Genomic DNA, 144,179 nt, shown 5'->3' with positions numbered 1-144,179 from the left:
AAGTGGTGGGCACTGAAAGGAGCTAAACAAGGAATGTTTGTAGAGCAGGTAGTTAAGGAAGTTGATTGGTGTCTCGAGGAGGATTCAGAATCAATGTGGAATAAGATAGCGGGTGGTGTGAGAAAAGTAGCTAAGGAGGTATTGGGTGAGTCTAAAGGCGGTGCACCACTAGGTAAGGATACATCATGGTGGAACGAGGATGTCAAATTAGCTATTAAGGTTAAAAGAGAGTGTTATAGAAATCTAAGTAAGAGTCGTGATAATGAGAATTTGGAGAAGTATATGATAGCAAAGAAGGAAGCTAAAAAAGTTGTTCGAAACGCGAGGGCTAAGGTATATAAGGAGGTTTATGACAAGTTGGATACCAAAGAAGGCGAGAAGGATATTTATAGGCTTGCAAAGATGAGAGATAGGAAATCGAAGGATTTGGGTATGGTTAGATGTATCAAAGATGAAACGCAAAGGGTTTTAGTCAAAGATGAGGAGATTAAGGAGAGATGGAAAGATTATTTTGATAAGCTATTTAATGATAGTCATGCTCAAGATCTTGGAGACTTCTCCATTCCTTTTCATGAGATAAATCGTGACTTCATGCGCAAGATTCAAAAGAAAGAAATTGCAGAGGCTTTGAAGAAAATGAAATCTAGAAGGGCAGTTGGCCCAGATGGTATACCTATCGAGGCTTGGAAATGCTTGGGAGAGAAAGGTTTAGAATGGTTGACAAATCTTTTCAACTTGATTTGGCGAACAAATAAGATGCCTAATGAGTGGAGGAAGAGTACTTTGGTGCCTTTATATAAGAATAAGGGTGATATACAAGATTGCACAAACTATCGTGGTATAAAACTCATGAGTCATACTATGAAACTTTGGGAGAGGGTGATTGAGTCTAGGTTGAGGAAGGTTGTCATGGTATCGGAGAATCAATTTGGTTTTATGCCTGGAAGATCAACTATGGAAGCTATACATCTTCTTAGACAACTTATTGAAAGATATAGAGAGAGGAACAAAGATTTGCATATGGTTTTTATTGATTTAGAGAAGGCATACGATAGAGTACCTAGGGACGTTCTCTGGTGGACAATGATGAAGAAAGGTGTTTCTCTCAAGTACATTAGTATAATTAAAGATATGTATGAAGGAGTAGTAACCAATGTCCGCACTTGTGGAGGGGTGACAACCAATTTTCCGATAACGGTTGGGTTACATCAAGGATCTGCTTTAAGCCCTTTCCTATTTGCGATAGTGATGGATGAGCTTACGAGATCAATTCAAGAAAATGTACCGTGGTGTATGTTGTTTGCTGATGATATTGTTTTGATTGATGAGTCTAGAGCTGGGGTTAATGCTAAGTTAGAATTATGGAGACAGACATTGGAAGCTAGAGGTTTTAAGTTGAGTAAGAGTAAGACTGAATATATGGAATGTCGGTTTAGTAAGCAACGAAGTAGTGATGGGAGTGTAGTGAAGCTTGGTGAGCAAGATATACCGGTGAATGATTATTTCAAATATTTGGGATCCATCATTCAAAAGTATGGAGAAATTGATGGAGATGTAAATCATAGGATAAAGGTTGGGTGGATGAAATGTAAAAGTGCTACTGGAGTGCTGTGCGATCGTAGAATGCCATTGCGGTTGAAGGGAAAGTTTTATAGGACGACTATTAGACCCGCTTTACTATATGGTACGGAATGTTGGGCTGCCAAGAGACATCATATTCAAAAAATGAGTGTAGCTGAGATGCGGATGCTTAGATGGATGTGTGGAAATACAATAAAAGATAAGATTCGGAACGAAGAGATACGTAAGAAGGTAGGTGTTGCACCCATTGAAAATAAGATGCGAGAGAATCGTTTACGGTGGTTTGGACATATTCGGTGAAGGCCTAATGATGCTCCAGTTAGAAGGTTGGAGAAATGGGAAAATATATTAGTTAAAAGAGGTCGGGGTAGGCCTAGGAAGACTTGGATGGAGATGATAGGAAAGGATATGAATGCTTTGAACCTCACCGAGGACATGGCGTTGGATAGAAATGATTGGAGGAAAAGGATTCATGTGGAAGACCCAAAATGAATTTCTTTTTTGGTTCATATCGCTGACCCCAATTGTTTTGGGATGAAGGCGTAGTTGTTGTTGTTGTTGTTGTTATGTTGACGATATTCTTCTTGCCACTAATAATTTGAGTATATTATATGAAACAAAAGATTTTTTTTCCTTTTATTTCGATATGAAGGATATGGGTGAGGCCACTTATGTCCTTTGAATCGAGATCCGTCACAACAGAACTAAGGGTGTCCTTGGCCTCTCTCAGAAATCTTATATCATTAAGGTTCTTAAAAGATATGGGATGGATAATTATTCTCCTAGTTCGGCACCTATAGTGAAAGGGGATAAATTGAGCTTAAAGGACTGTCCTCAAGATGATATAGCGAAGACTCAGATGGATGTTGTTTCATATGCTTCAACAGTTGGAAGTTTGCAGTACGTGCAGACCTGCACTCGACCTGATATAGCATTTGCTATGAGAATGCTTAGTAGATATCAGTCAAATCCAGACATTGCACACTAGAAGGCAACGAAGAAGGTCATGTGCTATTTACAAGGAACAAAAGACTATATGTTGACCTACAGGAAAGCTGACCACCTGGAGGTCGTGGGATACTTTGATGCGGACTTAGGTTGATGTATTGACAGTAGAAAATCCACTACTGGATCCATTTTCCTACTAGCGGATGGTGTTGTCTCATGGAGAAGTGAAAAGCAGTCTATCACTATTGCTCATACTATGAAGGCAGAATTTATTGCTCTATACGAGACTTCGTCACAGGCCATTTGGATAAGAAACTTCATTATAGGTTTTGGTATTGTGGATTCTATTGAGAGACCACTCAAGGTCTTTTATGATAATGAAGCAGCTGTGTCCTTTTTAAATAACAAGAGTTCAACATCGTGTCGACACATGAAGTTAAAATATTTTGTTGTTAAAGAAAGGACGGAGAATCATCTGGTATGTATTGATATAATCAGGACGAAGGAAATGACTGTGGATCCCTTTATTAAAGGGCTAGCACTGAGATTGTATTTCCAACATGTAAAGGGGATGTGTCTTTTTTATTCCTTCTGATGTATGACAATACATTAAATGATCACATTTGTGTATATGAATTTGATTCTCTATGACTTTGTATATTGTTGATTTTTTATAAAGGATCTCTTATATGGGTTAAAGAGAATAGCAGAATAACAATATTAAAGGACCAATAGAATAGGTGAGAGACCAACCTATTCATAAAGGTAATTTTCTACATGCCTAAGCACTGAAGGTGAATTGTAGTGTAGTACATGGGAATATGACATTTCATAAAGGAGTATTCATATTCATGACTCATATGATTCATCCTTGTGATAATGGGTGGCATGTGAACCCACATGAAGAATTAAATCGAGATAAAGGTATACACCTCGATTTAGTATACTTTTGGTGTCAATGGGTAAAGTGAGAGAATGTTGGACATAATGAGTCTGGGTCAAACTCACAGGGTGACCCAGTTTGACAGCCATTAGTGGGTCACATTAGTGTCCACATAATGGGGTTAGTGGGTGGGAGTTACGTGAATGTGGAGATACCACATTCACGTAACTGCCTATTTCTCCCATTATATAAGGAGGTAGGATGCTATGAAGATGATGAGAGATTCGTAGTTGTAATCCTACCCAAATCTCACATCCAGTTTACGTGGTATAGGTAACTGCTCACTGTCGACCTAAGGCCCGGGTTCATTGTGGGCGTCGACCAGTTGAGGAGAACGTTGAATTCCCTGCACGCGCTCTATAGCGAATATAGGTACGCTTTCTGTGTTTGTTTTACAGAAAACGCCAACATGCCGTGTTTATATGTCGGTGTCGTAACGATCGTTTTTTAGCGTCCCCGTTATCTTCAATCTTTTTTTAAAGATCACTTTTGTCATTTCCAAGTAACAAAAAAGGATGCCATTCACGGAGGTCCCACCCAACTCAGCGTGAATTCTATCCAGTTAGATTGTGAAACTTGTGATTTGGGAGCATAATGGCAAATATCGAGATAATTTTTAAAATATCTCAAAATTGTCGGTAGTTACCCTTTTATATGTCATGATATTTTGAAAATAACGGATATTATCTGTGTAGTAATGTTTGAGTTTTTATCACGCTATATTGACCTCTCTCTCTCTCTGAGTTGGTAGTGTAATTCATTAACAGATTTGAAACTTTGCCTATTGTTGGAAATGACTAAACTTTGTAAAATGGACCATCACAATGAGATTTCTTGCCAGTGTTTGAGGCTCCCTAATGCCACTCTCCTATGCTGGACGTTAATACTCTATGATTGGTTTTCACTTATAAATTTTGTTATATCAGAAAATGTTAAATTTATTTATTTTGCAGAGATTTTAAAGATAAAAATGTGCACAAAATTCAAAATATGAAAATCTCACGAGAAATTCAAAGCCAAGAGATTCCCATTTTAAACTTTTGTTACTATGTCTGCCAGTCTTCTTATTGGGATTTGGGTAGAGATTCAGGGACCGGCGCACCTGAATAGTCATATGAGTCTCATCTGTTCGTGTCAGTCTCCATGAGTCCGTGATGACTGTAGAATCTTAAGGCACGTTTGATTCATGGGACAAATCCCACGGGAGGAGACCACAGGAGTCTGACTCTTGTGTTCTGGACAAACTTCGCCTGGCACATCCCCTCAAAAAAGGTGGTGAACAAAACACCGAACCTCATCCCCTCAAAAAATGATCCAATTTTCATATTTCAGTTGTAATTCATGTGTATGGACTGATGGAGGGTTGGGCTAGACATACATGTTTCTCTAATCCTTAGAACTCAAATCTAAGTTTGAGATCAAGCAATCAAACACTCCCTTAATTTGGTTGTGACTGTGTCAACAAAGTTAAGGCCCTGTTTGAAAACTAGCCATCGGAGGTAGTCTGAATTCCCAGAGCCAAAGTCATTTGGAATGGATGCAGTTGTAGGAAATAATGGAGCTACAGTGGTATTTGATGACTCCATGATCATGCATATATTTTGCATTTTATTTGTACTATTTTATACATGATCTGTTAAAAATTTGCATTAAAAACCCAGTATTATCATTATTTTCGAGAAACCACGTTAAAATAAAAAAGCCAGGCCAGGCGCGGCTTATGCTCTGTTCGCAATAAGTGGAAGTGGCAAACCCCCAGCTGAACCATTCCACTTATCCCAAACAACCATGTGGATTTTCTAAAACCACAAAATTTGGGGATTCCGTATCTGCATCATCAGCTGCCACTAACTGGCAGTTTCCAAACGAGGCCTGCATGAGTCCTGAATTATGTGCCTTGGATGTTGGAATGCAAATACTGAAGAGTAACACTTTGACCTGTAAGGAATTGGGGACACATTTCATGCAGAAACATGGCTCAATGACAAAACTATGAAATCTGAACCATCAGATAATTCAACATTGAGGATCATCCAAATATCCAATTACACTTGAGCAAAATGCTCAACATAAACTTATTCTTCAATGTATTACAATGTTCTTTACATGTTAAAACAATCTTTGGCTTCACTGTCGTTAAATGCTTTTAGTGAAATGGCATATTGTTAATGGTCTTTCCTCTAAATCACAGCATATAATTTACATCAGGTGAAGCGCTGCAGTTGAAGACAACATTACTTCCTCCAGGACAACTTAAGAAAGTATACTGCTATGAAAGTGCTCAAAGAACTAGAGTTTCTCCTGGATTCATATCGGCATACAATGAGCTTCATATAAAGCACAGGGATTCTTCAACTTCAGCTTGTCATATACAAACAACAGCCAATGCTGCTGTCTAATGTTCCGCTTGATTCTCTCTCAAAAAATTGCAAGGATTTACAGACTTTCAAAACTCTGAGGAGATCACTTGAACAAGATTGGCAACTCACTTCTGAAGAAAGCGGTTTTGCTAGAGCAATTACAGTTCAGCCATCTAATTTGCTGAATTCACTCTTATCTATATCCCTAACATGGTATAGTTCAGAGGTTAGAACTGCCAGTCCCATGATTTTTTTTTGGGAAACAAAATTTTGAACATGGGCACTGAGACCATAGGGACCTGGAAGCCAAAGCATACTGCCTTTTGTCGCTCCATTCCATCACCACGCATTCAATAATCCATGGGAATCTGGTCAGTTACTCCTCCCTTCCATCACCAACCATTGCATAATCCAAAGGAACATAGCCTATTTCCTGCATATCCCACAGTAACAACATCAAAATGCTGTAGACAGCCTCTCCCCCTGGATGCACCATCTGATTAGCCTTAAACACAACCACCTGGTTCTTTACACCAATCCAACTGCAACCCACAGCTTTTAAAACACCTCTCTCTTTCATCACTCTTCTCACACGAACAACACTCTCCCATTGGGATTTCATTGCATATACTTGAGCCAACACTACGTAAGGAAGAGATTCCTGTGGTTCTAATTCAAATAGCCTTTCTGCAACCTGTTCTGTGATTCCTATGTCAGCATGCAATCTGCAAGCTCCAAGAAGTAACCCCCATAACAGAGCACTTGGCTCATATGGCATAGATTTTATGACCTCCATGGCTTCCTTGAGCCTTCCTGCTCTACTTAGCATGTCCACCATGCAAGTGTAATGCTCAACTCCTTGAGTAACACCATACTCCACCTCCATGCATGAAAATAATTGTCTTCCTTGATCTATCAAACCTCCATGGCTACAAGCAGAAAGGACACCAGCAATGGTGATTCTATCAGGAGATATGTTCTTCGAACACATTTGCTCAAAAAGTTGCAGTGCCATGCATGCTTGCCCATTTCGAGCATAACACATAATCATAGTGTTCCATGATACCAAATCCCTGGTATTCATTTTAGCAAATATCTTCACTGCACAATCAATACATCCAGACTTTGCATACATGTCCACCAAAGAGCTGGATACTACAACATCTGCTTCAAACCCCATTTTCAGAATCAATGAGTGCAGCTGCCTGCCCTGCTCCATCGAGACCAACCATGCAGCACAACTCAAAACACTACCAAAAGTGAACTCACTTGGCCTGTTATTCTTCCTGATGGCGTATAAGAAAAGTGACAAAGCATCCTCTGCAAACCCCAGCCTTGAAAAACTTGAAATCATGGAATTGAAGACAGCTATATCTCTTCGAGGTGTTTCCTCAAACAATTGTATAGAAGCCTCCAGTCTGTTGCATTTGGCAAACATGTCAATAATCGAGCCACATACAAAAGAATTGGAGAGAAAGCCCGCAGTTATGCACATTCCGAAGATTTCATTTCCCACATCCAAATTTAATAAACTTGCACATGCAGCAACCACTGTAGATATAGTAAAGTGGTCAGGAATGAATCCAAGTGCTCTCATCCTTTGGAAAAGAGCCAGTGCTTGCTCAGCATTGCCAGATTTAACACACCCACATAAAATAGCATTCCAGGACACCACATCCCATTCTTGCATACCGTAAAACATTTCAAAAGCATAACCTACGTTGCCAAACTTTCCATACATACAAATCAGAGCATTGTTAAGTATAAGGTTATCATGGAGACAGTTCCTCAGGATACTGGCATGGGCCTGCTTACCATGCCAAACATTCGACACACATTCAGAAACGATGATTGAGAACGTGAAACCTGTGGGCCTGATTCCACTCTCCCACATCTCCAGTATCAACTCCAGAGCTACTCTGTTTTCACCATGCATTGAAAACCCAGAGATTAACGAATTCCAGCTGACGACGTCTCGTTGAGGCATTTCATCAAACAATTGTCGGGCGTTCTCAACTTCACCATTTCTAGCCAACCCATCTATCAAAATGTTCCAAGAGAACAGATTCCAGTGAGATGTATCATCAATAGCTTTAAACCCATCACCGATTTCACCAAACCTATAGTAGAGAGATGAAATCCTGTTGCCGAAAAATGTCTCATTGTGAAGACCCAATCTAATCAACCTAGAATGGACCGATTGTGCAAGCACTATAGAGTTTGTAGAGAGAGATTGGTTGATGAGACCGATATAGGTGCACGTAAGCTCTTCCCTTCCAACGGGGGAGCATAAATTACGACTTGTTCCGGCGAAAGAGGAGATGGGTAGTCTTGAAGCTTGATGTGTTGCAGGTCTGATGGAGGATACGAGAAGAACCATTCGAGAGATCATCAGAGAGAGAGTCTTGCGTGATGAGGCTCCCCCATTGATTTGTTTCCCGCACTTCTCATTTCACTAACGGCTATCTTCTTGCTCAAGATTTCAAAAAGAAAAGTGGATGCGGTTAATGAGCGGGCGTTTGTAATTTCAATAGTTTAAGGGTACTTTGGTAATTTTACATGTTAATTTTGTTTTACCTTTTTTCTCGTCTCTTGAAAAGTTCTCTCGTCATCTTCTTTCTTGTTTTATCTTCATACAATTTATTCTATTATCTTTAATCTCATTAGTAGGGTGTCCCCTAGGGGTGGCAATTTCTGACACGACCCGCCAACCCGCCTCTTAGGCGGGTTCGGGTTGGGCTTAAGCCAACCCGTTTAATAAACGGGTCGACCCGCGTAACCCGTTTATTAAACAGGTCGGGTTCGGGTTGGGGGTATGCCAACCTGCCAACCCGGCTGACCCGTTTAATAAACGGGTTAGGCGGGTGGGTCAACCCGCCAACCCGTCTGCCCGACCCGTCAACCCGACCCGCCAACCTGCCTACCTGCCAACCCGATCCGTCAACCCGCCAACCCGACCCGTGAACCTGAAAACCCGTTTACCCAACCCAACCCATTTATTAAATGGGTTGGCGGGTCGTGTCGGGTTACCCGTTTATTAAACGGGTCGGGTTCGTGTTTGCTACAGCCGACCCATTTAATAAACGGGTCGGGTTCGGGTTGAGGTATGCTGACACGCCAACCCGCCCGGATTGCCACCCCTAGTGTCCCCCACCCTAACCAAACCCTATAGGTCCAGGTATGGTGATAAATAAAAAGACCTTAGTTTCGATTAAGACCCATAGTTTTTTAATGTAAAATATAAAAAATATAGTTTTATCGAGTATAGTCCAGGTCTGGTTCATGTAGTTCTTAATGAGTTGAGTATGTTTTTTTTTATAATAGACCCAATTAGACTCAGGTCCAAACCTGATGCTTATCGTACCTAAAAATCGGGTCCAAGTCCAGTTTCACCAGGGTCAGAACCAGACGTGACCAGTTGACATCCTTGCTCGTTAGCGCCTATGCCATCTCTATCAGCGTATAAACCTTAATTTTTATATTATATTATAAAAATTTAATGTGTAATAATGGGAGAGCATAACTAGTATGGTAAACGAGTTAGACCGAATAAAGGATTGTTGGTCTCTGCTCGTTTATTAGTGGACCGAGCTCGTGACTCGGCTCATGCACGTATTTAGCCGAGCTTGACTCGTCCCTAAATGAGACGAGCTGAACATAAGGCTCATGTAAAAAAATTCCATGTTAGTTATACATGGAATAAATATATTTTTATACATTGCACTTAGAATAAATATATTTTTATACATTAAGCTTAATAGTTTATATTTAGATTTATATTTTTCATGCATCCGCCTCTTTGTATATTACATTTAAAATAGATATCACACATAATATATATATTTATATCCATACGATTAGGGCTGGTAACAAGTTGAACAACACGAGCTTGAAGTGTTCTTGGCTCATTCTTGTGATGAGCCAAGCCGAGTTCGAGCTCGTAATTAGTTAAACAAGCCGGGTTCAAGCTCATAATTAGTCCGAGTTAAAACTAGTTTGTTTATAGAAAAAATACATTGTTTTAGAGATGACAAAATAGGATTACAAAAAAAACACATGTAAAATACATCCAAAATATATTTCTTATTACCTAACAAACTTATAAGAGTCTCGAGTTGAGTCAAGTACCATATTCAGCTTGCCGAGCTTATTTTACAAGTTTGAAAGAGCTATTGCGAACAGAACATAAGCCGGGCCAAGGCCGGCTCGGCTTATTTTCCAGCCCTACATCCGAGCACAACTACTTATTTTTATCCTTAAGTACATTAAAAACCCACAACAACCAGCGGAAAGGCTCTGGCTTGGTGGTTAAGTTGAAAGCATCCAAAGTGAAGGACACCATGAGTTCGATACTCGGGATGTGCACCCTTTGGCCTAAGGCTGAGACTATTTTCAAGGGTACAATGAACTTCAAGGGGTTCCTCAGTGGAGGCCTGCACTAGGACCAGCTGGGTTCACACCCAGCTTAGCGCCCGAGCGATAAAGTTACCAAAATACCCCGAACTGTACTGAAATTACCTATCTGAACTGCAAGAAGAGATGCAGTCTCGTTATATAGAGAAAGGTGGTGGTTCTCTCTACACATGCTTGCTGGACAGATGCATCAAGCAGACCAATCTCAAGCTGGGAAGAGTGGTCCACGCAGCTCTCGTCAAGACTGCACTCAATCTCAACGTCTTCCTCGCCAACCGATTGATCGAAGCCTACGCAAAATGCAACTCGATTTTGTGGTCTCGCCAAGTGTTCGATGAAATGCCTGAGAGAAATGCGTATACATGGAATACCATCATCGGTGGGTATGCAAGAAGTGGACTATTGGCTGATGCGCGCATGCTTTTCGATGAAATGCCTGAAAGGAACATAGTCACGTGGAATTCGATGATATCGGGGCTTGCCCTGTACGGAAACTGGGAAGGTGCCATTGATATTTTTCGCCGCTTGCAGAAAGAGCAATTGGCAGTCGATAAGTTTACACTTGTTAGCCTACTTAATGTTTGTGCGGGCTTCAAGGCTCTAGAATGGGTCAGGCAGATTCATGGTGCTGTTGTGGTCACAGGATTGAAGCTCAATTTGATCACGCTAAACTCGTTCATTGATACTTATGGAAAGTGCAGGGACTTGGAGAGTTCACGGCTAGTGTTTGATAGAATGGAGGAAAGAGATGTAGTATCATGGACATCAATAGTCTCTAATTATGCTCGGTTGAATCAGTTAGATGAGGCATGCCGGATATTCGAGCAGATGCCGGTGAAAAATGCAGTTTCATGGACTGCACTGATCACTGGGTATGCTCAAAATGATCAAGGAGAAAAGGCATTGGATCTATTTGCTAGAATGCAGAAAGAGTTAGTTCCACCAACTGCATTCACGTTCGTTGGTGTTTTAAGCGCATGCTCGAGTCTAGCGCTCATTGAAGGTGGCAAGCAGCTCCATGGGCACATTATCAGAACAATGGCTGAACCGAACATCTTCATCTCAAATGCTTTAGTTGACATGTATTCTAAGTGTGGAAGCATGGATTCAGCTCTTGTGCAATTCGAGCAAATGCCTGAAAGAGACATTGTTTCATGGAATGCATTAGTAACAGGGTTTGCACAGAATGGACGTGCAAAAGAATCTTTAGAAGTTTTTGAGAGAATGATGAAAGCAGGTGTGAGACCAAATGATGTTACCTTTCTTGGTGTTCTAGCTGCATGCAGCCATGCTGGTTTAGTATCAGATGGACATAGATACTTGAGGTTGATGGAGACACATGGTATATGCCCAAGGTCAGACCATTGTGCGGCCGTGATTGATCTACTTGGCAGATCCGGCTGTCTACATGATGCAATGGAGTTGATTAAGAGAACCAATTTCCAACCTGATGTAGGCATGTGGGGTGCATTGCTTGGTGCTTGTCGAATCCATGGTAATGTGGATCTTGCAAGAGAGGCTGCTGAGTCCCTTTTCAATTTGGAGCCTACAAATGCTGCAAGATATGTGAGTCTATCAAACATATATGCTGCTGCTAGAAGATGGAAGGACGTCAGTCAACTACGAGTTTTCATGAAGGAAAGGGGAATAAAAAAGCAGCCAGCATTTAGCTGGATTGAGATAAGAAATAGCAGACACAACTTTGCAGCAGAAGATAAGTCTCATTATCAGATTGAAGACATCTATGCAATGCTAAACACATTGACGCACCTGATGAAGGAGGATGGAAACTCATTGAACCCTCAACTTCATGATGAAGAAGATAGATGTGGATTTGAGCCAACACATGGTAATGCTTAATCCTCCTACTGACATAAATGAAAACAGTTGACCTTGCTTGTCCTTCATTTGCTGACAGCTGATATATGCCCACCAGGCGACAAACATAGATTTGAAGAAAATATCACACAAGTATTTTTGAGATTATTCAGACTCCACTAATATCTATCATCTTCTACACATCAATCCAGCTGCAACCAGGCTTCTTTTTTATAACACCCTTCTGCTGCATCAGCTTTCTTACTTGTGCTGCTTTGTCCCACTTTCCACAAGCAGCATAAATGTTAGAAAGCTGCACAAATGCAGCGGAGTTTTCACAATCAAGCTGAAGAAGCTGCTCGGCTGCCTTCCTTCCAAGAGATTCCTCTCCATAAGCTCTGCTTGCACTCAACACTGATGTCCACATGCTTGCATCAGCTGGAAAGCCCATATCATCGATAAAATCTACTGCCTCCTGGAGGCAGCCTGCACGTGCCAAGAGATCAATCATGCAGGAGCAGTGCTCAACCGTTGGTGAGATACAGTAATCATTCCTCATAGAATGAAACAGTCGTTGCCCTTCCTCAAGCAGCCCGCAATGACTACAGGCAGACAATACGGCAATGAAGGTAATGGAGTTTGGCATGATCCCTGCACTCTTCATATCTTCAAAAACTTGAAGAGCTTCCTCTCCATAGCCATTATGTGCATAACCGATCAGCATTGAATTCCATATAACATAACTGCATTTAGGTATTGAATCAAACAATATCCGTGAATCTGCAATAAAACCACATTTACAGTATAGATGAATAAGTGCACTACCAATAACAGGATCGCATTCAAGACCAGCAGGAACAATGTGAGCAAATATTTGCTCACCAAGTGTGAGGGAACACATATCAGCACACAAACTAATCAGGCTAGCATAACCAACTTTGTCCAACCTCAAGTTTAGCATCTGCATTTCATGAAACAGTTTGAATGCTTCTAATGCAAATCCATTCTTGCTGTATCCCACGATCATTGAATTCCATGAAATCAAACTTCGATCTGGAATAGATTCAAATACTCGCCTTGCTTCTTCTATCTTTCCACAGTTGGAATATGCAGTAACCATAGAATTTAGCAGAATGGTATCGTGCACTTCAAGTTCATCAAATAGCTTGCATGCATCTTCTAAGCATCCACTCTTTGCATACATGTCAATAAGTGTGCTGCAAAGAGTAATGTCATGAACAAAACCAATTTTACAAGCAAGAACCTGAAGCTGCTTACTAGTTTTGATCTCTATTGATTCTAAGCTCATACATACTGTCAATGCAGCAGTTATAGTAGTTGCTTCTGCTTGTATCCCGATTCTCCTCATCTCATTAAACAACTCAATGGCCTCTCTTCCCTGGAAATTGGTTGCATATCCAGAAATAATTGAATTCCATGAACCCACATTATGTCTGATTTGTCTGAAAAAAATCTGATGTGCATCCTCCAGCCTCCCACAATTTGCAAAACCAGTGATCATGGCTGATAAACAGAACTCATCCTGATCAATCATGGAATTAAAAATGCAAAATGCACTATCAACATCTCCACACTTGCTATACATGTTGATCATCGCACTACCCAAAACACTGTCAAACTCTGACCCCCTTATGACAATGTGGGTATGTATCTGCTTACCGGAGTCAAGCGCCTCTATATCAGCACAAGCACTGGCCATGGTAGCCAAGATGAAACCATCAATTGTGAATGGATGCATCTTCAATTGCTCAAACAATCTCAATGCATCCAATGGTTGGCCATGATGGACATATCCCGTCATCATCTTGTTCCAGGACGCCGCATCTCGGCATGGCATCACATCAAAATATCTCCTTGCTTCCCCAATTCTACCATGTAATATGTAACCGTGAATTATAGAATTCCAAGTGAATGTATTCTTCAATGGCATCTCATTGAAGAATTGCTGGGCAACTTCAAAATCACCCAACTTTGCGTAAGTTGCAATGACCACATTCCATGAAAACTCATTTTTGCATGGCATCGTTTTGAACAGTTCCAACGACGTTCTGGTCTTCCTTGAGTTAGCATAAGCTTCAATCAAGCTGTTCCATGAGAAGCTGTTTCTTTCAGGCATTTGATCAAACACTTGGTGTGCGTCACCGAGTCTACAGCATTTGATGTACATTTGCAGAATGCAATTGGCCATATATAATGAGGAATCTAGGCCTATCTTGATGCAATAAAGATGGAGTTGTCTTCCATGTGCAAGAGACTTTGGGGTTGCACATGATCTCAACAAACGCGAGCACTCCTGGAAATCCATGCAGCCTCTCAAGCATTCATGATTTCACATTATCCGGGGGCAAGGGGTAAGCTTACAGAGTTTTACTCTGCCAGGACAGTGATAGAAAGTATAAAAAAAAAACTTGAGCTCTACTTGCTTGATGTTAGCACTGATTCAACCAATCAAAATTACCTAGATCGAAAATACAATTCACCGGGCTTTTTTTTATCCTTAATTCCAAGTACAACCCTCATGTTACTGTATTTTCTGATTTGATGCCACAGGGTTTCTGGAAACTGTCAAATAGAGACGTCCAGTTAGGCTGTAAACGGTTCCGATTCAGATCGGATGTGATGCAGCGTGAAAAGCTCATGCCAAATCCACTAAACGGATTCTGATATTTGTTAGATTCAGTAGCAAAATTTCCAAACCATGCCCGCATCTGATTATAATCGGATATGGTTTTGGCTTACCAAATGCAACTAAATGGAATCGGATTCGGTGGGATATCCCATAAAATCTGACCCTCAACGTGATGTCTTTTAGTTTTCCAAGTGAAAAAACACTTATTTATACTCATCGAAAGATAAGGGTGCCATTATCATTTGATTAATTTAATTGATATTTAACCTGAGTTAATGGATATTGGTGAGGATAGGCCAATCTTATCAGTATCGGCCAATACGCATTGTATATGCTTCACCCCTGAATCAGTTATTTTTTAATGAATGCAAAATATACTAAAATTTATTTATTTTTATTTAATGTCATTTTAATGGTTTTAACAAGTGTCGCACATTTTATATATATATATATATATATATATATATATATATATATATATATATATATATATATATATATATATATATATATATATATTGGCTGATGCAGAACGATTCACTTGAGTATCGGTATAGGCTGATACAACTGAATCGGTGGCCCAACTATTCAGGGCCGATACTGATGACATTGGGATAGACGCACTTTTTAGCAGTTTCCAGAAAATCAAAGGCACATTAAAAAAAACTACAAATATGAGGCTGATTTTGGAATTAAGGGCAAAAAGTTAGCCGCAAAATGAAATTTGCCTAAAGAGACTCATGAGTCATGACTGCAGGGTAGGTGATGTAAACCGTTTGAATCATAATTGCCAGAGACGGGTATGGGTATTAATAAGGGTACAAGATACTGGTACGGGTACAGGTAGGTAAGGCCCTCAAAAGTTTTGGGTATGTTTCCATTATTTAAAAATTTTGGTACGAGTTTCTAATAGACATTGATTTTAGATTTTGGTACCTGGTTTCCCTGATGATGGTATGAGTTTCTTAAAATTAAGTTTCATCATTTATGTAATAAGAATAATGTCATATAAAAGAAATGCTAAGAAAAGCAAAAGCACTAAAAATAAAAAAAATCACCTAATTTCAATACGTGTAGCTATAGCAATGGGTCAATCTCTCAATCAACACGTAAAATAAAAATATTGAAAGCAAATATATTTTAAGATAATAACTAAAGAGAAAAAACATAGAACAATCTCGAGCTAATAATATAAGGGTTGCCTCTTACAAGAATTTGTGAAAAGTATAAGTATGAGAATGATTTCTTGAAGGTCTTCTCAAATCTCATTCATTTAAATCGATATAGATTAATTGGATGTTGGCTAAAAGGGATTCAAATTCAGAGGGTGAAAAGTCCATGCCGCTTTTTTACATATAAATAGATTCGAATATTTGTTAAATTTGATAGCAAAAAATAAAAACTATTTATCTGCATCCAATTATAGTTAGATATGGTTTTGCCTTACCAAATGCAATTAAATGGAATCCTATTCGGATAAAATCCAATTCATTGGCATCCCTAATGCAGGGATGTATATGGTTCAGACTATTTGGTTTGGACATAGGTATAACCAAATCCAATAAATAACCTAATAAGGATTGACTCTCAATGGGAATAGGGGTGTGGTCAGGTTTGGTTCAGACCCAAGTGGAATCAGACCCAAGCCTGATTTGAGATAATGATATCGGGTCTGGATCCAGATTCAATCGGACCCACCACAAGAAAAACCATACCTGAATCCTATAAAGATTAAATGAACCAGACCCAAACCATATCCGAAAAAATAATATTCTTTAGCCTTTTTACATTGAAAAATTACGGAACTTAGTTAGAACCCAAGTCGGTCCTGGGTCTAGTATGAAATTTCACAAACCATACCAGGCTCCATGCATTAATCGAACACTTCAGACAAACCTTCTCAATTATTAACAAACCCTGATCCTATAATGTTTGGTACGGGTCGGGTCCAGGTAAAATCCGACCCATTGAAATCCCTAGGTGGAAATGTTACTTTTCTTTTTTTCTTTTTTGTTTCTTGGGAACTTTTTAAATTAGCCTATGTCTTCCTTATCGATAATCGAGGAAAACCATCTCATTCACTAGAAAGCTCATTCGAGTAAGAACCCCATGTGCCCTTTACTCACCACAGAGTAAACCCAAATACGACTTCAATGTCAATGGGTCGGGTTTGGTTTAGACCCAGGTGGAACCAGACCTGACCCCAACTTTCGAGTATGGTATCAGGTTTGAACCGTGGTTTAATCGGACCCACCATAAGAGAACACTACAAGAAAAATGCATATTAGCGATGGTCGCTATCCGTCCCTAAGTCGTCACAAATTTCGTCGCTAACGTGTTTAGCGATAGATTAGCAACAGATATAGGTTGTCGCATATTCCTAGTCGCTAAATTGCAACGAAATTTATCTGTCGTCAGTCCGTCGCTAATTAGCGATGGACAGGCGATGGATTATATCCGGATATAATCCGTCGCTAGCTTTTGGTCAACAAGTTAGCGACGGATCATAGTCCGTCGCAAATCATCGTCTGATAGAAATTGAAGACGGCTTGGCGACGAAAATAATTCGGCGCTAATGTTAAATTTTTTTTTTTTGTAATTACGAAACTCGAGAAAAATTTCTCGTAATACAATTCATATAACCTGCTTATAGAAAACAAAATACATATACAGGTGAAACAAAATTAACACAGGTTTTAAGTTAAACAATAAAATAAAGTCTTTGCCAAGTTATAATTAATTACAAGTACGTCAAATAAATTAAATACATGAAACTAATCATCGTCAAAATTTGAGGCATCATCCTCTTCATTTTCTCGATCTACCCTTCCCTCCATACCTCTGTCAGCTCCTCTACGCTGATCATCTCCAGCATCCTACAAGAGAACCAAACTGTTAATATTTATAAACAAAATACTCATATGTGTTATAAAACAGTAAAAAACTTGCATACTCATATGTGTTATAAGGCAGTAAAAAAACTTTATATGTGATTCAGTTATGCTCATATGTGTTCTAAGGCAGTCAAAAAACTTTATATGTGATTCTATCATGCTCATGTGTGTTCTAAGGTAGTAAAAAAACTAATATATTGATTCATTCATGCTTATATGTGTTCTAAGGCAATAAAAAAACTTGCATATTAATTCAAGCATGCCCATATGTGTTCTAAGGCAGTAAAAAAACTTTATATATGATTTAATCATGCTAATATGTGTTCTAAGGCAATAAAAAACTTTATATGTGATTCTATCATTATCATATGTGTTCTAAGGCAGTCAAAAAATTTGTATATTGATTCATTCATGCTCATATGTGTTCTAAGGCAGTAAAAAAACTTTATATGTGATTCTATCATGCTCATATGTATTCTAAGGCAGTCAAAAAACTTTATATGTAATTCAATCATGCTTATATGTGTTCTAAAGCGGTAAAAAAACAGAAAATTAATAAACTAACTAACATAATATCTAACCATTACTCCTTAACATGCTATACGAACATACAAGGTAACTAATAACAACTCAAAAAACTAAATAAACTAAATACTTAATCTACCTAATCTAATAAATTATGCAACTACGGATGAAAACAAGAACTTGGCAACTATGCATTAATTAACGACTATGCAAGGCAAAAAAAAATCAACTCTGCATTAAAGCTAAAACTAACTACGTATATCAGATTAAAACTAATTAACTAGATAAACCTGGAACTTATTTTAAAGCCACAACAATTTACTAATTAAGGAAAATATTCTATACTATTCTAACAAATGACAATTGCAATAAATGGAAATTTGGCTGAATTAATTAAATGATTTCTACACAAATTGATCTAAATTAATTTCTAACTACTTACCCTAATCTAACTGATATGAAAATCAGGCTTGGCAGTAATTAAAACTAACTAATTAGAAATTTAAAAAAATGATAATTCGTTATTCCTAAATCAACTAAATTAAACTACTTAACTAAAAACGATAATTGAATTAAAACAACTATTTCTAATCTGATTGATAAAAAGTAATTTCTGGAAATCAATATTAATTTTAACTAACTAATAAGAACAATAAATAACTCTAATCTATTCAGCTGAATTAAAAGAATTAAAATAAATAAAGATTTCTACTACCGATTTCTAATTTAAGCTAGTAATTAAATGAAAACTAATTAAAGCTAATAACAATTGAGTGTTCATTATATTCTACTGTTTGAGAGCATCAATTTTGATAAAAAAAAATATATCGAATATCAAATAACAACCATCAAGCATCAAACATCGAACGTGTAGGAATGCTATTTTCTCTTTTTAAAACTAAGAAGCCCAAAAATCAAATATTCATCAAGTGAACACCTTTTCAAACCAACCAAACAACAAAATTGGAAGAACCCAAATTCACAATCCAAGAATCAAAACACAGGCAAGGTTCTATTATATGACATTCCCATCCATGTAAAAGCAGCAACATTTATATCAGAAAAAATACCAGAGAGAAACGGTGAAAGGAGCTCCCGTCAGGCCTATTGCAGGAAAAAAAAAAGGTGAAAGGCGCTCCCACCGGTGTGTGCAAGAACGCCGGAGAGGAAGGGGGCGGTCGCCGGAGAGAGGGAGGGGACAGGGGAGGAGGCGGTGGGTTGCCGAGCTCGGAGGCCACCGACGGCTTCAGTCGCCGGCTTCCGCAAGGAAGGGGGTCGGAGACGAGAGGCGGAGCAGAGGAGCGGGCGGTCGACGACCGAAAAGAGAGGGAGGGAGGGGGCAGTCGACAGAGAGCGGTACGAGTGAGAGAGAAAAAGATCGATTTCGTGCACTAGATGGGTCTTTTACATCGACATTTAGCGACAAAAAAATTCTGTCGCTACCTAGCGAGTGCAATTAGTGATGGAATATTTTCGTCACAAACGTCATCGCTAACTAGCGACAGAAAAATTTTGTCGCCACATCCATTGCTACGTGCGGTGGGTTTTGTGACATAAAATTTCTGTCGCTAAATTCGTAAATATTTTGAGTGTTTACGACGGATGGTTTTCTCTCGCTAATCCATCACAACTTTGCGACGAAAAAAAATCATCGCAAAGTTCCGTCGCTAATTAGCAATTTTCTTGTAGTGGAAACCATACCCGAACCTCATAAGAACCGCATGAACCAGCCATATTTTTTATCATTTTCACATTGAAAATTTGTAGGTCTTAATCGAAACTCGGGTCGGGCCCGAGTCTGGTATAAAATTTCACAAACTATACCCGGGTCCATGTATTAATCGAACCTTCGGGTCCGGACCCGAGTCTTAATCGGGTATTCTTATTTGTCACCATATCTTTTTTTTTTATTTTCCAAGGAAAAAACTACGATCACCGACTGCATATGGATGACAGTGGACGCCCCCGTCTCAAAATTTTGACCTCCATCCCCTCCTCCATTCTCGCACGGATTTTGATTTTAACCTTCACCCCCACCTTCATCCCTGTTTCATATCCTCCATTCCCTATCCAAACGGGGCGAGCCGAGGTGGTCCCCGTTTTCCCTTAGTCCACTGCCATCACTAAAGAAGAAGAAGAAAGTTTACTAACGGGAATCAGGGATGGGGCGGGGCAGGGGGAAAGCGTAAGTCCATCTCCGCTTTCATCCCTGCATGGGTTTTGATTTAACCTCCATCCTGGCCTCCATTCTCGTTTCATGTCTTCTATCCCGGGTCCAAACAGGCCGAGGCGGGTCGGGGGCACGTTTCCCCCAATCCACTGCCATCCCTATCAACATATTGGCACCTTTGATGTCTCCCCTGCACACTGTGGAGCAATGTTGTCGGTATCTGTGAGTATCAGCAGAAAATTGATAAGCTTTACCCTTGAATTGTCTATTTTTTAATAAATATAAAAAAATACTTAAAATTATTTTTAATATTATTTTAACACTGACATGTAATATTTTTTGGTAAATTCAGAATGATTCACTTGAGTATCCGTACAGGCCAATTCAGGTCGCCTGAATGAATCGTTGGCCAAACAAACGGGGCCTATATCGATACTGACAACATTGCCCCGTTTGTACACCCTACTTCCAACTTGTGAGAAGGGATGCCACCTGTGGGTTTCGAACATGTGACGTCCAATCAACTTGGTGACATTCACAAGTCGCCCCTACCATATGAGTGGAGCCCTTGTGGTCCATCTCAAGAGATGTTGAGATGAATGGTCGGCTGCAGTTGAGTTGCATGCTAAGCATTAACATGCAGCCCCGCTGTATAAAAAATAACCTCTATCTTAAAATCGGTGATATTTCAAAAAAAATATATCATGGTTTTTGAGATGTTGTATTGAGCTTTGAAATCATCGAAGATAAAATCACAACATTCACAAATTATTTGCCGATATCTTTAGATTATGTGAATCGATTCCTGTAGTATATGGACCCCAGATTTTCAACACGTCAAAATCGCATGACACCATGCATGACCTCATAGCACTTGGAATATGGTAATGAGAAAGGGAATGAGTAAATTCTTCCAAGTTTTCTAAGGCATTACAAAAGGGGGCTCCGCTTGTCTGGTATGAGCAGTGAGTTCCAGTCACCTTGTATTGGGAGGTTGCAAGTTCAAATTCCAATGGTGCGGTTGTACATACGTGCCTATCAGAAAAACTAATTTTTCTAAGACATTGGTGCACGTTCATACTTTAATCAAGAAATTCAACTCAAGATACCTTAGCATATAAATCATCATATGGCCACACTAATTCACACCATGACAACATAAATTTTTTTTATCATTTATTTTTTTGTCTTTGGTACTCAGGGAAAACAATATATACAAAAAGTGAATTCACACCATGGAAACATAATTTTTTTTTCATTTATTTTTCCTCTTTGGTACTCAGGGAAAACAATATATAAAAAAATGAGTGGCAATATGTACATACAAATGGCAAATCTAAAGTTTGTCCAAGGGAAAAGCCTGTCCTCGTTGGCTGCCAACAGCATTGGTGAAAACTACTTCGCTTTTTGGCAAAATGCTTTTTACGTAAAAACTAAGTCAATTACGTATGGCCTGGCTATGGCCCAAGGTTTCTGCAATCTTGATGGATGCAAAGTACGCACAACGGTGCATATCCATTTCTCGAGTTAAGCGTAGCGATTTCCCACCAAAGAGAGGAGATGCCGCTGAAATGGATAAAAGAAATGCACACTTTCTCCGTTAAAAAAAAGAAGCGCTGCTGAAATTTCTAAAGAAGCTAAGAATAACTCAGAAAGAACGTAGCAGGATACTCTGTCATATAGCGAAGTGCTACCCAGTTCATGAAACACTTTCTACGATGCAGAAAGGTTCGTCGCACCACTGCCGATAGAGCATGGGAGATGCTGACAAAATGGCTGACAAAAGAGCCGCCAGAACCAGTTAAGTGGCACAACGATGTCGTTTGTTGGAACGATGTGAGAATGACTCGTCTCCCTGATACCTGCAAGGGCACCGTACTTGTAAGAGTCGTTGCGCCGAAGTAGTGGTAGCGCCTTGACAAGGTCCTGAGCTCGTTGCGTAAAAATACGCCGAGTAGCCGATTCGTAGAGATCGAGTCATGTACATGCTCATTGAGAATTATCAGACAACCGAACTTATAAGGGTCGCTGAGCCAGAGTGTGTTGTTTCCACCGAAAGAGGTGAAGTGCTCATCCAGACCAAAGTGTCGAGAGCAAAGTTAAGCATGCACATGAATAAAACCTTTGTTCCACGGTGAAAGTCGTGTGGTTGATTGAGGTCGAGTACATACTTCTCCAGGGCTGCCCTATAGGCATGCAATGTTCGTCAAATAATTATAAGACCGACAGGCCCCTTTCAGAATTTCTCACCGAGGAAAACGGTGATGGCGCAGCCTTGAGTGACATATATTTCACCCGAACCTGATAGAGTTCATTGATGGTATCTGTCACTCAGTGGTATGGAGGTCGTGGTTATCCTTAAATATCTAAGGAATTAACCCAACTACTGTAATGGCAGAATGCATTCGAATACCTAGTAAGGATCTCTTCTGGTATGTTGTACCATCCTACTAGGGGGATGGGGTCAACAGGCCTCTGGGGTATCTAAAATACATAGAATAATCAACCCCCAGATCGTCGCGTTGTCGCCTAGATATGAGTCCCCTAAGCCCAGGGAGAGGTGCAATTATCGAAACAAAGCATCAGCTTAGGTACAACGATACTTTCAATGTATGAGTGTATGGATGTTGTTGAGTCAGTCCTGCACAACCTTTGTAAAGGTATCATGATCGGTATACTACTGGACCGATTGAGAAAGAACCCAAAGGATATCCGCACGACTAAGCGAAGCTCGGAGAGCTGTCCTTAGATTCGCAGGATACGGATGTGCCAAGTATAAAGGCTTGAGCTAGACATCCATTCGACACCCTAAAGAGGTCAAGGCTAAGTCATGGAGACTTAAGCGGTTATTCTAAATCATAGCCTTGAGGAGGATCTTACAATATATGCTAAGTCGTGGACACTAGAGCGTCGTTATTGCGAACTGCGACCTTGGGGGGTCATGTTTTTACTTGAGTTGAATGGATATGCGTTTGCTTGCTTACCAGACCATCAGTAGTTCTGACCTCGTTTTATGAAGATTTTAGGTGTTAGACCTGCGTTGCGATATGTGGAGCAAGGCGACATCGAGTTTCAGGGTTTCTCTAGACAATTCAGTGATCAATGAGTTGCTTGGCCACATACCTGTAATGTGCTTGGGGTTTTCTAAAACTGACGACTCATTATCGTCTGATTTCGCTGCTAAAGGCTTTTTTAAGTTCCGCTGCAAAAAAAAAATCATGAAAATTTCAACTTAGCTTTGTTTTGGAAATTCGAGGAGTTACAAATTTGGAATCAAAGCCTGAGTTTGAGAAAACAGGTTCAAGATCCGTCTTGTTTGCGGTATCGCACTGTAAGTACAAATTTTATACTTTTTCTGATTTGGGTGTATTTGCGTAGATAAATGGCTCCTATGACGAGGAGAACCATGTCGAGCGAGGAGTCTCATACACAGAGTTTCCTGCTAGAGACATTCAACGGGCTTGTGTCTGCCATTCATGAATCAAGGCAAGAACCAACCCTGCCTCGCAATGAGCACCTCAGAAGAATAACTTATGAAAAGTTCCTCAAACTCGACCCACCAGTTTTCGTTGGCAGTGCCGATCCGGAGCTTGCAGAAAGCTGGATCGAGAAAACAGAGCGTGCTTTTCTGGTGTTGGGAGTACCAAAGGATAGAAAGACTAACTTTAGCACATACAGACTAAAGGATAATGCACGAAAGTGGTGGGATACTACCAAGATCATCCAGTTCTCGCAGCTTGAAGTCATTCTTTGAAATGATTTTAGAAGAGCATTTTTGGATAATTACTTCCCGATACACTCCAGGAATAAAAATAAAGATGGAGTTTCTGAAATTGGAGCAAGGTGGTATGAGTCTGATGGACTATACCACCAGATTTCAAAATCTTGAATGATATTGCTCCAGGTTATTCGACACCGATCAAGAAAGGGTTGATAAATATATAAATGGATTGCAAGGAGGGCTATGGTCTCGTGTGATAACTAACATGCCCCAGACATTCCAGGCCGCTGTGGCGGCATCTTCAAAGATTAGCGCAGACTGCGAGCGATGTAAATGGATCATAGTAAAGAGATCGGTAACAAGTAATGGGAACAATAAGAGGACGTTCCCAGGTGGCCAGGAATCACGACCACCTTTGTATAAAAGAGATTTTCAGGAAAAGAACTTCACTCTACCGGTCGAGCGGCCATTGCAGATGGTAGAAGCCACTTATCCCTACCAACCGTCTAATTTTCGATGCCCAAGGTGTAGCTCAGATCATCCCAAAGGGGTTTATCCTCGCGATACGGGAGGTTGTCTGTATTGCGGCAAACCAAGGCATCGTGTAAGAAAATGTCGCAAGAAGGCCTCAGATCTTCAACGGAGAAATATGGGATCTGAAGGACCCTCTTAACAAGCAAAACGACAACGACTACCACTACCCAGGATAGAGCAGAAACCTATGGCAGGTCGTGTCTATGCAGTGACAGCTGAACAACTCATGGATAATGACCATATCAAGGAATCTGAATACCTTGATAGATAGAGTTATAATGGGTAAAAAGCGATTGGAAGACAAGATCCAATGAATGCTCGAGACAAGTGGCTTGTGACCTTGTGTACGGTCATCTGGATCAATATGTATTGTCAAATTAAATCTTAAGTGCTTATGCTCAAAATTTATGGGTATAGACTACATGATTAAGAAATTAAGTCTGCGTAATTAGAACGCTAAAAGTCACTTAATAAAATAAACCATCGAGGAATTGTTCCCAAGAAGAGAGTCATGTGAGGTTTTACATATTCAAGATCAGATCGTCTAGCCAAGGCGAGCCTATGAGGGTATACAGCTCCGTGCGAGTGTATATGTTTCAAAACCAGTAGCTTGACTAGTATGATTCTGTGAGGCTGTACTGATCCAATATCAGGTAAGTCTGACGCGGGCGAACCTGTGAGGAGGTACATTTCTAATACCAGATAGTCTAACGGGAGACTTATTCCAATATGGTTAATCTCTAGAAGAATGATCTGTGTGTATAAAATAGTTACACAAGATGGCTATGATGATAGCCGGTTGGAAGAACATTGATTCAACAAATTGTCGTAGTTATAGCATAATTTGAACTCAGATATGAGAAGCATACCTCATCGATCATGAATCATGATATGAGGTTATGATTTAAATGAATATGATGTTGAACTAAGTGAATAACATTATGAATCTAACATATGGGAGAAATATCCCAAGTTACGCACTTAGTACTCTTAACTGTATTTCGCAGACGAAATTCCCTTAAAGGGGTAATGATGTAAGACCCGCAATTTTTCAGTTCAAGCTCTGAATAAATTTTTGAGGCATTTTCCAATGAAAAATAACATTTTTACCGTAAAATGAATCGAACCGATTCCTGCGACCCAAATATACTTAGGATATTCGTATCTTCACGAATATATGCTCAAACACTCTGAAAGTCATAACTTTCTACCTAAACGAAATCAAGAGAATTGTACGAGCCAACTTTCTTAGTTACGTCAATACGAAGATAATGGCCTACTCAAAATTTTTCAGAAAAAAAATGTCGAAAACTCGATTTTTTTGCGGGACCTGCGAAAATATTTGTGGGACCCACAGAAATATTTCTCAAAAAATATTCTAGAATATTTCAGAGCCTTCCAGGATCTTCCAACACATTCCAGAGAATATTCTATGGAATATTCCTTCTGGATAAGATCAAACAGTCAGATGGATAAGATCAATGACTCATCCGGATAAGATCAGTGACTCATCTGGATAAGATCAATGAGCCACTTGAATAAGATCAAATAGAATTTCTGAAAAAACTATATACTAAAATAAAAATTCTGAAACTTGGAGCCCAAGTTTCAGAATCTATAAATAGAGGAGCTCCCCTCCTTTGAAAAATCATCTAGCCCTCTCTCTCTCCTCCTTTTCCAAACCTCCCCTACCTAGCCTAGCCCACCTGAACCTGCCTGACCTGGTCTTAGCTCACCTGACCTGGTCTTAACCTACTTGACTTGGTCCAAACCCAGTTGACTTGACTTAAACCTGGTTTGGTTTAAAGTCAAAGTCTTTTTCCATCCCAGATTCTGGTTCGGATTTTTCTGAACCCAGACCTAGTTGGACCTCTCGAAGGAAGGATCAAACCTCGTTTGAAGCATCAGAGAATATCAGAGTTGTTTCTTCCGCAATTTGAAGTAAGTTCGCTTCATTAATCCATCTCTCTCAAGTATTTGATTGTCTGTATATAGCATGTACTTTCTGAAGTAGTATCTTGCTTTAGTTCTTGGTTGAGCTCTTTTTGGACACTTCGGTGTTCACTTGTTCGCCTTGTAACTATCATCGGATATATATGTTCAAATATACAGTATATGCGTTCTTCAAAATGGTATATTGCCTTAGTTCTTGGTCGAACCCTTCAAAACACTTCAGTGTTCACCCGCTCGCCTCGCAACTATCGTTGGATGTGGATCTAGGTGTATATCTGTTGATTCTGTCGACGTGTCTTATATCGCACAGGCTATGTAATTTACCTTTGCTGTCGCGTTATATGATGCCAAGGCTACTGCTTTCTGCTATTTCTGATTATGCATTTACTTACGCCGTCGTGTTGAATGACACCAAGGTTCCTGCTTTCTGCAAATATATATATATATATATATATATATATATATATATATATATATATATATATATATATAGAGAGAGAGAGAGAGAGAGAGAGAATATTTCGTTCGGTTAAACACCCCGAACAATAGTATATGCATTTCTTTACGCCGCCGCTGTATAAAGCACAAGCTTCTGCTTATACTACATATATGGCACGTAAATGAGCGTTCAAATGGAGATCAACTCCAAATCGCCAATGTGATTCTCTTACCGCTCATTGTTCAAGATTCTGCTTGACGAATGAAGCCCATATTGGAAAGGCTTCGCTTTTTGGCAAAATGCTCTTTACGTAAAGACTAAGTCAATTACGTATGACCTAACTATGACCCAAGGTTCCTGCAACCTTGATGGATGCAAAGTACGCACAACAGTGCATATTCATTTCCTGAGTTAAGCGTAGCGATTTCCCACCAAAGAGTGAAGATGCCGCTGAAATGGCAAAAAAAAATGCACGCTTTCTCCGTTAAAGAGAGGAAGCGCTGCTGAAATTTCTAAAAAAGCTAAGAATAGCTCAGAAAGAACGTAACAGGATACTCTGTCATATAGCGAAGTGCTACCCAATTTATGGAACGCTTTCTACGATGTAGAAAGGTTCGTCGCATCACTGCCGATAGAGCATGGGAGGTGCTGACAAAATGGTTGGCAAAAGAGCCGCCAGAACCAGTTAAGTGGCACAACGATGCGGTTTGTTGGAATGATGTCAGAATGACTCGTCTCCCTGATACCTGCAAGGGTACCGTACTTGTAAGGGTCATTGCGCCGAAGTAGTGGTAGCGCCTTGACGAGGTCCTGAGCTTGTTGCGTAAAAATACGCCGAGTAGCTGATCCGTAGAGATCGAGTCATGTGCATGCTCATTGAGAATTATCAGACAACCGGACTCATAAGGGTCGTTGAGCCAGAGTGTGTTGTTTCCACCGAAAGAGGTGAAGTGCTCATCCAGGCCGAAGTGTCGAGAGCAGAGTTAAGCATGCATATGAATAAACCTTTGTTTCACAGTGAAAGTCATGTGGTTGATTGGGGTCGGGTACATACTTCTCAAGGGCTGCCCTATAGGCATGCAATGTTCGTCAAGTAATTGTAAGACCGACAGACCCCTTTCAGAATTTCTCACCGAGGAAGACGATGATGGCGCAGCCTTGAGTGACATATATTTCACCCGAACCTTATAGAGTTCATTGATGGCCTCTGTCACTCAGAGGTATGGAGGTCGTGGTTATCCTTAAATATCTAAGGATTGAACCCAACTACTGCAGTGGCAGATTGCATTCGAATACCTAATAAGGATCTCTTTTGGTATATTGTACCGTCCTACTAGGGGATGGGGTGAACAGACCTCTGGGGTATCTAAAATACATAGAATAATCAACCCCTAGATCGTCTTGTTGTCGCCCAGATATAAGTCCCCTAAGCTCAGGGGGAGGTGCAATTATCGAAATAAAACATTAGCTTAGGTACATCGATACTTTGAATGTATGAGTGTATGGACGTTGTTGAGTCAGTCCTGCATAACCTTTGTAAAAGTGTCATGATCGGTATACTACGGGACCAATTGGAAAAGAACCCAAAGGATATCCGCATGACTAAGCGAAGCTCGGTGAGCTGTCCTTAGATTCGCAGGATACAGATGTGTCAAGCATAAAGGCTTGAGCTAGACATCCATTCGAGACCCTGAAGTGGTCAAGGCTAAGTCGTGGAGACTTAAAAGGTTATTATAAATCATAGCTTTGAGGAGACTCTTACAATATATGCTAAGTCGTGGAGACTAGAGCATCGTTATTGCGAACTGCGACCCTGAGGGTTCATGCTTTTACTTGAGTTGAATGGATATGTGTTTGCTTGCTTACCAGACCATCAGTGGTTCTGACCCCGTTTTATGGGGATTTCAGGTGTTGGACCTGCGTTGCGATATGCGTTGCAAGGCGGCATCGAGTTTTAGGGTTTCTCTAGACAAAGTTATACTGCTTCATTTTATTGAACTTATACTGCTTTTTTCAGCAGTGATGTTGTAATAAATATGTGGTTTTCGATAAAACGGAACAGTTTGGTGGTCAATGAGTTGCTTGGCCACATACCTGTAATGCGCTCGGGGTTTTCTAAAACTGATGACTCATTATCGTCTGATTCCGCTGCTAAAGGCTTTTCTAAGTTCCGCTGCAAAGAAAGAAAAAGAAAATTCATGAAAATTTCCACTTAGCTTTGTTTTTGAAATCCGGAGCGTTACATTAGGGTTTCTCGAGAACCCTTTATCTCTTTTTTATCATTTTTCACATTTAGTCCATATTTTTATGTGATATTACGTTATGATACTTCTATTAATTTTAGAATGAAGGCTCTAATTTTTGAAAATTTTAAAAAAGGCCGATCTTCTGGTTAATATCCAAGACAATGACATATTTTCTAAAATTAGATAAAACCACCTAGAGTTTTTTGTTTAACTCAGAAATCTATGAATATTATGTTCTGAATTATTGTTTTTGCTCATAATTGTTTCTGACTTTTCTAATTTTGCAGAAAAATGTTTCTGGTTAGTAGAATACCTTCCAAAGCGTCATCCTGACATATTTGGATCCAGTTGGTATAAGTATTTTATAAAAGACCTGGTTGGATCCGGTAAAACTTTTGGATCCTGAAATTCTTTAAGTTATTACATTATTTTTATGCTTAATATTATGTTCATGTTTTGGATCATATTCTGGTATGGTCTGTATTGATTCAGTTTCTTTTATAGATCAATTTTAAATTGGACTCTGATCCATTAGATCTTATACTTGGTTTAAGAGTGGATATGATCACTATTAGATCATTTGAATCAAGTAAGGTGACATAGATCTAGTTTGATCCAGTAAAGCATATAATATCTTATTGAACATACATGGATTTAGATAGTTTAAATTAATTGAGTATAGATTCAGTAGAAATAGTTTTGAATCTAGATAATATTTATGGATCTTGTTGGTTTTATGCCTGGAAGATCAACTATGGAAGCTATACATCTTCTTAGACAACTTATTGAAAGATATAGAGAGAGGAACAAAGATTTGCATATGGTTTTTATTGATTTAGAGAAGGCATACGATAGAGTACCTAGGGACGTTCTCTGGTGGACAATGATGAAGAAAGGTGTTTCTCTCAAGTACATTAGTATAATTAAAGATATGTATGAAGGAGTAGTAACCAATGTCCGCACTTGTGGAGGAGTGACAACCAATTTTCTGATAACGGTTGGGTTACATCAAGGATCTGCTTTAAGCCCTTTCCTATTTGCGATAGTGATAGATGAGCTTACGAGATTAATTCAAGAAAATGTACCATGGTGTATGTTGTTTGCTGATGATATTGTTTTGATTGATGAGTCTAGAGCTAGGGTTAATGCTAAGTTAGAATTATGGAGACAGACATTGGAAGCTAGAGGTTTAAAGTTGAGTAAGAGTAAGACTGAATATATGGAATGTCAGTTTAGTAAGCAACGAAGTAGTGATGAGAGTGTAGTGAAGCTTGGTGAGCAAGAAATACCGGTGAATGATTATTTCAAATATTTGGGATCCATCATTCATAAGTATGGAGAAATTGATGGAGATGTAAATCATACGATAAAGGTTAGGTGGATGATTATTTCAAATATTTCAAATATTGTGAGAGAATCGTTTACGGTGGTTTGGACATATTCGACGAAGGCCTAATGATGCTCCAGTTAGAAGGTTGGAGAAATGGGAAAATATATTAGTTAAAAGAGGTCGGGGTAGGCCTAGGAAGACTTGGATAGAGATGATAGGAAAGGATATGAATGCTTTGAACCTCACCGAGGACATGGCATTGGATAGAAATGATTGGAGGAAAAGGATTCATGTGGAAGACCCAAAATGAATTTCTTTTTTGGTTCATATCGCTGACCCCAATTGTTTTGGGATGAAGGCGTAGTTGTTGTTGTTGTTGTTGTTGTTGAATTTGAGCGGATCTAGTGTTGTATCCCGATAAGTATAATCACCATTTTTTATCGAAGTTTGTTATTGATCTAGATAAATCTATTACCATATGGAATATAGATCTAGTTTGATCCAACTTTTGAGATTGAATCCGGATAAGCGTTCTACCCAGATATGGAATGTGGATCCAGAATTAATCGAGAGACAAATATATATATATATTCTATCAGATATTTTGTATGGATCTAGATTTGATCTATATTAAATCTGGATAGTATAAGGTTAGATATTTGGATCTATTAATGATATATATTTTGTGTGGATTTGGGATTTATACGGTTAAATCTAGATAAGTAGAATATTGAATGTGTAATATGGATCCATTGGCATTTTAAAATATATGGTTTCATATATGAATTTGGATTAGGGTCAAATTCTATAAGATCCATGATTTTATTTAAACTTGTATGATGATCCGTTTTAATATGGATCATATTGGACTTGATACTAAACATCTCAAGTCTGATTTGAATATGGAATCATACAAATCCAATAGATTTGGATATATATATATATATATATATATATATATATATATATATATATATATATGGATTCAGTAATGGACCTGAACTTAAATGTTCAAACTTATAGTTTGATTAAAGCTTGGTAATTGGCTTATCATATTTTGGCATATCCAAATGATAATAAGAGAACTCACATTGGATATGAATCTGGTGCATATCTAAATTAGATTTGGGTATGGGATTTATGACTTAATTTATGATAGAAAACAACATAGTTTGTGAATAACCTCTTGATAGGGATATATCATGAAGAAGAAATTCAACTAGTGTATATAAAACTACATGATGTTATGGTTTAATGCAAATATTGCTTAAATGCAATGCATTGGAAAAGTGGGAGCGGAATTATAATTTTACACTGTGAAAATATTTATGTGTATATAATGCTAAATAATAATGCTCCCTATAGTATGTTTGTATAAATGCACAAATTTCACAAAATTTTCTCAGGGTTGTACGTGAGAATCCCATATCCAGACATGAATTTCAAGGGAATTTGGGTTAGTCTCGAGTCCCTTAGTTTGTCTGCAAGGTGGTATTTTGGATGCATCCACTTGTCCAAGAAAGTAGCAAATATTGGGATTTTGTGTTTCTTCTTCAATGGATTTTTTTTTATTTCATCCTATGGTATGTTTATATAAATACATGCTCCCTATGGTATGTTTTCATGCATAAAATGCTAAATGGTGTTGGTCAGACACACTTATAACTATTGGATCCGAATATACTGATCTAAAATGATCAGGTAGTGATCAACATGTGATAATGCACATGGAAAGTGGGAGTATAAGATTTGAAAAGCGAGAGTATTTGCTATGTTTAGCAAATCACATATTTATTAATTAATAAATTTTCATAGTACTCCACTAGTGTGCATGCCTGTGGAATAGTTATGGAAGAGTTAAAAAAAACTCCATGACTATGTGAGACCTACATTATGATGTATTCATGAATTGCATGACTTAATATGCAGTAAATGGTAAATACTTGAAATATATGACATGACTGGAAAATAACCTAGTTTGTGAACAACCTCATGATAGAGATATATCATGAAGGAGAAATCCAACTAGCGTATGTAAACCTCATAATGTCATGAGTGCAATACATAATGCACTGGTTAAGATAAAATATGGATGTTCGTCTCATATGACCAAGTGAAAGATGTTGGATCTTGGTATGGATTCAGTGTGGCCAAATAGGTCTCATATGAAATCCAATAACCCACTTAGTGGGTCATTGAGATATGCACAACGAGGATAATGGTGGAGCCCATTACACATTGGATTCTCAGCATGTTTGAGAATCCAATGAGACAGATAGGCTAGATAACGGCTACCCAGGAGAAGTTAATTTCTCCAGCCCCTGTCTCTGCACTATACAACTGAAAAGGTTCAAGGATCCCCTCTGATGCAGGCCGTTAATCAACTTCTCAATCCTCTTCTTTTTGAGTCTTTCCTGAACACACCCCGATCCTATATCCTACAAACCGTAAGTGCGACATGCTAAGATTAATTCAATCAGGTATGTGATTCTGAAAGTAGATCCAGTGTGTTTGGGGCAAAACACTTTATAAAGTATTCTGCTTAACTAAGAAGAGCTACTTATTGGCTGCTCCTATAAAAAAAAAAAAAAGGTGCCCGCTGTTAAAGAGTTGGTCCAGTGTACTGACTGCTGTCGCCTTCTTAAAAGGTTGAAACACTTGTAAAGTGTTCGGCCCGAACACACAACTACGCCTCTATGATCTCAAGTGCAGTTTTTTCATATAATAAAAAAAAAAATTAACATGCTTTTATGACTCTGATCGTACAATGTTAGAAAGTTGGGCCAACGGGGTCTCCGCTCAGCCAGTGCACGTCACCTTATGTTGGGACGTTTCAGGTTCAAAACCCAATGGCATAGCTTTGTAACCGGTAGGGGTCTGCCTAACCCCGGCTTGCCTTTAAAAAAAAAGATGTTAGGAGGCATAGAGAATTCATAGCATGTGGGGGCGTTAGGGGAACTAGAGACTATGAATTACAAGTTGAACAGAAATACACCAAGGACTCCTTTGTCTTTATTTTAGGGTGCACATGGCGTGACTTTGGTGCTTCATGAGTCAAGAGATGTATGGTCCACACGTGGAAGTGCCAAGAACGACAAGACAAATTTTAATGACAGAAATATTCCTAAGCGTCGCTTGCACTTCTCTTTTTCTTAGAGAGCAGCCCTCCAATAAATGCAATTTAGTTATTCATATTTTTTGTTTTGTTTTTAGAGGTCTATTTTCTCCCATTGACAAGTCTACCATTTTGATTCTTTATTTGTGGGTTTTAACTTTTAAATACTGAGGTTGTTCGTGTCAATCACAATTGGCAAACGTTTTTATCGGCAAAATTTCGCTTTTCAAAAACTTGCTAGAAATTGAAATTTTTTCATAAATCGTGCATTTTTTGGCAAAATCTTGGCAATAAAAATATCAATTAAAAAATATAAAAAGTATTTTTTATAAGAAAATATTAATAAAAAATTTTTAAAAATAAAAATACATGACTTTTTCATGATAAATAACCGTTTAAAATGTAAAATATCGCATTTAAATCACTAGTTATGTTTTTTTCATAAATCTCACAATATTTTAAAAATCTCACGAGAAATTACCGTTTTAAACTTTCTGGCAATTTCTTGCGATATTATGGTAAATCTCACGATACTTGTCACTATGATCACAATATCTTGCAATGAGATGGTTGTTAATTCTAAATTCTTTTACTTGGATTACATTTATTGAGCAGATCAACTATATGGAAGTTCGTTGTTGAAGTCATTTCCTTTCTTGGATGTCTTCTTTGGTAAGGAAAATGGGGATGCCATGTTTGTGGTCCAATAAATATCCTTTATTACCAAATTAAAAGAAGATACATTTGAGGTCCATAAGTAAAATCATGAACAAATAAAATGCATCTTTAATTAACTTAGCCTATCAATTAATTATATGCTCAAAAATGAAAATTCTATGATTGTAACTTAGTGTGGTTGAGGGCGCTGAGATGAAGGCACCAGATCAAACTCTACCGGTAGCTTTTAGAGGTGGGCCATGTAAGGCAGAGTGGGGGCCCCACTGGGGTTTTTCTGGCTTGGCAAGGTTTCTCGTCATTAAAAAAAACTAATATATTATTTTTGAGACATTATTAAGGCTCTTAGGAGTCGGATTCAACTTTCAAAAGATATGACAACAGTTTCACGACTGGCTGTCACTATTGCCACCCCTCTTTTTTTTTTTTAACTAGGCTGCTTATGTGATTGGCAAAACTTCAGTAGCGGCAAATTTTTTTTTTAAAGCTACTGAGTTTTTTTCCTATAAGATACTATGAGAGTATGAGTTTACGTGTAGGTTTTAAAATTAGGTGTAAGAGAGAGAGCTTTGGGACGATGGAAACTTGGGTTAGAGAGAGAAAGTGATGGATGTGGGGGAGACGAGAGTGTTTTAGGTTAGAGAGAGAAAGTGAAGGACGTGGAGAGAGAGGAATAGCGAGATGCAAGCAGTCAAGGTCGGTCTAGAGAGAGAGAGAGATTGACGGATGGAGGAGAGTGTGTGTGTTAGGCTAGAGAGAGATATAGGGAAAGTGATGGATGTGGAGAGAGAGAGAAGACTTGGGCGACACCATGAAGTAAAGGCCCCTTGAGTTTCCACAGCAAATGATACACAGCTGCTGAATCAACGGTGAGGATGACTTGTCCCGTGTCGTCATCGACTGGAAAACCCCACCACCCATATTTAACCCCCAACCCACCACTTTCAAAGAGACAACCTCTCTCTCTAACCAGACTGTCATGCCGGAATTCCACCCACTTTCCGGCAATCTCAGGCAAGAACCCGCCGGAAATATCGGCCTCTCAGGAAATAACAGCCCATCCTCGACCTCCGCCTTCTCCGGCATCCTCTTCACCGCCATCGGCCACCAGAATGACGACCCACCCAGTCCCCCCTCCCCACCACTGTGGTCAAACGACACCCACCCCCTCCGACCGACCTCCGCTCGGTCTCAGGACATCGCGAGGGGCCGATGGGAGCTTATGGAGATGCTGAAGAACGTCCCCGAGTCGGCCTACGAGCTCTCCCTCAAGGATCTCGTCGACCGATTTCCGGCCAGAAAAGAGGAGGAGCATCCGGAGGAGGAGGAATCCATTAGAGGCATGAAAAAGAAGAAGAGGAGGAGGAAGAAGAGAAACGATGGTGGGTGGGAACAGAATTACGGCAACGGGAGCTTCTTGCTCAAGATGTTCGTGCCTAGCTCGTATCTCGCTCCGAAGCCGAGGGCAGGGTCGGGGAGGGTGTCGCCGAGGCCTCTGTTTATGGTGGGGGAGAAGGAAGGTGGTGGGGAGAATTGGGATTGGTGGAGGAAGGGGTTTATGGTCGGGGGGTTTGGGAGGAACAGTAGTAGTAGCTCTGGGAGCAGCAGTAATAATAGCAACAGCAATGGAGGTAGCTCTTCGTCAAGGTAATTGTGTTTATCGTAGTTTGTTGTGTGTTGTTCAATTTGTTGTTGGTTCTTTCTTTTCTTTTTGCTTTTTCTTGGTTTTGGTTTGTTGGAAGATTTTGCTCATGAGTTGATTTGTTACGAGATAAAAATGATTCCCATGTTTTGGGTTTTGGGCTTTTGCCTAGGTTTATGAGAGTGGTAGAATCTCTCTCTCTCTCCGTTTCGTTTATTTTTTTAATCTTTGTTCTGCTTAGTTTGCAATGGTGTCTTTGGTGGTGGTTTTGTTTACAGAAGAAAAGGAAAAGGAACACAGTTGCCTTTTAGATTTTCCCAGTTTCTTATTTATTTACTGGTTTTGGAAGAGAGAGAGGGAAGTAATTGGATGGCTTCATTTCCTTTTTCTTGTTAAGAAAGAAAGCGGGCACTCTCTTTTAAAGTTTAATTTTGCCTTTTTATTGAATTGAGAGGCCTTTTTTCTTTTTGTTGATTAGTCCTTTTTTCTTTTGGTATAATTTAGACGTTCCATTTTTTCCCTTTTTTGTTTTTTTGGTAAATTCTTTATTGTTTTCTCTGCTTTCTCTGTGATCCTTCGGAAATTTAAACGATGAATTCCTTAATGTTTTTTTTTTGTTACCGAGGAAAGTGGAAATCTTTGTTTTTTTTTCAAATCATATTGGTTTCTTCCTTTTCTTGTTGTTACCATCTTTTTGAATACCAAAGATTTCTGCTAGAGTATGTTGTTTCTCCTCATTTAAGGAAAAGATATGGACTCTGGATTTTGGAATCCGGGGTATGCTGAACCATTTCTTGCAGAAGGTTTTGTTTGCTCTTATGACTGCATACTAAGTTGCTTTTTTATTTTGGAAATTATATGAACCAATTCTGGATTTTTGGTTTTGCCTGTACCCTTCAGAAAAATACTGGGTCATTCTTCTCCTTTAATTTGGACTCAGTGTGTTCTAAATCCTTTTTCTTTTTAACATGTTTTTTAATTTTTTTGTCTTAAAATTCTAATATACAATCTATGGGCCACTAGAATATGAAAACTACTGTGCAAACTGGGCATTTTCAACATTTTTTTTCAAATCCCACTGTTGGATCGTGTGTATTTTCAAAGAAAAAGTATGATTTTGGATGCTTGACTATGTCACAGGGATTCGGTTAGCAGGGTGCTGCACCAGCGTCGACTCGACGCGGGTGCGGCACCGGGTGCGGTCAACTCTATCCTGGGTGTGTTGACCGCACCTAGAGTCATTTCGGTCTTTTTTTTTGGATTTTTTTTTTAAAAATTGCCCTATGAAATGGGTTGCGGAATTTAAAAAAAAAAATTCTGATGACAACTGCTTGCCGCTAGCCCCTATTGTTTTATAAAGGGGCACTTGTGTCCACAACATCTGACGAGCTTTGTTGGCATCTCATGCTATTCCTGCCTCCAAACAATCAATTCGCAGCATTGAAAAACATACTCTTAACTTGGAAATGATGATCCTTCTTCGTCAAGGATTTTCTCTCTCCATAATAAATGATAATGGTGGTGGTAGCCTTGGTGGCTATTAGTATTCACTTTTCTCCTGACGAGATGGGTGCTCTATAGCCGTAGCCTTGTGTAGACCTCTCTTTTTCATATGTCAAATCCAATAAATTTCTTTTAGCTATCATCTGTCTGTGTGCAACTGTATATAAAATGAAATTTTAAGAACCCTAGGCAGTGGCGTGGCAGTGGAGCCGTAGGCCTCGTGAAGACTCTCTCCAACAAACCACATCAAACCTTTCGCTTATATTTTTTTTTGTGAAGACCAGGGAGTTTCAGAGATGATTGAATCATGACAGTCAGCAGAACCCAGTAGGCTGGGTCGATCAAATTGCCAATCCTTTCTGTTCATCAATTTTGTCCCGTTGTGCCAAAGTACACAACAAGCAGAACGTGGGTATAACAAGTCTTCAAACAAACACACCAGCAAAAAAAAAAACTGGACCCCGACCCCCTTCTCTCTCTCTCTCTCTATATATATATATATTTGCCCCTGCTGCACCCCGCACCCGGGGTTTTTGGAAGTGTCGAATCCCTGCACCCGGGTTTTTTGAAAGTGCCGAATCCCCGCACCCATGTGACATAGATGCTTGAATATTAGTGAAGATTGTGAGCCATTGGTTTTAAAGCTTTAAAAAAAGCTTGCTTATGCATCTTGATTGGATGATTTAAGGGCTGGTCCCTGTGAAGCCAAGCATTAGATCATCTGTTGGATTTAAAAGGAAAAAAACAATAAACCATGAAAATCGTGGCGCACATTAGTTCTGAAGCGTTTGACGGGATCCACTCTCATATTCTAGTGGCTCTACAATATATTCTTCTCACTGTGAAGACGGGAAAGTATTTGCGAGTCCCTGAATGTTTAAGGAACTTAGGTGCCTGTTTGGAATCTGGTAGCTGGGATGGGCGTTTATGCATTTGGTGTTCCCGAGGAAAAATCTTGTTTCAAGGTAACTACCTTGGTGGTCTCGTTTGGAATCTGGTAGCTGTGGTAGCTGAGATGGGCATTTATGCATTTGGGATGGGAAGTGAGGCCCTTTTTCCTTTGCATTTACACTAAAGAATGGATTTGGCAGCTACCACTTATTCAAATGCATAAAACTCACAGCTACCAAATTCCAAACAGGGCCTGGATTCTGTTTAAGATGATATCAGGAAAGGCTGTGAATTCTTCTTTTCATTTTTGAGGTTAAAAAAGTTTTTTTTTACATGGAGAAACCACCCTCAGAGACCTAGCCGTGTCTTTACCTGCCTGCAGTGACTGAGCCACATGCTGACGCCCACCCTGACCCTGAAATCCTCAGTAAGGAGTGCCCACCTTAACGGGAATGTTATGCCAAACCCACGCTACCCCAAACCCACCCTCTCTCTCTCTCTCTCTCTCTCTCTCTCTCTCTCTCTATATATATATATATATATATATATATATATATATATATATATATATATATATATATATATATATATATATATATATATATACATAGACACATATATTTGTGCCCACCCTCATTGGGATCTCTGGCTCCACGTCTGCCTACCTGTCCTGCCTAAAACTCTGGACTTATTGCTCTTTTCCCCCTTTCTCTGTAATCATGGGATACAATTCTCATCTTCCCCGAGAAACACGGGAATTTATAATTTTCTTGACATTACGGAAGATGTTGGTGTGAAGAAATTCATTCTCCAAGTCCTTCTTTCTAATATTAATCCTCTAATTAATGCAGGCATTCAGATGGTTTCCTACCTGGCTGTTGGTCTTTCCTACGCCCCAGCAAAAGCAAATCCAGTAGAGAATGAGTGGCCGAAGGTGTTCTTTTAATACAATCTGCTCCAATTTACCACCATTCCACTTATGCATAAATGAACTTGAAAACAATAGTGTAATATAAGAAAAATGAAAAGAGCAGAGCTAATTCTTAGTTTTTTTCTTTTTATAATATGTTTGTTTCGTTAATGACATGGGTTGCTTTCTTTGTGTACCCTAACTCACATGTACTATATGCTTTTTGGTATATATATATATATATATATATATATATATATATATATATATATATATATATTGTTAATGGTATATTTGTCTCGCATATGACAGTATTTGGTCACAAAAGCAGTAACCTTCTTCTTAGTGACAATGTTTGAAATATAACCAGGGATAGCATTTGTTACCCTTGTAGATGGAACCCCCTAGTTGGAAGTTATAAGAGGAAGTTGTTTTGACCATGATGTGTTCAGCTTAAACCAAATAGTGCAAATCGACCCTTGGATCTTAATTTTTTGAGTAAAAATATGTTTTTTTAGGTTTGAAATTTTGGTACATTGTAGTTCATTGATTTTTCAGCTCTAGTAAAATCTGATGTGTCAGAAAAATATGATCTAAAGGTCAGTTTTTATTAAACGTAATATATAAATCATATATGAAGGGTCAGATGTGCAAAAAACTGAAAAAAAATAAAATTATTGTATTTTTTAGTGAGTATCACCCACTAGGGTAAGTTTAGGCAATGTTTTTTTTACTTTTTCAGTGCTTTTTTTTCACGACCTTTCAGATGTGATCTACGTATATGAAAAAAATATAGTGTGAAGTAATGGCAATTGGCTTAATACAAGCCGTTGGAGCCTTACAAATCTTCTGTTGTAGGGAGACTTCTAAGTGCAATTTTTGGCCCTTTCTTGTGTACCAAGTTTTTGGGAATTGAACCAACGGGGCTCTGCTTGCCTGATAGGATCAGCTATTGCACGTCACCTTGTATTGGGACGTTACATGTTCAAAACCCAATTGTATAGTTGTATAACTGGTAGGGTCTGCTTAGCCATTTCATTGAAAATGAGATTTGATAAATAAAGAAAAGGAGATTGATACATTTTTCACCATCTAGGTTAGGGAACCAATTTGGAGGCTTGTTGTTTCTACCATGGGATTTAAGAATTTGATTGGAGACTCCTGTCAAAGTGTGAACTATTCCATATATATGGTCAGTTAGGTCCCTGGTCAATTTGTCTTTGACTCGGTCACGTCTTATCATGTTCGATTCAAAGCTCCCACTATGATCTGTGACCCGGAAATAGATGATTGGTTAAATCTTAATTGAATTCCAATTCTTTTTTTTTTATAACCCAAAGAAATTGCACCTTGCACGAGACCTGATCGCGTTGCCATACCTCCGGTCATTGTGCCGGACCGGCACGGTAAAAGTCCGAGGCTAGTACCCCTGCCCCTGGTTTTCTCTCTCATGTTGGGCGTGAAAGTGAAATACGTAGCAAATCATACTCCATTTGGTCATTTATCCAGAAAATCCTGCCATCTGCGTGAGAACTTAAGATTGATGCAAAGGTCATCCATGAATCCCCTACTTAAACAGCCTTGTTTTTCAAGCACCATAGTGGTCAAGCAAGGTTTTACTGCAAAGGTTGCTGTATTATAGCTTGTTATGGCATTTGCCACAAGCATTCTGCCTTGCTGGTTAGGGGTGACCTTAGGGGGTGTTTGATCCCACGGACAGCGCTCTCTGCGGGATGCCCGCCACATGGGGAAGCGGATCAGGTCATGCTGAACATGAGCGTTTTTTGTAATGCTGACATCGTGGCCATCCTATTTGCATTTTTAAAAGCTCAAAAGTCAACAAAACCATGTGGCATTCATCAAAAATACAAACAAACGGGCCACGATGTCGGCATGGGGAAAAACGCTCATGTTCAGCATGACCTGATCTGCTTCCGCCACATGGTGCCTACGCCAACCCATACACCCACCCAAATGCGGGATGGGCAGACGGATGGGACAGGTTATCCCCGTGGGATGTTTTTGCTTGTCTCACTCTGTTCCTCTCTCCCCTCTGAAATATCGTGGGACAGGACAGTGTGAATGTTTTTGGGAAAAAAAAAACAAAAAATCAAACTGTCTGTGTGTCCTGAGCTGTCCATGAATCAAACACTGCCTTAGTTTGTCACATTATATAGGACAACCACCATTCAAAACTCAAGGGGGGGCGTCTCTTGCCACAAGGTCAAAACTGAGTGTACGTACTTTCTAGCGAGCAGGGGTTGCCTCAAAGGTACTCACTGGAGGGCTGCCAATATGCAGTTGGTCATTAGAGGGGAGGGAGAGTAAAAAAAAAACTCGTTATGGCCCTAGTTTCCATCAATGATTGAATCACTTCAAAATTGATTCAATAAATGGGCCCATTCAGCATCCTTATAAAATCAGCCGATTCAGTCCCGATTCACCTCGAAACAGGCAGGAAGGGCGTTGAATAAGCCCTTTCTTTAATATTTTTAATTTGTATGTATATAATTTTTTAATTAGCAAAATTCAATTGACAGATTCAGTTCGATTTGATTTTAGTTTGAATTGGCCCATTGTTTGAAACATTTTGAAAATCAATTCAGGTCTGAAATTGATTCTAACAACATTAGTTTTTATAAGCTACACAGGCTCCCAAACACCGATCTATAATTATGCATGGTGAGGATGATTTATGGGTTTATCCAAGAACCCTGATCAGTTTTTTTTTTTTTTTGGATAATCTAAAGATAAAAAAACTATCACTGACAGCACATTGGTTGGCCTCTGGTTGGTAAAACCCTTGAGGTCCTCTTGCCCACCGTGGAGTATAATATACCCAGCTTCGACTTTATGGCAAGGGACCCGGTTTAAAACTTGTGATGTCCCATCAACTTGAGGTGGAGCCCTTGTAGACAATCCTGATCAGTTGTAACCCATCCCAATCACTCATTCACAAACACCTGATCAGTTGTGGCCTATGTCACCTGGGCGGATATGGGTGTGACATGGCATTTAAAAAAATGTGGATACGGAACACGACTATATATATATATATATATATATATATATATTACATAAATATAAAATAAATTCAAAATACATTGAATATAATCAAAATATATATATCCTATATCTAAAGAATATATTATATACTGAAAATATAATTATAAATTGAATACAAACTTGTAGGTACGAAAGGTAAAATGATCTGTTCAGGTGATGCCGCAATGTTGACACGGGTACCGAGGACAAAATGGAGTGACCGTATGACATAGGTTGTGGCCCAACTCAATCACTCATTCACAAACAGGGTCTCCTTCTGTAGGATTCTATGGTAGAAAGTGAAGCATATGATATATTGTCCTCGTTGTGGCGAAAGTAAAATGGAAAGGGTGAAAGTTTTCGTTTCATTCCTACATTGCGGCTCACCAAGGAAATGCCACCTTTCAGTAATGCTAGAGAGAGAGAGAGAGAGAGAGAGAGAGAGAGAGTAGCCAAGCACAAGTGCATGTTGAGCAAATTTCCCCAACCTCACCCTACTAAGTCTTGGACCATCGTAAAGATTTTATTAAACCAAACCAAGCTTCAACTACTGCAAGAGGTTAGCCCTAAGGGGTTTGGTGTAGTGAGAGGGGCCCTTGGCTGCTAGACTGGTGCTCAGGGTTTCATTCCCATGGGCATCAGACCTTTGCATACAAGGGACAAGGGCATTATGTCTTTTGTTTGTGCCGAAGCAAGGCACTTCTTAGGGGCTAAACGGGTTTACACTGCTGGGAAGGCAACCATATCCGGGGGTGGTTTCCCCATTACTCGTGAACAAAAAAAAACTAATGTCCCATCAACTTGGATTGATGTTCAACTCTACTATGGTGTAACTTGGTGAATTGGGATATCAACGGCAACCCCAGCCACCTCAGTTTGCCTCACCAGCTTGCCTCATCATCCTACTCTCCACCAATGTCATAAATCTCATGATCAAGAAAACCATGGCGAGGGAAAATCTTGTGATATTTTGAAAATTGATTTTCCTTGGGAAAATAGAAAGGCAAACTTATAAAAATATAAAATGTGAGCAATATAAATCTTTATTAGTATAACGGTTTTAAATCTTTTGGGCTGGTAAAATTAATAGGCAAGGGGTAATAACTTTTTTCTTTAGAGGAAGGGGATAATAACTAATAACCAATCTTTCAATAAGATTTTGGTAAGATGGCATGTTCTTTATCTATAAAAAATAGTCCAACAAAGATATTCTGTTGAAAAACTTTGACACAGTGATTAACCTAATATCAAACTTTCTTAGAACCCTCGCTGAGAACCGGGCCACTTAATGGGCCCACCTCCCTGCGAGGTAAACTCCGGGTGGGGTCACTGAAACCCAAGCCCTTACAGAGCCCACCAGCTAAACTTATTTAAAGCCATGGTTGACCCTTCACCAAGACCAAGTAACCAAACACATTTGACAGGCAACCATCCACAAGCATAACTAATAATGCACAAATTACCAATAACATACTCAAAAGTTCATTCTAAAATGAAACTTTGCTTTATCTTTCGATTAAAGCATCCTTTCATCATTTATCAAAGTCGAGAATCAGTGGAAATGATGCATGCATTCTTTATCTTCAGTTGTTTTTTGAAGCAAATATATTTTTTATCTAAATTGCTTTTCCTATTTTTCTAAAGAAAAGTCTTCTGATAAATTCTGTCTTGCCTTTGAGTACTGCAAGAAAAGCAGTCCTACTTTTCAAAATGCAACTTTGGAAGAAAAGAAAAGGCAATGCCAGCAAAAGCAGTCTGAAAAATACCTCCCAAAATTTTGACTCGTGATCATGGAAACCACAATGGTGTTGATGCAGCTATTGGCATGAAATTACAAACACAGAGCATTTTAGGCTCTGTTTGGGAGCCTTGAATCTGGAGGTGTGTGTTGTAGCTTCCACAAGTGCTCTCATGCACTCTGTTTTTTGGGAGGAATGGTGTTGCCAAAACACTGCATTGCTGAATAGATTTGACAGCCTCAACACCACATTTCAACATCATTTACAAGAGGATGTATTTGGCAATTCCATCCTTAACACCACATTTTGGACACACATAGAAATGGTATTTCCATCTCAATGTAAGGCTCCCAAACAGATCCTTAATTTGAAGAAATCTTACTTTTGGGTTAAGATCAATTTGTAGTATATAATATTAATTTTATTGCTAAGCAACCAAATCTTCCCTAGGTGGATAGCATGCTGTTAGAATCTGTGATATAAAAGAGCATTCTACCAGTTTGATGTCAAGGCACTTAGGCTCACGCGTTTCGTTCCCACGGTAAGGGAACGTCCTTTCATGGGAAAGGGCATGATATTGTATAAAGTCCCATCAACGCAGCTTTCTCGTGAAAATCCCTTTGCATGAGGGGAAGCGTGAAGGCATTTCCATGTGAAATGAGGGAGGAGGTGAGAAACACTGGAGCCCACTTGTGCCAGCACAAACTTCTCTAATAGTATTGCTAGGGTGTTTGTCTCGCCTATGGTGAGATGGGAGTGAGAGTGACACATTTCCATATAGTGAGAAGGGAGTGTCGGCATGGCACTTTCATCCGAAAATTGCCATTTGGTATCCTTTAGGGCAAGTTTGCATTGCGTGGAAAATGGGCAGTTTCTGCAAAAATGCATAAGCTCCTGTGCCATTTCTGCAGGCCCCACAATGCCTGGTAGAAAGCAACTCCCATTTTACACACTGAACCCCGCTTTCCACAGACTCATTTTCCGTGGGTGGGGGTGGGGGGGATTCCGCAGAAGGTGGCCACATGGCAGAGCATCGAACTCTCCCAGACCCCACCACCTGAACCAGGGTTTCAGGTCGATATAAGAAAGAAAAATCACACTCGACATTATGGTTAGAGGGATGCACTGGAAAATCTGTGTGAAGCATGGTGAATTACATGCACCAGGATGATTGCATAATTTCTATAGAACATTAAAAACAGATGAGAAACGCCCCTTGAATAGTTGATGTCTATAATAATTGGCTGAGACATGTGGACAGTAACAAGAGAAGAAAAGCAAGCATTCTTTATGAATGCTGGAAACCAATTTTCTCATCATGACAATTTGTTTTGACAACATTTAGGCCACGTTTGGAAGCAAGAAAAAATCTTATAAGAAAATTTTGCTTAGAGTTTTGGTACGAGAACTTTTCCAAATGAAAATTTTTTCCTTGTGTGTATAATAAGAAAACTCTCCCCTCTATTGGAGGAAGATAAGAAGAAAAGGAACAATCAGACCCCCCTTCCACACACACACACACACACACCTGAAGATGGAGGTGCACCAGAGGAAGATGAAGATGGAAGAAGACAACAGAGTGGCAGCCCAAGGCGAGGGGTTGCTCTAATGCAAAAAAGAAAAGTTTTGATATGAAAACTCTTCCGCCTCCCCTCCCCCAGGTGGAGGAATTTTTCCTATAAAAATCTTTTCTTTCAAAAAATTTCTCTTGTTTAGAAGGGATGAAAAAGTTGCCACACTTTCTTTCCTACTTAATTTTTTGCTACCATTTTCTTGCTTCCAAATGTGCACTTAATAGAAAAATAAATGAAATGAAGAGAACATATTGCATCAAGGGACATGATTAATGATCATGCACAAAAGTGTTGAGGAAGGTGCCCCCATTAACTGTTAGTGGTTCAACCCCTTTAACACGGCACCACAAGCATGATTTTTTTGGTAATTATTTATTAATATCTACCACACAAAAATGTAGGTATTCTCAGTAGCTCTGCACAGATAGCAGTGAGTTCCTAGGATGTATCATCAGAATCTACACTAATCTTTTCAGAGTTCCCATGCATAAGCAAAGCCTCAACATAGCTGAAATAGATGTCAAACAGACATGAACATTCAGAAGAAAATTTGTTAGCATATCCTAAAATCACGGAGGATAAATCACAATTCCAGATGTACAGGTTAAGTCAAATGTGTAAGAATGCCCGTGAAAATAAAGCTAACAAACCCGTTATGGAAAAGTCTAATGCCCAAAAAATACTAGCCCTGCTTCTTACTAACCTGGCACAAAGTCGTTAATCCATTACTTATCAGCATCAGCATCCACGTCAGATAAGATGGCACCTCTTGTTTTGTTACCTCTGCTAAAAAAGAAGACGTTGCACAAGAATTAGGAAGCTATCACCAAAGTCTGAGTAACAATAATCTTATGTTTACCTGTGTACAGTTGGAATTGCTCTGTGCTTCACATTTGAAGACAGGGAAGGTACCTTCTGGCTAAGTTGCTTATCTGAAACCATGAATAGGAGTACCAATGAGCACAGAAGAAGACTGTTCAATGGCATAACCAACCCACACATAAAATTTTCCCCAACAATAACCAGTTATAGTACACCTGCCCAGGTCACCCGAGTGGCAGCGATCCTGGGGAGAAGGTCCTGACCCCTTCGTCCTAGGTTTAACTCCCGCCGGATGTGTGGGTGCCTTTAACTGGTGGGCTCCATAAGGGCTTGGGTGTCAGTGACCCCACCCGAGGATTACCTTGCAGGTGGGTGGGCCCATTAAGTGACCCACCTTTCGGCGAGGGTTCCTCATCATCAAAAAAGAAAAATAGTTATTGTACAAAAGCAAAAAATACAAGATTGTGCCCGTGCCCATATAACATTTTTCTTTCCTGTCTATTGTTACACCCAGAGTCCAAATCAGTCTAATTATTTTCTAGCTGCTTAAGTATACACATTATCATGACTTCATAATGGTGTTATTTAAAAATTAAAATTCATAACATTCCAATACCATCTCAATGGCAGTCATTTTTGTCTTTCGTTTGTGCTAGATGCTATTTAAATAAAAATACACCCAAAGCATCAAAGTCTCAGATGCATAGTATGAAAATGCTTTCTTGTGAACGTTATCTGATAAAATATGATATCTTAAAATTGCTAAAATTACATACTCCAAAGAAATTAAGAGAAAAAGGCCATTCTACGAGAATGATGATGTATCTTTTACCCTAATTATGAAATATTAGCATGCTAAATTCGATATGCCAGACAAGCAAGTTATAACACATTTTTTAACAGCAACTTCCTTTAACAAGCAGATGACTCACCTACAGAAATTTCTGTTTCTGAATTTGCCGGTGCATTCAAACTACTGTGAGAAACAGAATCAGCAGGAGACTTAGAGTCTGGAGCAGTCAACTTGCGTTTCTTTTTACTGGAGGACACAAGTTGATCTTTCAATGAATCATTTTTGTCCTATGGAAAAATGGAAGCCTTAGTTAATTGCGGAATTATTTCTTTTATGCACAGAAGAAATTTACAGTATCCACTGGTGACATGATTAAACTCGGATAAATAAAAATACAACATCTTACGGGAAACAACTACATAATTAATAAGTGCTATATTTGAATCAACAACTAATAACTCATAGCCAAGCTCCATAACAGAAAACTTCCAAAAGTATGAAAAGAAGATCAGCTAGATTCTATAAAGGATAAGTACATGGCAAAAATTTGTTCTCTTTAGATGGAATGGATGTCTCATCAGGTGGAAGGTCCTGAAAGTTGTACATTTACACGCACAATTTATGTGTAAGAAAAGCATGCACACTCACATGTGTGTACTTGCATGTCTCTGTGTGTGTGAGAGAGAGAGAGAGAGGTCTCCTGTACATTAGAGTGCATCGTATAAGTGGTACACTAGCATTTTCCATTACCATGAGGTCCTAGACTCGTAGGAAACCAACAGGGTCACACCACCCATGATAGACAGTAGCATGCTATTGTTTTGCATAAATACAGAACCAGAATAAATAAAGCGCTTTCACATAGCCAAATAATGTTTAAAACCAGCCTAAGTGTTGAAATTAAAGGCAACCATTCAAGCAGGCAAGCCACCATCAACTTCTGGCCAAAGCAAAGCCAAATGTTGGTAGAATGAGTGTTTACCTTCAAGATGGTGCCATCCTCACCAGACCCAGCATTTAAGGCCATACACTCATGTATACATGACCATATGCATATGCATATACATACAGACAGACATTCGTACATATGTCTGTGCATGTATGAACTTGTAAGACTGGTACATCCATCACAAGACATAAGCTCACCTTTTCGGCTGAAAGCATGGTTGTTAATTGAATAGTGCGTCCTTGCTCTGCTGACACAAGAAAGCAAGAAACAAACTTCACTTTAGAAATGCAAATCAACATATCACAGAAGCACGGTTGCAAAAGTTACCAGGACCAAGAAAAAATCAAAAAGAAAAATACAAAAATGCATAACAGAGAGGCTGCAGAATAACAACCATTTTCTGTGAAGAACAAAAGGGCTGCCTCTTGTAAAATTTAGACCAGGAAGGACAAGAAAAAAGTACAGCTATAAGAAAAACTTGATATCATTTGAGGTAAGCAGACCTTCAATAAATGACCTGCTCCTTTATTAATTAAAAAGTTTCTTATCTTGCATTTCAATTTCCCAGTCAGAACATTCTATGCAGATACTATACAGTAGCATTCAGAAACAATCAAACATCTTTTTCTTTTCTTTTTTTAAATAATCAACAAACAAGTATTTTAGTAATAAATACTCTCAATAATCATATGGAGGATAAATGCGGCACTTGCCCATGCAAGGTCTCTGCCGGCTGCCCATATATATCATTCTAGCTTTACGAACTGCTTGTTGCATGACCTTTTGACATTCAGCTACTATACATCCAATGCAATGTTATCTTAACAATTGCTGATCATATGCTGTTAGAGACCAAGATGCAGTGCGTACAATGTACTTTCTACACAGTATCCTAGACCCAGGAAAAACCACACCACATCATCTCTTTGAGCAAAGGCTGGACTAGAGCAAACTGAATATCTGGCAATCTGCAATACTTCTAAAAGTCAAAAAGTGACCATGGAGAACAATGCTATTCTCCAGTGGAATAGAGATGTGCTTCTCCAAAATCAAACAAGCCATCCATATGTAAAGCATGTTGGCAACAAAACTGCCAAATTACTCATGGAATGGGAACCAGATTTCTTTTGCTGGCCCAGATGACTGATTTACTAACAAATGAATAGCTACTTTTTTTGTTCATCTTTTTACAATTTGATCAGAGTACATGTGGATTCCAGATTCCAATATTCATGTTCCTTACCATGTAGCAAAGAGAATGATGCAGAAACTGGTTTGCTATGTAAAATGGGTGCTTCTGCACCCCCAAAGCACCTGTGTCGTGCCCACACCTATATGACATAAACTTAAAAGAGCTTATAATTGTGTAATTATACTATAAATGCATTTTATGGAATACATATACATATATATACACATTACACATACACACACACACACACACACACACACACACACACACGCATGTGCATACATATACATATAGAAATATACATTCATACAGGCACACACACCCACACACATATGTGTGTATATATGTACATATAATATAATATAATATATAGATATAGATATATACCTGCACTCATGCATCCAAGTTTTTTTAAATTGTCATGAATGACAGCTGGCTTCTCATGGAACCCATGACTTGTAGAGTACTTTTTCTTGTAGATGTCCTCCAATTGTTGCCTTAAATTACACCCTTCACCTATCTACTGTCATCCACTGGATTCATCTGATTATTAATAAGTCTTATAACGTTCCAGCTTTTTCTTTATTTTTATTTTAGCAAGCATGCATTTAGACATCTTCTATGCCATCCTTCATAACTTAGCTGATGTTGATATTATTCTATGCTTCTTATTTAGCATGTGGCCTCATTACCTCTTCATGTGTCCAACTTGATTGGAAAAAACAGACTATTAGCCTTTATACCAAGAATGTTGTTTCAGAACATGTTATTTGTCTCATGTTGATGTTTCTTCAATTTGACTCACAGACCCAAGCCTTCTAAAAGGAAAGAATGAAAAACATGTAATTTAACCCATGCTGCTTAAATTTTGGGGAACACAGGCTTGATGCCTTGACCCATACTTTTGTTTGATAAGATCCAACAAGACAGAACTGGAACGTGAATGAGAGGCAAAATGGTGAACCACAAATACAATGGCAAATGTAGTTGATTTACAACAAGAAAAGCATGCAAAAATAACTTTACATACTTTCACACCTCCGGGAAGCCCTCTAATAATCAACTACCAAGTGATGGAATTAAAACAATGGCTGCCAACTAAATTCATATAAATCATAGATAACTAACAATTTGATTGTTACCAATGATATAAATCGACATGTGCTTCGCTCTGCCAGCAAATAAGATGTTCATAACAGTTATCTGGTAACATATTTGGGCAACTTATAATCGGATAGCTTTAAATACTCCCAGCATGAAAGCAAATTCAACTTACTAGCTGAAAGAAAGAATAACCCACAATAAAAGTATTTCTCAACAAATACTCACGAGGAGATTACAAGGACCGAAAGGCTCCTCAAAGAGGGCTCAGACACAAAACCACACAAAATACCCAAAAAAGGGTATACACGAAAAAAGGAGAGGAAAAACTTCATTAAAGTGGAAGAAATCCCAACTAAAAGAATAATTACAAAAGGGAATAGGACCCCATATTCATAGAGGAAGTAGAGAAGCCTTTAAGGGAGTCATTGGGCTCCCAACAGCTCTATTTAGAGCTGGGAGTCCAACGACTCACTTGAGGATGCTTTTTTACTATAGTCAAAAAGCACCTTTTGACTAGTCAAAAAGGTAGAGGCTATGGATGTCCAAAAAATGAAATCTAACCTAATTTCTAGTTAAGTTCTAACTAAGGCTAACTAAAAACTAAGAAAAGAAAAAAAGTACATGCCTATCAGATTACATATTTTAACACTCCCCCTCAAACTTATGGCTGGATAACCGAAAGTTTGTCTAAGAGAAAGTGAAATTTAGGAGCAACGAGAGGTTTGGTAAAGAAATCTGCCAACTGATATTCTGATGAGACATAGGGAAGATTGATGATGTCGCGCAAAAATTTCTCTCGTACATAGTGACAATCCATCTCTATATGCTTGGTAAGTTCGTAGAATATTCGATTGCTGGCAATATAGATAGAGCTCTTGTTGTCACAGCACAAATTTGATGCTCCTGGACTTTCGACTCCCATGTCAAAGAGTAGACGTCGAAGTCAAACTACTTCCATAGTGGTTGTAGTCATTGTCATGTATTCAGCCTTTGTTGATGAGAGAGAGATTTTTAGTTGCTTCTTGCATCGCCATGACACCAAAGATTCTCCCAATAAGACACAAAAACCAGTAGTTGAGTGGTGGTCATTTGGATCACCACCCCAATTTGCATCAATATAAGCAAGAAGTTCTAGGTTAGAGGAAGCAGACAAAAATAGACCTCGAAAAATAGACTTTTTAATATATCTAATAATACGCAAAACTGCTCCCATATGAACAGAAGTTGAGGCATGCTGAAATTGACTAGCTATATGGACAACATGTGTAATGTCAGGTCTTATAATAGAAAGATACGATAGTGCCCCGACGAGTTGTCTATAAGGAGTTGGATTCACAAGTGACTCTCCATCATCAATCTTAATTTTTACATTTACAACTTCGAGAGTGCCAACGTGTCTTTCATCTGAAGTGTCTGACCTGCCAACAATATCCAAGGCAAACTTAGATTGAGTTAACAAATATCCTCTAGATGATATCCTCTAGATGAGTATGCAACTTCTATACCAAGAAAGTATTTCAAAAAAACCAAATCACTCATTTTAAAATGTGCTTTGAGAAACTTTTTAATATTGTAAACTCTCTGTTTATCACTTTCAGTGATGATCATGTCGTCAACATAGAGAAGAAGTATAATAATACCTGCATTAGAATTCTTAACAAATAAAGTTTTGTCAGGAAGACAAGATTTAAAACCAAAATCAATCATGACCTTGCTAAACTTATCATATCAAGCTTTCAGAGCTTGTTTGAAACCATACAAAGCCTTATTCAGGCGAAGAGTTTTCCCTTTAGGGACACTAATTCCTGGTGCGGAATCCATGTACACTTCTTCAGCTAAATTTTCATTCAGAAATGCATTTTTAACATCCATTTGAAAGATATGTCATTTCTTTATGGATGCAAGAGCTATTAAGATTCTAACAATGGTCATTTTAGCTACCGGGGCAAAGGTTTCTTCATAATCTATTCCATATTCTTGGGAATAGCCTTTGGCAACCAACCGAGCCTTGAACCTCTCAAGAGTGCCATCACTCTTGGTTTTAACCTTGTACACTCAGCGACAACCAATAGGTTTTTTGTTGGGTGGAATATCTTAAATGGTCCAAGTGTTTGCTTTTTCTAAGGCTTCTAATTCAACTTTCATAGCTTTGACCCATTCAAGTTGATCTTTAGCTATAGCATAACTAGAAGGTTCTTCATAAGAGTGAATTAAGGCAATGAAAGCTAGATATTTTAGTGAAAAAGACTCGTATGACACAAACTTTTCAGGGATTTTCGAGATCCTAGTGGATTTCCTAGTAGAAGACAGGTTCTTGTTCCTTTGTGTATTTTTCAAGGGCACATGGTCTTTCTAAGTTTCCTCATCTAGAGTATTGAATGGAGTCCTGATTGCTATTAACTGGTTCTGAATCAGTCATCAATTTGATCATCCTTATCAACTTCTCCTTTATTATCCCTTGGAACTAGGTCTAATAAGAAGGAATACTCATCTATTTCGGTAGAGTTTTTGCTTTAAAAAAAACTTTCATTTTCTAAAAAGGATACATTTCTTGAAACGTATAATTTTTTGGTTTTAGGATCGAAACATTTGTAACCTTTTTGATGACTTGTGTATCCTAAAAAAAGCACATGGAATAACACGTGGAGAGAATTTATCATTCTTATCTGTAAATACAAAGCATTTGCACCCAAATACCCTTAATCTAAAATAATCTGGAGTTTGTTTATAAAGCTTTTCACTGGGAGAAATATTGTTTATCGAGGATGAGGGCATTCTATTAATAAGATATACAATAGTTAAAATAGCTTCGGCCCAAAAAACTTTGGGAACTTGATGTGTAACAAGTAATGTCCTTGTTGTTTCTACAATGTGCCTGTGTTTTCTTTCAGCTAACTCATTCTATTGAGGGTTATAGGGGCAAGATTTTTTATGTGAAATCCCATATGAATTCAAATATTCTTTAAATTCTTTTGATAAGAATTCCCCCCCTGAATCAGTGTGAAATATTGAAATATCATTCTTAAATTGATTTTTGACCGTATTGTGAAATATTTGAAAAAACAAAAATACTTTGAACTTATGTTTAAGAAAATAAATCCAAGTATGTCGTGTAAAGTCATCTACAAAGATCACATAATACAAAAAACTACCTTTTGATATAATCGGTGCAAGACCCCAAACATCAGAATGTATCAACTCAAGTGGTCGTGTAGAAATAAAAGTTCTTTCCTGAAAAGGTAGACTTTTCATTTTTCTAAGAATACATTTTTCACATGTAAAAGTTTCAAAATTACAAAAAAAAAATCATGTTTGGAAAAAATTTAAACTTGGACATACAAGGATGACCAAACCTTTGGTGGAAAAGATCCAAGCCTAATTTTTGAACATTGCAACATAGTGTATTCTTGGGTATTTTCAAAAAATCCATATATTATAAGCCTCCTTCTCTATGGCCTTCCCCAATCAGCTTCCCTGACTGATGATCTTGTACACGACAATCACGAGAAGAGAATGAAACATTACACCCATGGTCAGTTAATTGAGAAACAGATAAAAGATTTAAATTAAGTTTAGGAATATATCTAATTTTTGGAACACAAAAACCTTTTGAGTTTTGAGAAATATTTTCAAAATTCCCTATTCCTTTTATCTCAAGAGGCATTCCATCTTCAATAAAAACACTTGATCCACTTGAATTATAACATTGTGATAGTAATTTTATGTTTGGTGTCATATGAAATGAAGTACCTGAGTCAAGAAGCCAAAGAGATTTACCGGGATCGTAAACGTCGGAAACAGCCGTTCCGGCAGAGGAAGAAGCTCCTTTGAGAAGTGGTTGCAGTGCCTCCACCAATTGAGTTAGAGACATGTTTTCAATAGATGTCTCACTTGATTCCTCTGAAGATTCGACTGAAGCTACCTTCTTTTCGTAAGGCCTTTTTAGCTTTGGACAGTAAATCTTGACATGTCCCGGTTTACAACAATAATAGCAAATGACTTTTCTTTTTTCAAAGTCGTTTCCTTGTCTTTCATCATTTGTCCTCCCAACATGTGGAGGTTTATATGAGCAAATATGATTTCCTGGTCTAGATACGACTAAAATTGTATCGTCATCACTTTTGGAGACTCTTTTCTTGAGTCTATTCTCTTCCATACTTTTCTTCAATTGTGTCTTCAATGGAGGGAACTTTTTCCCAATGTAGAAGAGCGGATTTGGTTGATTCAAATTCTGAACTCAACCCATTAATAAATTAAAATAAATGCTCCGCATTTACTTGATTTTGGCGAAGCTCAATGTCTTGTGGACAATGCCACTTTGGTTCAAGGAGAGCTAATTTTTTTCATAGCTCGGACAAGCTATTGTAGTATTCTCTAATACTTTTATTTTCTTGAACCATATTGCGGACCTTTTCTTGAAGATTACATATGTGGGCAATATCTTTAAGAGAGTACATTCTCTTGAGATAATCTCAAGCATCATTGGCAAGTTCAAATTTTGCAAGACTTGAACACTTCTTTATATCAAGACTAGATATAAGCCAAGACATGATTTTGGTGTGGTCCATTCTCCATTCTTTCCACTTTTTCTCATATGTGGAGATGGCTTTGGCTTTTTCTACCTCTGAAAGAGGTACTTTTCTTCCTCGTTCTTTGGTGAGAATTAATTTAGGTTCCTCATCGGTTCCATCCACTAATCCCTATAAACCTTTTCCCCAAATAAGGTGCTTCATGATAGAAGCCCATGTTACATAATTTGAATCGTTGAGTTTTATGGGCTTAATGGTGACATTATCATTGTAATCCATTTTACAAACTTGAGAAGGAAAAAATAAATGAGTAAAAGAGAAGAATACTCTACCACAAAGAGCAAGAATAAGTAGCCCTCCAAGCTTTCAAGGTTACACATGACCACTCCTTCAAAGAGGCTTCACTCTCGTGAAGAAAACTTGAATGGCACATTTCCCAATGCACGAAAAGAATTTGTATTGATTGCTTCAACCTCGCTTTGATACCATGAAAGAAAAAATAACCCACAATAAAAGTATTTCTCAACAAATACTCACAAGGAGATTACAAGGACCAAAAGGCTCCTCAAAGAGGGTTCAAACACAAAACCACACAAAATACCCAAAAAAGGGTATACACGAAAAAAAGGAGAGGAAAAACTTCATTAAAGTGGGAGAAATCCCAACTAAAAGAATAACTACAAAGGGAAATAGGACCCCATATTTATAGAGGAAGTAGAGAAGCCTTTAAGGGAGTCATTGGGCTCCCAACGGCTCTATTTAGAGTTGTTGGGAGTCCAACGACTCTCTTGAGGAGTGCTTTTTGACTAGTCAAAAAGGTAGAGGCTATGGATGTCCAAAAAATGAAATCTAACCTAATTTCTAGTTAAGTTCTAACTAAGGCTAACTAAAAACTAACTAAAAAAAAGTACATGCCTATGAGATTACATATGAGATTACATATTTTAACACTAGCAACATAACAAGAAACTTAAATTGTTGTAATAAAACAAAAGGCCCTTGCAGCCATACAAGATTGAAAGCCTAGAAGAGATGACCAGTAGATATTATATTTTCAGACAAATTTTAACAACCTCTAGCAACATCGCTGCATTTTCTCTTATAGCCTCTGTACAGCTCCACTCCAATATTTGAAATAGCATCCTTGGCAGATGACTCAGAGAGCCTTTCAAGAGATACAGATATCCGAGGCATTCCTTTAGATACCTGGGCTGTTAGCTTTGCAAATGTGGCACCTGAATGGTACAAATGCACAATGAAAAAACATCAGATGGAACCTGAATGGTACAAATGAACAAAGAAAACGACCAATGCCATTTATTCATGCATTGTGAAGTAGATAAGTGCATGAACGTTGGTTAATCTAACTTACAGATGTGTAGGTCTGATTTTGGCCCTAAGCAACATAAAGATGTCTATTAAAGGAACCACATTAGAAGAAGAAAGCAGTCTGAATCCAAATAAGTTTAGCCAAAACCAATAACTTATGGGTTATGAACTTATGAACAATCAATTTGGAAAAAAAAACAGTTCTCAGCCTTTCATTTTTCATCTATCCAATTCTGTGAGAAATTAGCAAACATGTTCACTGCAAGTCTCGTTAAGAGAGTAACAGAGTTCCACCACCAATCACAAATACAGCAAAAACAAAAAGCTGCTTAGTGCTACTCTCAAGCAATTTGCAAAAGAATGACAACCATCAGGCAATGCTTCAAAAGGATAATCCTAGTGAACCAAAGCTGGTTTTATAGATATATATCTACAACTGTAAATATAGAACAGATTGCACTGCAAACATTAGCAACTTATTATCAGTTTTCTCATCCGGTGATCAATTGTAGCTTCAGTCAATTGATGAACAAATAGTAAAAAAGTGAAGTTAATCCTGAAACAGTTGGTTATTCCAAGGTAGTAAGTATTGTATCGTTACCCATATCGGTCGGGCCCAAAGTAACACCATATCGTATCGTAAACGTATCGTAAATTTCTAATAAAAATTTCCAAAAAATCAGAAAAAATAGCAAAAATTTTAAATCGTAAATTTTTAATAAAAATTTCCAAAAAATCAGAAAAAATAGCGAAAATTTTTAAAAAATCATATCATATGAAACACTGATGAATTGCACAAAATACAACCATAAAATCACATATGAAGCATTTATGTCTCTATGAGCTGCATAAAACATCATCAAACATCAACCATCTCACAAGAACAATGCAAAATATTCAATATCTTGCAATTAAGAACCTACCACAAGACTCATACTTTATCAATTGTTGAATAGAATGGAATGAAATAGCAACGGTTCCGCAGAACATAGTTCTTGTTGTTTCGTCGCATGCCCCAAACGGGTAACAATTATTACCCCAATTATGAATCGTCGTAATTGACTGGGCAAATAAAGGAGATGTATGACATGAATAGGACAAAAGGGGATCTTAGGAAAAATATTACATAAACAAAAATATTATGAAAATATTTACACTCGATTTTCACTAATTACTTGAGTGCCCTATTGCCATGCAGGATCATCTTTGTTGGAGGAGTGTGGAGCCTGATTTCTACATTGACATAAATTTTTTATTTTCACAGATCCAACTTCGCGGCAAGTTGGCAGGGGGTGTAGGGGGTCAGCGACCCCGAGACAAATTTTTTTTGGAGAGTAGCTTTGTAATTGTACTCATAATAAAGATCTTTTACCTTAACCTATTTTCTTGAGTGAGAAAATGGTGAAAATGTATTTTTTTTACCTTAACCCACTTCTTTGGGTGAAAAAACTGTGAAAATGCACTTCTAATGGCCTCTAGACAAATGGGGAAGTCAGCCCTCAAAACGTATCTAAAACCCAAAATGAAAAAAAATAACTTTCGGCTTTTTTAAAGTGCGCTGAAGGTATATCGTACGATACACCTTGTATCGTAAGATATGACACGATATAGGAGTGTATCGTATGATACACACTTGTATCGCAATACGAGTCTGTATCGTAACACAAAACCCAAAAGTAACGATATATATCATACCATATTGTATGATATAGTACAATATTTACAACACTGGGTTATTCCCTTGATATCAGGAAGAATACTAAAGAAACATACAATTGTAAGCAAACTAAGCACGCCATGCAGGCTCTAGTCCATCTAAAAGACTAAAACAGAGCAAGCCCTGATTGCCTATTAGCATCTTCGGTCTCCACCACATGTTTTCCCATGTCAATGTTCAACAGGCAAGAGACACGAGATGGGAGCATATTTAGCCAGGTTTTATAACTATTGAAAAAACAGTTGATTATCAATGCCATTTAGCCTGATAAATCACCTTTTAATTAATTAACTAACAACATAGATGTAAAGGTTAATGCATCCTCACTGTTGGTACAATTAATATCCATCAAACAGAATTACTGTTCTCTTACACCATGAGGATTCACTGGTACAGGAAGAGAGTACAACTCTGAGACAAGCAATACAACACAATTTATCTGAGATTTAGGACACATAAACAAAGGTAATGTGTGTTTTTGTTACTTCATCTCAGATCAATTACACATGGAATTAATTTTGCATTTTTGTATGAGGATCTGATATGGAATGAAATACAGCACTGACACAAGTGGCAATTTTTTTTAACAAGAATACAAGTACACATACATAGATACACACAATAAACAAGTGAACAAGATTCAGTAATAGGATCACGCAATCAATCATAGTTGTTTTACAAAGCAGAAAAGGGCAAACATAATTATCAGATATAGTGGCTGGCTTTGCTTTTATATCTTCAACTCAGTGAAAGGTAATGTTTGTATCAAAAGAATGATACAGACAGATATTATAAAATACGTGTCAACCAGCCTTCCACTGTGCCATAGTGTGTCATATCACATATGTTAAGTGCTGAGGTGTCGAACTATTCAGCTCCAGTAAGTAGGCCAAATTGGAGTGTCCTGGTGAAATAGTTTTGCCTTAGTGGATCTGATAATTGTGTCGGAAGTTGCAGCTGCAACAAGTTGCTAAAGAGTGATAAACACTTAACGCTCGATAATCTCAGTTACATCCTATCATTTCATATGCAATTCATTCCATCATTAATGCAAAAGTAACAGCTTCCCTTTTACTAGAAGGGGAGCTACCTCAAAGTGTTTCCATATCCCAATACCTCATTACTTCCAACAGTCAGAGTTCTTTCGTATTCAGCATGGAGAACTACAACCATTTATGATGTGATTCAAGAGATCAGCTTCCAGTCCAGAGAAAATGAGAGACTCCAATCAGATTGGTTATTTCTTTTTAAGTGTGAATCATATGCAACGACATGGTTCTATCAACAGGAAAAAAAAAGTAATGAAGAAGGGAGTCACCATAATCACCAACTGATTTTGGAGGCCCTTCCAGCACAAGCTTAACATTAGTTGATGATACAGATTTCACAAGATAATCGAGAAAGTCTAGCCAGGAACCACCAACTCCAACATCATCCTTCTGCATGGCAGGGAATACAATAGCATTTCATTAGATTTTGGAACCAGCAATCAAAAAGGGGAAAAAAACTTAAATAACCAAGTCAATGAATGGTGACTGAGCCAGAACAGTAGAATTATATTACGCTTATTCCAATAGTCTATGAAAAACCTTTTTTCTTGAAGGGAAGGCTTGTGCAAATAATGGTTAATGAACACTTTATACTGATAGATGCATGATCGGCCACAAAGTCCAAATGTTAGACCAATCTTCAGCAAAGTGGTGCTTATATAGATAATCACTATAATGCAAGTGCCATAAAGTTATACAGGAACATGTTCCTAAATAATTAGAAGATATCTGGGCATCAAAGTCCCAACTTTAATATAATAAGAAAAATCAAATGCACCAAGGAGTGTATGCATGATTATCAGCAGAAAGAAAATAACAGTAAGGTTTATGAATTTTTTTATTAATCCTATCCAAGAAAAATTAAATGAAGTTGAATACATCCCCAGAGCTTCTGTAGAAATTTTTTATCTTTCAAAGCAAACATAAAGTACAATTGGAAAAAAATAATCATTAACATGTCCAAAAGATAGTGTACAAGGCCATAGCAACTTTCAGTTCATTCCACTAATAATATGATTGCTCTAGGAGACTCATATTCCGAGTATATAAATTATCATATCATGCAAAGAAAAATTATAGAAAGACTTCAAAAAATTTAGTTAAGATAGAGAACCAAAAGGATGAGACCTTTACAGTAATAGTAATTGTAAGAAAACTATATAAAGATTTCTAGTATTTAGATAAGATATAGCACCAAAAGTGAGAGGTCATTATGGTAATGGTATATGCAACTGCAACTGTTTTTTTTTTATATAGCTAAATACAACGCAAACAACAACCTGTTACAGGATGAAAAAGATACCAAAATGGTGGCTATGATGGCCAAATATAATTTAAAAACGAATTTGGTCTTACAGCCTTTACTTCACAAAAAGATATCATTCTTTATGCAACAGAACCGACAGATACCAATTCATCAACTTGATGGAGTGCGAAAGAAATTCCTCGGATACAATCCTTGCCCATCTAGAGGCCATTTGGATCACCATACTTTGACCAGGACAACATTTTATGCCTAAAAAAGTATGTTTCACATTAAAAACTCTCATAACAACTGCAAATGCCTAAGATTTTTTAAAAATGGCATCATGGTATCAATGCTTCTGAACTAAGACCATCCCTCCATAGAAACAATGAAGGAATTCACATCTAATAACATGGTAATAGTTTCACATAAGGGTGTGAATTGAAAAGGGTAAACATATTAGGGAAAAAAAAAAACATCATTTCCAATATGTTTAATCCACCTCGTCCATTTGGAGTTTGATGACCCAAGATTGGTCACTGGTGCAACCTGGAATCATCCCTTGGATAATTGAGCTAGCTTCATGGTTATCAAAAGACAGAGAAATGCAACCATCATTATCAAGAAAAACTAATTAGGAACATTTGCCTAAAGTAAAATCTATGAAAAATTTGCCACAATAACTGCTAAAAAAATTATTTAAAAAAAAAAGAGAGAAAGGAGGGACGGAAAAAGAAGTTCGCCCACCAAGTCCTCAAGTTGGTGTACAGTCTGGATTGCCTGGAATGTGTTAGAGTGGAAATCTGTTGCCTGTATGCATAGTCTTGAGGCATCCAATGAATGAATGTAGAAAATGTGCTTCCGTAAAGGAGTCGAGCTCGCGTTCGACCATTCGGGCTCGCATTCTCCAAAGATAGCCACAAACCCCTCAAAGTTCTTCGCCATGAAAACCGCACAAAGCAGAGTCTCACACCACGAAGTCAATCGAAGCACACCCACATTTCCAACATGCCTGTGCCCAAGTAAAATGTGTGTGTCAAAGTGAAACAACCAATCTACACCATGGTACAGACTACAGACACCAGCAAACAGAACCAAAAAATGTAAACAGTGTAATTCTGATCGAGCTATCCTCTCTATGTGTGCCAAAGTGAAAGTGAAGTACCATCAACGCTACTATAATGCCTAAAACACAAACCGAAACTTACAAAAACGTTGATTAACAGATTCAAAATCAACCATGTTACGCCAATAGACATCATAAAAGCTATCTATCTCATACATCAACCCAAGAAGTAAGCAAATAGAAAAGATGGTGCGCACACAATATTGAGCATAGGCTTGTTGAATTACGTTCTCGAGCATCGGGAAGATTAAAGAACACGTTAAGACCCATTTACAAACCACAGAAATTACTTGGGTAGGAAGATTTACATGAATTCTCATGATCGGCATTCTTGAAGTTGAAACGCCATCGAGAGAGACCCTTTCCCTATTCCAAGACAGGAAATTACGTTCAGAACCTGAATTAAAACCAATAAGAGGGTGTGGGAGGGAGACTTTTGTGGAGTGTATAGGAACACAATAAAGGTGGTGAGTTGCCCCAGGAGGGCTTTTTGTCATTTTTAGGAGTTTTTGCAAAACAAGCCCTATCTTAATGAAAATTTTCAAAATAGTCTTCGACTTTTAACATTTTGCAAATTGGCTCCCAACTTTTGCACCGTTAGTGCAAAATAGTCCTTCGGTTAGGTTGCCGTGAAGCTAACCACCATTAGGTGTTGAGCATGGTTATATATTAATAAAAACAACTATTATAGCCTATGGAATGTGTTAACCCTCTTTACAAATCAGTCCATACTTTATTTGTTTTTTGCAAATTGGTTTCAATGAGAGTATAGTTTTTTTTTAATTTTTTGAAAGGCAAGCTGGGGTTAGGCAGACCCCTACCAGCCCTATGTGGCAGAGGGATTCGAACCTGGGCCTTCAGCTTGGCACAGGACCCAGCTTACCACATGGGATATCACATGAGAGTATAGTTATTTTATTCACTTTTTACAAATTAATCCTTCTTATTTGGTTTTTGTAAAACGGTCTTCTCGTGAAGGTAGAGATGTCAATTTGCCTGCGCTTGAGTGTGTTTGGGTTAGGGGAAGTCAATGGAACTAGAATCCAGTTCCACTAAATTCCTCACTGTGGCTTGAAAGTGGCTGAAGGATTTGGCAGAATTGGATTCCTATATTCCATTTAAATTTCCTGAATCCAAACACACATAAATGGAACTTTCTCTAAATAAATATTCTGAAATCATACCTTAACCCGATTCATATAAGCTTGGGTTTGAGCCCAAGTTTTTGAACAGTTCAAAGTCAACCAACTTATACACATAGTCTCAAGCTTGGTTGGCTAGGATTGAGGGAAGCTTGAGTTGGGTCATTCAATGCAAACCAAACCAAGGTCTTGGCTGTTCTTATGAAAATCACAAATGAGTTATAATATGGATCTTTGAATACATTTGCAGTCTCTTTCCTTTGGGATTGTTTGACATGAGTTTTTTTTTTTTATGATAACTGAGGAAAACTACTTCGTTCACATAGGAGCTAATTCGCGTAAAGATACCATTTCTTGATTGCCCAATAGAGAGTACACATAGCTTCAACATCGCGAACAAGAGATGTACAATCTTGGGCTTCGAACTCGTGATGTCCTTTCAATCTTGGGCTTTGAACTCGCAAAACTACCTGGGTAGTTTAAGAGGGAAGATCAGCTGCAATGTGATTGCACACTTTTAGCATGCTGCTGCACCTAATCACCAATCATCTTTTGTGGATTCACAAGGATTATTACAGCATTGGGTTTATCCCACTCAACTTACCTATCCAAAACAAGAAAAAGAAAAAACAGTGACTTGCCTCCGGATCAAGCACAACATGTTACTATTTTCATGTATTAAAGTCGTTTCCAACATAAAGTTTTGCATTATTTTTATATCATCCTCGTCTTGAGAACTTTCACTATTCTTATGGTACATTGTACTATTAAGACCACAGTAAATAAATCATGTTAAACACATTTGGTGTCTAGATCCACAAACAAGATAGTGGAATGGTATCCTAATTCTAAACCACAATCTTTCTCATTCATCGTGTGTTGTATTCTTTCACCGTTTAGTTTGGTCGTCGCTTTGCTTTAAAGAAAACTTCAGTTAGCCACCAACCTTTTGCCCTTAATTCAAAAAATGCACGTTATGTTTCTGAATTTTCTGATACAGGCCACAAGTTTTTTAAAAACTGCCAAATAAAGACCTCAAGTTAACAACCATCATCTTCGAAAATAGGATTCTTTTAGTTTCTCATTTTTTTTTAAGTTAAAATTACTTATTTGCCCTTACAGGAAAGAAAAAGGGCACTGTTATGCCCTCACAACAATTTCCAAAGGAGATATGATGATGTACGAATCATTGTCAATCGACAAAAAGGACGCTTTATGTATAGATTACCCTCACAGGAAAGAAAAAGGACAATGTTGTAAGAATCATTGTGAATGTGATTATGTGTAGCAGCACGCTAAAAGTGTACAATCACATTGCAGCTGATCCTTCCTCTTAAACCTCTCTTGTAGAATCTGACAATTTTTTGAAAATTTTGAGCAGAAATAAATATCGAATGTAGGGGATATTTTTGATAACTTATATTGTGATTTTTAAATACACGGTTGTAACCACATCTAAATTTTGAAAAGAACAAACGTGATTCTAGGCTAAAATGGTTATTTTGTAAAAATATAGCGAAGATATTTATGACCGAGGATCATAGTTATTGAATGACACAGTTAACCTTTTTTGGGGCATGGATGTCCTTTTTATTCTTTAATAAGGCATTATGGGTAAATTAAATTCAATTAGTATTTCATGGATATAATTGAATTTAGTTACACTAACTAAGTTGGATTTAGTTAATGTACCCAGTTCCCTACCACCCTTCTCAACCTAGTTCTGTAACCATCTGCCGAGCTCACTTCAGCTGCACCGACCTCCTTGCACTCGACCATAGCCTTGTTCGACCCTCCACATGCCTCTGCATAGGCTTGCATCCAGCATGCTCCTTTGTGCACCAACCTCCCTACCGAGCTCACGGGTCCAGGCTGACCAGCTCGGCACCTGGTCCAGACCAAGCTTTATCGGAGCCACATGCGTTTGAACCAAACCCAGTTCAGTTTGAAGGAGTCTGGCTTGACCCCCACTTCTTTGCTGTGCCAAGCCACTGACCCATTTTCATTTTAGTTGCTGACTTGGTGCGCTCCTCCATCAGACCCGATTGCCCTATAACCGGTTCCTTTGAGCCACTCGGTCTGGTTTGGTCGTTATCATCGCCACCTCAACATGATCAGGTTCCACCGCAATCTGCAACACATCTTACTTAATCTTCACGTGTTAAAGATTTATTTTGGAGTAAAAATTCTCCTAGGACTTTTAAAAAAAAATCATCTCTTATCAACACACTTTACAAGGTAGGTTATTGTCGCCAAATGCTCATAGATTTTGAATGTTTGAATATATTTTGTTGAGACACACTCGTTTGCTTATGTAAGATTCATTATGCTTGAAATGATATTGTATTTGTCTCATAAATAAAATAATATATATTTATGCATTCATTATACTTCAAATAAAATTGTTTTGCATGCATCTAATGAAATAATATATGTTGTACTTCGAATAAAAATAATAATTTTACATAAAATATATAGAATAAAAAAGATAGCTTACGACCTAAAAGAGACCAAAGTTTGAAGAAACCTTTTTGGTGTCACAAGCACACAGTAGTTCATAGGGCATATTTTTGTATTGGGATTGGCGTGGGTACTAACCCAGGATAACATAAACTTTAGAAGTGCAAAATAAGACACTATATGATAAATAAAATATATAAACACACAAACCTAAGATCTGGATCTGTTTTACCGACAAAGTGCTTGTATATATAAATCAACTACTGATTGGGTCGGATATATATGACTATAGTTACTATCCTAAAAATGGGTACTTGGATTACTGAACATCATTTTGGCCTGCACGGTGTAAGGCACATAAAATAATCTATGTAATAAAGATAACCCTTCAAACTCATTATATTTTGTTACCTAAGAGAAAGTAAATGGTATAACCATAAGTGATTCTGTTCTGATTTTTTAGAGTGGGGCGTCTCATTGGTCTCTACTCACTCGTAGGATTTTGTAAGTCGGGGTTGTCTGCATGTCCTAGGTGATAAATCCTCAACTATTGCAGTTAGTTTAATATGCATCATATTTTCTGTTATGCCTTAGCGGTGATTTCTTTCATTCACAAATTGTTTACTTTGGGTCCACCACACTCAAGCACCCGAGTTTAAAACATCTGAAAATAATACGCTTCTAAATTGCTTCGACTCTCTGTGACGATCTTCTCCCACGTACCTGGGTGGATGGTTAATTATCAAAATAAAGACCTTTTTGAATCACAGTTTAAAATAAAAATATACCTTAATAATGCAAACGGTTCTATTCTGCATTTTTTCATAGCTTTATTGGAAATACTGTAAAAATTCTGACCCTTTAATAGGGTTTTGTTTAGGTTCAAGTCAGTGAATGCTGTGGGTTAAGAGCGACATTGAGGATTAGCACTCTCCAAAGAATCTAGGGTTCAACTTGAGATTTTGTTTATAACATCTCATTTTCCAAGTTTTGTGTTTTGAATATTCTATACATTTTTGTCAAAGATGATGGAAATAATGTTTTGAGTTTTTACTTGGATAAATGTTGTGTTGTTATCCCTTTGTGGCTTGCCCGAAATTGTCGAAACCCATACACAACATAAAATCATTTTTTGTTGTCAATATTCAAAATATAAATTTTTTAAATTTCTAATAAATTTTTAGGTTTTAAAATTTCACAGCATCACATCCCATGGGGTTTTACTCATCCTGTAAGGGCAATTCATGAATATCACCAAATTGAAAAAACATCACGAGTTCGAAGCCCACTATTGTACATCTCTTGTTCGCGATGTTGAAGCTATGTGTACTCTCTATTGGGCAATCAAGAAATGGTATCTTTACGCGAATTAGCTCCTATGTGAACGAAGTAGTTTTCCTCAGTTATCATAAAAAAAAAAAACTCATGTCAAACAATCCCAAAGGAAAGAGACTGCAAATGTATTCAAAGATCCATATTATATAACTCATTTGTGATTTTCATAAGAACAGCCAGGACCTTGGTTTGGTTTGCATTGAATAACCCAACTCAAGCTTCCCTCAAACCTAGCCAGCCAAGCTTGAGACTATGTGTATAAGTTGGTTGATTTTGAACTGTTCAAAAACTTGGGCTCAACCCAAGCTTATATGAATCGGGTTAAGGTATGATTTCAGAATATTTATTTAGCGAAAGTTCCATTTATGTGTGTTTGGATTCAGGAAATTTAAATGGACTATAGGAATCCAATTCTGCCAAATCCTTCATCCACTTTCAAGCCACCGTGAGGAATTTAGTGGAACTGGATTCTAGTTCCATTGAATTTCCCTAACCCAAACACACTCAAGCACAGGCAAATTGACATTTCTACCTTCACGAGAGGACCGTTTTACAAAAACCAAATAAGACAGGGATTCATTTGTAAAAAGTGAATAAAATAACTATACTCTCATTGAAGATCATTTTGCAAAAAAACAAATAAAGTATGGACTGATTTGTAAAGTAGTCTATAAATAGAGAATACATAAGGAGATCCAACCCATCAAAAAGCAAGTATAGCTCCAATACCTTGCTCATTCGATTTTTCATTTCAATGACATTCCCAACACCTTTTATTGCAGATCATATACCTCTCAATTTATATATGCAGTTTTTATCACTTTTTGCCATGTAATTATTTTTCAATTATTTTTTTATTTCTTCATCTTAATTATTGAAAAAATGCTTGATTAATTTTTTTGAAGTTTTCATATTCAATTATATGTGCTATAAAAGAGTAGTTGCTTGCTTTAAATTTTTTTTCATATACACCACCAAGGTGGCATCCCATGTGGTAAGTGGGGTCCTGTGTCAAGCTGAAGGCCCAGGATCGAATCCCTCTGTCACATGGGGTGGCTGTTGTTCTGGTAGGGTTCCACCTAACTCCATTTTGCTTATAAAAAAAAATATTTTTTTCATGTACATGTTTTTAAGAAAAATAAAGTTATTTCATATGTAGACACTTGTAGACATTTATTAATGTTATTATTATTCTCAAAATAAAATTTTGACATAAACTTTACTTATAGATCCCGACCATATGGACCGGTAGCTTATCATTCTAATTTTAATAAAAAACTGATTTGAAACCGATTTTATTTTTTTTCTTGAATCAGTTTTGGCAAATGTTTTGACTCGCTACCACGGGTGCTCCTCCTGGTTGGTAGGAGCTGTCACTGCAAGTCTCCTTGTGGTGGGGAAGTTTCTGGTTCAAAACCCAGTGGTACATTGAATAATAACTGATAGGGGTCTACCTAACCCCAGCTTGCCTTTAAACTCATTTTCTGTCTCTGTTGTAGTCTGTACTCTTGTTGTCAACGGATCAGATACCCAACCCATCAGGATGTACTCAAAGTCACCCAAATAACAAAGCATTAGGTTCAAGGTTTTGTGGGGTCACATAAATGAAATCTCAAACTCAGATCGGTACATTTTAAAAAGTTCTATTTTTACTTAAAAGTATATATAAAACACTCGGGACCATTAGGTGCTCAGCTTGTTTGGTAAGAGCTGTTAGTGCAAGTCACTTTGTGATGGGACGTTGCAAGTTCAAATCGCAATGGTATGATCTATAATTGGTGGGGTCTGCCTAACTCCAGCTTGCTTATCAAAAAAATATATATATATATATATATATATATATATATATATATATATATATATTTTGGTAGAGTAATGGGTTCATGCTAAACCCATTTGGTACTAAACTGCATGCTAAATAGGTTTTTAAGCTTCTCCGGTGTTTTTTATGCGGCTCGATTTACCAAGAATTCACACCTGAATCATGTGTTTTTGATGAAAAAAAGATGTTTGGAGCCTGGAAGATTTGCAAAGATTTTAGGCAGTTGATTTTTTGAACTTTATAAAAAACTACCCATGTGTTGGAATCTAATACTTTAAGAGCTGATCCCTATAAAATCAAGTGCATAGATCACATAATTTAAAAATAAAATGAAGAAAAGCTCAAAAAATCTATTTAGCACGTGGTTTAGCATCAAATGGGTTTAACACCTTCCCGTTACTCTCTCTCTCTCTCTCTATATATATATATACATATATAAAGAGAGAGAAATGGGTAGGTACTAAATGAGTTTTTCAGAGTTTTTTTTTTTTAAATTCTAACCCTAGGGATCAGCTCTTGAAGTATTCCATTCCCACACATGGGTGGGTTTTTATAAGGTTAAAAAAGGCAACTGTTTAAAAATATTTATAAATGTTTGAGGTTCCAAATATCAATTTTTTTCATGAAAACACATGATCCAAGCGTGGATTCTTCATAAATCGACCTTGCCCATCACATTTATGAGGTCAGAACGGTGAAAAAACACCAAAAAGGCAAAAAAAAAACCATTTTACACATCATTTTTGCACTATATATATATATATATATATATATATATAACAAACCAAGTCCAATTCTCGAGCAGAAAAGTCGAGATGAATAAAATATGTAGCAAAAATCATAACCCAAACCCAACCTTCCTATAGCTGTTGGGTACCAACCCATTAGGGTAATACCCAAACCTGCCAATATAACAAATTGTGACGTTCATGTTTGGGTTTTGTGGAGACACAAAAATGAAATCTTCAACCTACACTCCATAATTTTAGATTTTTTTTATATTAAAAATACATATAAAATATTTAGGTCGAATCAAGAACCTGAACAAAAAAAAGTCAGGCTGGGTTAAGTACTCAGCAAATATCACGACCCGAACCCGGACCACATCTTGCTGAAGTCGGGTTTGGCTCAACTCGAATATTATTCTGTGTTTCTCATGTCCGTACATGGGAATTCAGGTTTTCAGTTACACGATACAAATTCGACCCATTTGCAGCCCTAGAACTACCGGATATTGCTTGGGCCGACCTGAATATTACTCGGGTAGAAACTTTTATATGCCTATACCCGAGAATTCGGATTAGCATCGGATCGGGTATCAGGTACAAACCCGACCCGTTGATAGCCCACGCTTCTCCGTCTTAACGTTAGTTTCTCTCTCTCCTCTGAGATCCCCCAATTCTCCATGCACGGACGAGCAGAAGCTAGGGTTAGGGTTTCTCTCTCTCTTTCGATCGATCTGGAATCCCTTCTGCCGTTCCCCTCAATCTGAGTCCCAGAAGAGTTTTTCATCTCTCTGCGGGAAGAATTAGGGTTTATCTCTCTCTCTCTCTCTCAATCCATCGGGAATTCTTCGGCTTTTCTCGACGGAGGAGCCGAGATGTCGCACAACGACACCATCCCTCTCCACGCCTCCTCTCAATCGGACATAGACGAGATCGAGAACCTCATCAACGAGAGCGTCCAGTCGGCCAGCCTCCACGGTTCCATACCCGTCCCCTCCGCCCGGCCGCCGAGCCCGCCCAGGGTCTCGATCCCGGTCTCGTCGTCGCCATTCATCCCATCATCGATCCCTCAGACGTTCCAGAAGCCTACCGCGCCTCCCGTCCCGCCCGTGGTGCCGCCGGGCGTGAATCAGAATGCGAGGCAGAACATCGCGACGAACGCGTTCGGTCCGGCGCCGAACACGCTGACAGAGCCTGTCTGGGACACGGTGAAGCGGGATCTGTCGAGGATCGTGAGCAATCTGAAGCTCGTGGTGTTCCCGAATCCGTTTCGTGAGGATCCCGGGAAGGCGTTGAGGGATTGGGATCTTTGGGGCCCTTTCTTCTTCATCATATTCCTCGGTCTCACGTTGTCGTGGTCAGCCTCCGTGAAGAAGGTATCGGATTTCTTTGGCTCTCACTTCGGATGTTCTCGTTTCCCTTTGTTATTAGTCATTATCATGCCTATTGTAATTTGTTATTCTTGAAATCTAGACTCATCTGACCTATAGATCAAGGAGAATTTAAGTAAAATACTTGGCTTTCTTAATGACTGTGGATGTTCATGTATTCTTAAGCATGAGATAAACGGGCATATGTGAGTTTCCTTATGGTAATCGTGACATATTTTATCTTGTTTCGTCTCAGTATAATTGCAATTTGGTGCGTACATTGTATTCATGCATTATTGTTTGGTTGTGTACTGCGTATGAAAAAATGAATATGGTAAGGACAGAATAGGGGGGATATTGGTAGAGGTATTTGGGGTATAAAAGATGCAGCTTTATGATGAGAATAAGATGCTTTCATTTACGAAGAATGAGCCATGATGTTCATGTGTACAAGATATACACAAACATGGGAAAAGAAGGCAGCCTTGTCAACTAAAGAATATAAAATAGTTTAATACAAGCAATTATAGAAGTCTTCTGGAAGTCTGCATCAAACATTATATGCCACAATTGATGAAGCTGAGCAACAAATGAAAAATTCAAGTTGCTTTTGTTGGGTGAAGTACATGTTGGTTATCAATAGCTTTCTAATATTAGTGAGCTGAAGGTATGTGAATAACTCGAGTAGTTTTTGTTTGCACAAAAGTCGGAACTGGGAATGCTAACAGTCTCAAATCTCATGATGGCAGTTTTTTGTTGGCACATATTCTCTTAAACAAAATTGAGATGTTAGTGGTGTTGACTTGATTTTGAGACTGCCATTGGGTTCTGTATTCACAAGGGACAAAGTTCAGGTTGATGTTGTGGTCAAGTTCAGCGAGTGAATTCTGACCTGATGTGTATATTGTCTGAGAGATGTGAAATTCATTGGACGATATCCTTATGCACGTTCTTTCGGAATTACCAATATATTTCCTTGTTCAATTGATTAACCAAAAACAATTGTGCCTTCCATGAAGAAAAGTTTCCCTCCATGTGATTGGAAAACCTGAGCACCTTCTATGTGGTCAAAAGCGCTAGGCGGTGCCTAGTCGGTAAAGAAACCAGTTGACGACTAGTCATTACTAATCGGACTAGGTAGACTAGTCGGTGTTCTAATTAAAAAAAATACAAAATATACATAAAAATATGTTTAGTTATTTTGGTAATATTTTTATCAGACTAGTACACAATTACACATGATTTCACAAAAGAAATATAACCAGAATATAGATATATATGTTGAATTATTCATAACATATTAAGTATAATCAACAAAACATGCTTTCAGCCCTTCACAGAAAAATTGATTGTAACAAACACATACATGTGTAAATAACATATTACATAATAAGTAATACTAATAACATGCTTTCATGCTTTTATAGAAATTTTTACAAAAACTCACACATATATACAAACAAAAGTTACACACACACACACACACACACACACACACACACACACACACACACACACACACATACATATATATATCGCTTTCAGCCTTTAATAGAAAAATTCATCAGAAACAAATTAACACACACATATAAAAAACATATATCATTTAGAATTAACCTCTTTGTACAATTTTGAATAAATATATAATAATAATAATAAATAACTAAACTGCCCTTGCACCTAGGCGAAGGCAGCTTAGTCGGTGACTAGGCACCCTAGTCAATGCGTAGTGTCAAAATTTTTCCCTTTAAAGGTGTCCACCTAGGAATTGCAAAGCCTAGGTGTTTTACTTACGTCTAGGCTAACTACGCAGACTAGTTGGTGCCTAGTCGGTGCTTTTGACTACATATAGCACTTTCCTGATTCACAGTTAATAGATTTAGCATAAGAGCAGAGATTATCAATTGTGTTGTGCTGTGAAGTGGCATCCTTTGTTTGCCATCACAAAGGGTACTTGGTGCTTGAAAGTCATCAGGACTATGTAGGCTTGCAGGGTTCTCCTTTATGTAAAAAACATTTCATTGCATTGGAGTTAGTCACCATGAATAAGGTTCACACATTTAAAGAGTTCAGCACCACTTCACATGTGGCACCAGAAAATGTTGGGGACCTTTCCTCCAACATGGCTTCGACAACTCTGTTATCCAGTCACTGCCCTAAAGCAACTCGAGACTAAACTTGTTTCTAAGTTTGCTGTTTTATGTTCAAATTAACATGAGTATGCATGGGGATAACGAACCTTATAAGCAAAGGAGGTGAGACATTCTACAATGCAGCTAAGAAGTACACTTACATTAACAATACATGTTTTCGAAAAGGTCGTACAGAAATATTGTGTGGTGGAAGTTGAAGTTGGCTGTATTAAATTATGAGCTTTTAAGCAAACAGGCCTGATAGGTCATTCCCCTTTTATAGTTGTCTGTAGCTATATTCTCCATCTTAATATTCATTGTTTCCTGCTGTCTCATTGTGGCTCGATGATGTGCTGGGTGACAGGTTTCCATCATCTTTGCCTCTTGTGCTGGAACCTGTGTTTTGGAATAGGATTTCAAGAGTGACTATTTAATAACCTAGCGGAGGTTGATGGGCAATTGGAGGTAGTAGATTAAGTTGATAAAATGTTGCTCTCCAATCAGGGGAGGATGTAGGTTGTTAATGTTACAAACCAGTGAGACAAAAAGCCTCTGCTTAAAGTAAACTTCAGCTGACTTCAGATGCATTCTAGAAAACCCACTAGTAGAAGGCATTTGTGGTGTTACTAGGGACCTATTTATTTCCTGATTTTGTATTATTGGCTAACTGCAAGGTGGGCTCATCTTGAGTTAGCTTTAAAAGAGGTTTGAAGGTTTTGGTAGACAGTGCGGCATTGCTGTGGCATGTATATGGCACTCTTAATGCTTGTAGTGTTGAATAGTTTAATGTAAGTGTATGAGATCTTTTGGAGGTTTGGATGCAATCATTGTGCTTGATTCACTATGCAAGCTTGATTCTGCTTAGATATGTTCATGTTCATTTTTACCACTCATCACAATGGGCACAGTGATTATGTTTTGCTTAAACTTCATTTCGGTGGTGCAGTTCTTCAAATGTAAACAGCACTTTTCCATTTTCCTTTTACCTGGCACAGTAGAAGCCTCTTGACTGGTGCTCACAGTTTTTGTTCTTCCTAGCCACTTGATAATGTCTTGCTCTTCAATTAATAAATAATTATTTTTTGAGTCTTCTCATTCATTTACGTACTTTAAACATAATATTAGAAAACTGGTAAAGATGTGTGGACACCTCCATCCACTAATGGCATTTCTTTATTGCAGGCGCTTAATAATGGTTGCTCTCATAATTAATCAAGGGTTTCCTATGAAAATTGTTGCTTTCTTCCCTAAGACCAATCTATGTTTATTGTTTTTCTTGTGACAATGAATTGGCCCATTTGGAGTGCTTCATAATGAGATTATTCTGCTTCTTTACTTGAAATTGCCTACATAATGAGATAATTCAACTTCTGTCTGTCTTGGCAGTCTGAGGTTTTTGCTGTTGCTTTTGGGGTCCTTGCAGCAGGGGCCATTATTTTAACACTGAATGTGCTTCTTCTGGTAAGTGTTAATCTGGTGTCCTCGATTCTTGTTCTTTTGTCCCTCTTTTTTAGTTTTATGAATATAATGAACTGCTGGCTCTGAAATCCTCTTTTTCTGTTATTTTAGTTTGAAAATGTTACTTGTTGATAACTTATGTATTTACTCATTTAGGGTGGGCATATTATCTTCTTTCAAAGTCTCAGCCTTTTGGGGTACTGCCTCTTTCCCCTTGACGTCGGAGCTCTTGTCTGCATGTTGAAAGATAATGTGATACTTAAAATAATAGTGGTGTCGATAACACTGGCATGGAGCTCATGGGCTGCTTATCCTTTCATGAGTGCTGCTGTCTCACCCAGAAGAAAAGCTCTTGCCCTGTACCCAGTCTTCCTCATGTACATCTCAGTTGGCTTCCTCATTATCGCTATAGATTAGCAGTCAGTACTTCTTTGATCCTGCAAAGGCTTAATTGCCATCACTGGAAACAATTTTTAGCATCGGTTTCAGCTGTTTTAAAGTAATTCATCCACAGATCTGTACACCATTGAATCCTATCTGTAGAAAGAGTTGTTGGTTTGATTTCTTGTGTCTTGTTTTGTGATCATTGCTGACAGTTGAAGCTGTTGTGTAGTTTTTGTTATAGTCATCTCTATACTGGGAACCGGGTACCTGTTGGGATCAAACGCTTCTATTGTGGCTATGGCCAGTGTTTGCACAGTTATTTGCGGTAAATATCATTTGCAGAGTTGTAGCCAGTAAAACTTGGACTTCAATATGGCAATTCTCATGCTTTTGTTTGTTTACTCTTGCACCAATGGACTTTGAAACATTTGTTCACTATTCTGCGGTTTGAATTATCTCCCCATATAGTCATTTGGAATTGTCAATCTGATGAAATCTTAGTTTGGTTGGGTCTTGACCACGACGGATTCTCTGTTAAAAACTCAATGGTCTAAAATACTGTCAGATTTTTTGGATGCTTCGAATGCACTGTGTGTATATGGGCCTTTTGGATATGCTGCAAATTATTAGTTGAACTTCAAAGCTTTAAGCCAACCCACCTAGCCAGGGAGCTATAGGTGTCATTGCTAATGTTGTGATTTCGAAAATTCCTGAACTAGACAGCTATTTTCTCTCGAAAATTGCTAACTGGAAATCAATTTTAGAAAATTACGCATATTGCTAATCACAACAGCATTTGTCCCCTGAGACTCTCTGAAGATACCAGCTATTTGAAAGTCACTAGTACTTCGCAAAGTACTCGAGCGTGATCACTATCTGCTCTTCTTAACCGAGGGTCTGGTTTTGCTCAAGTTTAAACAAAAAGGTTATACTTTTTTAGTTTGGGCAAGATGCCCTTATAACTTAGTCTGATGGATACCAAAACAGAAACGATGGGAACAAAGCAATTTCTTCCCAAACTTGAAGAAACAAAAAGAGGAACTCACTCTGGATGAGGGACTGAGGCAGCTCTTGATCAGGATATTATTGTTGCCCCAAGCCTAAGCATGCCTTTTGGGTGAAATCACTTATCCAGATAAACTGGCATAAGCTCAGATTTGTGCAAATTTAAGAGCTTCTGTATTACTTACAATCAATGATGAAGTTTCCCACCAAGGCAGGAGCAGTTGGTGCACGTCACCTTGTGTTGGGGCGTTGCAAGTTGGAATCCCAATGGTATGGTTGTATAACTGGCAGGGGTCTGCTAACCCCAGCTTTCCCTGAAAAAATGATGAAGTTTCTCACATGCAAATAAGATGAGAAGATAATGCATTTTATAAGTGATTTGACTTGACTAATAGATTTTGGAGCTGCACACAATTAAAGATACTAGGTGATCTATGTTAATACTTGTTCAGCTATGTCATAATGACACGCCATTTTGGCTGCGTGTCCCCTGTGACAAGCGTGGAAATGCAGACCCTGAAATGACATGTATGGTCCTTATTTTAATATTTTAAATAAATTTTATTACTTCTTAATTTTATTTCAATAAAAAGCTATTTTTAATGTTAAATATTCAAAAATAGTTTTTACTTAATAAAAATTTTAAAATTCTGCATCCTCGTGTCCCATTTTTTGAATGTCACCAAGTTGACGGGATGTCACAAGTTTGAAACCCCTGGGTGGCATCCCTTGCTGCTAGGTGGAAGCTGGGTGTGCTGGGCAGGGGGACCTAAGGGTTTTACCAACTGAAAGCCAGCCAATTTGGGCGATTGGGGGGAGGGGGTTCCCTTGGATTATCCAAATAAAAAAAACTATGAGCACAATAGATATTATCACTGCATCCATGATCCAGTACATTGGAGTAACTATTAAAATTAATGATAATTGTTGAATATAATTGGATTGGAAAATGCTTGCATCACTGTTATTCTGGAATTGATACCTTAGAAAATGAATGTATCATGTGGTCTTGCATGGAGCAATAGGAAGAAACAGAGTATTTCAGAATACTTGCATGTTATGGTTGATCACTCTATCATCCTCCAAGATTCTTTCTTATCCTTTGAACATCTTGGCCGCCAATCTGAAAAGCCTTCTTCAAAACATCATCTATGATGGCAGGTTTGGATGTGAATGCCGCTAGAGCCGAGAGCTGTGCACCTGGGTTCTGGCTGTTGAGACCAGATACTGCTAGTGCAGGCTCTGTGTCAAGGTTGTAGAGGAAATGCAGCATTCCCTTTGGGAACACAAACACATCACCGGGCTTCAGCTGCTGCGTAAACAGGCGGTTGGTCGTGTCGACGAAGCCGACTAGCAGGTACCCTTTTATCAGCATGGTGACCTCGGCTGCACGCGGGTGTGCATGGGGTGGAACAAGGCCTGCGGGTGCAATGTCGATCCGAGCCAATGTCAGGCCTTGAGTGTTTACGCCGGGTAGGTTCTTGGTGTTGGTGAGGGTGACATTGAATCCGAACCGGTTCGCGGCCGGGTTCCCGGGTGTGGCCAGTGCAGATGTTTTGAAGTGTGAGGCCATTGCATTTGCTGGGTTCATGCAAGGAATGCCATTGAGGAAGAAGGAGAAGGATGTGTTGGTTGTGTCTGCAATGCAGTAGTCTTGAAGTGGATCTGGATCGGTTGATGCCACCAATATTGGTGTTGATAATATGGCTAGTAGAAAGAGGGTGATGAAGTAAGTAATTGTGGTGCTTCCCATATGGAATGAAGAAGAGAAATGTTGTGATTTCCTTTGTTTGGTTGCTACTTGATATGTGTTCTGTGCGTTCATATATATATATATATGATTTAGTTTCTTGGATTTTGGTGTTTGCTTTGTGATTTGTTTTGGAGTGATGTGGACATGGTAGCTTCACCTTTTCACCAAAGTGTGAAGACTTGGCAAGGTGAATATGGACTTGGATTATTCGACCCGAACCGGATCTGGTATAATTGATGAGATGCATGGATTTTGGGATTGAACCACAGGGAGTTTGCAATGAAGTCTTGATTTTACAAAGATTTTAGGCAATTCAGTAACTGTCCCGATAAAGGCCAAACCGGTTCCTGAGTCTTTTCACAGGTTTGCAATGTAGGTGAAATGGGATAAGGATGGGAGTGATTTACCTTCTAAGCTACTACTTGTCTTGCTTGAAAGAGGCAGTTCAGGCAGGGTAGGTTTAGAAGGATCAATTTAAGCATTTGCTGAGAGAGAGAGAGAGAGAGCATAGTGAAAAAAAGTTAAAAAAGACAATATCGGCAGCCAAAAATTGAGAGAAATAGATTTTTTTTGAAAAACTAGTGTTTTTTGGCAAAGTATCGGCAATCAAAAATGTTTTTTAATAAAGAAATATAAATTTAAAGGATTTAAAAATAAAAACACCATTTTTTGCAGTAATTATCTGATAAAAAGATAAATATCATGTTTAAAATGCAATGTTTATGTTTATACAAAAAATTCATGATATTTTGAAAATATTGCGAGAAATTAAAGTTTAAAACTTTTAGGTAATTTCTGGCTGTATTTTCACGAGTTTTTCATAAATGTCTTGATATTTGTCACACAAGAGAGAGAGAGAGAGAGAGAGAGAGAGAGAGAGAGAGAGCGAGAGATGGATATGAATCCTAGTGAGATATGGCAGGGTCCATGTCATCCAATTAATAAAATGCTCGTGCTTGTCATGGGGTTTTCAACTTTGTATCTGGTAAAAATATCCAGAAATATCTGGGTTTGACAAATATGTAAACCTGATTAGGTTATTTTATCTGAAAATCTAGATCGATAAGGTTTGGGTGGTAAATGGATTTGGGTTGAATCCAATCACGGCAGAACCAATCGGTAAGATTTTAGTTATAGCATTCATAGTAACAAAAGTTTTAAATGGGAAAATAACAGCATCCTTTTTATCGTGAGATATTGATTTTTTTTATTTTTTTCATGTTTTTATCAGCAAAATATCAGACAATTTTAATTAAAAATAAAAAACAACTATTTCTAAAGGAAAAATGTAAAAAAATACAAAATTTAAATTTCTAGCAATATCTAAAATTTTAAATAGCTGGAAACATATAAAGAAAAAATATGCATTCCTATGAAGCTAGGATGTGATTGCTACGATTTATTTAATACCTCAAGGACCTGTTTGGTTAGCCCCAAACATCTGGATAAATTTTGAATCTCCCCTTGGGAAAGAACAGAACATGGAATACCATGATATTGTGTTATGGCATGCAGAGTGAACTGGAATCAACGATTGATCTGTTCAAAAATATGAAAAATGATGACAAAACACTTTGGGTGGCGGGTGGAGATAATCTAGAAATTTCAAATACATGGCCAAACAGCGAAAAAATTAAATTCCAATATTCTTTCTAGATTTTTGGAGTGCATCCAAACACTACATTTTTCTGGAAATTTAAAAAATCTAAAGTTTTAAAAATTCAAACAGCAAAAACATTAAAAATTAAATTTCTGGATTTCTATCCAAACAGGCCCTAAGTGCTATGAATTGAACATTTTAAATATTGAAATCCATGTTTATGTAGGTTTTCCTTTTTTTATTGTAGGTAAATTTAAATCTTCACATCCAAATAGTTTGGTATATATACAGTGTATTTTAACACTAAAGTGGTCATAAAATATTACACTTCTTTTTTTTTTTTGGTTTATTACACGAAGAAATGGCATTCGGGATTGAAAACCCGGGAGGGGCCCCGTTTCAAACTATTAACTTGGGATAGAAAAAAAGCTCCCTATGTACAAGTCCGAGGCAATGTAAGTAGGGGTGGCAAAACCTGACACGACCCGCCAACCCGCCTCTTAGGCGGGTTCGGGTTTGGAAAAAACGAACCCGTTTAATAAACGGGTTGACCCGCCTAACCCATTTATTAAACGGGTCGGGTTCGTGTTAGGGGTATGCCAACCCGCCAACCCGGCTGACCCGTTTAATAAACGGGTTAGGCGGGTGGGTCAACCCGCCAACCCGACTGCCAACCCGCGAACCTGAGAACCCGTTTACCCGACCCAACCCATTTATTAAATGGGTTGGCGGGTCGTGTCGGGTTACCCGTTTATTAAACGGGCCGGGTTCCTGTTTGCCACAGCCGACCCGTTTAATAAACGGGTCGGGTTCGGGATGAGGTATGCTGACCAGCCAACCTGTCGGGTCGACCTGCCAACCCGACACTATTGCCACCCCTAAATGTAAGCAACTTTTAAGGGCTTGTAAAAATCAAATGCTGGACACAAGGAACACAACTTCTTGTTCAGTCCAAACAAATGTTGAACGTAGTACAGTTGTTATAGAACAAACATAATCTTTTATGTTCTGCTATTCCGTCCAATCTTGGACGCACCATCAAGCACACCCTAAAGTATCACACTTTATACACCAAATTAGTGCAATATATTAGTTAAAAGGACCTGGACTTGAGTTGAGAGTTTAGACTGTAGGTCAGCGTGTAACAATCCTACTAGCCCAATATGGACTAGAAGCTGGCACATAACTTAGATATTGAATTCTTATTAACATCCAATTGGAATGTTGTGGAATTGGATTAAATCCCCTTAAGTTCCCTGCACCCAAACACAGAATTTAATTTGGATTGTAAATGTAGTAAAATCAGTCAAAGAGAATATTAGCAAATCAATATATGATTGGAAGGGGTGGTGTTTGTTGGCAAATGTGTATTGGATTATCACAATTGTGTGAAACCGATAACCACAAACAATTGCGAGAAATCAATAACCACAAAGCACATTTTTACACGCATTTACAAACATGTGAAAATTTGCAGTGAGTAAAAGGTACCCTTGAAGCCATTTTCACACCGGTTTGCAAACATGTGAAAATGGTTTTTGTGTGTAACGCGATTCCATTTCCCACGGACAACAATGTGAAATGGAATCACATTCTCATTTTCAAATGTGTAAATGTCTCATTTATGTCACATATATTACTTTCAAAATGTCGCCAGCTTGTGGTGCTAAAGGACCAACAAACAAAAACACGACATTTTCAAAATATCAGATATTTTGAAATATATTATGTTTTTGTCATGAGAAAAATACTGTTCACAGAGACCTCAGTTTACTTTTGTATCTTATAAATTTAATATTTTTATAAAAATTGTACTTTTTTGAGGAAAAAAATTAAAATATCACAAGATATTGTCCTTTTTAGTACCATTTTGATAATGAGATTTTGTGACATTGTTTTTTTTACTTTTTTAGTATCACCACCACAGTTGCAAGCCGTTGGATTGCATAAACTTGCCTATATAGTGACAAATCTCACAAAAATATCGCGAGAAATTCTCAGAAAGTAAAAAAAACGATAATTTCTAGCAATATTTTCAATTTCTCATAAAATTTTCATCAAAAACATAAATATCACATTTTAAATGCAATATTTATGCTTTTATCGGATATTTATCATGAAAAAATCATGTGGTTTTTATTTTTAAATATTTTTTATTTATATTTATTTGTAAAAAACTATTTTATTATATTTTAAAATTACTTTTTATGACAAAGATTTTGGAAAAATGCAAGATTTAAAAACAAAACTCATTCTCACGAGTTTTCGGCAGTCGATATTTTGCTGTTTTTAACTTTTGTCACTATGCTTGTCTATACACCCTCATGGATTAGACTTTGTTTCATATAGGAGCTCCATTGTCAGCTGTCCTGCTACTCATGTGGTCGAATGAGATAGCTGAATGGTTAGGTCACATTATCATAATCTAGGGGTCTTAGGTTCAAATCCCATAGAAGTTAACCAAAAAATAAAAAATAGATAGTAAAAAAAGAACAATTATACTGACCTGAATTCTACTAATAAAACCCAAAAATTAAAAGTGTTTTTTTAATAAGCAAGTCAAGGAGTAGAACCTAATTGGGTCTCCCACGGCACATGGTCTCCAGCTCAAGGATAGGGAGATCTCTCCCTACTCTAAGTTCGAATCCCTATGTGGGCGCCCTCTTCGGCACAACGAATCGTGAGGCTCTTTGGGGATCAAGGGGCGATCATGGAGTTCTATGTTGTGGGGACAACATTAGGCAGGACTGGTAAACAAGCTGGATAAACCGAACATGAGGTGTTTAAGTTTGGCTTGTTTTTTATCGCTAGTCAAGGCAAACTAGAGCTTATATGACCTCAAGTTAAGTGAGCTGAGTTTGAGCTCATTCACTTAGAAAAGCACGTTGTTTCAAAGTTGGAAGTAACATGGTTTGAACTCTAGACATACTGAGCCAAGCTTAAGCTGAATCATGTATACAAAAAATACATGGTTTCAAACTGAAAGGTATAGGATATGAACTTTAAACATACTGCTTGCAAGCCCAACACTTCAATAATTTATTTTGCATTATATTATATGATATAAAATATACTAGAATATATTGATTATTGCTTAACGAGCTTGTATGAGCCCAGCCAAGCCAACCACCTGTTGTTCATATTTAGCTTGTTGAGCCTATTTAGTGAGTTCGAATCAGATCTTGATCTAGTTTAGGTTTGTGAAACATCCATGAAGCAAAAGGGAGTTGGGGACAACTCACAATTAGTCTCATCCTCTTCTCCATATCAAAAATAAATTTGTCACCATTGGCTTTAAGTTATTCTATCTTACCATAAACCTGTCAGGTTCCTGCTCTCCCAAATCAATAATAACCTGAAAAGGAAAACACAGCAGATTCTATACCTTTTTTTATTTTTTAGCTAGATCATCCTTTTTATCTCTTTCTTATGTTTAGGAAGAAACCGTCTCCTACTTGTTCAACTTGCTTTTTTTGAGTTTCAAAAGACTTTATATTCAGCAAATGCCAATGCAGCCAGCTAACTCAAACTCACTTAAGTTGAGTTAAGTCCCCACCAAGCTGACCTTCACTTTTGGAGTCGCTAAATTGTATGACTGAATCAAGGTTACCAGGCTAGAAAGCAGAAGCAGAAGCAGAAGCAGGAGCAGGAGCGAGAAGCAAGGTATTTTAAAATTTATAAGCAGGAAATGAGGAATCAATTTAAAAGAAAAAATATGAATAAAAAGAAAGTGATATGAGATTGAATGAGAAACAAAATACTAATTGAGCGTGAAGAGAGTAAAAACTAAAACTAAAATTCTTAAATTTCATGATTTTATAGTGTAAGAACTAAATTCTTCTCAAAATCTAAAAATGATGATTGCCAAGTTAGAGAAAATACATGAATGAAAAGTGTGAAAGAAAGCACATGACAAACGTGGTAGAAGCAGATAAGAAGCATGCAGGAAAGAGAGAAAAATGGGTGAGAACTGAGAAGCATAAGAGAAGCATGAGAGAATTAAGATTCACATTAAGTTTCAGAAGCAAAGAGTTTTGCGCTTCCAAAGAGAGCTTTTGGAAAGCACATTTACCACCTATATGAAGCTTTCAGAAACTCTGGACTGGATGCTGACCTCAGAGTCGATTATGTAGTTTAGAATATAGAACTCTTTGAGGAAATGAGCGGTGGCTAAAGATTCTGAACATATTGAACTGCAGTCAACCATCTTTGCTTGCTACTGTTATCTTGTAGGCATGCAATAAACTTATTGAAATCCTGTTACAAGCTATGAGGAACATCATTAGGACCTTGCATCATGGTAAAATAGAAAAATCTATTCAATGCAATACCCAAATAAAAATGACAATCACAATAACTGAAACATGAATGGAATTGCCTTAAGCAGGCCAAGAGGTTAGCCAAGTTATCCAAAGCATGTGTCCAATAATATAAAAATTCAAGTTACCACATACGCGAAACCTTCATTAAAAAATATGCAATTAAGTAATCTACATCTGTATATCTATGTCTATGTACTCGTAACTCATCTATGGAGGTCATCACATTCACCACAAACTTATTCCCCTAAAAAAATTTAAAATTATGTCAGCCACATGAGGACACTTGTAATTCTATAAATAATAAGGATACATTTGTTGTATTTTAATTTGCACTATGACTTTCTGTGTGTTCTTTCTATAAAATATTTATAGTCTAATAATTGTTGACATAATGCATACCTAAATTATATATATATATATATATATATATATATATATATATATATATATATATATATATATATATATATATATATATATATATATATATATATATATATATATATATATATATATATATATATATATATATATATATATATATATATATAAAGGAATCAGATTTAAAATTGGAGTATTGATCTGGATGGGAATGAATCATATTGGATAATTAGGATTCGTGTATCTTCTCAATGTTCTTTTTTCCTGTGGCTTTTCAGTATTGCTACCTAAATGGTTTAATTTTTGAATGACTAAGAACTCTCACCAAAGCGAGGAAAACCTGGAGTGGGGCGAGGGCTCCACGACCACCCTGCCTTACATGACCCACCTCTGAAAGCTACGGACACACCCGTGCTCCAGTGGGGACCTAAATGGTTTAATAAAATCGCTTTTTATTCCTTGAATATAAACAAATGAATCAGATTTGGGCTTACCAATTCTTTCTAGAGGAGGGCAAATATATTGACCAGTATACTCTTGCAAGTTCGGATGCCATGTCTTACTAAATTTTTTAAAACTAGATATTGCTTGGATATTTATTGGGTCCATTTCAGCCATATTTTTTTGAAATATTGAACTTAAGAGATTTTACTTACATTTTTCTCGTAGCTGCTAGGAATATCTTATGTAATCAGACCAAGTTGATGCAGCGTATGCTTACAGTTTCCGACTTAATTGTTTAGACCTTCGTGAATGCGAGGGGAGAGGCTTTTTAAATTCCATGAGGCCATATAATCAAGGCTTCTTTTTGGCTTCTTTTTCTGGTTTACTTCTTTGGTATTGGTTCTAGCTAGGGATATCAACGGGCCAGGTTTGGTTCGGACCCAGGTGAAATCAAACCCAAGCCTGATTTGAGATGATGGAATCCACCATAAGAGAAATCACCCCCGGATCTTATAAGGATTCCATGAACCAGACCAGGTCAATACCTGACAAAATAATAGTTATTTTTTTTACATTGAAAATTTGTGGATCCTAGTTGGAACTTGGGTCGGGCCTGGGTTTGTTATGAAATTTCACAAACCATACCCAGATCCATATATTAATCGGACCTCAGGTCTGACCGAGATTCTAATTGGACTTTTTTGTTTATCTCCAAACCCTAACCATATAGGGTATGGTATAGGTCAGGTCGACCCATTAACACCCCTAGTTCTAGCATTCAGTATCAGCTATATCTCTGCAAGGCTATTTCTCGTGATATAGATTTTCCCTTTACATCACCACCCGAATGTACGAGTAGTCAACACATCCCGTTCTCAATCAACCTTTTTTTTCCCTGACATCATTTTGGAACTCTCTGGACCGGTTCAACACAAGACAATGGTGCTACACATTTTATGCCAAACAACTAGCCCTTGCACTGGGCCTGGCCTTAAAAGCTTACTGGACCTCTCACAAGAACCATGTCAGACTCATCAGTATCAACACAACAACAACGATGGGAAAAAGTACCAATCTATTTCACACTATCCGGGGCAATCACTTCGAACATCACTCAATCGACCCGTTCTTCGGGCGACGGGGAGGTCCATCCTATCTGCAAGTCTGATCAGAGCATGACCATAGATGTCGGTTTCATACCCGGATGGAAATGGGAAGGTCAGAGTGAAGCATACGCTACCGGGAAACCCCTTTGGTTTATCCCCGGCAACTTACTTTCCAGAAGCGTTCCAATCCATTTTTACAAGAATGCTTAGTCATTAACATGTGAAAATTTCAAATACAAGAAAGGAAGGTGAATTTGATTTCCACAGAAACACTTCACTTGCCTAACATTTTGTAATACTACTCTTTTCACAACCAAGTTCTCCATGGGCGTATCACTTTTCCCACCTTGCACAAGCAAAAGTTGACGCACATATCATCTTGGATGCAATATATGCCTACGTTCACAAAACAAGATGTTAAAACATGTCAATCACTATCAGTACCTGCTCCACAGGAACAAAGGTAGAAACTACATCACTCTTCCCACCTTGCTCATGTAAAAGTTGAAGCACATATCATCTTGGATGCAATATGTCTACTACACTAGTAATATTCACAAAACAAGATGTTAAAACATGTCAATCACTATCAGTACCTGCTTCACAGGAACAAGGGCAACAAACTACCATCCCTGATACACAGGATGTAATCATGGAACTACTATCGTGATAGACACCTAAATCCACATCATCAGCTCAGGTTTGCTGAAAACGTTATTGGCCTCGTCTTCCAGGATGGGATAAACTGCTACAAGAGCGTCCTGAGAGCCAATGTACAAGGAGTTGTAGATCTTCCAATACACTTCCCGCACCTTCCTTGCTGGATGGAATAGCCCTTGAAGACAGTAATTCAGAACAACTGCTGGGCCCAAGGCTACTCGCATGCCTTCAATCGCCTCCATTACAGCATTTATTACATGAGGTGATGTCTCAAATATGTTGGGCCACACATAGTTCAAGAGATGTACAAGCGCATCTTCGCAACCTAAACCAGCCACACCCAATGCCATATGCTTGACAGCAGAAGCAGCAGTCTGCCTGTGGACCAGATCCCTGTCCATGAGCGCATCCTCCAAAAGTGGAGTCACAGCGTATATATAGTCCTTGCCCATCTCCCCAATGTACTCGAAGAGAAAAGACAGAGACTTAAGAACACCATTTTGCACATTAAGCTCTGGGACACGGTACTCATTCATCAATGCAGGCAAAACGGTAAATGGAGAACATGTTTCTGCTACTATAGCTATGGCAACCGTTGTGCAAACACGATTCTGGCGCTCTTGAACTTTTAGATTGTTTAAAAGCGTTGCCAACACATCCTGTGGCCCAATTGCCTTTGCAATGTATCCAAATGTGTTGACAGTCGCCCTCCTGATCCCCTTCTTATGGGCTTTCAACATCTCAAGAAGCTCAAAACAAATCCTCATCCACTCTCTTGCTGGCACAAACTCGGCTCCACGATCAGCAATCCTACCAACAAGGTCAATACAATTTTCCTGCACCTTCTCGTGCCTGTTCTTCAAAATGGGTGTTAATCGAGGGAGAAGATCCTTGATAGGGGGTGTCATCTTTGTCATACCAATCACATTGACAATTGCTTTAAGCGCACCCAGTATCGACCCAAGAACTTCAGGATATTCTTCTCCCAAGTACTCATAAAGCACAACACCCAAGTGACCCATCAGCTGTTCTTCATGACACTGCTTCATAACAACAGCAATTCGTGAAATAAGATCAGCAGCTTGCTGCCTGACCTTTGCGCTCTTGTTGTTCAAGCGCCACTTGATGGTACCACATATCTGTGGCAGATAAGGTTTGACCTTCTGCCCAAGGGCATTCACCACAGCACCAAACCCATTAAGCATGACATTAGCATCATCACTTGTTTGTTCTTGGAACGCATACAGTATACCATCTATAAGAAGTTCTTCCAAGCGTGCATCAATATCTGAAGCACCAAGGTTAGCAACTACCTTCTCTATGGTTTCCATCACCATTCGCCTGTATGGCTCACTTTCATCTTTCAAATCTTCAACAATCCTACCTACTATATCTGCAACACCAACTTTGTTTGCTATTTCCACTGTGGTATCCACCAGCTGCCTGTAGTTTCTCCTATCCAGAGCCATCCTTCTAACCCAGAAATTGCGGAAGAACTCTGGCAATATTTCTGTCCGAATGTAATCTGCTTCCACTCCCTCAGTACTGACACACTGCTTGACAACTTTCAACACTATCTTCTTCATTTCTTCATCTGGTGATTGGAACTCACGAATCAATATCACCATCACTTCCTTCGTGTAATAGCTTGCATACATGGCATCCATAAGTGGAATGATAAATCCAATAGCCTTCAAAAAAGCGGCTAAAACTTTGCCCCTATGGGAGCGAATACCTTTCCACAGAGGTTTCAATACAGAATCGAAACTCTCGATTCCATATGGTGCAGCTGCCTCAGCAAGAGCTGCAAGTGAAAGAGCAGTAATGGTTCTCACCTTCTGGTTTTCATCATTGAGACCATGTTCTATGATTTCAACCAAAGATCTAAGATGTGGAAGGACAGCACACCCCATCAGAATAGCAATCTGCTGCACAATCTTAATTCCAGTGTGCCGAGCTTGCCAGGACTTTTTACTCTGACAAACAGCTTTCAGAAATGGGAGGAGCGCTGGGATTCCCAGTGCTGATGCAACAACACTAAATGCCCTTGCAGTTGTGTTCCTAACGTACTCATCAATATTATCAATATCAGGCCTCATTGCAGCAATCATGGTGGCCAAACCAGCAGCCTTACTGAGGTTCGAAATAATCTCTCTTCCCTCTACACGTGCATAGTAATCTTCGTCAATCAACAGTGGCTCAATCACCACCAGGATTTTGTGAACAAAGGGACGGACCAGCTCATCCAATTTATAAAGAACCCTATCTATAACTTTAACTAGAAGGTGCCTCTCCTGATCTTCCAAGGTGGGTGACATAAGCAATGGTAGAATCCGATTGAAGAGAGGGCCCGCACCAAGTTCACGAGCTTTGTCTGTCAACTGTCTCAGTGCTGTTTTCCTTTGTGGTGGTGTTCCATTCTTAACCTTGAGCAGTAGTTTCATGATCTTTCGCTCTTTCTGCTCCTCTGGTGAGAGCTCTTCCTCATCATCCTCATTCAAAAGTGCACCAAAGTGTTGATAGTCCTCTGGTTTCATAAAAGGCAGACCTCCAGGAGCTTCTTTAGGAACATCAAACTGCTGCCCACGATTTTCCTCAGGAATGGTATATAAAGGAGTGCCAAGAGGAGTAGGAGTCGCAAGAAGTTTCCTTGCTGGAGTTCTAATGGGCACATAAGATGCCGGAGGTTCTAAAATCTTGTAACCTTCTTGAGGAAACATAGCATCCAATTCTTCATCTGCCAATGGTCGGTTTCTTTCTTCTATGTCCTTCTCCCATCTAAGTAAGTTATACTGCTCAGGAGTTAGAGCACCTCGCAAATTGATAGCTCCAGGAGTAGGGGTTGCAAGATCAACACCACCAACAGGTGTAACACCCGGTGTATATGCTGCAGCGGGTGTTGCAGCACCGGTCATAGGTGTTGCACTACCCATGGTTGCTGGTGTCTCGTCCCAACGAGACCTCTGTCGCTTGGGTGTCGGAGTTGCCAACCCACCAAGCTTAGGAGTGGCATCCCATGTCATACCTGCTGGCGTAGCACCGGGCGTAACCCCACCAAGAGGTGTGGCATCTGCATCTGCCAAGCGCCCAGGAGTAGGAGTCTCATCCCACCGATTGCGCCTTGCAATAGATGGTGTTGCTGCTTCCAACCTCCCAGGAGTTGGCGTTGCGTCCCAACGACTGATTCCTGGGGTAGAATCAGGCAAGTCCCAATCAGATGTTTTGGCTTTCTTGTTGCTGTCTGATTCCTGAGACTGATCCCATCTGTTCCTCCTCTTTTGGGCTGGAGCACTCACTGTAGAGGCCTCTCTTTCCTTTTCTGTGTTTCTCCTTTCCTCTTCTTCTTGTTTGTTCTTTGCAATCCTTCTTAAAGTTTCTTCCTTCTCTCTCTTGAGAACCTCCTCCTTCATAACCTCAGCATAGCTCCTCTTATTGGGGTCGGGGGTATTATCAGCAAAAGGGTCATTACGATCAGGCGAGATGACTCTGTTGAGCCTTCTCTGCCTGTACTCATCTTCTCGGTCAGTTATCCTCTGTGGTTTCTTAAACCCAAAGCCATCATCATCTTCTCCAGCACCTCGGGGTATCTCCTTCATTATGGACTTGGGTGCAGTGTAAGATGGCAGTTTCTTAGCAATTTCTCTCTCCATAGCATCCTGGTCTTCGTCTTCCTCATTAACAGGGATAGACTGCACATACCCGTCAAACCTATTCCCACCGCCATAGAGATCAGCATCAAAAGTGACCTCAGTAAGAGATGCGAGTTCCTGCTCTTTCTTCCTTCTCTCTTCTTGAAGCCTAGCTATGTCTGCATCTATTGTCTCCATCTTTCCTTACAAAAAATGTCAGAATCCTCAACCTTTGAAACACCAAGCTCAATCTGCATAAACCCACAACGGTTAAGTTAAGAAGAGTAATCCCAGAAAGGGTACAGAAAGCTACAACTAGTAATCAATCCATAGCATGAGAAAGAAAGACGCATCCAAGGTGAACCTCACAAAGATGCCGTGTTAAGCGCTAAGCAAGTCAATGCATACACAAGAAAAATTTATCAGATTTGAAACCATCCCATTCATGCAATGTCACTTTCATGGGTCAGTTACCTGAAAGAATAAATCATTGTTAAAATTCAAAATCAGAGATTTACTAACAGCCAAATACTCTATAAATTTCAGACTTAAAATGAAGAAAACACTTAAAAGAAATCAAATTTGTTATCCTCATCAAATCTAAAGTATTGTTGGCTGAAAAGAAAACTCCCAGGAATAAGAAAAAATAAAACCGAGAAATGAGTTTTCATATGATATAAGAGATCAAAAGCCCCTTTTCTGGATTCTAAAAACCATATTCTCACAACATCAAAGTTTTACATGAAATCTCTCCTGAGGAATAACCCCATGTTTCAGTTATAAACCCTGATGACCATAAAACGGACGATGAAATGGATAGCTTCATCCATAGAAAACACAAACCACTCAAATCAAAGCCGAACAGCAAAAAAAAAGTAAATAATATGGCTCAAACGCCGCCACAGTAATCCGAAACGATGACGTATTAGAGGAACTGCACATACACAAGAGCGTAAAAAAGAGAAAAAGAAATATGTTAAGAAGAAGACATCGGATCCAAAAACTATCATTTACAAACCTAAAACCCTAACTCCCATTCATAAACCTCAGAAAAAAGCGCGAATCAAAATCCTGTTTTCACCAAAACATGATCTGAGAGGGTCATCTACACAAGCACCTCCACAGAATCAGATCGAACAACAACAAAAGAATCATCAGACTGTCCAGATCCAAACCCTAATTTCTGGCCGAAAATTCGTTAGTAGATAGAAAAAGGTACACCTCATAACGATGAAACAGATAATAAGCTGAGGTTTGAGAAGAAACAAGAGAAATTATAGAGAGAGAGAGACTCACCGATCGGCTGTGGGGGCGCGAGACGCAGGTGGAGGAGACGGGAGAATATATCCGGTGACCAGACTCCGGCCAGCAGCAATGGCTTCCCTTTGGCAGAGACAACGATGGCTTCCCTTAGGCTGTGGGTTACTTCGTACCCCCCCCACCATTTTCTAGAGAAAATTATCCCCACCTGCTTGATTCGCGCGTGGGCCCTGCGTCAAAGGTGGTTATTTAAGTGAACGGGAACCGTCCATCCTCGTATGGACGCACATGATTGGTCAATGAAAGGAACAGCGGTGCCGCCACGGCCGTCCATCTCAAGATGCGGTTCCTGATCTCATGAGCAAATAAATTGTTGGCATCTAATGTCATTTTCAATGCCAAAGGCTCGTTTGGAAGAGAGAAAAACTCTCGTGGGAGAAAAAAGTTATGCCTATGAGAGTTTTTGATAAGAAAAGTTTTTCAAAAGAAAGCTTTTAACCTGTTTGCTTAATATGAGAAAGACAGAGCAGAAAAATATAAAAAAGTAAAAGAGAGAAAGAGGATGGTGATATGGTGGGTGGTGGTGGTGAGATAGGGTGGTAGAGAGTGTAAAAATAAATTTTATTTTTTAAGAAACATTTGTCTTGGAGGAATGTTTCTTATAAAAAAGTTTACTTTTTCAAAAAACTCTTTCAGCGAAAATCCCTACAGAAATTTTCATTGTGCATCACTTTTGGTACATCTTTTTTGCTTTCAAATGTGCCCCAAGATGAAGCAATTTTCTTATGAAATGCTTTCCAACAAACTTTTTTCAAAAATAAAATGCAAAATTATCGCCCAACTAATAAAATCTCATTCAAGAAGGGTTGGATCTAAATATCTGATGTATGCTTATTTGATTCACACACCCACTCACAATTAGGGGTGTCAATGGGTCGAGTTTGACCCGAGCCCGACCCCTACCAAACCCTATAGGGTCTGGGTTTGGTGATAAATAACAAGGACCGATTAAAATCTGGGTTGGACCCAAAAGGTCCTATTAATATATGCAGCCAGGTATGGTTTATGAAATTTCATACCAGACCTAGGCTCAACTCAAGTTTGGATAAAGATCCACAAATTTTCAATGTAAAAATGATAAAAATATTAGTTTACTGTGTACGGTCCTGGTTTGGTTCATGTAATTTTTATAGGATTCAGGTATGTTTTTTCTCATGGTGGATCTGATTAAACCCAAATAAGGACTTGATACCACCATCTCAAATCAAGTTGATTCTGATTCTACCTGAATAGGAACCAAACCCGTTGACACCCTTACCCACAATATGAGAGAGAGAGAGGTGGACTTTGGGTCGGGTACTAGACCCAAGATGGGCTCGGTTCAGGCTGTCTTGTACAGTCCGAGACCCCATAAATGTTGGGCCCAATTAAAATCATATAAGTTGTTTTGTTAACAAAAAAAAACATTGTTTTTTATTAGAAAGTTAGGCAATTGAATCTATAATTAAAATTTTGAGTTGTTTTTTAAAAAAAAACTGATAATTTGTGCAGTTTTTGTAATTTATTCTTGTATATTACTTTTTAAATTCTTATAAAACCAAATTTCTCATGTCATGGGATTAGAGTTCTAAGGTCAAAATCCAATTTGATTTAATGCTATCGCTTTTTAATGTTAAAAATCTTTCACTAGGGGTGGACATGATGCTAGCACAGCCTAGGACGACCATAGTTTGTCACTTGACATGGGACAAACATGACTCGAAACCCATGCAAGGCATCCCCTGGCACAAGGTCGAATCTGGGTGTATTCTTTGGTGGGTAAAGGATACCGAATATGGTTGAAATTAGGTGTGTCAACGGCTTGGGTTTACCTGGACCCGATTCATACCAAACCCTATAGGGTCCGGGTATGGTGATAAATAAAAAGACCCGATTAAGATCCGAGTCCGGACTCAAAGGTTTGATTAATACATGAATTCAGGTATAGTTTTTGAAATTTTATACCAGACCTAGACCCGAATCTAGTTTCGATTAAGACCTACAAATTTTCAATGTAAAAATGATAAAAAATATTATTTTACTATGACCCAAGTCTGGTTCATGTAGTTCTTATCGGGTTCGGGTATGGTTTCTCTTATTATGGGTCTGATTAAACCCAGGTCTGGACCTGATAGCATACCCAAAAATCAGGGTCAGGTTTGGTTCCACCTGGGTCCAAACCAGACGGGACCGTTGACACCCCTACTCACTAGTGGATAAATGACATCTCAAGAGTTTTTGTAATCGTAGGCTTGTCAATGCGTGGTAAGTTTTTCCTTGACCTAACAAAAAAATAATAAATGCCATTAGTATAAATGGAATTGAAATGGGCGAGTTGGTTTGGATCAGTGTTGTTAGCATCGGGCCTGAATCGGCCTATATGTAACGTATCGCCACAAAATCGATACTGACCTGAATTGACTACTTTTAATAAATGTAAAAAATAGTTTAAAATTATTTTTAATAGCTTTAACACCTGTCATGTTTTGATTGAGATGTAATATATTTATTATTATTATTTTTTGGTCAATGCAGAACAATTCACTTGAGAATCGGCATCGGCAGATTCACTTGAATCATTGGCCAAACGACACAGGTCTGGTTCTCGTACTGACAACATTAGTTTGGATCCATTTAGTAATATTCTCATCTACAAATTGTCCAACTCCGGCTAATCAATCAAACATGGTTGAGAATCTTCACTTAATGAAACTAGGGATGGCAGTGGACCGGGGGAAAGCGGGCCCCCGCCCCGCTCCGTTTGGACAGGGGATGAAGGGTATGAAATGGGGATGGAGGCGGGGACGAAGGTTAAAATCCATCCCCGTTCAGGGATGGAGGCGAGGATGGACGTACCCTTTTCCCCGCCCCGTCCCCACCACAATCCCCACCTCATCCCCGCCCCCATCCCTGGATGAAGGAGGTTAAAATCCATCCCCGCCGGGGAGGGGGTGGAGACCTTGTCCCCCACCCCGCCCCACTGCCATCCCTAAATGAAACCATGCCCAAATGGCTGACCTAGTGTTAGGGGTGTCAACAGGTTGGGTTTGGTTAGGACCCAGGTGAAACCAAATTTTGGGCATGATATCGGGTTCGTACCTGTGTCTAATCGGGTCAAATATAAGATCAACCATACCCAGATATGCAAAGCCGTACCTGTGTTTTATGGGGCCTGAGGCGGAGGGAAAAAATGGGCCCCCTATTAATAGTAGGAGTTCGGTGGCAGTGCCTCCTATTTTTTTTTAAAGAATCAAAATATCAATAAAATTTGCATTCGCATTAAACAAATATAATATTCCAAATATTTATATTATATTAAATAAAAATATATAAAATATTTATATAAACTACCCAAACAATGGGCCCCTAAAATCTTTTTGAGCTCAGGGGCCTGAGGCCCAAGCCTCATTGGCCTCTTTACAGGTCCGGCTCTGCAGATATGATAAGAACTACATGAAAAAACCAGACCCGAATCATACCTGATAAAATAATAATTTTTATCATTTTTACATTGAAAATTTGTGGGTATTAATCCAAACTCAGGTCAGGTCCGGGTCTGATATAAAATTTCACAAATTATACTTGGGTCCATGTATTAATTGGATCTTTGGGTCTGGACCTGGTTCTTAATGGAGTCTTCTTATTTGTCATTATACCCAGACCCTATAGGTTTTGATCCGGTTCGAGTCCGGGTAAATCAGATCCGTTGACACACTACCTAGTGTCACACATGAACAGACCCGAACTGGGTCCAATCCAAACATGTTAAATATTTTTGGTTCCCTTAAAAACAGAGGGGGATATATTAGTTATTTTAATAAAAAGTGAGGGATGAATGTGACTGTTCCCTCGAAGGGAAGGAAAAGAAAAATTCAGATAAATTTCAGAGAGGTCCTCCAGTTTGGAAAGAATCTCCGAGAGCCGACATAGCGACGAAGAAATCGAACGAGGCGACCGTGTGTAGAACGCCTCCTCTGTATTCATTCCTTGCCGTTAGACGAGATTCCGCGTTGCCCATTTGGTGAATTCTTCAGGTACTCTCCCAATCATCCCATTCTCCGAGCCTTTTTCTGTTGATCTTTTGATGGTTTGTACAAGAAAAACCAGTCCTTCCGATTCCAATTGAAAGAAAAGGGGTTCTGGACTCATTGGGTTCCTATCTCAATTGGGTATCCACTATTTCATTGTGAATTCCTCAAAAAACTGTGCTAAAAGGTGGGAAAAAGGTGAAAAATCACAGATTGGTCATGGTTTTTCTTCTTGTTTAGAATATCCAATCGTTCGTTTCTTGAGAGTTTTCCAATGTTTTAGTTCTGTTTCTGATCAAGAAATTCCATTTCCATGCATGTTTTTTTTGTACATGTATGCCTGCTTATGATGGGATTGATGGTTTTTTTCTGTTGATCTTTCTTCTTGCTTACTTTGTTGGTGCAGTTGCATTTTCATGGTACAAAAGTTCAGCCAAGTTGTCTATCAATTGATTATGAGCAACGCATGATTGATTTTGTTTTTTTTTCTTGAGCTTAATGGGTTAAAATTGTTTTGTGACGTTGGTGGATTCTATTGTTGGTTGCTGCGTGGTAGACTTGGCCCATCTTGTTTGAATATTGAGATTAGTTGGTTTGATGCGAGCCATTCCATGCTTCTGAAGCCTGATCAGTTGGGCATGGGTAGGCATTTGCACAAATGATCAGTTGGGCATGGGTAGGCATTTGCATAAATGATCAGTTGGGCTTGGATATACTCTTGTTTGCTGTTGAGTTATAATATGGTTTTGCTTGCTTGAAAGCCATTGTTTGTCATGGTGGTCAACGTTTGATCTTGTTGGTTATGAGTGACCACATCATAGTTTGTTAATTCGAAAATCATGTTCATGATTGGTTCAGTATGAGCCAATCCTATGATTATGAAGAAGAAGCCTCTTCCTTGTCATCCTTGGTTTTTTAGTCTTGGACTCCTGCACATGTTGGCTCGTCTGTTTGTTGGCAATTTCTTTTGAATAACTTAAAAAACTTTAAAAACTTTAAAGCTTTCCCTTGCTTGTTCATTTTTTCATGGAAAGGCTAGAAGAATTATGCATGTTTTGCTCAAATTTGTTTTTTTGTTGACTGATGCTATTCTGGATTTTGGATGCTCTTTTATGAAGGGGCGATACATCAATTGGTGGGTGAAGTATGTCGACCGTTGTGTCATTCATCGAAAGGGCAATCAATGACATGCTGATTGGTCCTGATTGGGCAATAAACATTGAGATCTGTGATATAATCAACTCGGATCCAGGGTACTAACTCCTAACACCTATATATCTCTTGGAAGTATACTGTGTGAGATCTTGTTATATTGCATACATGTTCAATTTGCTTGCTATGTTTTTTAGAGGATACTCTTTGAATTTGTTGGCTCTTCATCATGTTCTTTGCAAGAAGTTAGAATTACTTACCTAATTCACATTTTAGTTTTAGTGGTCTAGCTTGTTGTTGTATGATTTTTAAACATTTCATTGAGCTTGATGATTTGTTTTTCATCTAAAGTTAGAATCATATACGAATTGTCATTTTACTTGTAGCAGTTTAGTTCTTGGTAGGTGAATAAATCATGGGTTTTGCAGCCCTTGTATATCGGATATCTTCCTGATCATGGTTAACTGTTTTGTTATCTTGCTTGAGCTGAGTGGGGTTGCTGTATTATGAAGAACTTGCTTTATTTTTTGTTGCATACACTTACTAATTTTTTCTTAAGGTATTATTTTAGTTGTGATTGGCATAAGGGTCGATAAATCTGTCAGTGTACATATGCACTTACCTGATCCATTCAGTATTTGTTGCAAGATTTAGCACAAGTATATTGATCTACTGCAAAAATTATCTAGCTAAATGCAAATGAGTCAGTGCAATGTGCATTCAAGAAATCTCACCTTTTATTGGGTGTATAAGGATCTTGCAATGGTCAGACGCAAACATTATTTTCTCATCTTATCCCATGTTGGACACCAGTCGACTTATCAAACAGGCTTCCTCATTGCTTTCACATGTACAAACACATACTCAGATGCCAAAACATGTTCAATTTATTTAATAATAAACCCATCATTTTGACTAAAGAATATTTGGCCTGCATAATTTTGCTGGGCACAATAACAATCCCAAAGAATATCAAATTACACATACAAGTAATTGTACATCTAGTAGCATGTTTTTGTGCAGGCACACGTGTGAGTGCATGCAAGACACAGACAGAACACTCATTTGGTTCCTTTTCTTCAACACCTTCTGCTTGGACCACATTCTGCAACTTTTTGGCATTTTATGGCTTGGTGTGGCCTGCTGCAAATGAAGCAAGAGAGTGTTAACTTCGTGTTATTTCAAGAGCCTCCAACCAGTAGTTCCTTATAATGTATCTGGGATCAATAAACATTGAAAACTATGTTGGAACACTTTCATTTACTTGTCCTTGCTGTTTAAGATGAAGGGCAGGAATTACTCATCTCTTCAAGGGAGGTTTTATTTGTTACTTCGGTTCAGTACTTCGTTACTCGTTGCAACTGCAGCTTATCTAATTCTTTATTATTCTATTCTATTTTTTGTGTACTGCTTGAGATTATTATTCTATTCTTCTATTTTTTGTGTACTGCTTGAGATTAGTCTTATACATCATTCAAAATTTCATCTGGATTATTTAGAGGTAGTTTCTTTGTCACTGCTACCTATTCTCTTGTTCAATCACTTGAATTTTTCTGCACTTTCATTGCTTTGTTCTCAGTAAAAATAGCTGTTACAGATTTGATATCTTTGAACACAATTTTCTTTTTGGATTACAGGCAGGCTAAAGATGCCATAAAAACAATCAAGAAGCGTCTTGGAAATAAAAACCCTAAAATACAGATTCTTGCTCTCACTGTGAGTATTTTGTTCCTTTTATTTTTGTACTCTAGTGAAGTATTTATTTACCTTATCTTCTAATTGGCCAGAAAATAGGACCTTGTGTAATTTTGAATTTGTTGGATGTTGCATTTAGCCGGTTAGCTAAGTTGGGCCACCATAATGGTACTTGCAAATCAAATGTAAAGGTACTGCTACATTTGATTGTTTGGGATAATATTATCAGGTATTTTAGCATTTCAAGTATAAAAGATTTTATTTTCTTCAAAACATATTCAGGATGTATTTATTTGGTACACACACGGAGCTAGAAAGATGGCGTGCCTTCAGTAAGACGGAGGCTTCCCATTCATAAGTCTGTTCCTTTTTCTGAAAGTCATTCTCTTCTGTTGGAAGGGGAACCTACTGGATTTATGCCAATATATTCTGCCTCTCCCTGGCCCTGAATGGTGCATCTTTTAAAGGGAAAAATGTGTTTGTTTTCTAAAATAATATTAACATAGAGCCTGTTAAATTGCACATATATATATATATATATATATATCTGTGTATATGGTATTATATATATGTTTGTGTACATGTATATGTACATATATACTTATATATACATACTATATGTATACACTTCTTTTTGTAATATTATTATTATATATAATATATTATTGGGAGAGTCAAACTGATTTGACTTTTCTCCCAACCGCTAGAAATTCTAGCCGTTGGGGCAAGTCAAACCAGTTTGACTGCTCCCAATGGCTAGAAATTCTATCTCCAATTTCTAGCCATTGGAGCAAGTCAAACCAGTTTGACTACTTTCTAGCCATTGGGCGCAGTCAAACTGGTTTGACTACTCCCACCGGCTAGAATTTCTAGCCATTGGGAGCTTCTCTCCCACTTTGTATTGCTCTCTCTCTTTTCTACAACTCTCTCCTCTCCTTTTGTGTATAAATAAGGGTGTTATCCCCTTTGTAACATCTGCCTTATTGTGTATCCCCTTTGTGGGATTTGTGAGTGTGTTCTCTTAGAACACTTTTGTGGTTCTCTTTGTGGGTTTTGTAAGTGTGTTCCTTAGAGAACACTTTTTGTTGTTATCTACTCAAGTTGAAGATTGGTGGACTTTTTGGTTCGTGATTAAAGCCTCCTTGATTCTTTAGATGGTATCAGAGCTTGGAAGTATTGGAGATCATTTGAAGACTCTTCTTCAAAGTGTTGGTGATCTTGCAAGTTTTCAAGTGATAGTGTGAATCATTGGTGGAGGAGTGCTCATGTTCCTCATATTGCCTCTTCTTTCTTATCTCCTTTTTCTCTTCTCTTCTCTTAGCCCTTGTAAAAAATAGATACAATGATAATGTCACCGTTAAACCCATAAAACTCAATGATTTCAATTATTGTACATAGACGTCTATTATGAATCACTTTATTTGGGGAAAAGGGTTGTGGGGACTAGTAGATGGATCCGACCCAGAACCTAAACTAATTTTCACTAAGGTATAGGGTGAGAAAGATTTGCTTCTAACCGAAAACGAGATACGACTATAACCATTTATGAGAAGAAGTGGAAGGAATGAAAGATAGGACATGCCAAGATCATGTCTTGCTTATTAGTAGTGTAGATGTTAAAAAATATTCAAACCTTGCCAAATTTGAGCATGGTAACAAAGCTTGGGATTATCTTAAGAGAATGTATTCTCTTAAAGATATTGCATATATATGCAATGTGCAAGATAGAGTTCGGAATATGGTCCAAGGAGATCAAACTATTAGAAAATACTATAATGACCTATCCGAACTTTGGGAAGAATTGACTCTCTTAGGGCCAAAATGGCATTGTCCCGAAGATATAGAACTTTGCCAAAGGCAAATAGATGCAGAACATTTCTACCAATTCATCAATAATGTAAGACCGACATTTGAATCTACGAAGTCTATTCTTCTCCATTGAGGAAAAGTTCCCTCTATTAAAGTTACTATATAAGAGTTGAGCATGAAGGAAAATATATTGAAAAAACATATAAGCAAAAGTGAAGATGACTCGATCTTGGCTGTTTCTAGACCGGAAAACTATGTTCGTATATATAAACTACCTCACTATAGAAGATAAGGAAATGACTATGATAGAAAGAAAATTATTTGTTATTTTGCCATGAACCGGGACACACTAAGCCCCAATGTCCTAAACTAAAAGGGACATTTGATAAGAAGGTTGCTTTGGTTGGCTCTCCACAAGAGTCAAAGGACATTCCCATATCCCAAGAATCATCTATTGGAAGCATGCCTCTAGCTCAATTATTTGAAGCCTCTTAGAGGATCATCTTCCTTATCTGGAGTTGTGGTATCATTTTATTCTGACCCCGGTAAGACTCATTGGCTTCTTGATTCCGGTGCATCTTTTGACATGATTCCAAACTATGCTATTTTATCTGAATGTTATAACAACTCAAGTATGTCAAAAGTTTTTACGACCGATGGTACACCTCTTGAAATCAAAGGAATATGAAGTTTTGAAAAGAATCTTTCAAACTCCAAAAAAAATCTTGTTCCAAAAAATAGATACATTCCTAAATTAAATTTAAATCTTTTATCCATATTCCAAATATTTGATTATGGTTGTAATGTCTCATTCTCTTTAAATGAATGTTTGATGCAGGATCATCAGTCAGGGAAGCTGATTGGGCAAGGCCATAGAGAGTGCGGTCTCTACTTTATGGACTTTTTAGAGATACCAAAAGATGTCTTTTGTTGTAATGTCCAAAAAATTGATTTAAACTTGTGGCATAAAAGATTAGGCCATCCTACTGTATCTAAAATACAATATTTTCCAAGTTTGAAAAAAATTTGTAATATTAATGGTTTCACTTGTGAAGATTGTGTACTTGAAAAAATGAAAATATTGCCATTCAAAGCTAGCACTTTTATTTCATTTAGGCCATTTGAGTTGGTTAATTTGGATGTTTGGGGTCAAACACCAGTTGTGTCTAAAGGTGGGTATGCATATTATGTTATTTTTATTGATGACTTTAATATATATTGTTGGATTTACTTAAGCATAAATCTAAAGTGTTTTTCCATTTTCAAAATTTTCATAAGATGGTCAAAAATAGATTTAAAAATGATATTTTTATATTTCGTACTGGTTCAAGGAGAGATTTTTTGTCAAGGGAATTTAAAAATGATCTTCACTCACATGACATCACACATCAAAGATCTTGTTCACACACACCACAACAAAATGGCTTAGCTGAGAGAAAGCATCGACACATTATTTAAACTTCAAGGACTTTACTTATTGCTAACTATGTGCCTAAGGTCTTTTGGGCAGAAGTTGTCTTGACTGTGCCGTTTTCTTCTTTGCACAATATTTCACCGGTTGATAAACCCTTTAAACTCAACTTTGATTATTCCATATTGCAAACTTTTGGTTGCAAATATTTTATTTTAACCAATAAGAATGACAAATTTTTCTCCTAGAGATACTACTTATTGCTTTCTGTGGTTATGCCGACAACCAAAAAGGATATAAGTGTTATGATTCTAAAAATGAGAAATTATACATCTTAAGAAATGTAACTTTCTTGGAAAAAGAAAAATTCTTTGATAAGGATAAACTTAAGGAAGTAGTCAAGTACTCTTTTTTGTTTGATCTTGTTTCAAATCAAGATATTGACAATTGTGATTACAAGCATGATTTAGAGAATGATATTGAATCTAGAGATTTTGATTGTCTTGATGAATTGCCCACAATGATTCAACTTGTATTCAATATTCTAGACAGGAAAATCAAAATCCTCCATGTGCACTTGAAAAGTTTTCTAACCTTAATAAAGATGAACTATAAATTAGGAAATCATCTAGAATATAAAACCCCCCATCAAAATTTGTATCCTATGAGTTTTTTTGTTCAAAATAACAAGCGTGCATAGCTTTAATTCATTCATATGTAGAACCCTCATCTTACACTCAGGCTAAAGAAGACCCTGAATGGGTTAAAGCTATGAGGGTAGAAACTTGAAGCTTTTGAAAGGGCTCAAACTTAGTGTATTCAAAATCTTTTATCATGAAAGAAACTCATAGGGTGTAGATGGGTATACAAAATAAAACCCAAGAGTGATGGAACTCTTGAGCGATATAAAGCTAGGCTACTTGCAAAGGAATATTTGCAAGAATATGACATATATTATGAAAAAACCTTTGCACTGAACTCTTATTGCAGTGACTTCAATTAAAAGTTGGTCTATATACCAAATGGATGCTAAAAACACTTTTTTAAATGAAAATCTTATAGAAGAAGTTTACATGGAGGCACCCCCTGGTATGAGTCTTCCTCAAGGCAAGACTCTTTGTCTGCATAAGGCATTATATGGTTTAAAGCAAGCTCTCAAAGCTTGGTACGATAGATTTAATAATGTTATGCTTAATATTGACTTTAGATCTTGTGTGACTGACACTGCTTTATTTGTTAAGAATTCTAATGCAGGTTTTGTCATTATGCATTTTTATGTTGATGATATGATAATCACTGGAAGAGACACACATAAAGTTTAACATATTAAAAATATTCTTAAAACTAGTTTTGAAATGATTGATTTGGGTTTTCTATGTTACTTTCTAGGAATAGAAATTGTTTATTCCCCTAGAGAGCATTTATTATCTTAGTTTAAGTTTGCTTTTGATATCGTTCTCAGGTCTGTAATATCAGATTATAAGAAGGTTATTACTCTAGATGATTCAACTCCTTATAGACAGCTCATCAGAGCTATTTCTTGCTTGACTATTACTAGACCTGATATAGTACACGTTGGACATACAACTGTTCATATGGGAGTTGTTTTGTGTATTATTAGATATTTTAAAAATTATATTTCTAAAAGCCTGTTTATGTCTTCCTCTTCTGCATTAGATTTACTTGCATATATAGATGCAGACTGGGGCGATAATTCTAATAATAGACATTCAACCACTAATTTTTGTGTTTTCTTAGATGAATTATTGATCTCATGGAAGTGCAAAAAACAACAAAAAAGTCTCTCTTTTCTCAACTGAAGTAGAGTATTGGGCCATGACTTTTACCCCAATGAATGTGGTGTGGTTGAGAAGACTGCTGACTGATATAGGAATTAAGATTCTAGGAGCTTCAAAGATGTGCTGCGACAACAAAAGCGCTATTTACATTGCCAGCAGCCAGTGTTGTGAAAAGCGTTGAGGCGTAGCGAGGCGCTCCAGCAAAAATTGAGGCGTAAAGCGTAAGCCTTAAAATTTTTTTTTGAAAACTTAAAAAAAACTATAAAAAAATATATAAATATATAAATATATAAATAAATAAATACTTTATTGATGAAGTAACAACCAATAAGAAATAAAAAATCTCAAATAAGCACTAAAAAATATGAGATTAACATATAAAAGTAACTAAGAAAGTGATTACATAACTGGAAAACTAATTATATAACTGAAAAATATAATGTCCAACTGAAAAACTAATTATATAACTGAAAAATATAATGTCCTATGAAGCAATACCTAAGAAACTGATTGTATAACTGAAAAACTAATTTTATATCTTCTTCCAACTAATTATATAACTGTAACTATCTTCTTCTTCTATAAAGCAGTAACTAAGAAACTGATTGTATAACTGAAAAACTAATTATATAACTATAACTTCTTCTTCTTCTTATTTTTAGTGTTAAATTGTATATATATATATATATATATTTGTGTATATGGTATTATATATACGTATATGTACATGTATATGCATATATATACTTGTATATACATACTATATGTGTATACTTCTTTTTGTAATATATATTATCATATATAATATATTAGTTGAGAGAGTCAAACTGATTTGACTGCTCCCAACGGCTAGAATTTCTAGCCGTTGGGAGCTTCTATCCCACTTTGTGTTGTTCTCTCTCTCTCTCTCTTTTCTACAACTCTCTCCTCCTTTTGTGTATAAATATGGGTGTTATCCCCTTTGTAACATCATGCTTTTGCATACTCATTCCATTGAATAAAAATATATTTTTTATATTGTGGCTTATTGTGTATCCTCTTTGTAGGATTTATGAGTGTGTTCTCTTAGAACACTTTTGTGGTTACCTTTGTGGGTTTTGTAAGCATGTTCCTTAGAGAACACTTTTTGTTGTTATCTACTTAAGTTGAAGATTGGTGGACTTTTTGGTTCGTGATTGAAGCCTCCTTGAATCTTTACAGAGCCATCTCTTCTAATTGGTGGGATATAAGATTTTCATCACTTCTAAGGGGTAAGGCGCCAATAAAGTTAGATGCTTTGATTCTAGGATCTAATTTATCTTGGTTAATCCTCCTAGTATAAAAGTACAGACATACTAAGGTGCATTTGGTTGTTCATAAAAGATGGGAGCAGTGTATTGAAAGTGCGGAGATCCTTTTACTTAAGAGATCGACCACATTGTATTGATTACATATTCATAAATAACTCATTGTATTTATCTGGTTTTTCTTTTTTGTTTCTGTGCAGTATGATGATTCTCCTCATTAAAATTGCGGATGACTTCTCTAAATATCTGGTGCAGGTACTGGAGACAATTAGCAAGAACTGTGGAGACTATGTGCATTCGCAAATTGAGCGAGAAATTTTGCCTGAAATGGTGAAAATAGTTAAGAAGAAGGTGGTGTATGGTTCCACTGAAACTTGATTTATGTTTCCATGTTTGGTTGTTTTGTTTAAATTATTGTGATGCTTTTGTTTAATTTTTAATGTTCTGCAGCCAGATTTGCTTGTAAGAGAGAAGATATTGTTTCTTCTGGACACATGGCAGGAAGCTTTTGGAGGGTATGGTGGAAAGTATCCGCAGTTTTATGCTGCTTATAGTGAACTAAAGGTATGGAACCTTAGATACAGGGATCCTCACTTTTTTTAGTTCTTTATATATCTTGTTGAAGGTTCATGGAAGTTGTCTTGTATTTAAGGTTGAACTAAGAATAATTTCACAGTTGAGAAACAGAGGTTTGAAATTATGGATGAAGTGGGAATTGTTGGAAGTCTCACCCATTTAATTTTGTTAGTATTCCATGCTAGTGATTAGCAAGGGGAAAAGACCTACTTTGCATTTCTAATTACCTGTCCATGGTGCAATGATTATGCTCTCAAGATTTGGGAGATAAAAGGGAATTCTAGATGCCATTTTTTTTATTATAATTGGATGTTGGAACAAGAAATCATTTGTCTTCTTGTTTCAAAGGAAGAAGTTCCAGTTTCCTGGTTGTCTGTTCCAGATAAATTGTTCAATAAACATGGCACCTTGAAAGTGAAGGGTCAACAACACAGGAATCTGAAAAGCATTAATTTGATCCATGTCCTAAGAGATGCTTTTGTGCGCATTATGCTACCACTGAGTTAAAACTTTTTCCAGCAACAGGGTAAAAAGGAACTGAAGCTATGTGGACGAAATGGCCTTTTTAACTACCATGAAACTGAGTTATGATTAGATGGTAAAGGTAAATGGAATTCCCATTAATGAGTATTCCTAAAAATCCTTGTTGTTGCCTATCAAGATCATAAGGGACACTCTGAGGGCCCGTTTATTTCATTCCCATGGAAAGGAATGACCTTTCGTGAGAAAGGGCATGGATTTCTAAAAAATCCTGCCAGCTCAGCCTTCGCATGAGAATGCTTTCATATGGGGGGAGGTATGGAAGGATTTTCACATGAAAAGTAGTAGGTGGTGGGGAAAACTGGTGCCCACTTGTGCTAGGATGGCACTTTCCCACCATGATGATTTGATGTTTGTTTGACTCGTGGTGGGAAAGGTATGCCAGCTCAGCAATTTCCCATGAAAATTGTATGAAACAAACAGGCCCTGATTGAAATGTCTAATTTTATCCCAGTTGTAGGAAATTGATGGGACTCTCAATCTGATTCCACAAGTCATGCAAATGCATGAATTGTGGATCTGGTGAGAGTTCTCGCTGGTGGTATCTGAAGACACACTAAGGTCATGGTCACCAGTATTGATGATATTTAAAAAAATATTGCATTCTACAGGGAATTTTCACAAAAGCCAAGGTCATAGTCACCAGTATCAATGATATTTCAAAAAACATTGCATTCTAACAGGAATTTTCACAAAAGCCAAAAAGATGAAATCATCATAATATTAGAAAAGTATACAATAAGATCATTTTTTATTTTTATTTTTTGAAGTTTGTTTTTTTTAATTTTTAAAAATATCTCAAGATTTTCCTGAAAAATCCCATCTTCTTATGAGTTTCCCAAGAAGACCACCAGTATTTGTTGAGACTGATATTGGTGATTATGCCTAATTTTGTGAATGATGTACTTGAGTTTTTCTTTTGGAACGATATTTGATTTAATTTGTTGATAAGCGATTGCTCTCTGTTGTCTTCGCAATGCAGTCCTTATGTCGACTGTGACTTCTTGAGGCTTGTTCTTTCCTTGCCTTCTGTCATTGGGCCTAATGTATGAAGAAAAAGCTTAAATGACAAATTTGATAAATCATGGTTTTTGATTTCTTAATGGGGTCCATTTCTTCTATGGCATGGTAATAGAAGGCATTTTCTGGACTCCAGTTGAAGAATGGGAATACCCGTGCATGGAAAAACTATTGTTCCAAAATTATTCTGAAAATATTGTTTTGCTAGCCTAGGAAGTTCCATACACTCTGTCAAACTCTTTCAAGATCCTTTTATTTTTTCCAGTATTTTTACTTTAAAGTTTAAACTATTTCTTTTGCAAAGATTTCCAAGTAGTGATTTTTTTTTCTGGGCATCTGTAGCAGCTCAGAATGGTAGCGTTGGACCTTGTTAATGTTGGAACATATGGGGTCTCACAGATATCTTTGAGTCAATGTTTTTGATCTGTTATGCTAATCTCTGTGATGCAATTGTTTGTTACATGTGCAGTGAATGTGATTTTGTTTGCTTACACTCATGCTTAATATCCATGGAATTGATATGTGCACTCTGCCTTTTTGTCTGCAATACAACTTTTTGATATTCAAGACCTGTATGGTTTGGTGGTATCTCACAATTGTTGAGAATCATTATGCTACCCAGATGTGGACCTTGGCAGGGAGCAGCTGTTCCAACCCATGTTTTAGGCTTCCAGTTTGATTGCAATATATTGTGAGATACACATTTTAGGTAGTGCCAAGACCAACGTTTGGTTGGATTCTGTTAAGAAATCAATTTACTGCAAAGAGATATGATGATATCATGTTTGTAGACAATCTCATATATGATCATTGCAAAATTTTACTTTCGCAAGTCAACTGACTTTTTGAAAACTCATCTCCGTTTTGAAAATATGGAAAAATTAGGAAATGGGACTCGTTTGTCGGTACAAGGTTCAACCTTTCCTGGCGCGAGTAATCGAACCAAGGATTGAACTGTATGCCTTGCTTCACTTAAATGTCTAAGTAATTATTCTAAGTCTTAGAATGCAGAAAAGCGAATCAATCATGTGACTTTGAGAAAATTTTCAAGAAAAATCCTGATGCATGCTTAGAATGGCCTTGATATTGCTCTGAAATTGTTTTGAGATCATTTTGAAGTTGCTTTGAAATGGTTTTGAAAATTGTTTTGAAATTATTTTGAAAGGAGATATTTTGAAAAATCGTGATGCCTGCTTGGAATCACTTTGAAAATGCTTTGAAAAAGGAGATATTTTTAGAAAATCGACTTTGAAGAAGGAAAATCCAGGTGATTGAAGTTGAAATTGAAACTGCTTTGAAATTATCTTGAAATTGAAATTGCTTCGAATTTGAAATTGCTTTGAGATTGTCTTGAAATTAAAATTGCTTTGAAATTGAAATTGAAATTGAAATTGAGATTGTTTTGAAAGAGATTTGAATTGCTTAAAACTTAATTTAAAAAGATGTTTTGAAAAATTCAAAATTTTGAAAATGCTTTGAAATTACTTTAAAATTATTTTGAAAGGGATTTAAAGTTGATTTGAAATTACATCAAAATTGCTTTAAAATTATTATTTTTTTTGAAAGGCGATATTTTGAGAAAATCGGTTTTTGAAGAGAGAAAATCCATATGGTTTTGAGAAAATTGATTTTGAAGAATATCTCCTTGTTTTTGAAAAGTTTAAGAAAAGAAACTTCTATAAATCTCCTTTGATTTTGAAGTTTGTTTTTTTTGTGCCTTTATAAAATTTAATAAAGATGAATTTGCCACGTATCCATGACTATGACCACAAATATGTTTTGAATACATCTTATTAAATTCTAAATATCTTAAAAACCTTTCTGAAATATGTAATGATTTTGAAAATGACCTAAGAGTGTAGGCCTTTTGTAACTTAAAAGAAATTAATAAATCTGAATTTCATTCGTATTCTGACTATGACCACAAATACGAACTCCATTAAGTTTATTAATTTCTTAGAAAAAGGTGTATGTGTCATTCGTGTTTTACCATAATTGAGATTTGAAAAATGCATATGACAAACCATAGCAGTTAATATTGAGAAAATAAACTATATGCAAATGCAATCTATCTAATGCAGAAAGAGAAATTTCCACTATTTTTGATATTTGATTACAATTTACATTGAATAATTGAATAATTGAATAATAAAATAAATAATAAATAATAAAAAAATAACATCTTGAGATTTCTTGCAAAATTAACAAACATGTTAGTGAAAAAATGTAGGCTTTTCTAGATTTATTCAACAATATCCGGAAATTAAATGATATTTTCCTGAAATAAGCCTTTTTTATGCTTTCATAAAATCAAAATCTTAAGTAAAATAAAGGATGGATGCATGATTTGATAAACTATCAAAATGAATCTGTTTTGGAAAATAAATTTCGAATTAGGGGCAAAATGACCAAAAATACCCCTAAAATTAAGACTATGGCCTTAAAATTAGGGTTTTTTGAAAGAAATTTGAAAATATACCTCACATGGAGGCTGAAAAATTTATCAAATTGATTGGAGAACATGTTGATATGATAAAAAAATATAATCAAGATTTTTAAATCATGAAAATAATGCCTGAAATTGAGAAATTAAATAAGAAAATGCCTAATTTGCTCTTTTTTTTTATCAAAATGATGACTTTTCAAAAAACCGGTTTTGAAAAATCCAATGATTGAGATGCTAAATGGCCATGAAAATTTATAAAAATTGGTATGAAGACTCCTAACAACCTTAGGAACAATCTAGAATTTAAAAATTTGGGGAAACATTAAAGAAAAACCCGAATTAGGGTTTTCTATCAAACTTTGGAAAATTGAAACAGAAATTTGCAGAAATGAAATTTATAGGAAAACCTGTCAGAGTTTTTCGGTTAAAAGGAGGCCTAAAAGAACCCAATTCAAGCCTAAATTGAACTCAATTCAAGCCCAAATTGAGTCTGTAGACTCAAGACAAGTCATAGAAACATATCCCTTTTACAGAATATGAAAACCATTTCTGAATCTTGAGATATTACTAAAACATTGGAGAATTAAATTTTAGAAACAGGAGTTTGAGATAAACAGACAGATTTCTATAATTTGGCTGTTTCAGAGGCTAAACAAACTCATTTTTTCCCAAATTTGTAGGAGAAGTTGCTTGAAAAGATCAGAAAACCATTCCAATTTTCAGAAATTGAAAATCTTTTTTGGTTTGGGCGTGGTGACTTTGCAAAGTCACTTTTCTATGTCAGAAAATGAACCTGTTATAAAAAATGATGTTCTGTAACCAGTCACAGTTTTCAACTGAAACAAAACAACAAATGACCATGAAAATTTATAAAAATTGGCACGGATAAACTAGACATGCAAATGAAGAAAACCCTTTTTACAGATCTTAAAATTCATCTCCCATTAAGGAGATATGACTCTGGGAAGTTGATCATGGATCTGAGCAACACCTGAGGATCCAGAGAGATAGGGTTTGAATTTTTGGTAAAAAAAAAAATGAAAATTGACCATAGAAATTCTTAAAAATTGACATAGGTAAACTAGACATGTAAATAAAGAAAATCTCTTTTACAGATCTTAAAAATGATCTCCGATCAGGGAGATATGATTCCGACAAAATGAACTAAGGTCTGAGCAGCATCATAATGGTGCAGGAGACAGGGTTTCGACATTTGGCTAAAATAAAATATGAAATGACCATGAGAATTTCTAAAAATTGGCAAAAATAAACTAGATTCAATAACGAAGACACCACTTTTTACGGATCAGAGAGATCATTTTCGGTTAGGGAGATATCACTCTGCCAAGTTGCTTCTGATTCTGCACATTATTATAACGATGCAGAAAACATGTTCCGATTCTTGATTTTTAAAATGGGTCATCAGATGCCCAAAAATCATGAAAATTTTACAGATTCATGGAGATATATGCATGAATCTCCCATAAAAAAATCAGATCAAAAAGATGAAAATAAACCCTCGAAATGATGATGCTAATATGAGGTCAGAATAAAAATTCATGCAGAATTGTAAAAGAAGATGAAAGAACTTAATCTAAGCTTGCAAAGAAATGAAAAGAGAGACATGCAATATTTTTTATTTTAGATGGATGAAAATAGTAATCTAAAACTAAAATGCATATACTAAAGAAACAATAAAACAAAAACAAAATAATAAAAGGGATGGAAGCAATTGCTATAGCTGATTGAAGAGGAACTCGATTTTATGGAAAAATCGAATTCCATCTTCATGGTGGATGTAATAAAATGAAAATACAACAATGAAATAATAGTAAATCAATGAAATAAACTGAAATGAAAGAGAGGAGAGGAGGTTACCTGTTGTGGAGAAGGCCTTGCTGCGATCAAAATAAAGAAGAAGATGGAGAGGGGGGCGGCTACTAGAGGAAGAAGAAGGAAGGGAAGAAGAGGGAAAGGAGAGAGAGAAAGAGGAGAGGGAGAAGAGATGGCTGAATGAGAGATAGGAGATGAGGGTGGCGTCTCCCTCTAGGCCCTCTATTTATAAAAATTTTTAGGGCTGAAGTTACGGTTTCTAGAGTTTTCCTAACTAATTGCCCTAATTAACACCTAATTAGGGTTTTTAGAATGGGCGATTTCCTCTAATTGGGTTTTATTTAAAGTTTATTTTTTTTTAACTTTTCTAATCTCTAACCTAATTAAAACACCTAAGAGACCTAAATGAGTTGAAGATTTTCTCAAATGTGGCGCCATCTAGGTGGGCCCCACATTTGGTTTTTAAAGGAATTAAAAGGTTTAAAATAAGGTTTTAAAAACAAAGTTAAAAACAAAGGAATAAAAGGTGAAAAACAAAGGAATAAAAGGTGAAAAACAAAGTTCTAAAACAAGAATAACATGAAAGGGATGATCCATGAAGTGACACCACTTAGATGGGTCTTCTGGATTTGGATTGGATCCAAGATCCATTTTAAAATTCGAGTTTGATAAAAATCTAAATCAGAAATCCGATCTGAATCCAAATCTGACATATTGAAAAGGTATTTTTATGAAAAACATCAAATGTAAGGTACTGAGTTTTGGATTTAAAAGATCAATTTTGAACCTAGGTTTAAAATCAGAGGAAGGTTTGAATTTGTATCTGGATCCGAAGTTTTGAAATGACGAATGACTCTTGATCTCGGACCATGAACTTGGTCCATGTTTGAAAATGGTGAAGGAATCCTGGATCGAAGATAAAACATTTGGAATGGATCCCGGACAATGAAAAGAATAAACTGGATCCCGGATATGAAGATAGAATTGGAAATTAGATCTGGATCAAGATGGAAATGGATCCTGGATCCTGAAAATTGAGGAATGGATCTAGAAATGATTGATTGGATCCTAGATATCTAACGAGATAATCCAGGTTCAGAGAGTAAATTAGACTCTGAATATAGATAATAGAATGAATTGAATAAAAGATCCAGGTCTAAGGTAGAAAATGGATATCGGATATCAGATCCAACATTGGATCTAATATCCAAATTGAAATATGGATTGGATCTCGGATATAGATAAAATATCAGATAAAAAAATTGATTCAAGTCCATATTGGGAATTGTCCCAGCTTGGAAATTGACAGAATTGATGTTCTGAATAAAATGACCAAGAATTTATTATTTTTTTTCGTTTTGCCTTGCAGGGTGTAGAGTGACACTGGACTGAACTGGTTTAAACTGGATAGAATTGAATTGAACTGAATTGAAGGTCAGTTATACTGAGGTGAACTAAATTTGGAGCTAAAACACTAGTTGAGCCGACTGGGGTTAGCTCAATTTTGGCTGAAATGAGCTGAAATGGATTCCAATAATGTGGGAAGTGATTTTGAACTGAAATTTGACCATTCGAACTCCTGATGAGCTCAAATTAGACACATAAAAATAGGATATACTGGAACTTACTGATTCAGAAACAATTGGATGGGATTCGAGCTAAAAATGAACTTATTTCATGTGAAATTAACCAAATTTAGTTGAAATAAAACGACACTACTCATTGTGAACTCAGAGGAGCTAGAAATGACTGACATTCTAACTCTTTTGAACTTAAGATGAGCTTGGCTGAGTCTAACTGACAAGGGTCTAAGGGTGATTTAGGGGTAAAATGGTAATTTTGCTGACAAAATGGGGGTAAAATGACCACTAAACTAGGATAGACCTAGGGGTGAGACTCCTACACTGTATTACAGGGGGTTGGCATCTGTGAAAGGAGGGTGTCCGGAATGGACCTAAAAAATTTGAGGTGTTTACAGAACCATACAAGTGTTGTGCCTCCTTGACGAGGGCTTCCCAAGATCACACACCACAAAACTTTTTTATAAGCGCACTTAGGCGCAAAAAGTCAAATGTCAGCCTGACGCACGTAGGCGCATCTTGTTGTGGCTGTAAATGTCTTGCGCGTGCAAGTGCAAGATACAATTGCACTTTGGTTTGGCGCACACAAGCGCGAGATCCTGTGGTGTGGCGTATGCAGGTGCTAGGAGCGAGATCAGCGCACGCAGGCGCGCACTGTCAGTAGTGCGCACACGCAGGTGCACAGGAATACAGAGACAGTGCGATGCTCGTGTAGAGGTTCCCGATCAAGCGCAGTTAGTTGCATTCCACACAGTGTGGCAGTGCGCAGTCAGGCGATCAGGCGCGGTAAGTTGCTCTGTTGTTCTGATGACGTGGCTCACCTCAAATCTGCATAGAAATTCCATGCATGTGGCAGTTAAGGTGGTTAAGAGCAAAAGAAGATCGATCAAGTGTGATTGCACTTGTCTGATCGCTCGGAATAGACAATCAAATAAATAAAAGAATGTGTCCCTCTGCGGGGGGCTTACAAAGAATAATTAATGGTTTTATTACAAACCCAAATTAATAATAACTTAAAATCTTAATCTAAAATAAAGAAAAAAAGTCTACAGTGCTTGAGCTTCTTGTTTCTTGATTGTCTTTTTCGGTTTTCTTATTTCTTTCGGGCTCTCTGAGAGCTCTGAGGGGCCTTTTGAGGAGACCTTTTGGGGACCTCAGAGGGCTCTTTAGGGGCTCACCACACGTTCAAACACTTTCCTTCAAGAACACAACTACGAAACAAAACAGAAACAAAACAACTAGACAAAGATTGAGAGTTGAATAAAAATCAGTAAAAAGAGTTTAAAATAACTAATAACAAACAGCTACAAGACGAAATAGCAAAACTAACTAACTAATAGTGAAACAACTAAAACAAATTATGAAATAACTAAACTACTTTAACACAACTATAAACCTAATGAATTCAATTCAAACAAAGCAATCATGAAATAAAATAATGACTAGAAACAACGTAAAATAAACAAATTGGATTAACAAAAGGGAAGCGTGAATGGAAAAACACCTAACTAGTCAATGAACAAACGTGATCTAGATTAACTAAATTACTTTAACTATTAATGATATCAGCTACGTGAACTAACCATAAGAAACTTTATTAACCCATACATTCTAACTAATTTAAAAAAGCAACTTGACTCCAAATAAAAATGTGAAATCAAAATATAACTACCAACAAAAGTTCAAAATTAACCCTAAGCTAAACAATCTAAATACTAACTAGTTAATGAATTATCTTACCCTAACTAATTAAAATGTATTGCTAACCTAACCTATGAAATATCAAATAGCGTCAATCACACTGCGTGATTGACGTTATTTAACGCTGACTAGCGAATTAACTAGAACTAAATAAGAAAACTGGAGATGACGGAAAACAAAAGCTAGGTTACTGAATTTGATATATATATATATATATATATATATATATATATATATATAGCAATAATTATTCAGACATTAAGACCAAATAAGTTGGACGATAAAATTCTGCACTATGCTCATCGTCATTCACGCCTGAACAGGGATTGCGACGGACTGATCTGATCAGTTAAAAAAATTCGTGGTTTGATGACCACGGTGGAGATGAAATTGCAAATCGATCTTCAGGATAATCTAAAGTATACCGAGTCCGTGTAATCAGCTGATCAGTCACGATGCAGATCGCACATAAAGAGGGTTCAGATCTATGGCTTAAGAAAAAGAACACTTCTCTATGCTGCATTTCTTTCAAAAAAAAAAAAACTACGAACAAACGCAGGCTATAATCTAATAAATAAAACTATTCTATTCTACCTATACTATGCAAATATATGAGATGAATATGATGCTCATGAATAAAAACTAAAACCTAATATGCTATATGCAGTGAATATGCAAAAATTCAATATAATGCATGCAATGATCCTAAAGACTACGGAGAAGGGGGGGAAGAAGTATACCTTGCGGCTTACCTCCGACGGATGGGTTGAGCTGTCAGCCAGCCCAGTAATGATATAAAAACATGCACAAAACTTCAATGTACAAGAATTAAACTTGAAAATGCATACATGACAATTTCATGTGGCCAATAATCATGTGACTTTACTTTGTGCTCAAATATGCATATGAATACCCATTAACAGTCATGCATATGCAGAATTTCATTTTTGTGAGCATGTATAAACAAATAATCTTGCAGTTGTGCATGCATGTATTGGTTTTTTTTTGTTAACAGCATGTTAGCACCTGGCAGGGTGACACACGGCCCAGACTGGGCCTGTGCACCGCCTGTCACAGGCTGCCAAGGCCTGGTAGTCAGCCGAGCTCCACTCGACCGGCTGCCAACCAGCCCAAAGAACCTTTTTTTTTTAAAGGTACCAGCCGACCCGACCGGCTGGGTTTGGCTCCAGCCCAGCCGAGCTCAGTCGGCTGGTCTTGGCAGCCAATACACAGGCCCAGACCGGGCCTGTGCACACTGCCAAGGCCTGGCAGCCAGCCGAGTGACAGCAGCCCAGACCCAAAGAAACCTTTTTTTTTTCACAGTTCATACTGGCAGCAGCCCTGCACAGGCTGCACCTGTGCAGGTCTGCCAAGCTATGACAGGCTAACAATAAAAGAAAATTTTCCAAGGTTTCACACATATGCATATGGAGACTTCTCATGTAGGCATAGTTTTACGACAACTATGATTATGCATGCAGATTCGCAACCAAAATTGATGCAGCGGCTGACGGTCGGCTGCAACGTATCTACTGGCTGGATTAGGAAATGTGACTCTCACGTTCAGCAATGGCCAGAAATAAGAGAAACAGTCACCCAAAATGATGGTGACTGTGTTAAACCTCCTTTTATTGAAATAGAGAACTTCAATGAACGAATAACAGTGTTGAACGATAAATGAACATAGCAAACAATGCAAAGGAATCAGACAATAGGTAAAGAAATTAAAAAAAATGCTGGAACAAAAAAAAGGCTGCTGCCAAGGAATCAATCTTCTTTTATTTTTTCGTAAAACCCTAGGAGAGGGTTTTAAATGGTCAGCTGGCGGATCCGGGTCTCGGGTCCAGTCATGGACCCGAGACAAGATCCAGATCTTTTTCTTGATGGAACTGGATCCGGGTCACGGGTCTTGGGGTATGGCCTGGGTCCATCCTGCCCTGCATCATTCTCCCCTGGTGGGAAAGAAGTCGGCTCTGACGACTTGTTGTCTCCACAGTAAGCACATAGATCAGATACATTAGATGTAGGAGAAAGGTACCAAGTTTCGGGCAGCCCAAGGAGGAAAGATCGGTCAGCTAGGTCCGCTAGCCGGGGCAACCCGGTCTCCTTGGTGGGAAGGAGAACTATCCTATGACCCTGAAAGACAAATGTGTACGTATTCCTACGGCCATCATGGATGGTCTTACGGTCAAACTGCCAGGGACGTCCCAATAGGATGTGACACACACTTATGGGCACCACGTCACACCACACTTCATCGTGGTAATGCTCCCCCATAGAGAACCGAACTAGACAACGCAGGGTTATGGGCACCTCGTTGCCTTTCTTGAACCATGCCATTTTATAAGGTTGGGACAATTTTTCTGTTTTTAAGTTCAAGATGGACACGACACTCTCGGACACCATATTCTCGCACGCTCCAGTATCAATGATAACGTCACACGCACGCCCCTCACAGTTACACCGGGTTCTAAAAATATTATTTCGCAACCATTTTGTGGGGGCCGACTCTCGGGATGTGGTCAACACATGACGGATGGTTAACAAATTTTCGATGTTGCCATCGAACTCTACGACTTTCACCTCGTCATTCCCCTTAACAAGCGACTCACCCTCGCTCTCACTATCGGACGCAGACTCAACAATGCCCTATGCTAGATGAGTGTTCTTATTCATGGTGGGACACTTGGACGCAATATGACCTAACTCTTGACACCTAAAACAACAAACAATGGACTCATTGGGCTTACCCTTGGATCTGGTGTGGTACGCGGGTCCAGATTGATCAGGTTTGCTAAATTCTGCGCTAGGGGTAGACTTTGAGTCCTCCTTCCTAGGGGAGCTCGCTCCCCTGGTTGGGAAACTCGACTTGGGTTGACTGGACTGATCACTACGGGATATCCTATGTTCCTGTCTCCTTTTCAGTTTCTCATCTACATTCATAGCATAACTACTTGTCTGATCCAGTGACTCGACTGTGATACAACTGAACTCGTCATAAATGGCAGGACAGAGACCAGAAATATACCTCGTGACCTGCTGGCGGGCGGTCTCCTCGATCTGCACTCGTAGGGAAAGGCGATGGAACTCCGCAGTGTAATTCGCCACAGTATTGGTGCCTTGACGCAGGGTTAGATACTCTCCTTGTAGGCTCTCTCAGCGTGATCTGAAGGCACGAATTTTGATTGCATCAATCTCTGCATCTCTTCCCAAGTCTGTACACGCTCTAATCCCTGTCGCTCCCTCGACCGTTGCATCTCAACCCACCATGTCTGTGCTAGGCCTCTCAACCGAGTAGAGGCTAGGGAGACACGACGGTGCTCGGCGACATCGTGGTAGTCGAAGAAGAATTGGACGACATATGACCAATTGAAGAACTGCTCTGCATTGAACCGACCTGCGAACTCTGGAAGCTCTAACTTCACCCCATACGTGGAGGGGCGCTCTGGTGCTCTCTGCTGTCGGGCCCCTACCATTCCTGCAGGATGTTCGTTCCAGAAGGTGTCATCATCCCACACTGCTCCATCTTCGTGGTCCTGTTCGCCTGACTGTTGGGGTTGGCAAATTCCGACGACCTGTTGTCGGCGCTCTGGTCGCGCCAGACCTTGCTGAGTCTGCCTCGGTCTGGCTGGCCCGTGGGCGGGAGCCATCTGTGGTCGGCGTTGTGGCACCGGTATGACAGGAGGTCCCAAGTAAGAGGGATGGGTCTCGGGTTCTAGGTGGGTAGGAATGACATAATATGGGTTTGGGTTAGGATACTGGAGTTGGGTCGGATATGGTACTGGATTCTGGATCAGAGTTGGGTTGAGGGTTTGGTTCTGGTTTGGGTCTAGGGTCTGGTTGGTATATTGTTGGGTTGATTCGCCCGATGGGATGTGGATCGGGTCTGTTCCTAAACTACTCGTCGGACCCAGATATGGATAGGTTGGATCGAGGGTCGAGTTGTGGGGATAAGAGGCTTGGTTTGAACTCGATCCACGATCCATATGATTATGGGTCTGGTTTTGACCCGACTCAAATCCAAACTGAAGCTCCGTCCGGGGCTGATATGGGTTTGGGTCGGTATTGGATCCATTTTGGGGTTCAAAAATAATGGGTTGGGTTTGATTTGGGACGAACCGCGAACCAAACCCAATTGGGTTGGCTGGGTAAGGGGGTTCGGATCCCGGACCCGCTCCCAGGGACCCAAAGGGTGGTCCCCGAGATCCAGGCCTGGGTCCCGCTGAAAAATGTTCCGGCCCGGACCCTCTCGAGTTCGGACCCATCCACACGGGTCCGCCAGGTTCCACCTGCTGGTTGGTCGCCGCAAGGCCTCTGCGCGCGGGACCAGGAGGTAGAACAAGCTCCTTCCCGGGTCGGGTCGCTACGCTGGGGCTTGCAGCGGGGTCCCGCGTGCTGCTGGGTCCTTGCAGACCAAACTCGACCTGCGGCAGACCCACAGGAAACCGAAACCTGGTCTGGGCGCACTAGGACCCAAACCTGCGGCAGGACTCGGCGTGACGCTTGGTTCTTGCAGGCCCAGCCCTGCCTACTGCATAGCCCCCGTGACTCGAGGCCAGGGCAATACCCCACCCTCGATGTGTGGTTGCCTGTAATGAGATATTGAGGAAATATAAAGAGTGCATACAAGCACATACAACAATGAAAAAGAGACAATATCACTAGTCCACGAAGGGACAATACAAGCACAAGCCTTTAAGAAGGCAACAATATACAAAGCCTCTTATTGAAAAGAGAGAGAAGCTCTCAAGAATGAAAAATATACAAGGGGATCACCCCTATTTATACAAAAGGAAGAGGAGAGAGGAGGAGGCAAAATGCCTCAAAAGGGGAGCCAAAAAGGGGGCTCCCATGGAGTCGTTGGGAGCCCCCAACGGTCACATTTGTGACCGTTGGGGGCTCCAACGACTCTATGTTGGAGCCCCTTTTTGTTATTTAAAAAATACAAAAAATAAAAGGAAAAAATAAAAAAAGAAAAATACATTTAAATGAAAACTGAAAATAGTTGTTTTCTAAAACAACTATTGTGAAATTACAAAACTACCCCTATCGGGTATTTTGTAATATACAAAATATATATATATATATATATATATATATATATATATATATATATATATATATATATATATATATATATTAGATACATTTTAACACCCCCCCTCAAACTTTACGGGGAGATGACGGAAAGTTTGCCAAGAAGAAACATGAAGCGAGGAGCCGGAAGAGCTTTAGTGAAGAAGATATATATATATATATATATATATATATATATATATATATATATATATATATATATATATATATATATATATATATTAGATACATTTTAACACCCCCCCTCAAACTTTACGGGGAGATGACGAAAAGTTTGCCAAGAAGAAACATGAAGCGAGGAGCCGGAAGAGCTTTAGTGAAGAAGTCCGCCAACTGATATTCTGAAGTGACATACGGAAGAGAAATAGTTCCTCGCAAGAATTCGTCACGGACATAGTGGCAATCCATTTCGATATGTTTTGTACGCTCATGAAAAGTATGATTGCTCGCAATATAGATGGCACTCTTGTTGTCGCAACAAAGCTTTGAGGCTTCGGTGATATCAACTCCCATGTCTTTAAGCAAACTGCGAAGCCATACAAGTTCCATTGTCGTGGTTGCCATAGCCCGGTACTCAGCTTCAGTGGATGACTGTGAAACTTTCTGCTGCTTCTTGCATCGCCAGGCAATCAAAGAGTCTCCTAGAAAAACACAAAAACCAGTAGTTGAGACTCGATCATTGGGATTACCTCCCCAATCTGCATCAGTATAAGCAAGAAGATTCAAGGAAGAAGAGGAGGATAGAAATAGCCCTTTATTGATGGTATTCCGAATGTAGTGGATGATTCGGAGAACAACACTCATATGCACAGTTGTAGGAGCATGCTGAAATTGGCTAACAGAGTGAACCGCATGAGTGATATCTGGTCTGGTGATGGTTAAATAGGTAAGAGACCCAATGAGTTGTCTGTAAGGTGTAGGATCTTCCAGAAGAACCCCATCCTCCAACCGCAATTTGGCATTAATAACCTCGGGAGTCTCTACTTTCTTATCATCGGAAATCCCAGACTTAGAACATATATCTGCAGCAAGCTTCATCTGTGACAAAATATATCCTCTAGGAGAATATGCAACTTCAATTCCAAGAAAATATCTGAGAAAACCTAAGTCAGACATATCAAAATTATTTTTTAACATATTTTTAACATTAATAATACTATTTTGATCATTCCCAGTGATAATCATATCATCAACATAAAGCAACAAAATTACGATACTAGAACCTGCATGTTTAACAAAAAGAGCAGTGTTAGTATAACAAGAGTGAAATCCTAACTTTATCATGATATCACTGAAACAATCATACCAAGCCTTAGGAGCTTGTTTAAGGCCATATAATGCCTTTAAAAGCCGAAGAGTTTGACCTTGCTTAAGATTTATTCCGGGTGGCGGATCCATATAAACTTCTTCACTTAAACTTCCATTTAAAAAAGCATTTTTTACATCAAGTTGATAAATAGGTCATTTTTTGGTTGATGCAACAGCTATTAAAGTCCTAACACTGGTCATTCGAGCTACAGGAGCGAATGTTTCTTCGTAATCAATGCCATATTCTTGGGAGTATCCCTTAGCAACTAATCTAGCTTTATATCGTTCTTAAAATAGATATGTTACTTGGGTAGTTTTGGAATTCGTGAGATAAGTATTCGCCACCGGAATCGGATCTTAAAATAGATATGTTACTTTGAAATTGATTTTGAACCTTTTTATGAAAATCTTTAAAGAAAGTAAATACTTCCGATTTATGACTAAGGAAATAAATCCAAACATACCGAGTAAAATCATCAATAAACGTGACATAATATGAATAACCCCCTTTAGACATAACCGGAGAAGGCCCCCAAACATCCGAATGCACCAATTCAAAAGGCCTTGATGAAAGAAAAGTTCTAGATGGAAATGGAATAGACTTCATTTTTTCAAAAATGCAATCTTTGCAATTAATTTCTTTTTCCTTACAAAATTTGTTTCCAAAAGGAAAGAGATACATTTTGGAATAACTTGGATGACCAAGTCTTTTATGCCAAGTTGCCATGTTTTTTTCTTGGACATAAGAACAAAAAAAGTTTGTAGGGAGATCAAGATGGTCCATATAATATAGGTCTCCCTTTCTATGGCCTTGCCCAATCCGCTTCCCGGACCGGAGATCCTGCACAAAGCAACCATTAGATGAGAAAGATATTTCACATCCATGGTCGGCAATTTGAGAAACCGAAAATAGGTTTAAATTTAGTTTAGGAACAACTCTTACTTTTGGAACACAAAAATTTTGTGAATCTTTAAAAGAACCAATACTTGAAATTTTTAAAAAAGTTCCATCGGCCGTAGAGACACAAGAGTCCTTTGAATTGGTGCAAACATCAACAAGTGCATTTTCATGAGGGGTCATATGAAAAGAAGCTCCGGAGTCAAGGATCCAAGAATACGTACCGGGTGAAGATGATGAAGCAATAGCCGCACCCGATGTGGAGGAAGAAACTTTTAGCATTTGTTAGAGAGCCATAGATATTTGTCCAAAAGTTTCTTTGATGTCATTGTTCTTGCCTTCATCTTCTTTGGTGGTGGTTTCCTCAAGAGAAGCCACTTTAGGCTTGAAGGTTCCAATAAGCTTAGGACAAGCGGGTCTAATGTGACCCGGCTCATTGCAATAATGACAAACAATCATTTTTCTTCCTCCATTGTAGTTTCCTTGTTTCCCAAAATGAGGAGGCTTATAGGTTCTAACATTATTACCCGGTTTGGATACGGCAAGGACTTCATCAACATGCTTACTCATGCCAAGCCTTGTCTCCTCTTGAGTGATTTCGGCAATAGCATCCTCAATAGGAGGAAAAATAGATCTATAGAGAAGTGAAGATCTCACTTGCTCAAATTCGGGACGTAGCCCCAAAAGAAATTGAAACAATCGCTCTTGTTCCATTTGTTTTTGCCTTAAATCAATGTCTTCCATAGAAACCCATTTTGGCTCCAAGAGAGCCAATTCATCCCATAGTGGGTTTAAAGCACTATAATAGTCTTGAATGCTAGAATCACCTTGCTTGGTGGTTCTAATCTTTTCTTGCAAGAAGTATGCTCTTGCAAGATCCTTTTGGGTATACATACCCTTCATAAAGGACCAAGCCTCATTGGCTCTACGGAATTTAGCTATATTAGCACATACCTTAAGCTCCACATTATTCATAAACCACGCAAGGATTTTTGCGTGATTACTTTCCCAATCTTCCACTTCCTTTTGATGACTTTCAATGGCCTTGAGGCGAGCATCTCCTTCAAGAGCCTTTTCTTGACCTTCTTCAATCTTCGTGAGCATAAGCTTAGGTTCCGGAACGGAACACATGACAAAACCCCAAAGCTTCTTCCCTTTGAGATTATTTTCCATTGCCGATGCCCACATCATATAATTCTTTCCATTGAGCTTGAAAGAAAGGTCAATTTTTGTCTCCATGATGTTGCCAAGAAGTGAGAAGATATCTATTAGATATGAAAAAAACACGAACCACACCTTTCCTTCAAGAATCGAGTGGCTCTGATACCATGTAATGAGATATTGCGGAAATATAAAGAGTGCATACAAGCACATACAACAATGAAAAAGAGACAATATCACAAGTTCACGAAGGGACAATACAAGCACAAGCCTTTAAGAAGGCAACAATATACAAAGCCTCTTATTGAAAAGAGAGAGAAGCTCTCAAGAATGAAAAATATACAAGGGGATCACCCCTATTTATACAAAAGGAAGAGGAGAGAGGAGGAGGCAAAATGCCTCAAAAGGGGAGCCAAAAAGGGGGCTCCCATGGAGTCGTTGGGAGCCCCCAACGGTCACATTTGTGACCATTGGGGGCTCCAACGACTCTATGTTGGAGCCCCTTTTTGTTATTTAAAAAATACAAAAAATAAAAGGAAAAAATAAAAAAAGAAAAATACATTTAAATGAAAACTGAAAATAGTTGTTTTCTAAAACAACTATTGTGAAATTACAAAACTACCCCTATCGAGTATTTTGTAATATACAGAATATTATATATATATATATATATATATATATATATATATATATGTTAGATACATTTTAACATTGCCCTGCCCTATTTTCTTGGTTCAGATGGAGGGTACCAACTGCGTGTGACGCCGTTGCTGTCGAACCTGGGAATGGAGGGGGGAATGCTGGTTGAGGGGCAGCGACACAGTCAGGCTGAAAGGGCATCGGCTGGACTGCTTCCATGTCTGCTACGACATCCAACGCAGCCCCCAGTCTTTGCCGTGAGGTCGCGGAGGGCTCCACCGGCGACTCAAGGGCAGCGACTCGCCCTTCGACCCCATCAAGTCGTCGTGATATGCTTGCCACGTCCCGGCTGATACGCAACACATTTTCCTGCATCTTCGTCATCATCTCCATCATCCGCAACATCGGATCTGCGTTGCCGACATCCTCTTGCTCGATCACCGTCACCGGATCGCCCCTCACCTCCGAAGCCATCTTGCGAACGAGGGGATAGGCGCAGGCTTTGATACCACTCTGATGCAGCGGCTGCAACGTATCTACTGGCTGGATTAGGAAATGTGACTCTCACGTTCAACAATGGTCAGAAATAAGAGAAACAGTCACCCAAAATGATGGTGACTGTGTTAAACCTCCTTTTATTGAAATAGAGAACTTTAATGAACGAATAACAGTGTTGAACAATAAATGAACATAGCAAACAATGCAAAGGAATCAGACAATAGGTAAAGAAAGTAAAAAAAATGCTGGAACAAAAAAAAGGCTGCTGCCAAGGAATCAATCTTCTTCTTCTTTTTCGTAAAACCCTAGGAGAGGGTTTTAAATGGTCAGCTGGCGGATCCGGGTCTCGGGTCCAGCCATGGACCCGAGACGAGATCCGGATCTTCTTCTTGATGGAACTGGATCCGGGTCACGGGTCTTGGGGTATGGCCTGGGTCCATCCTGCCCTGCATCAAAAATAAACATGAATGTGAATACCTACATTCAAGAATATGTATACCTTTGTAGTTGCACATATTCGTAAGCCAAAACACATGCTTGGCATATATACATTCATATCATGATCAAAATCAAGTATGCATTGGTACGTGACATGCTTATGCAAACTTATGAAAAATATACATGCTTATACAGATTTTTCTTTCATAATAACCATATATGCATCCAACATCATTTGTATATATATTGGGCACAAACGTAGGAATCAAATCTTCTATGAAATAAGTGCATAAATGCCATCTTTAAAATGAAATCAAATTCTGTTTTAGCAATAAGATACCATATACAGAAATTTATTTGAGAGAAGATTAAAAGAATCATGGAAGAGGATCCATGAATCCTCCTCCATGTATTTTAGTGTAAACATCCATATTTACACGTTCTCCATGGATTTTCATCAAAATATTGCATGGAATCCGATCTATAATCAATTTCTCACTTGATTCAAGAGAGAAAACCAGGGTTACCGGAAGCGCCTAGCTAAAAGGGGAAGCGCGCTTCCCCGAAGCGCGAAACGTTGGCTTTCGAAGCGTGGGGGGAAGCATCCCCCTTTTTTGGGAAGCGCGCTTCCCTTTAATGGGGGACGCGTTTCCCTTTAATGGGGGACGCGCTTCCCTTTAATGGGAAACGTGTTTCCCATCACGCTTCCCCCTCGCTTCCCCCACGCTTCCCCCTCGCTTCCCTTGTTTTTTTCAATTTTTTTGTATTTTTTATTTTTTATTTTTATTTTTTTCGCTTCCCCCTCGCTTCCGAGACGCGTCCTGGGTCGCTTCCGAGACACTTCCCGAATCAGTCCTAAGTGGTCCCACGCTTCCCCGCTTCCTAAAATTTTGAAAGTGCCTCGCTTCCCGCTTCCCGTATCGCTTCCCGCTCCCGCTTCCTCAACTGGCAACCATGGAGAAAACCCATACAAATTTTTACATTCAAGACTTCACATGTTTTCAAAGAGTAAACTGAATATGTAGACATAATGCATTCCATTTAATTGATTCCAGCAACACAATTTCTAACATAACATGGAATTAAACTTGCTCAAGGAATTTACTTTGGAAGCACAAACACCGTAGATCGGTGGCTCATCCAACACACACACACACACACACACACACACATATATATATATATATATATATATATATATATATATATATATATATATATATATATATATATATATATATATATATATATATATATATGTGTGTGTGTGTGTGTCCTAAAAATAAATTTTGAAAGAAATGAAAATCCATTAGTTTTCACCATGGATCTTAGAGTACTCATTCAGGTTTACTCTTTCTCATGGACCCCTACTAAAACATCGCATGGAAATTGAATTCATGTTCCTTATCTCATTCGGAACAAGAGAGAAACCCGTACCTTTGCGTGAATCGAGGAGAAAAGATGGATTGATGTAAAAAAAAATTGGATGGCTGGAGAAGAGGGCTCTTTCTTCTTTCTCTCTTTTTCCTCTCCTCTCTCCTTTCTCTCCTTTCTCTCTTCCCCTTTCTCTTTTCCTTCTCTTTCTTCCTTTCTCTTTTTTTTTTCTTGATCTTAAGTAGGCAAGAGAGGGGGTGACGCCCCCTCCCTTCTCCAGCCCTCTCTAGATGGGTTGGAGAAGGAGGGTTTCCTCTTTTGAGGAAACTCCCTCTCACCCTTCCTAATTTTTCAAAACTCTTAAGTTTGACTTTTTGAAAGTTTTCAATTTTTTTTAAAAAGTCTTTCTAAAAACCATTGTAGCCTTCTTAGGTATGAAAAATGACTCCTTTAAGAAGTCCTAAACATCCCAAAAATAAAAATTCGGAATTAAAGGGAATTAATTAATTATTAATTATTAAATAATTATTAATTATCTAAAAGTTTTCATAAATAGCTAAATTAACTATGGAGGCTTTTTAACCTTAATTAACTCAAATTTAAAGCTCCTAAATGAATTTAAAGCTATGAAATTGTTGGGTATGGATTTGAATTTGGATCCAGATCCAAGATCCAAATTCATTTTCAAAAATCCAAATAAATTTTGGACTGGACCAAATCCAGATTAATATGGGTCTCGGATAAGGTCCAAATCCATATTAATTCGGATCATAAGCATTGAATCCAATCCGATCCAACTTTGGATCCAAATCGACAAACTGCTCCTTTTTTCATAAAAATGCGATTTTTGGGGCAACCGGAACTCAAATTTGGAAAAGTAACATATCGTTGCGCTCGGCATTCCGAGACGCATCCAACAGTATATCACATGAATATAAATTTTGAATTTTGCTTAAAAATAACCTAAATTTTGCTCGAATTTCGCTTGAATTTAAAGGTCGAAAATCAAATTCTTTCTTACATTTTAAATTACTCATTTAGACCTAGTTGATGAGACCTGGGCCAAGCCCAGACTCAAAAGCATCGGTTAAAAATCGAGGTTCGAAAAACCTGAAAATGACTAAGTATGAAAATACGTGATATTACAATAGGTCTGGCTCTACGGGATCTCCTGAGGATTAATTCGGGGTTATCGACAGGATCAACAAGTTCAGGGCCTGAAGAGCGTTGCCCTTGCATACACCACTGCAATACTTGTCTTAGGGCTTTTTACCTACACTAGCGTGAAATCGCAATCAAGCTGCACTACGAAGCAAGCAAGAAAGTAACAAAATAAACAACCACCACCACCCAAGTGCAAGTATAGAGCTTGAAAACAAACTACATACTCGGTTACCTAAAATGGTACCCTAGTAGGTAGGCTGGGCAGGAAAATTAAACTGGCTCTATGATTTGCACTCAACGTGGTTCTAACAATCCTAAGTAATGAACCAAAGCAAACTAAACAATCTTAAATATCAACAGAAAATAAACTAGGCAATGCTAAAAAAATTGCGAAAGCAAACTAGCAGTCCTAAATATACGTGAAATAGAGGCAATAAAGTAAATACTTAGTCTTAAATTGCCGTTCTCAGGCAACGACGCCAAAATTTGATGCAACTTTTCTTAAAAGTATTTTCAAAATATATTTTCAATAAAAATTTGTCAGTGTAAACCATGCACCAAATTATAAATAACCGGCTCACACTAGTGGTGAAGTACAAGTCGAACTCAGGGAACGGGTTAAAACTTTGTACTCCAAACAAAACACACTCCTTATTGCCTAAAAAATAAACCAATGTGCAATTAATCCTATTACAAATCTTCGAGCAAAAATAAAAATTAATAGAACCTATAATAAATAATTGGCTTAATGCGCTAAAAAATAAAAATAGCAGGTCTTCGTCTGTACGACCTTGATATGTCTACCGCTGTCGCATTTTACCTAAAATCAATAAGCTCACAACCCACCTGCAAAACTCAAAACCAACACAAAAACAAAGGCAAACTAGACTATCTATTCTAGTTACGATTAGTCCCACTAAAACAATAATTGAAAAGAATCTAAATATAGTAGATTGCTACGACTAAATTTAAGAAAAGAAATGACTTTAATTGGGAAAAGAATAGGTCACGGTTTTGCAAAAAATTGGATTTCATAGAACACATGAAACTCGGTTTCGGTGTTATGAAATATGCACAAACTAGATTTGTAATATCAAACTCGCATGAAGTTTTTGTAAAAACTTTATCCTAACATGTGTATCACTAATTAAGATGCTAACCTAATATATAAATAAAAAGTAACAAAACTAACAATCGATCTCTACAACTAACTAAAAAAAAATCATGCAAACAGGTCTGGTCGACCGTTTGTGACTGGACGGGTATGGCCGACAGCTTGGGTTGGGCCGATCGGCTGCTCTAGCTGCTGGTTTTAAAAATCAAATCTTTACACAAATAAAACTAAACTATATGCATGCAAACCTAAACTAAAGAAAGAAGGGAGAAGAGACTCACTCGTGGTTTACCTTTGACGGATTGGGGAGAAGAAGAACGGCCTTTCCTCTACGTTGTGGCTTGTCACGCACCTCCGGAGTCGATCTTCAATCATGAGAAGAACCCAAACTAGCTGTCCGTTGGAAGAAGAAGAAGAATAAGAAGAAGAAAGAGAAAAGCGAAGAAGAGGTGGGGGGGGGACGGCTAGGAGAAAGAGAAGAGGCAAGGGGAGAGGGAGGCATGAATCCCAAGGAGGAAAAATGTCCATTTTTCCTCTTAAACTCCTTTTTATAATGGGAGTTTAGGGTTAGAAGAGAACTTTTAGAAATTTTCTAAAAAGAACTCCCAAATTCAATAATTTTCAAAATGCCTCAACTAAAACATTATTTCTAAAAACCATGTTGGAAACTAAACTATTTCTAAAACATAGGTGGGTCAAATCTGGAGATTAAAATTTTACCCGATCTGTTTTTCAGGGTTTGATCCAAAGGCCATCAAATTGCTCCAAATTGCTTATTTTAACTCCGATTTCGATGAAATTCGAAATGAAACTTTCCTGCATGAAAACACATCAAAATCAACTAAACATGGGCATTTAAACATTGAGTATGCACAAGATCATGCATTAAAGTATATAAAAATATGAGTAAAATATGCATGATAAAAATTATTCGGTCCTGTAGGAAAATCTAGCAAAAAATAAAGAGAAGATTTATGGGAAAATAAATTCAAACATGTTCCTACATTTTTTTGAGTTTTGGTCTTGGAATAATCTCGTGATTATCTTTAGAACATTGTGATATTAGTCCAAGATTTACAAATCATGTGACAAACTCAAATTCTTGAATATCTCCATGAAGTTGTTTTAAAACATTTCATTGATGAAACCTAGATATCTTTAAAATTTTGGAAAGATAAATTTAAATCCTCGGAGATATTTGTCATTGGTTGAAATTTCTTACAGTTCCAACCAAAGTATGTTGAAGGATGTTTTTTTTTAAATTACAGAATGCTGGAGTAGATTTTCCACCACGAGTAGAGAATGCAGTATCTCTATTTACTCCTCCCCAGTCGCAGTCTATAGTACCAAGTTCATCTCATGCATCAAGATACGAAGATTCAACTATTTTGGCATCTTTGCCTTCAGATGCTTCTGATCTCAGGTACCATGCTTTACTGATATGGTATACATAGAGACTCATCAAATGCCTTGAGAACTTTGCAAAGTGTGCCTCTTTTTCTTACTCTCTGGTTGTTTAGACTAAAACTTGTTCTGTAATTTAGTTTTTTAAGTATGTTTTCTTATGTAACCTTTTCTGTGTTAAATAGACATTATGTGAAACCTTGTCAAATCGGCATGTACTTAATAATATGGATCTAATTATTCTTTTTTCATTTCTTTCCCTACTTGTCTTCTGCCTATGTTTCAAAGGAGCCAGCTTGATTCCGTTTATCTGTCCTATCGATGAGAGTTGGATTGATATCTTTCACTGTGTAATAAGCATTAAAAGCACATCTTGAGTCAAAAGACTAAGAAAAACCAAAATTGGTTACTTAATTGTTCCATCAGATTCACATATGTTGATAATTTCTTGCACAAAAGTGAACAATAAATATAAACTCAGGAGGCAACATAAATCATGCTGTACATTGGACATGAGACAAATGTACTTGATGTTCTCAGTTTTTCATTTTGTTTCCTATTTGGATTTTTAAAGTGATACTTATAAATGATATAGGGTGGAATCTACTGGTCCAGCCATCACATCCACCCTATATCATTTATAAGTATCACTTTAGAAATCAATGAAATGATCCAAGCAAATTTTGTAATAGATCGAGACTGGTGTTTCCTTCAGCTGGAGTACCAGCAGTATCTGTCTGAAGGATGTGTTGAATCAATATATGGATATAATCACACCTTTTATATTTATGAAGCAAAAGGTTCCTGTTTGTCTTGTTTGTTATGAAATACAAAATTTAGGTTGGTGCAAAGCCGTGGTTTATGAACTGACATTACATAAAATGGTAGTAGGACTCACATTGATTAATTAATATTCATAAAGTTGGTCACTTTTAGTCTGTTATGAATGGACATGTTGGATATTAAAATTCTTGTCGTGTTCCAAACAAATATGAATTGGTTTGTATAACTTGTTTTGTACTTAAGTACACATGTACATGCACTAAATATGGTAGTAAATATGTTTATTATTCATTTTCAACTTAAATACATAAATTTTTTATTAAATTAATCATGCATGCCAAGATTGTACGTAAAATCATACTTAATTATCATGCATGCAAACTTGTACGTAAAATATTTACTAAATTAAGATGCACGCGAATTTTGCACGTAAAACAACATTGAATATGCATGCAAACAATATTTTACGTACTTTGATACATATGCATTTTTGCACATAATTTCATGTATTTTTAATATGGTATATATATATTATTTCTCATATATTTTTTTGCATACACATGAATATTTTAATATTGTAAAATTCCTATGTGAAGTTTTGCAAGATATGGAAAATCCCAAAAATATGCATAAGGATTTTCCCTCCAAGAATGTGTGTTCGTTTGGCAAGGTGAGTAGCACTTGCGAATGAGGTTCGTTTGCGCCTTGGTATTCGTGCCAAAAGTTTATGCGGTACGGGGGCTCAACAACGGAGGTGAGTGGCCATCGTTGTAGCAAAAGAGGACGACTGGCTAAATAGGTAGTGAATATGTTTATTTCCAAAAATCATCTGGTTTCAGCCTTCTAAAAAGATTGTGCCCATATAAATTGAATTCTTCTGACATGCCATACTGAATGTAGTGATGTCATTTGAAAAATAAAAAAGTTTGGCATTAGACAATATTTTTAGCCATAAATCCCTTTTAAGGCATATATCTTTTATGCATTTCATCTTGATATTTGTGAGTTTTCATGACTCTCAAATGTAGTATAGCACTTTTGAAATCTTAGTACCTTTTGCATCTTAATATTAGTCCAATTCCTTCTGTTTGTGCCATAGTTAAATTGTTGTTATCCTACATGAAGTTGTCTCCTTTTAACATAATATGTTGACACTTTCTTCTTTCGAGGAGGCTTTCTTGAAGCCTGCGTGCATTTGACTATCTTGTCATTGTATCATAATGCAGCTTGGCAGAGATTCAAAATGCGAAAGGAATTGCTGATGTATTAATGGAGATGCTCACTGTATTGGATCCTCATAATTCTGAGGTAGGTATTGGCTGTTGAGCCTCTTGAACACATAAGCCAATTCTCTGTTGGTCATTACTGACTTAGATAACGGTATTACTAGTTCCTGCAACTTTTTATTCGTAGCATGCTATCCAATTAGTAGAAAACTTCTATTCAGTGATTTCAAATTGTCATTTCTCCACATGGAAATCCTAAGTGTTATTCGGGATTTACTTAAGAACCTGTGATTTGTGCACAATCAATCTGATTGTTTCCCTGTTGTATTGAGGTAGCAGTTTCCTTTGTCCTCTTCTCAAAAAGATTCCTGGTATTAGTTGATCACTCTTGAGGTCATTGGTGATTAAAGTCTTTTCATTCATACTCTGGATACAGGCTATTTAGTATGAACACATATTTGAAGTTATTGTTGAAGTCAATATTATAGAATTTGAATAATGTCTATTAGGGATTTGCACAATGTCCACTAGATTTGGAGAAATCATTATGTATTGAACAAAAAAACATCTTTTTTAGTGTTGTTTTTGGTTTTTTCTTCACATTTGTGGAATCCAGTGTTGTGAAAAGCGTTGAGGCGTAGTGAGGCGCTCCACCAAAAACCAAGGCGAGGCGTAAAGTGTAAGCCTAAATTTTTTTTTGAAAACTTTAAAAAAATTATAAAAAAATATCTAAAAATACAAATAAATAAAGAAATACTTTATTGATGAAATAACAACCAATGAGAAATAGAAAATCTCAAATAAGTACTAAAAAATATGAGATTAACATATAAAAGTAACTAAAAACTGATTATATAACTGAAAAATATATGAGATTAACCAAAAAAAGTTAAAATATACTAAGAAACTGATTACATAACTGAAATAACTGGAAAATATATGAGATTAACCTACAAAAGTTAAAATATATGAGATTATTCTAAAAAATATGAGATTAACATATAAAAGTAACTAATAAACTGATTACATAACTGGAAAATATATGAGATTAACCAAAAAAAGTTAAAATATACTAAGAAACTGATTACATAACTGGAAAATATATAAGATTAACCTACAAAAGTTAAAATATATGAGATTATTCTAAAAAATTTGAGATTAACATATAAAAGTAACTAAAAACTGATTACATAACTGGAAAATATATGAGATTAACCAACAAAAGTTAAAATATACTAAGAAACTGATTACATAACTTAAATAACTGAAAAATATATGAGATTAACCTACAAAAGTTCAAATATATGAGATTATTCTAAAAAATATGAGATTAACATATAAAAGTAACTAAAAAACTGATTATATAACTGAAAAATATATGAGATTAACCAACAAAAGTTAAAATATATTAAGAAACTAATTACATGACTGAAATAACTGGAAAATATACGAGATTATCCAAAAAAGTTAAAATATAGTAATATAATAAGAAACTTATTACATAACTGAAATAACTGAAAAATATATGAGATTAACCTACAAAAACTTTGTTGATTATGTCTCAGAAATCTTGTTGTAATTTTTTTTTTGCGCCTTGAGGCACAGAGGGCCGCGCCTCAAGGCGAGGCATGCCTTTTGCGCCTCAAGGCACATTTTTTATAACACTGGTGGAATCACATGTACCATATCTGTCTCTTTAGGTTGTCTTATCTACTATGCTTTGTTCTTAAAGTTGTCTTCTATTGGATCTGAAGGTTTACTCCATTCCTTTTATAGCCTGATGTTAATTCTCCTTGCCAAGTTTGGTCAATTTAGTATATCCTACAGAAGCTTTGGAGGTCATTATCAATGCACAGTTGTGTTTAATGATCAATAACTACTTGCAGCTGGAAAAAATTTCACGAGTCTCTTTCTAAGACACCACAGATTAATCACATATTGGACTAACTAACCTAGGTTTATTTGTTCAATATGTGTATGCGTGTTTGTGTGTGCTTACAAGTTAATATTGCTTATGCAAGCCCTGCTTTGACTTTTTTCACCACTATTTTCAGCATTTTTCTGTTTAGACATGGTACTAGGAAAGTCATGGTCGTTTCCAGTCTCTGGATAAACCTGTCCAGGATACTAAAGGAGAAAACAAATGTACTCTTTAGTCAAGTTCAACTAGTTTTCTCCTTTAGTATTTTTTCCATTCATAATGTGAAAAATTGGAATGAGATACCATTTGTCACCTGGTCATTTATCTCAGGCACTGGTTTTATGTCATGTCCTGGTGCTAATTTATTTGTTCCTCCACGTGCAGGGAGTAAAACAAGAAGTGATCGTTGATCTTGTTGAACAGTGTCGTAATTACCAAAAGCGTGTCATGATTCTTGTAAACAGCACATCGTAGGGATAATCTCTGTCATGTTGGCTCTGATAACAATATATTAAAATTCTTGGTGATTGACACAAAAACATGATATTCTGGCAGAGACGAGGAACTGCTGGGTTGTGGCTTAATGTTGAATGATGAGTTGCAGCGTGTGCTATCCAAGCATGATGAGATTGCAAGTGGGACTCCTAGTGGACTGAAAGCACCAAAAACTTTTGTCTCTCCTGTTAATGTTGGCCATGAGGAAGAGGAGTCTGACGATGATTTTGCCCAGCTGTCACATAGGTAATATCAGTACACAGAAACACAACAACTAAGCTCATGATTCTCCATACAAGGCAAGCAAACCCACTGCAGTGGCTCAGGTCGAATACCTTGGTCAATGTACCTTTGATGCTAGTGGGTTGATAAGCGTGTACTCATTTCTCCTGAATTGTGTCACTTGTTTGGACAGTTCTCCCTTTCTTGCTTATATTTTATAATTAGCGTCTTTGTCTGATCTGCAAAACCATTTCAAAGCCTGTTAATATGGCTATTTCAGGTCATCAAGAGACAATGCACAAGGACAGAGTAGGTCTGCCAATGCAAAAAATGAGCCTAAAAAGATCAGCCCACTGTTGCCTCCACCTCCATCTCATAAGGTGAATATACCTGGTGCTAGTGCCGTCGATTATCTCAGTGGTGATATGCACAAATATGAAGCACCAGAAGTGACACAACCCCAGCAGCTTGCTCCATGCCCACCTTCGTCCAGCACCAATCCCAAGTTGGGCCCACAATCCCCACCAACACCATTTCTATCTTCTTCTCCATCTCAAGGGACTGAAGCAGGCACAGATTCTTCATTCGTGAATCCATGGGCCAGTAATGAACCTCAGTTGAACTCGAAAGCCAATGAGAAGCTTCCAGCTGTTTCAAGGGAGGTACCATCTGTGTGCATACCGCCACCGCCTTCAAAACATAGTCAGAGACAGCAGTTCTTTGAACAGCATCAGAAACATAATGGTTCAGAATTTTCTAGTGCTGGATTAGTAGGAAAAACCCAGAATCTGTCACTAAATCCCTCAGGCGCACAGGAATCATCAACACCATCCAAGCAAGCCAAGCCTGAAGACAGTCTGTTCAAAGATCTGGTTGATTTTGCCAAGGCTAAATCCTCTTCTTCTTCAAAATCTAGGAGTCCTAGATCATCTTGATGCTGGTTCAGCTGTTTGATTACTATAGTTTGCTTGTTGCTTTTTGCATTGATGAGTTCATTATAACAGACACTTATGAATTTGTTTTTATATATATAACAAAAAAAGGACCTTTGTTTTGTGGTGTATGGTTATGATGTCCATGAGTTCGTTGCTTTCATACGTAACTAATGTGTTTGCTTGTATAGTTATAATTATGAATGACATTGCTGTGAAAATTTTATGAATAATCTCCTGAAGTGAATCTTGTTTTGTAGTTACAAGGAACAGTTTACACAAGTAGTGCACTGCTGGATTCTAAGGACGCTTCAATAAACCACAGACAGTGATGACATCTACATAGTGCCTCCGACTTGGGTTAAGACTTGAGTTCAATTGGAATCCGTAATATTTAGAATTTTGGCCTGTTCAGGATTTGGTGAAGTGCTACCAAGTTACTTGAATCACGCAGGGCATAAGTTGATTTGAATTTGCCATGAAATTTAACTTGAAAAGAAGCAATATGGCATTTTGGTATTAGGCGTGCATGCACGTATGCTCTCATGTACGCACACACGTGCACACCTCTTCCTCTGCAACATAAACTTTGCCTATTAGGAAGGGGCTCTAGGACTTAAAATACACAACACACACACACATGCACGCAGGCACATTCACACAAACACCCACCTATGCATGCACATGCACGCATGCAACAGAAACTTTGTTTCTTCATTAGGAAGGTGCTATAGGGAATCACGTATGCGCACCACACAAACAGAGAGAGAGAGAGCATAAATGCATGACATTTTGTGCTTCAAAATTTCAAGAGAATTTATTCTTTCAAATAGTGATTGAATCTTCGAAGTTTTTTGTACAAATTGTCTAATTGCTTACCAGCCTTGTCAACATTGATCTGTCTATTATCCTTTTTGGACAATGACAATAAGTTCCAAAAAAGAGAATATAATGAGTTGAAAGATGAGTGAGAAAGAGATAAAATTTAAATGTTATCAAACTAGTAACTGAACTGAACAGTCCTCTCTCTTACACTTTTTGGACTTCTCAAATATTTCATGTTATACTCACTGATGCTTAAGAAGATTAAATTATTTCTGTGTCATCTGAATTCTGGACCGTTGATCTTTTAAAAAACCTGCAGACACGTCACAAGTATACCTTCTTTTTTGTTTTCTCATTGGGAATTTACTTTCCAATGGTATTGCTAGATAAATACATGTGACAATTTCTATGGGGATTTCATCACAGTACGTGAGAATGGAGTGTAAGTGGGAGACTTGAAGAAAAAGAAAGTCAGATCACGTTTAGTCACGAGACAGTGACATGTTGAGTGTTGCTGCTCGCTATTTCTGCTCTTAACAAAATGCTTTCGAAAGATGATTAGGCAAGCGAAAGTGACATTTCCCACTTAGGAGCCAATATGAAACACCTATATATAACAAAGTGCCCTCCCCTAATCTTTAAAGGTGTATGCTCATGACAACAATTACATATTCTTCTCTTGTTTGCAATCTATAATGGGCAAAAGGGAAGCCTCAACACCATCAGGCAAGGGAGAAGCAAAGACAATTGGGAAGAGGAATGGACTAAGGAGGGGGCAAATCAAGCGTAAGATGTTCAATTCAATCTGTGCTTCTCTAAAGCACGTGATCAGTGGTACCATTAATTGCATCTCTTGTTCTTTGGTCGACCCTAGAGGCATCAGTTAGTGGGCTTTTCATGTATGGACATTCTAGTCTCCTATTTTGTGCTATTCGTTTTCCATTCCTATTTGGTGTTAATTACTACGTATATTCATGATTTTTTTTCTTTAGCATACCAAAATGTATTCATGTAACTTTCATATTCCGATGTACTAGTAGCAAAGATTAAGTTGTCAAATTCTCTCTCTCTCTCTCTCTCTATATATATATATATATATATATATATGTGTGTGTGTGTGTGTGTGTGTGTGTGTGTGTGTGTGTGTGTGCGCCACCAGAATATGAAAACTAGAGAGTGAACTGGGTATTTTTGATATTTTTTTGTAAATCCGATCCTCCAAATGTATTCAACATGGTCCATTTGCTAGGGACTGTTGGATTATGTTTTATTTATGAAAAGTCCCAGCCGTCAATTTTCAAGCCTTAAAATTCCTGCATCACAATTGAATGATTCAAGAGCTAGTCCCTTTAAACCAAGCATGTAGATTACATATGTAGAGTAAGATTTAAGTCAGAAAAAACAGAAAACTCCATGAAAATCTTTGTTCACTACTCTAGTTCTCATGTTCTAGTGACCCATTATATATATATATATATATATAAGATAATTGGATCCTACAAACTGCCATACAAACCAGGATATAAAGGATCTTTTTCATTTTTTTTTGAAATTTGACCATGTGAATGTGTTCTAAATGCTTGATTTTGCAGTGTAACTTTCAAATTCTTTTTTTAGGGTTAGGCCAGAGGGAAAACTCCCCTTCACCAGCCACGTGTTGTCAGCCCTCCGATTGATAAAACCCTTGAGGTTCCCCTGCCCACCATAGGGTACAACCAGCTTCGACCTTGTGGAAAGGGACACTCTCCATAGGCTTCAAACTTGTGATGTCCTGTCAATTTGAAATTTATTGACATTCACAAGTTGCCCCTACCGGATGAGCAGAGCCCTTGTGGGCTACTTTCTTATTGTTCCATTATGACAATGGAGTAGTTTTCTTGGTGCTTGAAAATCAACTATATAGAATTTTCATAATTATTCAAGCCTCAAAGGGTTGTGTTTATTCATGGAAAAAACATAATCCAAGTATCCTTTCCTTCCTCTTAGTGAAAAAAATATCTTTTTCTTGAAAATGGACCATTCTGAGCACACCTGCAGGATCAGGTCACTTTTGTGAAAAAAGTACCTAGACATGGCCAGTTGATACAAAGTTTGCACTGTTTGTAGCTTATATATATATATAGTAACTAGAATATGAGAACTAGAAATATGGGCATTTCTAGCACTTTTTTTTCAAATCCAGCCATGTGGATGTGCTTGGCCTGATGAATTTGCTAGGAACCAACCATTGGATCATGTATTTTTAATGAAAAAATGTGATTTTTGAATGCTTGAATATTTATGAAGATTATTAACCATTGATTTTATAACCTTAAAAAAAATTACGGTTGCGAATCAAAATCGGATGATTCAAGAGTGGGTTCTTATAATTCAAGCATGTAGATCACACCCGTACAGTTAGATTCAAGAGAAAAGGATAAAAAAAATCTATGAAAATAGTGGTTCACAATTAGTTCTCATATTCTAGTGATTATATATATATATATATATATATATATATATATATATATATATATATATATATATATATATATATATATATATATATTTATTGAGGGATTAGTAGCTGCTCACACGTTAGGTGCAAAATGAACGCGCTAAATGGGTTTTTCAGCCTTTTTCATTTTATTTTTAAATTCTGACCATGTGATCAATGTACTTTATTTTATAGGGATCAGCTCTTGAAGCCTTCGATTCCACACATGGGTGAGTTTTTATAAGGTTCAAAAAATCAACAGTCCAAAATCTTTGTAAATTTTTGAGGCTCCAAATATCATTTTTTTCATCAAAAACACATAATCCAGGTGTAGATATCTCATAAATCGACCATGCCCGACATATTTATGGGGTCAGAACTGTGAAAAAAATATTGGAAGGGCAGAAAAACCATTTAACCCGTATCATTTTGCACCTAACGTGTGAGCAACTACCAATTTCTCTCTCTCTCTCTCTCTCTCTCTCTATATATATATATATATATATATATAATAGAGCGTAGATGAATGATAAGTGCTGAATGGTTTTTTTTGCTCGTACAGTATTTTTTTCACAGTTTTGACCCCATAAATGTTCTGGGAATGATCAATTTATGAGAAATCCACACTTGGATCATATGTTTTCCATGAAAAAATGATATTTGGAGCCTTGAAGATTTACAAAGATTTTGGACCGTTATTTTTTTAACCTTATAATAACCCACCCATGTGTCAGAATCGAACACTTAAAGAGCTTATCCCTATAAAAACACTTGGATCATATGTTTTCCATGTAAAAAATGATATTTGGACCCTTGAAGATTTACAAAGATTTTGGACCGTTGATTTTTTGAACATTATAATAACCCACCCATGTGTCAGAATAGAACACTTAAAGAGCTTATCCCTATAAAAACACTTGGATCATATGTTTTCCATGTAAAAAATGATATTTGGACCCTGAAGATTTACAAAGATTTTGGACAGTTGATTTTTTGAACATTATAATAACCCATCCATGTGTCAGAATCGAACACTTAAAGAGCTTATCCCTATAAAATCAAGTATATAGATCACATCTCTACTGTCAGAATTTTAAAATAACAAAACAAACCTGAAAACCACATCACGCACTTATCATCAAGCATGTATGTTATAAAAATGGGGTAAGTCTTTGCTACAAGATATTATTGCTTAGAATCCATCTGTTTTGTTTGTTCTTTTTAGATTTAGTTTCTGGTAGATCACACACTACATGTAGAGATGATCAACATGAATTTTGAATCGTGTTTTGTGATGTGTAAGCAAGTTTAAAGCTACCAAAATTTTATGGTTTTAAAAGCAAAGGTTTTATGTCAAAGAAAAACACATAATCCAAGATCCCATCCCTAACAAACAGACCATGCTGAATAAACCTTTGGTATCAAGTTCTAGCCTTGCAGATGTCCCCTCAAGTTGGCCATCCAAGGCATCCAGATTGCTTCCCATACTGGTGGTGGTGGTAGCTGTCAGAGTTTTTATTCTGTTTCACAATTCCCAGTTTAACATCCAATATATGCAAACTAGTTCATTTGCCCATGAAACTTTTGAGGGTCCACTAAGGAAGTCTTTGTAAAATTGTAACCAAGATTAGCATGAAAGTATGTATAAGAAGCTTTGGCCATACTTAGTGCACTATTTCAGGCACCATGAGTGGATATTAGTCCCCACAGTGGCACATGAAGACATGAGCAGTCACATCTACGACTCGAAAATAAGCCGAACATGCTTAGTTAAGGTTTCACTTCTTTTGCTTAGCACGAGTTTGAACCCGAGGCACAAGGGGGCTTAGTTTATCTGGTAGGTACAACTTGTGAACATCACCAAGCCAAAGGGATGACATCAGTTTGAAACTTTCGTCATCACTTGACTGAAGTTGGGTATACTCCTTGGTGGGCAAGGGAGACCTAAGGTTTTCATATAGATGGGCTCATGAAAGTGGTTTTCCCTGGTGGGTAACTGAAATATGTTTACTAGTATGAACCAAGATTTTTATCGGTTTTTTTTTTTTTTTTTGAAAATTTTACCATACAGATATGATCTAGATGCTTGGTTTTATAGAAATAGACTCTTGGATCATTCAATTACGATGTATAAGAAGAATCTTTTAAGGGTTGAAAATCAAGGGCTTAGAATTTTCATAAATATTCAAACATAAAAAATCGCATTTCTTGATCCGATTACAATGATCGAACAGTCGATTTCTAGGACCACGCTGAATGCATCTACAGAGTTAGATTTGCAAAAAAAAACTATGAAAATCTCGATTCATGCCAGCAAACATATTTGGTTGATAACCATATTCCAGTTTCCTTTTCCCTGGTTATCTAAAAAAAAAAAAGAGAGGAGTTCGAGGCTGCCATTCATCACAGATGCGAGACAAGGACGAGCCGGCTCATTTGGAACATAAACATAAACAATGAGCTTACAAGTGAGGTGGACCTGACTGTGAGGCCAAAGCTGGATGCACTTTCTTGTGGGCAAAGTGGATCTTGGGGTTTAACAGAATGAGCATGCGAGTAAGGTGGTTTTTCCTTGCAAACCAAAAAAAAAAAAAATGCAAACCTAACAGAGGCAAACAACAAACTCCATTCATTTACATAACAATCTCATGACGAGCTTAATAACTTTGTTTCTCAGAAATCTAATTATCAAGCCAAACCAACCCAAGATATGAGTTACCGACTTACCAACCCTGTCTCATCCACCCAAATAAGGAAATTATATTGAAGTCATAGATGAGAAGGGGGTAATATTTGCTCCTAGTGAAAAACTGCATTTCTTTTTTCATGTGATTTACATGTTTGGTTTAGTAGAAACCGGCCCTAAATCATGTTTTTCTGATGTGCATGTCAGTTTTTTCAGGCATTGAAAAATCAACAGATTACAATGTACCGAATTTTCAACAGACTACAATGTACCAAATTTTCAATCCCCAAAAATCATGTTTATACATTGAAAAAGTATGATCCAAAGGTTGGTTTCTACTATTTTGTCCATTTGTCTATGTTGAACACATCTATGAGGACAGATTTGGTCAAAACAACGTCTCTCAATAAGTTCCTACTGGGGGTTCCTTACCCACGAGGATAGCAAATACTTTTCTTAGATTAAAAGTTGCAAATATGCTTTGTGATCTTTGTGTGCCTAAAGAGAGAGAGAGAGAGAGAGAGAGAGAGAGAGAGAGAGAGTCCATACAAATTGTACGAACAAGAAATGCAGTGTGAACAAAGAGAAAATGTGTGATCACAAGGGTGGAAAAACTAGGGAAAACCAAAAATTCCTTTTCTTTGTGCACCTGGCAACAAAAGATCCATCCAAATCTTCCGGTACAAATCGTTTTACTATTATCATTAGATGACGCAAAACTTTACACATGGTATCTCTTTTAAATGATAAACCTTTACAATTAACCTACATAATTTATGTAAATGCCACTTAAGGAATAACATGTTTCTATTCCCTTTTGATGCAATTGTTAACATCTCCAATTACTTCATTAGCTCATTCCAAGCAAAATGTATATTTTGGGGCTCAGCACTAGGTAAACAAGCAGAGCTTGAAGTGTTCAAGCTTTGCTCATTCTTCTGATGAGCCAAGTCGAGTTCGAGCTCGAGCTCGATTTAAACAAGCGGAGTTTGAGATGGTTTTTTTATAGAAAATATACATTGACTTAGAGCTAGAAGAAATAAGATGACAAAACAATATATGCAAAATATATATATTAGTACCTAATGAGCTTATAGGAGTCGAGCCTAGCCAAGTACCTATTGTTCATGTTCAGTTTTCTGAGCTTATTTTATGAGTTTGAATGAGCTCTTTACAAGCTGAACATGAGCCGAGGCACGAACGGCTTGACTTGTTTCCCAGCCCTACTCAACACGTTTGTTCATGGAAACCAACAAGTACCATCCATCTTTGATATTGGCTGGTGTTCAACACTTGAGGTTGTCATGCTTCCTGGTCACATCATTACAGTTGAACTGATGCAGATTGGAGCTCGATGTTACCGGGGCATTTTTATATGGATCCATTTTTATTATTCAACTTTTTCATATTTGGATTTTTTACTTCATATTGGCGGGTCCATTAAGTGGCCCATGTTCTTAGGAAGGTTCCTTCCTCGTCATCAATGTATTTGGATTTTCTTTTTTAGTTAGATATTAAATACATCTTGGATCCACACTAGAATTCAGGTTTTCTTTCGTATATGTTCAAAAATTAGTAATCGGTTGTGAATATTTTGTCATATTTCCTTCCTATTTTTCAATATATTTCTTGTGTAGCATAGCTTAGTGTACAGTAGATGGTAGCATAGTTCTTCACATTCCACTTTGGGCTCTGCATCAACAACTGTTCAACAGTAGTCCATCTTTATATATGACCTCCACAAGGTCATTAAGCTCAAGCTGAAGTCCCAAGATCGAATCCCTCTGCCACATGGGGTGGCTGTTGTTCTGGTAGGAGAAAGCCTAACCCCAGCTTGTCTTTAAAAAAAAAAAGCTGCCTCTTTATCTCAAAATTTCTTGGCCCAATAAGCCAAACCAACATGACGACATGTGCTCGTTCTCAAGGCAATTTGTGTGGCAGTTGCGTGACCATAAAGACTTCTTGTTAGTTGGAGTAAACCAAAAGATACTTTGATGTGACCTAGTAGAGTTGGGCCGAGATATACTCCTGCAGCCAGTTGGCATTTACTTTAAGGGGGTGAAACTAGGGGTGTCAGGTTTGGTTCGGACCCAGGTGAAACCAGAGTAGGATCAAATTTTTTGGTATGGTATGGGTCCTGACCTGGGTCTATTATAAGAGAAATCATACCCGGACGCGATAATTAAAAACTACATGAACCAGACCCCCATACCTAGTAAAATAATATTTTTTATCATTTTTACATTAAAAATTTATGGGTCTTAATCGGAACTTGGGTAAGGCCCGGGTCTGGTATAAAATTTCTCAAACTATACCCGGGTCCATGTATTAATCGAACCTTCGGGTCAGGACCTGGGACTTAATCAGGTCTTCTTATTTGTAACCATACCCGGACCCTATAGGGTTTGGGTTTGGTCCGGATTGGGTCAGGGTAAATCCAACCTGTTGACACTCCTAGGTGAAACTAGGGAGTGTCAATGGGTCGGGTTTGAAATGGACTCAACCCGTGTACCAAACCCTATAGGGTCAGGGTTTGGTGATAAATAAGAAGGTCCGATTAGAATCCGGATATCATACCCAAAGGGTTTGACTAACATAAAGAGACATGTATGGTTTGTGAAATTTCATACCAGACCTTGGCCGGACTCGAGTTCTGACTAAGATCCACAATTTTATATTGTAAAATAGATAGAAATATTATTTTAATGGGTATGATCCCGATCTGGTTCATGTAACCCTTATAGGATCTGGGTATGGTTTCTCTTATGGTGGGTCCAATTAGACTCAAATCTATACTTGATACCAGCATCACAAATCTGGTATCGAGTATGGTTCCACCAAGGTCCGCGCCAAACCCAACCCATTGACAACCCTAGGTGGAACTCAGCTTGACCCTAAACCCTTGCACAGAAGCCAACCAACCATTTATTGATCTCCCAAGAGTCTGGGCTTAGGTTGGCCTTGACTTAGCAACTCACTCTAGAAGACTGTCCCAACCCAAACAAAGATATCACATGTTACCTCTTGTTGCCATTTTGACTAGGGATGCAAAAAGATCGGATCCAGATAATTTAAATGGATAGAAAACTCAAATCAGAATTGGGTCAGAATAACCAAAAATCATAAACCGTTCATACTGCCGTTTGCATTCATAATTTAAACTGCCTATGATGTTATTTATCCCATTGAAATAGGCCAACTACCCTGACTATGGTGAGTGAAACCACCCCTCTTTACTCAGCTCTCTCTTGTTTCTCTTCTTTCTTTGTTGGTCTGTTTGGAATGGTGGTGGAGACAAAGATGGAGAAGAAGCCAAGACCAGTGTCACGAGGCTCATCACTTGCTTGAGAGGGGGTGCGTTAAGCGCGTTTTTGGAAACTACAAGAAAATAAGTTGTTAGCGACGGAATTAATCCGTCGCTAGTTAGCGACGGATTAACGAGCGACGAACATCCGTCACTATAATTAATGAAACTTACGAAAATAGCGACGGAAAATAGTCCGTCGCCCAGTCTGTCGCTACTTAGCGATAGATTTTGCGACATACTGTTTTGTCATTACGGCCGCACCATTTGCCGACGCAGTTTGCGACCGAATCTAGTCTGTCGCTAATTAGCGACGGACATGGCGATGGAATATAGTCTGTCGCTCGTTCTGTAAATTTGATTTACGTTGGCTTAGCGACAGAATTAATCTGTCACTAAGCCGTCGCTAATTTTCGAATTAACCCTAATCCCAGACAACTTTTCCTTTTCTTCTTTCGCTGCTCCCGCCGTTCGCCGGTCTCACTCCCGCCGTTCGCCGGTCCCACCGCCCGGAGACAGGTAAAGGACCCCCCCCCCCCCCCCCCCCCCCCCCCCGCGTTTTCTGACAGGGGGTTTAACCCGCTGCCGTTTCGGTAGGGGGTTAACCCCCTGCTGTTTCGGCAGGGGGTTAACCCCCTGCCTTTCCGGCAGGGGGTTAACCCCCTGCCTGTTCTGGCAGGGGGTCGACCCTCTGCCCGAACAGGGTGTCAGTTAACCCCCTATGTTCCGTAAGGGAGTTAACCCCCTATGTTCCGTAAGGGGGTCGACCTCCTGCCGGAACAACAGGGTAGTCGACCCCTTACCGGAACAACCTTTTTTTTGTGGTGACTTCATTT

At 37.8% G+C, this 144,179-nt stretch overlaps 8 protein-coding genes and 2 pseudogenes across 13 annotated transcripts; 5 read left to right on the top strand and 5 right to left on the bottom strand.

Annotated features, from left to right (window-relative positions):
• Positions 1-6,208: 6,208 nt before the first annotated feature.
• Positions 6,209-8,212, bottom strand: LOC149847421 (pentatricopeptide repeat-containing protein At1g43980, mitochondrial-like). Its single transcript, XM_089994048.1, has one exon. It carries the CDS (start codon positions 8,210-8,212, stop codon positions 6,209-6,211), a length of 2,004 nt encoding a protein of 667 aa, XP_089850174.1.
• A 2,159-nt stretch (positions 8,213-10,371) lies between these two features.
• Positions 10,372-11,324, top strand: LOC149847420 (pentatricopeptide repeat-containing protein At2g13600-like). The gene is made up of 2 exons (XM_089994042.1): positions 10,372-11,201; positions 11,321-11,324. The coding sequence occupies exons 1-2, from the start codon at positions 10,372-10,374 to the stop codon at positions 11,322-11,324; spliced, it is 834 nt and encodes a 277-aa protein (XP_089850168.1).
• Positions 11,325-11,346: 22 nt separating this feature from the next.
• On the top strand, positions 11,347-12,105 carry LOC149847419 (pentatricopeptide repeat-containing protein At4g02750 pseudogene; annotated as a pseudogene).
• A 154-nt stretch (positions 12,106-12,259) lies between these two features.
• LOC149847418 (putative pentatricopeptide repeat-containing protein At1g77010, mitochondrial) lies at positions 12,260-14,272 on the bottom strand. Its single transcript, XM_089994041.1, has 2 exons — positions 13,925-14,272; positions 12,260-13,831 (listed from the first exon to the last, which is right to left on the bottom strand). Exons 1-2 carry the CDS (start codon positions 14,270-14,272, stop codon positions 12,260-12,262), a joined length of 1,920 nt encoding a protein of 639 aa, XP_089850167.1.
• Positions 14,273-35,272: 21,000 nt separating this feature from the next.
• LOC149847417 (uncharacterized) lies at positions 35,273-39,411 on the top strand. The gene is made up of 2 exons (XM_089998415.1): positions 35,273-35,962; positions 39,203-39,411. The coding sequence occupies exons 1-2, from the start codon at positions 35,295-35,297 to the stop codon at positions 39,273-39,275; spliced, it is 741 nt and encodes a 246-aa protein (XP_089854541.1). The 5' UTR covers positions 35,273-35,294; the 3' UTR covers positions 39,276-39,411.
• A 6,579-nt stretch (positions 39,412-45,990) lies between these two features.
• Positions 45,991-61,879, bottom strand: LOC149847416 (uncharacterized). 2 transcript variants are annotated; one of them, XM_089998413.1, is made up of 9 exons: positions 61,784-61,879; positions 61,097-61,361; positions 59,373-59,493; positions 56,082-56,243; positions 48,381-48,427; positions 47,374-47,521; positions 46,479-46,551; positions 46,323-46,405; positions 45,991-46,127 (listed from the first exon to the last, which is right to left on the bottom strand). In XM_089998413.1, coding segments are annotated over exons 1-8 (879 nt in total). In that variant the 5' UTR covers positions 61,786-61,879; the 3' UTR covers positions 45,991-46,127; positions 46,323-46,344. The 2 variants fall into 2 exon arrangements, with proteins under 2 accessions (XP_089854539.1, XP_089854540.1); XM_089998414.1 differs by having other exon boundaries at positions 46,323-46,402.
• A 7,746-nt stretch (positions 61,880-69,625) lies between these two features.
• Positions 69,626-74,704, top strand: LOC149847415 (protein YIP4b-like). The gene is made up of 3 exons (XM_089997016.1): positions 69,626-70,335; positions 73,848-73,922; positions 74,076-74,704. The coding sequence occupies exons 1-3, from the start codon at positions 69,835-69,837 to the stop codon at positions 74,334-74,336; spliced, it is 837 nt and encodes a 278-aa protein (XP_089853142.1). The 5' UTR covers positions 69,626-69,834; the 3' UTR covers positions 74,337-74,704.
• A 1,679-nt stretch (positions 74,705-76,383) lies between these two features.
• Positions 76,384-77,061, bottom strand: GLP7 (germin-like protein 7). The gene has a single exon (XM_089994038.1). The coding sequence runs from the start codon at positions 77,059-77,061 to the stop codon at positions 76,384-76,386; it is 678 nt and encodes a 225-aa protein (XP_089850164.1).
• Positions 77,062-85,105: 8,044 nt separating this feature from the next.
• On the bottom strand, positions 85,106-90,620 carry LOC149847413 (uncharacterized; annotated as a pseudogene). 3 transcript variants are annotated; one of them, XR_016430380.1, is made up of 3 exons: positions 90,500-90,620; positions 85,511-89,454; positions 85,106-85,310 (listed from the first exon to the last, which is right to left on the bottom strand). The product of XR_016430380.1 is annotated as an uncharacterized LOC149847413, transcript variant X2 (transcript). The 3 variants fall into 3 exon arrangements; XR_016430381.1 differs by lacking the exon at positions 85,106-85,310 and adding an exon at positions 89,568-89,677 and having other exon boundaries at positions 85,418-89,454; positions 90,500-90,597; XR_016430379.1 differs by lacking the exon at positions 85,106-85,310 and having other exon boundaries at positions 85,418-89,454.
• Positions 90,621-94,410: 3,790 nt separating this feature from the next.
• Positions 94,411-134,181, top strand: LOC149847412 (TOM1-like protein 3). Of its 2 annotated transcripts, XM_089997013.1 has the most exons (10): positions 94,411-94,536; positions 95,649-95,783; positions 97,320-97,398; positions 103,938-104,033; positions 104,133-104,246; positions 128,338-128,492; positions 130,483-130,564; positions 132,788-132,873; positions 132,959-133,144; positions 133,401-134,181. In XM_089997013.1, the coding sequence occupies exons 2-10, from the start codon at positions 95,677-95,679 to the stop codon at positions 134,053-134,055; spliced, it is 1,560 nt and encodes a 519-aa protein (XP_089853139.1). In that variant the 5' UTR covers positions 94,411-94,536; positions 95,649-95,676; the 3' UTR covers positions 134,056-134,181. The 2 variants fall into 2 exon arrangements, with proteins under 2 accessions (XP_089853139.1, XP_089853140.1); XM_089997014.1 differs by lacking the exons at positions 94,411-94,536; positions 95,649-95,783 and having other exon boundaries at positions 97,349-97,398; positions 103,443-104,033.
• Positions 134,182-144,179: the final 9,998 nt, after the last annotated feature.

This window comes from Nuphar pumila, chromosome 2 (assembly GCF_984573655.1).
Source record: "Nuphar pumila chromosome 2, dmNupPumi1.hap1.1, whole genome shotgun sequence".
NCBI lineage: Eukaryota > Viridiplantae > Streptophyta > Magnoliopsida > Nymphaeales > Nymphaeaceae > Nuphar > Nuphar pumila.
The sequence above is the reverse complement of the archived record's forward strand: the minus strand, read 5'-3'. Positions and strand labels throughout refer to the sequence as shown.

Excerpts from the sequence above, each read along its gene's own strand:
- LOC149847421 (XM_089994048.1), bottom strand. The coding sequence starts at position 8,212 with ATGGTTCTTCTCGTATCCTCCATCAGACCTGCAACACATCAAGCTTCA.
- LOC149847420 (XM_089994042.1), top strand. The coding sequence starts at position 10,372 with ATGCAGTCTCGTTATATAGAGAAAGGTGGTGGTTCTCTCTACACATGC.
- LOC149847418 (XM_089994041.1), bottom strand. The coding sequence starts at position 14,272 with ATGGCCAATTGCATTCTGCAAATGTACATCAAATGCTGTAGACTCGGT. Across the intron at positions 13,832-13,924 it reads AAGCAAGGAGATATTTTGAT|CAATTGAAGATGCATCCATT; the intron begins GTGATGCCATGC and ends AGATTGTTTGAG.
- LOC149847417 (XM_089998415.1), top strand. The coding sequence starts at position 35,295 with ATGCCGGAATTCCACCCACTTTCCGGCAATCTCAGGCAAGAACCCGCC. Across the intron at positions 35,963-39,202 it reads GGAGGTAGCTCTTCGTCAAG|GCATTCAGATGGTTTCCTAC; the intron begins GTAATTGTGTTT and ends TAATTAATGCAG.
- LOC149847416 (XM_089998413.1), bottom strand. Across the intron at positions 59,494-61,096 it reads TACACCAACTTGAGGACTTG|AAGGATGATGTTGGAGTTGG; the intron begins GTGGGCGAACTT and ends CCTGCCATGCAG. Across the intron at positions 48,428-56,081 it reads ATGCAGCGATGTTGCTAGAG|AGCAAGGACGCACTATTCAA; the intron begins GTTGTTAAAATT and ends TTGTGTCAGCAG.
- LOC149847415 (XM_089997016.1), top strand. The coding sequence starts at position 69,835 with ATGTCGCACAACGACACCATCCCTCTCCACGCCTCCTCTCAATCGGAC. Across the intron at positions 70,336-73,847 it reads GGTCAGCCTCCGTGAAGAAG|TCTGAGGTTTTTGCTGTTGC; the intron begins GTATCGGATTTC and ends CTGTCTTGGCAG. Across the intron at positions 73,923-74,075 it reads CACTGAATGTGCTTCTTCTG|GGTGGGCATATTATCTTCTT; the intron begins GTAAGTGTTAAT and ends TTACTCATTTAG.
- GLP7 (XM_089994038.1), bottom strand. The coding sequence starts at position 77,061 with ATGGGAAGCACCACAATTACTTACTTCATCACCCTCTTTCTACTAGCC.
- LOC149847412 (XM_089997013.1), top strand. The coding sequence starts at position 95,677 with ATGTCGACCGTTGTGTCATTCATCGAAAGGGCAATCAATGACATGCTG. Across the intron at positions 97,399-103,937 it reads TACAGATTCTTGCTCTCACT|GTACTGGAGACAATTAGCAA; the intron begins GTGAGTATTTTG and ends TATCTGGTGCAG. Across the intron at positions 104,034-104,132 it reads TGAAAATAGTTAAGAAGAAG|CCAGATTTGCTTGTAAGAGA; the intron begins GTGGTGTATGGT and ends AATGTTCTGCAG.